Source organism: Pelophylax lessonae, assembly GCF_965119305.1.
Source record: "Pelophylax lessonae genome assembly, chromosome: 5".
Lineage (NCBI taxonomy): Eukaryota > Metazoa > Chordata > Amphibia > Anura > Ranidae > Pelophylax > Pelophylax lessonae.
Window position 1 is genome coordinate 509,794,591 of NC_138772.1, and position 144,179 is coordinate 509,938,769.

Genomic DNA, 144,179 nt, shown 5'->3' on the forward strand with positions numbered 1-144,179 from the left:
GTGACCTGTGAAGTCGCGGTGCGCAGCTCGCACTGCGACCTCGGAGCGGCATGCACGGACTTCATATCACTGAAGTCAATGCAGGTCACTCCAGGTCGCCCCAAAGTAGCTCAGGACCCTTTTTCTAAGTCGGAGCAACTTGTGTCGCTCCTATTAGAACGGGTCCTGTGCTAATCTATGGCAGGCGACCCGCGGCAACTTGTCAGGCAACCAGGTCGCCTGACAAGTCGCCCCAGTGTGAACCGGCTCTTAGGGCCAATTCACACTATATGCAGTGACAGATGTTTTACAGCATGGTAAAACATCTGTCACTGCAGGGACACACAAGAAACAATTGTTTCCTATGAGTCCCATTCAAACTGCAATGCAGCCTAGTGCTGACATGCTGCTTTTTTTCGCAGTGCACTGGGCTGAATCGCACTGCAGTGTGACGTTGGCTAATATTGCAGTGAATGAAGTGTGTGTTTTGTACATTTAAAAAAAAAAAACTGGTACAAAACAAAAAAAAAAAAAAAAGAAGGAAGCCATGTGATGAGCTGAATCGTGCACCACACTGCCCCCTAGGGCAGCCGGCATCGCAGAGCGGACAGAGCGGTGAATCACTTTGGCTGCTCTGCATTGTAATGTGAATTCACCCTTAATTTAACCTCTAACAAAGGTCATATTTTGGTATAAAAGAAAATAAGGGGAAAAAAACACTTGTGCATATAAATTCTTTATAGTCCTTGTGGTGGGGCTGTGACATGGCTGGGTTCTTTTCCTACATTTTTTATTCGTTTTCAATTTTTTCATATCAGTAATTGTCAATTTTTTTCATATCAGAATGTTGTGAGGAACAGTAAAAGGTGTCTGTTAACTGGTTAAAAAAAAGAAAAATCTTAAAATCAATAGAGCTTCCTTTTAATTTTAATAATAACACTCCATTTTTTGTTTTTATTTTTTTCTCCTTTTTTTTTTTTACATCTTTAATTTTTATTTTTTCACTGGCCTACCATGCCGTGCTATGCTGGTAGACGACATATGATTTAGAAGCACTTATAGAAACCACACTAATCATTTACTTCCTGTTTACTCACTAATGTTTATTAAATATATTGCTGATTGTTCCTGAATCAACCAAACATATGGACCGGGGATGCTCTCTGTCATTGCAACATATTGCAAAGTTATGCAACTGCAATCTTACTTTTTTTTCTTTTGGTATTTTTAAGCTTTTATAGAAAAAATGTTTAATGAAGACATTTATAGGCCATCATTGACTTAGCCTTTGTTATGATACTTTGATTAGTTCTTGTTGAGGGTGTGTATTAGGTGTCCAATAGCCACTTTTTAAGAATTTTTGATTCTTTTTTTACAGATCCCCCTCCCCCTCGCCCTCCCCCGTACAAATCTTTGGCAATAAATGTTTTCTTTTTTATTAAACAGCCAGCAGGTTGATGGAAAAAAATGTAGGTAAAATTTAAAGAAATAAAGGGACTTTATTTATGCCTATGAGAACCACTCTAGAGCACTGATGTTTAAAAATACACTTTTTAATATATCATGTAATAAAAGCAGCAACATTTTTGAGGGTATACAAAGAAGAAACCTTCCAACAGTTACAGAGTTTGTTGGTTTTGTAGACTGATTAATCAATTCACAGTTGGTCTACGCGTTTTGTGGTAGCCCCTTCTTCCTCAGGACCATATATATTACATAAATTGTTTTGTATACATAGCTCTGACAACAATCAAAGAAAAAGATCAATATATATACCAAAGAAAGAAAAAAAAAAAGAAAGAAAATAAAATAATCACATATTTAAGATTTACTATATTACCAAAAGTATTGGGACGCCTGCCTTTACAAACACACAAACTTTAATGCCATCCTAGTTTTAGTCTGTGGGGTTCAATATTGAGTTGGCCCACCATTTGCAGCTATAACAGCTTCAACTCTTCTGGGAAGGCTGTCCACACGGTTTAGGAGTTTGTCTATGGGAATGTTTGACCATTCTTCCAGAAGCGCATTTGTGAAGTCAGGCACTGATGTTGGCTTGCAGTCTCTGCTTAAATGCATCCCAAAGGTGTTCTATCGGGTTGAGGTCAGGACTCTGTGCAGGCCAGTCAAGTTCCTCCACCCCAAACTCGCTATTCCATGTCTTTATGGACTTTGCTTATGGAGCCAACTTATACCAAAGTATAACCTTGTATAACATATGAGTCCACGAAAGAGGGTGAGCCTGTGACCAATAGAGAGTGGGATTGATCACTGAAGAGTAGATTATGGATCATTGGTGTACATTGGTTGCGTTGGAGAAATCCACACATTGAAGTAAGACTTCACAAGTGTGTGAAGTACATGAAGCCCCTTGTATAAATCTTGGATTTTAGTACATCATAAAACAGTTTAAGATTTTTTAAATTTATATATGCTATGCATAATGTTATCACTATGTGGTGTATGCATTAAAAAATGAACATAGCAATTCGCTCAGTGAATTTGTATGTACATTTATTCTGTGTGAATTGGGCAAAAAATTCTGGGGGGGGGGGGGGTGGGGGGGTGGTGGATGTCCGACAATGATATTAGGCTATTTCCTGTGCTGTTTTGTTTTTTTTTTTTAACTAAACTTTTTTTTGTTACAGGCACTATAGTGCCATCAATTTACGCAGCGCTTTACACATATGTATTATACATTTACATCAGTCATGGTTGAATGTTATCATTTAAAATCGAAAATACTGCATTTGGTCACTAGATGAGGCTAACCATATCATAGGAATTTTCTCTTGTACTTAGCACCATCTAGTGGCCAAATGCCAATTGTTAAAATCTTGGATTGCGAGCATAATTCGTCCCGGTAACATGCTTGTAATCCAAAGCACTTGTATATTAAAGAAAATTTCCCCATAAGAAATAATGGAAACTCAGATGATTAATTTCACAACTATTTATTCATAAATCCTGCAGTTTATAGTTCATATAAAAAGATTATAGCAATGTGATAGATTGTGTAACCATAAAATGTCCATCCACAAATGGTGCCTCCACAAGGGGATTAGAAGCAAAATCCAGCAGGAGCTACAGAGTATAAAAGAGAAGAGAGGCGCCTCTAAGTGTAGCAATATGCTTACATTTAATGGAGGTTCAACATTTAGCAACTCACATGGATGATGATTAAAAGAGGCACATCTAATTATGCAGGAATCCGGGGTAAAGCTGTTCCCATAGAGTCTTCTAGACCATCCTCTGCACCACCGGCTCTCACCATCGTCAGTCTGCAGCCGTGACCAGGAAAGACTACCCTGCAGTAGAGTGATCTGAAAGCGAGGCTTGAAGCGCTTGTGGAGCGCAGCGTGGAAGGGATCACGTCGATGGCAGTTCGGAGGACCGTCTATGTAAATAGCTTTACCCCGGATGCCTGCATTCTTAGATGTGCCTCTTTTAATCATCAACCATGTGAGTTGCTAAATGTTGAACCTCCATTTAATGTAACCATATTGCTACTCTTAGAGGCGCCTCTCTTCTCTTTTATACTCAGTTGTGACATGATGCTACTTGTATATCAAGACATCGCTTGTTTATCAAGTCAAAATTTATAAAAATCTTGCAAAACGACTTAACCAAGTTACTATTTCCTACTTCAAATCAGAGAAAAACATTTGACCATCACAAGAAATGGTCTAATAACATTGTTTTTCCCCCCATATTCACAGAACTAATAGACATGCACTTTTATTGGGTAAAGTGCTGTGCATTTTTTTCATAAATATACCCCTATATGTGTTATGAGCTTATATAATTAATTGCATAGAGTTGATTTATATTTACATAATTTTGTAGCGTGGGATAGCCCTGCACTATATTTTTTATTCGAGTCAGTTTTTGCAAATATGCATGTATTAATTGCAGGCAGATTAGTGGAAAAGAGGTGATAGTGCAGAAGAATATTAATATTATTTTTCTCTTTATAAGGGTTCTTTCACACGGGCTTTCCACCCGGCGGACTCCATTTTGCTCAGCGGGGATCGATCCGCCGATCCCCACTGAGCAGGCGGATGACAGGTCCGTCTCCGCTTACTTTGCAGAGACAGACCTGTCAGATCCCCGCTCCTCTATGGGAGATCAGATGAAAACGGACCGCCTGTCAGTTTTCATCCGATCCTAACCGATCCGATCCTCCAGACGGATGGAAAATAGGATCAGATCCACCTGAAAAACTGACAGGGGGACCTGATCAGAAAGCCTGTGTGAAAGGACCCTAATTATTTTGATCGTGTTCCCTAAATGTGTCAGAAAAAGTTTCAGAATTTCTTATTTCTATATGTTTCTTCTGGGTCAGTAATTCAGATAGCTGCTGAAAGGGCAAAGTGACAATGAGGTTAATTTATGGGTGCAAAATCTGATGCAGCTGTGCATGGTAGCCAATCAGCTTCTAACTTCAGCTGTTTCAAATAAGCCTTTAACCACTTGCCGACCGCCGCACGACTATCTACGTCGGCGGTCAGCCCCTCACAGGCAAACTAACGTAGGGCTACGTTGCTTGCTTGTGAGGGTCTAGGGAGCGAGCGCGCGCCCCCGGAGGCGCGCTCCCGCTCCCGCTCCCGCGTGGTCACGGACCCCCCCGTGCGTGTGACCAGCGGACCCGATGTCCGCCGGCCACTCGGCGATCGGCGGGGGAGAGGGAGAATGTCAGGCAGCTTGTGTAAACAAGCTGCCTGTCATTCTCCTCGCTGCAAAGACACTGATCACATGGATCTACTATGTAGATCCGTTGATCAGTGTCCTTACAGCTGAAGCCACAGCCAATCACAGTAGAAAGCACGCCCCTAGGGACACACACAGCCCCTCCCTCCCAAATAAAGTTAACCCCTTCACTACCAGTGTATTTTTACAGTAACAGTGCATATATATAGCACTGATTACTGTAAAAATGTCACTGGTAACCCCAAAAGTGTAAAAAATGTCAGTCAAGGGTCCGATCTGTCCGCCGCAATGTCGCAGTACCGCAAAAAAAATCGCAGATCGCCGCCATTACGCGTTAAAAAAAAAACAACAAAAATGACAAAAATCTTTCCCTTTGTTAGTAAACGCGATAACTTTTGCGCAAACCAATCAAAATACGCTTTTTGCGATTTTTTTTACCAAACATAGGTAGCATAAAACAAATTGGCCGAAAATGTTAAAAAATTTTGATTTTTACATTTTTTTGGGGGGGAATTTCATATAAAAAAATGTGAAAAATATTGTTATTTTTGCAAAATTGACGCTCTTTTTTTGTTTATAGCGCGTGATCAAAAAATCGCACAGGTGATCAAATACCACCAAAAGAAAGCTCTGTTTGTGGGAAAAAAAGGACGCCAAATTCGTTTAGGTACAGCGTCGCACGACCGCGCAATTGTCCGTTAAAGTCACGCAGTGCCGAATCGCAAAATACCCCCTGGTCGGAATGGGGGTAAAATCTTCCGGGGCTTAAGTGGTTAAGCCCTGGAAGCTGATTGGTTACTTTCTATGCAGAGCTGCACCTGGTTTTGCACTCTCCAGTTTAAGCCCTGGTTCACACTGTTATGAAGCGGGAAACACACAACAATGCCCCTCCTCCCATCGTACTGCCTAGCAATTGCATGGCGTCCATGTGATCTGCTGGGTGTCAATGTTAGATGTAATGTTTGGGGGTTCTAAGTAATTTTCTAGCAAAAAATACAGATTTTTAACTTGTAAACAACAAGTGTCAGAAATGGGCTTGGCCCTTAAGTGGTTAAAGGTACCCCGAAACAGATAGCAAGACGCAGTGCAAATGCAAAAATCGCATTGCATGGGTGTGAACACCCATGCTTTGCGATTCAGGAGCAGGAAAAAGGGTCCTTCACCATTTTGGTGCAGATGTGATGCGATTCGGGTCATACAAGATGTATGGCTCAAATCCCACCGCACAGACATCGCACGTGCTGGGAAAAGGAATGCAGTGTGACTCCTGTGCCAATCAGATGTGGTGTTCCGCATGCACTAGGGTGAACTCAGGCTTTGTAAATCAACCCCAGTGTCTCCTTAAAATGAGTTCCTTATACACCACCATATAGACAAACCTTGCAGCCTGGGATGTAAAGCAGGTTAATACCCCCTCACTACAGTCTATTATACCTTGTAAGGGAGGCCAGGTAATGGAATGGCCTATACCTTTTTCAGGATCTAAAAAGGCTAGGGGGCCAAGAGTTCTGTAAACATACCGAGCACAGGGAGAGGATAATAGGACAAAACGCATGTCCCAGTGGTGTATTTTGGTTTTGTGCTGCCCTAGGCAAGACTAAAATTGGACGCCCCCTCCCCCTCATATGTAAATTTGTCCCACTCCTTCCTTTTTAATGGACGTGACCCCCTCCACAATTGAAGGACTACAAGTCCCAGCATGAACCCCTGAGATCTCATGAGAGGGGGGGTTGAGAGGGGGAGGGAGAGATAGGGGGTGAGGGAGGGGGGTGAGGGAGGGAGAGAGAGAGAGAGGGGGTGAGAGAGAGAGAGAGGGGGTGAGAGAGAGAGAGGGGGGTGAGAGAGTGAGAGGGGGTGAGAGAGAGAGGGGGTGAGAGAGGGGGGGTGAGAGAGAGAGAGAGGGATGAGAGAGAGAGGGGGGTAGAGAGAGAAGGGGGGGTGAGAGAGAGAGAGTGGGGAATGAGAGAGGAGGGATAGAGAGAGAGAGGGGAGATGAGAGAGAGAGAGGGGTGAGAGAGAGATAAAGAGGGGTGAATGAGTGAGAGAGAGAGAAGGGGGTGAAAGAGAGAGGGGGTGAGAGAGAGGGAAGGTGAGAGAAGAGGTGAGTGAAAGAGAGAGGGGGGATGTGTGTGTGAGAGAGAGAGAGAGGGGTGAGAGAGAGAGAGAGAGAGGGAGGGTGAGAGCGACAGCTCTAGCAACCAGTGGCCAATAGAGTCTCAGGTGGAGGGGGGTGGCTTTTTTGCTGCCCCCCTGCAAAGTGCCGCCCTAGGCCTGGGCCTTGTCGGCCTAGGCCAAAATACAGCACTGCCATGTCCTAAGATTGTTCAAAGCCGTCAGGGCTGCTAATACAAATCGCGGGGCCCCGTACAGACTACCTAACAGGGCCCCCCCAAGAAAATATTAAAGCTATATTTCGATAAAAATACAATAAAATCATTATTAGCAGACACAAATACAACATAACTCACAGAATTCCTGCTAAATCTAGAAGATAAAACTGAGTTGATAAATAAATCTGTGTGTGGGGGAGGTGTTGGTCTCATGCACATGGGTGCTGTGGTCTGTACAGTATGAATCAGGGGTTCATTTATGTGGCTTGAGCCACCTGGAGCTGTATGAACAGAGCTGCAGGTCCTAATCTGGGTGCAGGTGTATACCCCGAACACAGACAGTGTGTATTTGGGGGCCACTCATCTGCACACCTGTCCAATAAGGGCCTGCGGCTGTGTTCATACAGGGGCTGCATCCCCATAGAATGACAGGCGGCTCCAGCCCAAACCCCTCCTTCACACAGCCAGAGTACCTGTATGAATGAGCCCCTAATTATTTTTTATAACCTAAAAAACAGATCTCCCCAGCGGTGTGCTGTCACTACTAAGAGGGATTCCATCTTCATTGGGTCCTCTCTTTGGGTTCTTGGGCTCCAATCGTTTGGCCAAACTGCGATGATGTAACTCACACGCATGCACACGCGGGTGTCATAGCACAGCACAGCTCTCTCAATGGATGGTATGTCATCTATTGAGAGCGCAGTGCGTATGCGCTGGTGCTATCACCGGCTGCTACGTTTGGAGATATTCACTGTACCTACATATAAGCTCTATTATAGGCTTTCCCGTAGATACAAGATAAAAAATGGAGTTTACTACTGCCAGATCAGTTAGTAAATGGTTACATAGAAGGCGTTGATACATGGATGCAGAGGGAACTGTCAGTGAAGGGGAGAAGAAGCATGGATCAGGAAGAAGTCTGGAGGAGAGGAGTGGGAAGCCCGGCAACATAAAGCACACTAAACTGCACTGGGACAAGATAACAGGCAGCTATGGAACCAGTGTAACAGTACATTCTTCACCCCATGGGAATGCAGCTGATCAGCTGTGACTGTGTCAGGAAGACAGAGAAAAGGGGAAGAGAGATAAAAAAAAATATACAGGCTGGGACAAGGAGTATAGGAAGAACTGCAGGGAGAGAAACAAAGTTACAGAGATAACAAACTCAGGAGCAGAGCTGACATTAGAGCCAGGGCTGGGAGGGGGGGGGGGGCACACAGGGAGGGGGATAAGCGAGGGACAACTTTCTCTTTCTCAGCAGATTAAATCTGGCAGCAGGGAGAGTGGGAGAGATCAGCTTTCAGCTGCTGAAGGAAGATTTTTGTAAATGTAGTTCATCACTAATCCCCCTCCCTGTGTGGGCCCCCCCTGTGTGCTCAGGCCCCCTAAAAGAGGACCTGTGGTCCCCCCCCCCCATCCCGTATCAACGGCCTTGAAATCCTTGATATTATACCCATCTATTTATAATTAGGAAAATATTTTTTTAAGGTCCATGTTCCTTTCCTGGTACAGCGTATTTGGATTTCCAGGACAACCCATTAAAATAATCAAAATTGGGTTAATTGAATGGAAATTACTTTCAGATGAATTCTCTTTAGAATTCTAGGGGGCATGTTGATGATAAATGTGGTTTCATGGTTAAAAATATGAATAAACTGTATTTCCAAAAACAATTAAAGGCAGAGCAGCAGACAAAAAGCTAAATACAGGTAAAAATACTTATAGTACATAGGCGTGCACAAGGGGTGCCATGTGTGCCTGGGCACACCCTAATTACTACGTTCAGTGCAGATTCCCCCTACTGTACAGGCTTCCCCCTTGTTGCCCCCCCCTGCCCCGAAGTTCTGCTGGCTACCCTCCCTCTGCCCCTTCCCCAGCTTCTGCGGGAGATGTTTCAGAATGAAGAGTGGGGAAGGGGCTAGTAAATGTCATTTCAGTGCCTTCTTTTTCTAACAGAACACACTTACTGTGTTCATTCATACCTGAAGCATAGTAAACTGTTTTTGAACAGAAAGCCGCCCAGCAAAGAGCACTTCCCATTCATTCGCTGTCCAGTGCAGCAGAGGCTGCAGAGAAAGCCATGTGTGTTTGAGCTTTGGGGGGCACACCCTAATGCAAAAAGATGTGCACACCTTTTGAATACATGCATTAGAATAGGGTCTCTAAACCAGAGTTCCATGGAACCTCAGGGTTCCTCCATAGGTTGCTCGGGGTTCCTTGAGCAATGAGCAATTTCTGCCTCTCAGATAAGTTCCCTCCTGACACCATTCATCTTTGTGTAAGGAACATTGTTTCCACTGACCATCACACTAATGTATCATGAGTTCCCACTCACTCTCCCCATTGTTATTTTCCCCCGTTGCAATTCACCATTATGTGGGGTAATGTCGCCCACTTTGTGGGTGGAGGATGGTTAGTAAGCTGTTATTTGGTTAGTGTAAGATATTACTGCTTGAGTAGTGACCAGAGTTGTATAAAGTACTCAAAACCCATACTTAAGTAAAAGTACAAGTGCTCGATCAAAAAGTGACTTGAGTAGAAGTGGAAGTGCTCGATCAAAAAGTGACTTGAGTAGAAGTACTAAAGTATTCAACATTTTTTGTACTTAAGTATTGCAAGTAGTTTTTTTAAAAATTTTGCTACTCAAGTACTGAAAGTAAAAGTACCAGTAGTTTTTAAAAAAAATTTGCTACTCAAGTACTGAAAGTAAAAGTACAAGTACTGTGTTATGTTGTTATTAAAGAAAGAAGTTAAACGTTTTTTAAAGTTAAAGTTGTTAAAGATATTAAAGAAAGAAGTCAAAAGAAGTCAAAAGTCAAAAGTACACATGACATTTTACACATTTTTTTGAGCTTCATGAAAGCTGCCATCTACTGTTCTGGCAGTGGTAATTTTTATAATAGTAACGAGTAACTATGCAGCACGAAAAAAAAAATATCGGAGTAGAAGTATTGAAATCATCAAAAAAATGTAGTGAAGTAAAAGTGGAAGTAGAAGAAAAAAATTCTACTCTAGGAAAGTACAGATACCGCCTTTCGGTACTTAAGTACAGTAGCGAAGTAGTTCTACTTAGTTACTATACATCTCTGGTAGTGACTAAGCGTATTGGCCTAGCATATGGTTGCCAGTGGTTCTGTTTGGTAATAACCACATGCCCTCTGGAAGTTTTACCCCTCTTCTCATGATCAGGCCATTTTCTGCCACTGTGTTATTTTTAACTGACAATTGCTCAGTCATGCAACACTGCGCACAAACTAAATTTATATAATTTTTGACCGCAAATAGAGCTTTCTTTTGGTGGTATTTGATCCCCTCTGGGTTTTTTTCTTTTTTGCACTATAAATAAAAAGACCGAAAATTGTGAAAAACAAACAATATTTTTTACTATCTGCTATAAAACACATCCAATAAAAACATAAAAAAATCGAATTGCTTCAGGCCCATATGTATTCTACTACACATGTTTGGTTAAAAAAAAAAAATCCCAGTAAGTGTGTATTTCTGCAAACGTTATAGCATCTACAAACTATGTTTTTTTATACTAGTTATGGCAGCGATCAGTGACTTATAGTCGGACTGTGATATTGCAGCAGACAATCTGACACTTAGTGCATCAGTGCTAAAAAATTGCACCGTCACTGTACTAATGGCCCTGGCTGGTAAGGGGTTAACATCTATGGCGATTGAAGGGTTAAATGTGTGCCTAACCAGTGTTTATGCATGTACTATGTGCTGCTTTTAATAAGTGATGTAACGTTTTTTATTCCCTGCTTTGCAGGGAAACAAAAACTGTCACATTCCCGCTGACAGGACAGAGCTCCACATTGTTTTCACTCATTTTTTGTCATTTTTACTATGAGGAATGCCATGGGAATATGTGGCATTCCACATAGTAAAAAAAATTGTAAACAGCTGCAACCTATGTACAAATTTTACATAATAAGGTGAGACTGCTGTCAAGTTAGGAAAGTACCTTGTTAGGCGACCGTGCTCTTACCATATACACTATAATTTTATAAAAGTATCGGGACACCTACATGCATTTTAATGGCATCCCAGTCTTAGTCCGTAGGGTTCAATATTGAGTTGGCCCACCATTTGCAGCTATAACAGCTTCAACTCTTCTGGGAAGGCTGTCCACAAGGTTTAGGAGTCCGCTCACCAGCACCAACTTTAACCGCTTGCCGACTGCGCACAGTATATTTACTGCGGCAGTCGGCCCCGGCCAGGCAGAGTGACGTAGGTCTACGTCGCTCGCCTGTCACTCCTTCCAGAGCCAATAGCGGGCGGGCGCGCGCCCGCCGAGGCGCGCGCCCGCCTCGGCTCGTTCACGGAGGAGTGCGGGAGTGTGACTGGCGGACCCGATGTCCGCCGGTCACACTACGATCGCCGCTACAGCGGGAGAAAGACAGAGCGGCTTGTGTAAACAAGCCACCTGTCAGTTCTCCCTGTGTAAAAGTGAAGATCAAACAGTTCTACTATGTAGAACTGTTGATCTTTGTTTTTACACTAGTAGCCATGTCCCTGCACAGTTAGAATCACGCCCCTAGGACACACTTAACCCCTCCCTGTCCAATACTGTTAACCCCTTCCCTGCCAGTGTCATTTTTGCAGTAACAGTGCATATATATAGCACTGATTACTGCAGTAATGTCACTGGTACCCCCAAAAGTGTCAAAAATGTCAGTCAAGGGTCCGATCTGTCCGCCGCAATGTCGCAGTACCGCAAAAAAAATCGCAGATCGCCGCCATTACTCGTTAAAAAAAAAAACACCAAAAATGACAAAAATCTTTCCCTTTGTTAGTAAACGCGATAACTTTTGCGCAAACCAATCAAAATACGCTTTTTGCGATTTTTTTTACCAAACATAGGTAGCGTAAAACAAATTGGCCGAAAATTTTAAAAAATTTTGATTTTTACATTTTTTTTTGGGGGAATTTCATATAAAAAAAAGTGAAAAATATTGTTGTTTTTGCAAAAATTACGCTCTTTTTTTGTTTATAGCGCGTGATCAAAAAATCGCACAGGTGATCAAATACCACCAAAAGAAAGCTCTGTTTGTGGGAAAAAAAGGACGTGAAATTCGTTTAGGTACAGCGTCGCACGACCGCGCGATTGTCCGTTAAAGTCACGCAGTAAAAAATCGCAAAATAACCCCTGGTCTTTTAGCAGGAAAATCCTCCGGTGGTAAAGTGGTTAAAGTGGTGGTTTTTTACTTTTCTACTAAATTTACATTTTTTTTTTTTCCAATAAGTATTTTTATTGAAAAATTCAGAGAACAGCGTACAAAAAAAAAAAAAAAAGGAAAACAGGCAGTACAGAAGGCGTCAAGTCATCAATAACAATAGTACTGTGACAAAGTATAAGCGCCGGTTCACATATGAGCGACGCTACTTGCAGGGGCGACCTCCGAGATCGCGGTGCGAGCAGCGCGCCGTGACCTCGGAGCGGCCGCCACGGACTTCATAACATTGAAGTCTATGGCGGTCGCCTCCTGGTCGCCCCAAAGAAGCTCCGGACCCTTTTTCTAGGTCGGAGCGACTTGTGTCGCTCCTATTAGAACGGGTCCGCAGCTTTCCTATGGGAGGCGACCTGTGAGGCGACCAGGTCGCCTCACAGGTCGCCCTAGTGTGAACCGGGGCTAATACAGCATTCGACTTGTGTAGAGCAGAAACAAAACAAAACAAACAAACAACACCAAAAAAAAAGGGGGGGGGGGGAGACCAGCAAACTTGGGCATGGTTATACATCCAAGCTATGGGGGCAACATACACGATGTAGCAAGCCAAGACGTCAAGGATCGTAAATGGTGGTAGGGATGCAGAGTAGAGACCCCCACAGCCAACCTAGTGAATAGCGAGTAACAGGATTTATGTGCCACAGCGGCAAAAAGTAAAGGTTAGCTAGGTTGATCGAGTACTTTGGAATAATACGATTGCTATGGAGCGGTGTGCCTAGAGTGTGGGAGAATCAGACTTTGGAGTAGCCTGCAAAGTATAACATGAGCCCAAGGCTGAGTCACAGGAGGAGCATAAGAGAGAGAAGAAAGGAGAGAAAGGGAGTCAAAGAGAATCTGCAGATGTAGAAGTGGACAAAGAAAGGGGAGAAGGAGGAGTGGAAGCAAAAAAAAAAAGGGGGGGGAGAGGAGAGGGGGAGGAGGGTTAAAGCGGGAGGTAGGATTGGCAAAAAAAAAAAAAAAAAGAGCGAGCCCCCCACCTCCCCCCAACCTCACAGCAAGCAGGAGTGCCCAAGTCTACACAAGGCCTAAAGACATATTGAGGGCGACAAAGACTCAGTTCGTAGGGGACATTACAGTTTTGTAAGCATCAGCTTCTTTGAATCGGATCCAATTGAACCACGTGGCAATAAAGTTCGAGAAATCGTCACGAGAGATGCTAATCAATTCCTCCATATTTTCAATATGGTTTATCCTCCGGAACCATTCCAGCAGTGATGGGATCGATTGCGATCTCCAAGAGCGTCTCGGGTTAGGGGAGTAGTGGAGGAGAAAGCTTTCCGGAGAGAAAGCTATCTCACTAGAGGTAACGTCTTTTATGATTAGAGCAACCCGGGACCAGAAGGGTTTTAAGACGGGACAGGTCCACCAAATATGAAGCATGGTTCCGGTATCGGTGTTGCACCTCCAGCACACATCGGGCACTTCCAGGCAGAACTTGTGAATTCTATCCAGAGTCCTGTACCAGCGGGAAAGAATTTTAAAACCATTTTCCTGAGTAGTCACATTGATAGAAGCTTGGTGTACGGCGCGGCAAATGCCTTCCCATGTGTTTTCAGAAAGAGAAAGGTTCAGGTCTCTCGTGAATTTACATTTTAACAGTCAAGAATATATTTCAGCCATAGCTTTGCAGGCCCAAAGACCCATAGACCCAATACCAAAAATAACGATTAAAAAATAAATAAATAAATAAAATAAAACTATCAAGTGTTTTTTTTTTTTTTTTCCTTAACTCCAGCAACGCAGGTATAACAACAGAGGATCCCCTATATAGGACCAATCAGTATTGGTAACATCTCCAACTGGGGTTGCCCCCTGCCTCAGGTAGCAGTTCAGTTTAATTCCAACACAAAACAGCAACTTCATGAACAACATGGAGGGCTCTTTCTGTCAGAAGAACTCTACCGAATGTAGTAACAGAATTGGGTTGCCCTCTGCGTTACATAACAGTTCAGTTTCTTAACAAAAAAGGGACTTTCAAAGGACTGGCAACTTGCAGCAGACCAGTCCACAGGAGGAAAGAGGTTTCAGGAAGGGCATACCAACAGACAGGTGTGCATAGGGGCAGGCTAGTTTGTGGTCTTTTGCATGCACTTAAGAAATGTGCACATACTCACACGCACATCTGTTGCTCGTATTAGCACCAGGTGGGCTATTTAAACTAAACCCTCTTAAACCTGCTAAACCTTTGCTGTCTTGTTTACAGCATTCCCCATGCTTACCTGCAGCCTTTTACTCTGCATCTGGCTACTGTTACCGACTATTCTTGAACTCTGCCTGTTCTGACCCTGGCCTGGCTCTGACTTCACTTCTGCTGCTCCACTGATCTGTTACCGACTTGGCTTGTATCCTAACATCGCTCCTGCCTACGTATCTGCACCTGATCCATCTGCCTATGTATGACCCGGTTCATCTGACTCTGCCTCTGTCCCAATCACTGCTGGACTGCCTGGTGTGAGCCTCTGCCTATATTCCACTGGTGCCTGCTCACCGCCTGTCTGCTATAAGTCTCTGCCTGTCTGCTAATACCGATGGCAGCCTGCTCCTGCCTCCTGCTCACTGATGCTCACTGGTGTCCATCTGGCACTCCTGAGCCGCTGTGGTCCACTAATGGTCTTCTCCTGCTTGATTTAGATAGTCCATCAAGCCCTGCTGCTAGCAAGTCCAATAGGCACTTGTGCAACTCTGTACTCCTGCACCACCTTTCTGTGCTATCAGGGGCTCTGAATCAAAGGTGTAAGAGAGGCCTTCCTCATCGTGTCAGGCTCTTCTACCAGGTACTTGGCAACAGGTGAGCTTGGCAAAGTGGCTGTCCTGTAAAAATTAGGATTGGGGACGTGCTCTATTTACCCATCAGGACCCCAAATATTGGCAGATCGCTCTTAGTCTTTGCGTTCAGCTTTCCTTAGAATCCCTTTTTCTATGGAGATAAAACAGCCTGGGCTCCAGCTGGCCTTAATGTCTAGGAACCGCTTCTAGTAGGATGCACAGCTCAGGTTCCTGAAAGGCTTTGGCATGCAGAAGTACTCCCAGATTTCCTCCTCACACCACATAGTCCTCTTTTCCTCTATTTCCTCCATGACTTCCTGGGGTACATAAGGATATTCTAGCCCATATTCCATGGCTACCCTTTTTTGTACTACCTTCTTTTTGATTTTTTCTTTGATTCTTGTTTTCTATTTTTGTTATTGCTTTTTAAAATGAGGCCTAGCTATGAAAATGTGCTTTATAAGGTGCTTATGTAGTATCATATAGGATAGGCCCGTCCAAAATGGAGACCACTGATCTTTGCACGGGATTGCTCCCCATGCAAAGTGGAGAGTGAAGTTGGTGACACACCAACAAAGCAGTGGGAAATTCTGTGATGTTTGTAAGTAGAACCAAGTGAAATTATTATATACGATGTTCATGATTTTCTTAAATAATTTATTATTGGGATGTTTCAGAGTGGCTTCTCTATATCCCTGAGGAAGAGGTTGTTTAAAGAAATCTTGAAATGCGTTGGATGTATGATGCACTAAAACAAGCAATCTGCGAAATATCAAATCATGCAATTCAGAGGAGTATCCCCTCAATCTGTACATGTTTGCCATATGTTTTTATAAGCCAATTTGGCAGTATGTGGTGTTTTCAACAAAAGAAAATTGTGTCATTTTAATAATTTTGTATTAAAGATGATATTTTAAAGAAATTATGTTTTTTGTTGGTTTGGTTGCCTGTAAAGTCCTATAGTGGTGAAAGCACAAGATGAGACCCTCTTTTGCACTATGCATTGAAGTCTGGCAAGCAGGGATAACCTTTTTTCCCCCCCTTGCCGTGCAGTACACATGCATTAAGGGCTCTCTTGATTAACTCCTTGTGTGCCTCGTTCTGTGCCACCATTTGCCTTAAGGTGTGTGGAGGGAACAGACCTAGCCTGTGCTAACTATAGGTTATATCAAGATGCAGTCTCTCAGTGTTGGCTAGAATTTGGGTGGTATGTTCCATATGGCTCAGCTCCTTAGGATCTAAAGATACCCCCAGGACCAGTCCAAGTGCCATTATTCTCCCTCACAACCCTGGTACTGCTCAGCTTCTTCATCTGAGCTACTGGCTGAGCTTGGGTGGCCCCGGGTCAGTTTTCCGAACACTCACTTTCCCTGCCAGTGTCCCTCTTGATGTAAGTACCTTATGCCATCCAAAGAAGCAAATGTGTGCCATTTCCCCCACTACACGTGTAACCTCTGAACTTTCCAGCACCCGCACACATGTAACAGCTCCACCTCCACCCTGCCACTTCTGGTGTCCATGGCTCCACACCGGGTGGGCTTTTCCGCCACATCTGTTAACTCTTTGTATTTTGCTGGAAAGTGCCCCTCTCATTGGCAGCCGTTCTTCCAAACAAACTTTGCACAAATAGTGATTTTGCACTGTCCGTGCTCTGCAGTTCAATGGGAATTGCTCCTTTCCCCAGCAATCAATCTGCCAAATGAACTCTACACATGCAGCACTGGCAATCCTGGGTCCTGGGAAGTGCTCCTGTCCCTGGAAGCAAATCCTTCCAAGCGATTTTACACATGTAATGATTCAGTACTGCAGCAATCCTAATGTGTCGCAATGCACTAGATAGTCCACAGAGTAACCCAACACTTTATCCTCCTGCCAGGCACCAGTAGCAACAGCAGTATGCATTAAGGGAAATCATGGACCGAGCCCCCACATGCAGCGCTACTCCCACAGGAGCCATTGTAAGATTGGGTCCTCTATTCCTGCCTCGACCCTGCTAAAAGCCCCAGCCCCTCTGACACTCCAGGTTAAAGTGGTTGTAAAGTCAGAAGGTTTTTTTTCTTAATACATTCTATGCATTAGGATAAAAAGCCTTCTGTGTGCAGCAGCCCTCCTCAGCCCCCTAATACTTACCTGAGCCTTCTCTTGATCCAGCAATGTCCACGAATGCCTTTGCTGTCCTGGACTCTCCTTCCTGATTGGCTGAGACACAGCAGTGGCGTCATTGGCTACCGCTGCTGTCAATCAAACTCAGTTAGCCAATGGGGAGAGAAAGAGGGCGGGGTCGAATTGCTGCTCTTGGACTGAATGGATACACAGAGCTGCCTACATAGCAAGTTGCTTACTGTGGGGGAACTCAACAGGAGGGAGGGGCCAAGAGCTCCAAACAGGGACCCAAGAATAGGAGGAACCGGGCTGCCCGGTGCAAAACCATTGCACAGAGCAGGTAAGTATAACATGTTTGTTATTTTAATATAACAAAAAAAGACTTTACAATCAATTTAAACCTTAAAGTTAAATACGAGTCCGTTTAGCAAAACCACTAAGTGTATTTCCACATAGCAAAGATGAATCAAGAATGGCAATTTCCAGCTCATCAGCAGTGTTATATACACAACTAAAGCATGACTGATTCTACAATAGATTTGCAGGTATGAAATATCAGACCAAAACTAGGTCAGCATATACAATGGCCTCCCCACTTATAGTGTGACAGCGGGCAGCAGAAGGGTGGTGATACTAATAAAAGGGGCTAGCCAGGATGCACTGGTGGTAGGAGGGCTAGGCCTAGGCCACCTGAGGAACACTGTTAGCAATAACTATTTGGATAAAACCAACAACTCCAGTAATTGAGTGAGAAGATGAACTAAGTCTCAGTCTTTAGGAAAAATCTTCTGCCGGCTGACACTGGGTCCCTTAATAATGTGGGCGCACTAGAGGGTGTCTGTTACATCTGCATGCAGTAAGATAGATAACTATAAACTGCAGCTCTGTGTGCAGAGCGGCAGACTGGGCCAAGTGAAAAGAACTAGTGAAAAAGACAATAGAACAGCCAAACGGGGTCTGATAAAGACACCGGAAATGTTAAACTGATTTGGGGAATGTGTGGATAAAAGTGGAACCTGCTTATAGTAAGTATCTTCCTGATAACAGAACAAAGGTGGGTCAGAGAGAACCAGCTCCCTGGTTCAGACTAGCGGGTCCTGCGGGTCGAGGTGCCCCTCGGAGGTGTGGAGTGGGCTGATCCTCCTGACAGGCAGTAGAGTGTGACAGTCACGAGGTGTGGAAGGTGAGGATCTCTCAGTGGCAGCAGAAAAACTGTAAAACTGGATGGATGCAATATGCAGGAAGTGTTGATCCCCCAGTGGCACTTAATGAACAGTAGAGTTAGACCAGAGGACTGTGCTGAACGTACTGAACCATTTGTGGCCACCTGTGGCTACTGGATGGATGCAATATGCAGGAAGTGTTGGTCCACCAGTGGTACTTAATGAACAGTGGAACTGGGCCAGAAGAATGTGCTGGATGTGCTGAATATTCAAAGTACCAAGCGCCTAGGACTCTTGGTTGGACTTCCAAGCTTCCCTTCAGCAACTTCACAGGAACAGCTACTTAAACAATTACTCAGCACCAACTCCTCCTATTCTTTTTCCGGGATTTTGCATGTATACCCTCTTTTTAAACTCTGCCTATTACCCAGATCGTGTAGGGCCTTTACCTCATAGGCTCTGCTATTACAAAGTAATGTTGGCCGGGACTACATCTCCCAACATTCCCAGCATTTTGAACTGTAATCCTGGAGATTAATGTGCTTAACGTCTCTCCCTTGTGGCTGAAGAAGGGAACTTTTCCTCTAGTCAATTTACATCAAAAAGTATCAAATAAAGGTAATGTACTTCTAATATACGAGTGTAGCAGAATGCCTAAGTACATGTATATATAGAGTAGGGGTGCTCAACCTCTGATGTGGCCCTCAACCTCAAACTGAATGCAGGAGTTTTGGTGTGCTTTCAGAAAGTACATCACACCTGCAAGATATAAAAGGAGTCTATAGCAAAGTGCAGCTAACCCACAGAACAGCCACAGATGCACTGCACTGCACCCAAAGTGCGGGTAAACCGCAGCACATCAGTGTGAAAGCAGCCTTATAGGGGACTCAGGACAGTAAGGGCTTTTTTACATTCAGGGTTTGGGGGCGGATTTTTACCACACACCCCCAACTACTGGTGTAGTGTCAGGGGTTGCAATAGCGACCCGCCCAATGCGGCCTCCCTGTCACATTCTGTTTTACACTTGGACAGGAGGGGTGGCGGAGGTGGCATATACAGGAAACAATCCTCTCCATTTTCCTCCTGCAACTGTTGAAAGCCGACTTATCTTTTTCTCCTTCTTGCCGGCATTCAGCGTTTGCAGGAGAAAAAGTTCATTATGCTAATCAAAATTAAAAAAATAGAAATTCTGGAGCTTTTTATTTCATTGCGGCCCACGCCTGGTTACCAAATCACTAAAAGGGCCCTTACTCTTCTACTCAAACATACCTATCTGTATATTGTCTATATCTCATACATTACTACCTATATACTGTATACAGTCTACTCATATGAACCTTCTTGTATTCTGTGTATATAGAGCCCCCGAATACATAGCTACCTGTATAGTAGAAAATTCTAGATACCTAGCCGAATCTGACTTCCATATGTTTCAGTCACAAGTATGCAGTGAATGATTGTGAGAAAAGTGTCAGAATTCCTCATCTCTGTACTTGTTCTAGGTCAGCGATTCAAACAAAAATTGGAGTCAAATCATCAGAATGACAGACAGGGAACTAGCATAATTAAAGCTAAAGGCAGCAATGGTGGCCTTCAATAATTTCTCATGAAAGTGTCCCTTTAACCACTTGCCGACCGCTCACATGGAGCGTACTGCGGCCAAGTGGCTCGATATCGTCCAGCGACGTAGACCTACGTCTCTGGACTCCTCCCCTTGTGGGCGGCGCGCGCGCACCGCTGGAGGCACGCTCCCGCTGTATTCAGACACAGCGGGAGTTGGGCCAGGGGAGGAGAGGCGGTGATCACCGCCGCTCTTCCCCGATCGTCGGCGATCGAGTGAGGAGATCCGCCTGCTTGTGTAAACAAAGCGGGCGGATCTCCTAAGTGACAGACAGGGACAGATTGCAGGATTCAGCATAGCTGAACCTGCGATCTGTGCCTGTGTCACACAGTCCCCTCCCCCCACACACGTCAGTAAGCACCAGGCATACATTTAACCCCTTGATCACCAATAAAGTTAACCCCTTCCCTGCCAGTGTCATTATTACAATAGCTGTGCATATTTATAGCACTGATTACTGTAGTAATGTCACTGGTACCCCCAAAAGTGTCAAAAATGTCAGTTAGGGATCCGATCTGTCCACCGCAATGTCGCAGTCCCGCAAAAAAAAAAAAAAAAATCGCAGATCGCCGCCAGATCACCGCCATTACTAGTTAAAAAAAAAACAATAAAAATTATTACAATTCCCGTAGTTAGTAGCTGCGATAACTTTTGCGCAAACCAATCAAAATATGCTTATTGCGATTTTTTTTAACCAAACATATGTAGCAGAAAACAAATTGGCCTAAAATGTTAAAAAATTTTGATTTTTACATTTTTTTGGGGGGGAATTTCATATAAAAAAATGTGAAAAATATTGTTATTTTTTCAAAATTGTCGCTCTTTTTTTGTTTATAGCGCAAAAGTGATCAAATACCACCAAAAGAAAACTCTATTTGTGGGGAAAAAAGGACATCAATTTAATTTGGGTACAGCGTGCAATTGTCCGTTTAAGTAACGCAGTGCCGAATCGCAAAATATGGCCTGGTCAAGAATGGGGTAAAATCTTCCTAAAGCGGTTAAAAATACGCTCATTGAGAATTTTTTTGTCAAAGACATGTAGCTAAATACATTTTGGCCTAAATACTGTATATGACACAAATTGAATATATTGGATATTTTTTAACTGTCAAAATAGAAAAATATTGTTATTTTTTCAAAATTGTTGCTCTTTTTTTATTAATATCGCAAAAAATGAAAAGCGCAGTGGTGATCAAATACCACCAAAAGAAAGATTTGTTTATGGGGAAAAAAGGATGTAAATTTTGTTTGGGTACGGCGTTGTATGACCGCACAATAGTCAGTTAAAGTCGCACAGTGCCAAGTTGCAAAAAGTGGCCTGGACGTAAAGCAGGAAAATCCTCCGGTCCTAAAGTGGTTAAAGCAGGCCTGTTGAAAGTTCTGAGAGGTGTGCTGTGTCATATGGTAATTCTGTGAATGAAGTCACCATTCAGTTTTCTCCTTGTCTTTACTTTAAATGAGGATACAACAATTACAACACCTATGTAGGAAGGGGGTGGCAAAACATATCTAGCAAGTCAACCAACCTGTTTCATTATTCTATTGGATTGTCAATTCCCTATGAATTCCATGAAAATGGAGGAAGCCAGGCTCAGGAGCTGTAATATGTTGGAAGAATTTAATTCCCCAATCTCAGACATTGTAAAGTACTCACCAAATTCCCATGTGAACAAGAAAAGTCGATTAATTTAAAATAAAACATTCTAATTTTTGCAAATTACTGACAGTAAAAAGGGTTCTAACCCTTTCCCACTCCATCCAAAATGAAAAAAAAAAACAAAAAAACATGCATTCCTTTTTTTCTCTTGAGTAAGGTATTTAAAACAAACAATGCATTATGGCTACTAGATGGCACTTCAACAATACAAGATGGGTATATAAAACAGAATGTGGCATGTGTCCTTGGAGTCGTGCGGATGTGTGCCACATTCGTTCAGCAAACTTTTTATACATAGACCCTCATATGTTTTGACTGTCCTAAGTCTTCCGTGTTAAACAACAATGCAGCGTCATTCAGCAAGGAAGAATGAGGTCATCTGGAGTAAAGGAATCAGCTTTGCCAACCTACTAAAATTTAATTTACTGACACAACACCTAAAACTTACCGACACAGCCAAGTGTTTACTGGCATTTCCAAAAATTAGTATTTAGGCTACAAACAAGTACAAAAAATGTGATTTGAGGTAGATAATAAGGCAAAAAAACATATTTCTTATTTTATTTTTGATATAGTAAGAAGGTAAGTAGCTGAGGGACAGGACTCAGGAGGGCAAGAAATTAGAATGGGGGCACACACACATGAAATTGACTTTCACAGTGGCACTGACAGCAGATGATGATGATACCTCCTCTCCTGAGTCACAGTGACAGTCTCTCTCTACATGCCAGGTGGTCCCTTCAGTCCAAAATGTAGTTCAATTCTCCTGCGTTCAAGTGCAGCATATGGGAAGAGAGAGGAAAGTTTCCAACGGGCATGGATGGGTATGACTTAGGGTCTTGCTGCCACCTCAGGACCAAGGGTATCCGATACAAACTGGAAAAAATATAACAAAAAGAGGGGCGCACCGACCTAGTGCATTACCACTAAAACCATTTATTAAAATAGTAAAACGTATCAATTTACTCACAAAACAAGTGTGAATGATACACACATGATCGACATAATCAATATAAATCAATATAAAGTCTCCAAGGTAGTCAGGCACTACGTGATGCTGGATGTCAATCAGTGAACCGAATGGAGCTGCTGTGGCTAGGCTGATGCGTTTCGAGGGCGAACCCCCTTCCTCAGAGACAAAAAATTGCAGCATTTTTTGGCTCTAAGGAAGGGGGTTAGCCTGACTACCTTGGAGACTTTATATTGATTATGTAGATGTGTGTATCATTCGCACTTGTTTTGTGAGTAAATTGATACGTTTTACTATTTTAATAAATGGTTTTAGTGGTAATGCACTAGGTTGGTGCGCCCCTCTTTTTGTTTTTATTTTTTCCAGTTTGTATCGGTCCCTTCATTCCACTCCAGTCCTGCTCCCAGCTTGCCTTGCTCCCGTCCCCCAGACCCACATACAAGATTATGGCCGCTCTGCTTGGCTCCCTTGCACTATGACATCACACGACCCGCTCAGGCACTACCTTTGGCAGACCCGCCCCCCCCCCACGCAAGCACTGCCCAAACACACTGTAGCAGGCACTCGGATGGTCTCGGACAGGTCCGGACCAGAAATGCACATGCGCAGTTCCGAGCTGAGCGTCACAGCCATATTTTTTTACTGCCAACCTTTTCCTGTCACTGGCATTTACTGGCAGGAGAAAAGTGCCCATTTTTTTATAGCTGCCAGTAAAAATACTGACAGTTGGCAACACTGAAAGGAATTACTGCAAGGGGCAGCGCTGATTAGTACTGCAACAAGACCTTCTTTTCTTTGTTTTTTCTTTTAATGACATCTCATGAAATCTTGAGAGAAAAACCCATTCATGCTTTTTTCCTACATGATTCTGGTGCTGATGTAACCTGTGGCCTGTCTGTGAAAACACAGAAGAAGCTGTCCACCGATGATAATTGCTGTTGAATAATATGGCCCAGAGTAGAGGACACTGGCGTAGTATCAGGGGTCACAGGGGTCATGCTTGCAACCCGTCCCTGTTTCAGTGTGCCCAGGCGGCCTCCCTGTCTTATGCCAGGCATTACAGCCGGACGTAGCCCCACCACTTAGGAGCCACTGCTGCCGCCACCACTGTCTTTCTCTCAGAGCTGTCCACCTTACAGGATTGCTCTGGATTGAGGGTGGGAGCTGCCCATGTTAACATGCAGGTGATTAGTTGTTAGGATGCTGGGTGGTCCTAGAAACCAATCATCAGCTTTCCGCTGTTACCGCCTGGCACACTGCTCAAACCTGCTCTGTCCTCTGCACTGTGTAAGGTAAGACAGCAGGAAGGGGCAATGAGGGGAGCGATGTTGGGTGGGGAAGCTGAGGTCTTTATTGGAGGGGGGGCTGATGATATTAATGGAGGCGGGGCTGAGGATATCTATGAGAGGGTGGGGGCTGCTGAGGACATTAATAGAGGGAGTTGGGGTCCTAATGAAGAGAGTGCTGAGGACATTCATGGGGAGGCTGAGGAAATTATTGAAGGGGGGGGGTAAGGTAATTAATATACGGGGGCTGAGGACATCAATGGAGGGGGGCGGAGGACATTCCTTGGGGGGGGGCTTGAGAACATTATTGGAAGAGCAGAAAGTGGTCCTGTTGAGGGACCATAATAAAAGGCGATGGTAGTAAAGAGCCCCAGGATCAATGGGAAGGGGCTTGGGTTAGGGGGACCCTTCATGTTTTCTTACATTGGAGCCCTGAAGGTTCTAGTTATGCCTCTATTAGAGGATGAAGAGCATTGGCTTGTGGCAACATAATACCCATAGAGGCAAGACATTTTTATTAGACCTGCTTTAGATTTCTGCTATACTAAGCATAGTAATGCTATCAGTTTCATATGAGACGATAGGGTTCAGTCTACTCTTAGGCCACATTCACACCTTTGCTTTCCATGAACATGTACAGAAACATGTGTTTCTTTGCCTGTTCCCAGAAACACTTAAAAAACCACATTGCGCTAGTTGTGCCATTATTTCTTAAAGGGGAAGTATGGCCAAAGCTTTTCTGGCCATACTTCTCCTTGGGATCACAGAAGTGCATTTACTTCTGCACTCCTGTCACTCAGATTCAACTGACAGGGGCTAAAGCCTGCTCTCGGCTTATGTCACTGATCTTATCCAGGCTCTGCAGGGATCCCCACAATATTGTCGGTAAACGCCCATACGCCTAATTGGCAGCTGGAGAGGCAGAAGACCGAGAACTGAGCAATCAGCGGTCTTTGATGGCTCAGTTCCTGGTGCAGAGCTGTCAGGGGACAGCTGCAGCATTGGATGGATGCTGCAGCCATCTATTTAGGTATGTGTGTTTATTTTTTTGTGAGCCCATACTTATCTTTTAATGGCACCCCAAACACAGGACTGTGTATTTTGTTGCGTGACAAAACTCGCATTGCCAAAACACACAAGGCTCACTGCCAAAAAAAGATGCAGAAGCTACTTCAGAACTATGCTGTCGCATGACAAATGCACATAAAATGCGTCATGTAGGTGTAGATGGGGTCTAAGAAAGCAGTATGCAGTGACACATGATGCCTAGCACAGTGTTTCTCAACCTTTCTTTTTTCAGTCACAGCCCCCTTAGGATTTAAGTATGTTAAATCTTAAGGCACCCCAGTCTACAATTTGGTTCCCCTTTCCATCAGGGTTCCTTCACATAAGAAGCCCTACCTTTCACATCAGAATTCTCAGTCACCCCCCCCCCCCCCCCCCGTCACCTGAGAGTCCCTAGTCCCCTCCTTTCATATCAGAATCCTCAGTCCATCGCTTTCATATAAGTGTCCTCAGTCCCTCCCTTTTACATATCAGAGTCCTCAGTCCCTTCTTTTCATATCAGATTCCACAAGCCCCTTTCATATAACAGTCTTTAGTCCCCCCCCCCCCCCCTATTTACATCAGAATCCCTAGTCCTCCTCTTTTTATGTAGCACCCTCCTAGGTAGGTGCTAGAGAGTGCAAAGTTTTTGGGTTTCCCTGCCTACCAAGGGAACTGTCAAGCAAATGTAGGTGTTCTCTGCCTAACAGGGAGCAGTGATCCATTAACAGAGTCTGCTCAGTGTGATCAGATGCTGCTCATTTTCTGCTTGTTTCACACTGGTCTACACCCATGCCCCCATTGGGAGGAAATCTGACAAGATGCCTCTGAAAGAGCCTTGGCCATTGGCAGAGAGAAGTGCCTCAAGGCATGTTGGGTGACTTTATTTATACCAAAAGAGCATGTGTGCAGGGGGTCTTCAGCTGGGGAGCGGGAACCCGGAGGGAGGGGGGGCTGCTGTCCCTCCTATGTCCAGGCTTCCATGCGGCCTCAGGTGGTTGACCTGAGGGCCGGAGTTACATAAGATGTAACCCTGATGCCCGGCAGAGCTGACTAAGAGAGGGGATATACCTGGAAAAATCTTTCTCTGGTTGCTGTGAGTACAGATCTACATCTAGGGGCCTGCTCAGTGAGGGCCCTCCCTTAATGCTAGTGAAGTCAGTGGACGGGTGCCTGCTAAAGAGGATACTGATTGGTGTCCTGAAGAGTGAGTGTTCATTAAGTCTGCTTCCAGAGTGAGCAAAGGACTTTTCACCCATACAAAGGCTACATGATTCAGCAGAGGGTCTGCTATTCAGTCAATTAAGCAAGGCCAAGTAAGAGTTGTCCTCCTCTGTGCATAGTTCAAGTTGGAGTATCCCACTAATCCCTTCTCCTATCCAAATTCTACCAATAAATACAAAAAAAAAACAAATCTCCTTGATTGGATAAAGTGTGGATGAGTGTGCACCTGGCTGTGTGAAAATACTCAAGCATCAGGCTGCAAGATACAGAGGGAGACCCAGGGAACTGTATATTCACCGACCCCTCCTGGGGCAGTGCTACAATTACATAACAGTCCTACCTTCAAATCTTCACAACAGCATAGCTGTGGCAGAATGGCAATGGGTAGAAGGTGAAGCAGGTCAAAAAGGAGACAAACTTCTCCTGGATTAGCGTCATGCATTTCCATGGTGCTGAAGGTTGGATCGCCTGTGCTATGGAAACACATAACACTGAGCAGAAATATCAGGCACAGTGAGGCACCTCAGGGTGCCGCGGAACCCTTACTGAAAAACATACACTATAACCCCTTTCCGGACCGCCCACACAGATATACTGCGGCAGGGCGGCCCTCCTGCATGAAATCACGTACCTGTACCTGGGACTGGGGTGCAGGCTGCGACACCCGGTGATCATTCTCTTGAGACAAACAAGACAGACGTTCTGTAAGAGGGGAAGATGGACATCTTGTTCTTCTGCTAAGCAGGAACACGGATCTCTGTTTTCCCCCAATCAAAGCACTGTCGCACATTTAGAAAGCACTCCCTAGGAGCGCACTTAACCCTTTGATCGCCCCTGATGTAAACCCCTTCCTTGCCAGTGTCATTAGTACATTACATTTTTTAACACTGATCACTGTATTGGTTTAACCAGTCCCCAAAAAGTATCAGTGTCAGATCTGTCCGCCACAATGTCGCAGTCCTGCTAAAAATCGCTGATCTCTGCCATTACTAGTAAAAACCCCAAAAATAAATATATCCCATGGTTTGTAGATGCAATACCTTTTGCGCAAACCAATCAATATACACTTATTGGAATTTGTTTTTCCAAAAACATTAAGCAGAATACATATTGACCTAAATTGATGAAGACATTTTACTATTTACATTTTTATATTGGATATGTTTTATAGCATAAAGTATAAAATATTATTTTGTTTTTTTTGTTGATGGTGTAAAAAATAAAAACTGCAAAGGTGACCAAATACCACCAGAAAAAAACTCTATTTGTGGGAAAAAAAGGCATCAATTTTGATTGGGTACAGCATTGCAGGACCGCACAATTGTCAGTTAAAGTAACGCAGTGCCGTATCCCAAAAAATGGCCTGGTCATAAGGGCAGGTAAACCTTCCGGAGCTGAAGAAGTTAATTGCCAAAAAATACCGTAGCAGCCACATATACAAGATGAGAAGGAATATTCTACAGTGAAGTTTGAGGTTATAAACAGTTCACACAGTATTAGATTGTAGCTCAGTTTGACAAAATCCAATATAAGTACAGACAGGCACATTCTGCAGAAGGTGCTAGAGGACCAAAACCTTTTTTTTTTTTTAGGGACACTGAAGCTTTGGTAACCACAATTTAGGCAAATCACTCTCGGCACCCACTCACAGATGCTCCCCAAGTCACCCAACCCGCAGCCAGCTGCACCACCATCCCCAGCTGCCCTTGAGTCTCAGTGAGTGGGTGGCCAGAAATCTAGATGATTTATTCTGAGGTCTAAGAAGAGTTCTATAAGTCTTCCGTAACGTGTTGTGACTGGAGCTGTCACACCGAGTCTTTTCCCATTACTGCTAATGCAGATGGCTATTTTTGTATACGCTCTTTAGTTATTTTTAAAGTTTTCCATGCTGTAAATTGTCCTGTTTATTTGCAAAGCTTTCTACAGATTGAAACAGTTTACTTCTTGAATTGTGGAGCCTGGGGATTATCTGTGTCCCACATTAATAATGGTAATGAACAATCTTTGCTAAACCGCTAGTTGTTTGCACATGAAACTACATTTTAAAGTGTTTTTTCTGTTTTGTTTCTTTCCTTGGCCTTCAAGCCAAAAGTGGTTCTAATGGCAGAAGATTTTATCTTAACCTCCCTGGCGGTATGATTGTTTCTGATTTTAGGTGCTGAAAGCGGTACCATTTTGCATGTAATTCTTAAGGACGAGCAGCCCAATCCAACTATTTACATATGATTTGTTTTTACTGTGCGTTCTTCTTTATAACATCTCGGGTATGATAGAGTTTGAAACACAAAATCATAAATTATAATATAATAAATAACTATAAAAAAGTTAAAGTATATATATATATATATATATATATATATACATATATAAATATACATATATATATATATATATATATATATATATATATATATATATATATATATATATATATATATATATATATGTATACATATATTAGATATATAACGTGTATACATACATATATACTGTATATATAGGATTACAATATATCAGTGTGTTTGTGTGTTTTACTTTTCAAATTTGCCGCCGGTTCCACCCCCCTGCAACGTGACGCTCGCAGGGAACGGAAGTCGGGGCACTATGCATCGGGCGGAAGATCCGGCCACCGTATGCTGCAGGAACACATCGCGGGATCCCGGGGACAAGGTACCACCATGGAGGTTAAGGCATTCTATGCATTAAAGGGTAACTCCACTTTCGTGGGTAAAAAAAAAATCAGCAAATAAAGAAAAAACAATATAGCGTATATGTAGCACTACCCCCTTGAGGGCTGCTGAGAAATACACCTTGCGGGTCCCCTGGGTTTCCATTGGCAATGACTGGCCAGCAAAATAGCATTAAACGTCCTTGGCTCAGACAATGAACAGTCCAGGTGGTTTGGTTTTTTGGTTTTTGTGTTTTATTTTAGAACTGGGATAGGAGAAGGGATGAGTGGGATACTCCAACTATGAATTATGCACAAAGCTTGAGGACAACTAATTGCAGAGTATGCAGCAAGGCTGCTGCTTCACCTTGACACTGTAGTGAGGATGTGATTTGTGTTCCCAATAGAATTTATCTTCAGGGTTCTAACTTGGCACCCCCTTTCTCTACTTGTGGTGTGTGCTAGCCCCTGTCCACTGACTCTCCACTGGAGTGGTCTCCTTCCTGGGCAGATCCCTGGCAAGCTTCCCGGTACTCTGGTACACTGTTTTTTCCTGGGTTGCTCTGCCTTCAGCTTTACTGTCAGTATCCTGGACCTCTTCACTCAGCACCACACTCCCGTTCACTAGGCCGACTGCCTGTGACCACCTTCCTTACTGACAGGAAGAGAGACAGCCATCACCCTCCTCCTGGGACATGGCTACCTGCCCTGTCACATGTGCTCCTGGCTTTTATGACCTATCCCAGAATGCACCACTCTGATGCCAACCCACTGGGACAGCCACAAAAGCCTGTGTGTCATTGGCTGGGTTTCCTCCACTGTCCAACAGGCTTTCCTATTGGATACAGTGGGGACACTCCCTCAGACCAAGTGAATCACAAATAGACACATGTAACAGGCCTAACTAATGATCAGACTCTCCTGATAAGCAGGCAGAGCAAAAACTATGCTTTTCCTAGCACCTACCTAAGAGGGTGCTACATCTACAATTGCGACACAAATCATATTCTAATTAAATGTTATTAAAAATTACCTTTCCTTTGTAAACACTTCTGGACCGGCCTTTTTCTGACACTTGTAGTTTACAAGTTAATATCATTTTTTTTTTGCTAGAAAATTATGCCCAAACATTATATATTTTTTTTTAGCAGAGACCGTAGAGAATAAAATTGAGATTGTTGCAATATTTTTTATCACACCGTATTTGCGCAGCAGTCTTACAAATGCCACTCACTCACTGGCCACTTTATTAGGTAATCAGCCAATCACATGGCAGCAACTTACATTTTCTTTGGAAAAAATGCACTTTATTGAATTAAAAAATAAGAAAACATTAAACTTAGCCCAATTTTTTTCTATAATGTGAAAGATAATGTTATGCCGAGTGAATAGATACCCAACCTGTCATGCTTCAAAATTGAGCATGCTCGTGGAATGGCGACAAACATTGGTACCTAAAAATCCCCATAGATGACATTTTAAAAATGTCTACAGGTTACCAGTTTAGAGTTACAGAGGAGGTCCAGGGCTCAAATTGTTGCTCTCGCTCTAACGATCGTGGTGATACCTCACATGTGTGGTTTAAACACCGTTTACATATGTGGGCGTGACTTGCGAATGTGTTCGCTTCTGCGCATGAGCCAACAGGAACGGAGCACTTTAATTTATTTTTCCTATTTATTTTATTTTGTCTTTTATTTATTTTATTTTTTTACACTTTCCTTTTTAAAAAAAAATTTTGATGACTTTTATTCCTATTACAAGGAATGTAAACATCCCTTGTAATATACATAAGCATGGCATGACCTCTTTAATGTGAGATCTGGGGTCCAAAAGACCTCAGATCTCACATCTACACTAAAAAAGAAAAAAAAAGTCAGGTTTTTTTTCATTATGAAAAAAATGGGCTCTTTAAAGCCGTTGCTAGGAAGTGACGTTTGATGTCGCACCAGTCTTCCAAGGCCATAGAGTCGAGTGAGGGCCATCTTGCCCTCACTCGACTTCCTACCTAAGAGGACAGTGGACCGGATCATTTTCCTCTTTGCCAATGGCTCCGGTAAGCGGGGAAAACTACCGGGAAGCCCGGGAGGAGGGGGGGCACCTCTCCTGCTGCTCATAAAGGTGATCCCGCTGCGAATCCACTGCTGGGACCACTCTTATGTTAAAGTGGACCGCCCACCGTTTAAAAAAATACCGGGGTTATGGCAGCAATCTGCTGCTGTAACCCCCATATTTAACTTCAAAGTACCGACGTAAATACACAGTGGGAGGTCCGCAAGTGGTTAATCTGCAGCTGTTGTAATTTTGTGAAAATGCAATGCAATATGGCCAGCTGGAGCTGTTCTGTACACAGAATGTATACTGACCACACCCCAGAAACATAATTTCCTGCTTGTGTGATTGGCTCACCAATTTTCCCAGAAGTCTGCACTAAGATACAAGTCAGATTTCTGGCATCCCCTGCAACAAAAATGTACTTTTTGGTGAGATACTCCCAATAGGAACACGTCTAAAGGGATGCAGGCCCAGCAGCTTTCCTCATTAGTGCTCTGCAGCTGCCACAGCTGACAGATAATTATGAAACCACGCCCATTTGACCCACTTAGCACAAAGGCACAGAGGAACAAACAGGGATTTCTTCAGAATAACAAAAGGTAGGAATCTGCAACAAACATTGTTTAAATTCCTGCAAGGTACAAATCACCTAGAGGGGAATGTTTTTTTCTCAACAAAAGTGGAGTTACGCTTTAATGCATTCTATGCATTAAGATAAAAACCTTCTGTGTGTGTAGCAGCCCCCTTCAGCCCCCCTTAATGCTTACCTAAACCCCATCTCTATCCAGCCATGTCCACGAGTGCATCAGCCGTGCCAGAACTCTCCCTCCTGATTGGCTGAGACACAGCAGCAAAGGCACCATTGGCTCCCGCTGCTGCTAATTAAAGTCAGTTAGCCAATGAGAAGAGTGAGGGGTGGGGCCAAACCGCAGCTCCGGGTCTGAATTGATACACGGAGTTACGGCTCGGCTCCAGGGCCAGATTAACGTAGGGGCTATTGGAGCTGCAGCTCCAGGCCCCTACCTTTTATATAGGCCCCGGGTTGGCCATATTCACTGTTACCGCTCTTCTGTCACTTGTAAACACAGAAGTCTGGCTTCTATGCTCCCTTCCCCAGGCAGCTCCCTCAGAACCTCCCCACACAGCACGAAGGCCGGACAAGGAGGGACAGTTGCCGATGCATGGATGTGTTTATGGGCTTTAGAGACCGCATCCCATGTTGAATTAGGCATGCATGGCTGCACCCTTCCTCCTCTGGGTGCATGCCAAGGCACGGCCCTTAAGGCCCTTCAAAATCCTCAGCACCAAGCCCATGATGCTCTTAATCCGGCCCTGCTCGGCTCAGGTGCCCCCATAGCAAGCTGCTTGATGTGGGAATTAGCCCGGAATTAATGAAGGTACCTGTATACTTGTCCTGATGAGGGAAAGAGGTTAAGGGGTTTGTCACAGTTCGTATAGATTCCTTCCAAAGCTTGATATATGAAAATAAGCGTGAAAAAATAAAAATATAAATATCATGGTATAGTAAATTAATATTCCATTGTAAGACAAACAGGGGAGGTGTACCCATGATAGTGTAGCACCCTCCTAGATAGGTGCTAGGAAAACCTATAAAGGGGGTCCTGCCTGCTTATCAGGGGGACCTGATTGTTCAGCTAGGCTGTCATGTGTTTCCAGGTGTGCCTGATGAGCTTGGGGAGTCTCCCCACTGTGTCCAATGAGGGCTCTCATTGGACAGTGGAGGAAACCTGGCCAATAGCACACCAGGGCTTGTATCTATCCCAGAGGGCAGAATCTGCCGCAATGCATCCTGGGAAGGGGTATAAGTCTGAGGGGAGCACGTGACGGGGGGTCTTTGGCAGGAAGCAGAGTCCCAGGAGGAGGGTGACGGCTGTCTCTCCTCCTGTCAGCGCTAGTGAAGGTGTCCTTGGCGGTCGGCCTGAAGGCAGAAGGTTGAACTGAGCTGCAAAGAGGGATCCAGTGTGCTGAGGACCAAGTGGAGCTGCTGGGGCAGAAGCTTCCAGGAAAGCAGTGTCGTGAATACTGTAAACTGCCCAGGGGTCTATCTAGGATAGGGGACCACTCCAGAGGGTTGGAGGGATCCAGGAGCCAGCTAACCAGCAGAGGGGGCTTGGAAAGGGGGTGCCAGTGCTTAAGCCCTGAAGATAAATGTGTGTGAAAGAGGTGCCGGTGCGGGCCCTGAAGTTTTAAGCAATGCAGCAGTCTTATAAGTAGTTATCTCAGTGAAGAGGGGTAAAAGAAGCTTTAACTAGGACTTTGTACCATATGAAAGTGCCAGAAGTCAGTTCAGCGTTAACAGACAGCAAGTCACCATTAACCAGCATCATCCGGCGTTGACAGGCATCCAGCCAGCGTCAAGTCAGTGCTGATAGGCGTTTTTCAGTTGTCCCCCTAAAATTGTGCATAGTCGAGCCAGAGGAGTATCCCACTCATCCCTTCTCCCATCCAAGTTCACAATAAACATAAAAAACCCAAAGATACTGGACTGTTCCTTGGAGAACATGCTTAAATGTGCTGTTGTTGTTAGCGGTAAACCCGGCGAACCCATAACCAGCAAAACAGCTGGGAATCTTGTTACAATAGTAAACATAAACCTGTAGTGCTCTGCTCCTTCATCCCACATGCAATGCAAACTCACCAGATATTACTATGTAAAATGCCTAACTTCCACACACTGGCTAATCTCCAATGGTACCTTTACCCAAGGATTCCCAGCTGGTAAGGTGCAAGGCAGATTATCACATTATCTGTATCACATCCACATAGATTAGGCAAGATGATTGGCCTCATTCAAGTAGATGGGATTATTCCACACTTATTCATCTCCACAAAGTCCAAAAGATCAGTGTATAGTAAAAAGATAACATTTATTGTAGTAGCATTCGGTATACAATAAAAAACAAAGTTAAGCCACTCACATCAGAAACTCCGCCTCGAGCAGCGGTCCCGGTGACATGACATCATGTGAGCAGCTCCCCCCCCCAACGCGTTTCCAGCCAATGCTTGTCCTCAGGCCTCTGAGGAGTGTGTCTATGGGAATGTTTGAACATTCTTCCAGAAGCGCATTTGTGAGGTCAGGCACTGATGTTTGAGTAAAAGGCCTGACTCCCAGTCTCCACTCTAATTCATCCCAAAGGTGTTCTGTTGGGTTGAGATTGGGACTCTGTGCAGGCCAGTCAAGTTCCTCCACCCCAAACTCGCTCATCCACACTATATTGCCAAAAGTATTGGGCCAGCCCTCCAAATCATTCGGTGGAGGAGGGATTATGGTGTGGGGTTGTTTTTCAGGGGTTGGGTTTGGCCCCTTAGTTCGAGTGAAGGGAACTCTTAAGGCGTCAGCATACCAAGACATTTTGGACAATTTCATGCACCCAACATTGTGGGAACAGTTTGGCGATGGCCTCTTTGCGCACCAGGACTAAGACTGGGATGCCATTAAAGTTCATGTGAGTGTAAAGGCAGGTGTCCCAATACTTTTGGCAATATAGTGTATTGTGAAAATTATGTAATGCCCTTTGGTAATGTCAGGGGCTGCATATGAGGCCCCCTTTGGCTCATAAATTCCCATCTTGAAGAGTTGACATAGGAACAGGTGCCCCCACTGAAGAATTTTCCCCTTGCCTCTTTATCTGGTTACAGCACAAATATTTTGGATTTTCCCCCAAATTTTTTTTGTTTGTGACACTAGGACAAATAGAAGAGTATATCGCCCCCAATAAGGACACAAACAGCAATAGACAGTTGACAACGGTCAAACTCTTCCCCTTCTCTATCCAAAACTAAAAAAGCCTTTACATACCATTTCACGTTTTGCTGTCTACACAACACATATGTGTGACAGCAAAGAGGGTGGGCTTTAATGCCCTCATGGAGGATGGCTGAGGTTTCTGTGCAGAGCACAGTGACTGAGCTGTCATAGACATCCTGGGAGCGGCAGAATGGGCTTCCAATTATCTGACAGCTGATCACAGGGGTCACGTGATTGGGAAGTTCTACTTAAAGGGACAGGGGGCTGGGTAGGAAGAGGTTAAAGTGTTACTAAACCCACAACAGTAAAATCAGTCTGTATATGCAGTAAAGCATGCTTGTTATACTCACTGTGTAACCTAAGGGGTTAATCCTCTACATTGTGTATAAAGGCTGTGTGATCTTGCCTTCTGTGATCCTCCCCTTCTTTAACTGACTCCAACCCATCTCCTAATATAACAGAGCATCATGAGTCAGACTACACATGCTCAGTTTGGTGTGTATTGCTAGAGAGTTTGTTTTTTCTTCTTGGAAGGGTACATGTGATCGGCACAGGCCCAATCTGCAATGTCCAGACAGAAGATCAGGGGAAAATGAAAACTCCTCCTACAAGCTTTAACTAGACACTGATAAAAGTCACAAGACTGCTATATACTGCTGATGAGAAATCAGTTTATATTTACTAAAACTATTTAATTTCCATGTTCTGTGTACTGTTGGAGGCCAGATGTAGTAAATGCAGGCTCCTGGGTTTAGTAACACTGTAAAGCGGAAATCCACCCGTTTTTCGAAAGTCCAATTACTGCCATGCCCATCCCTAATGCTATAACAAAATTGCAATACTTTTTTTTTATTTGTAAGTATCTTTTTATTACTTTTCTTCTGCTGCACTTCTGGCTGCAGTCGGCTAGGTGATTACGTCACTAGGTGATTTGCAAGGGCTCCTGGGATAGCGGTCATGTTTCCCAGGAGTCCTTGAGAATCACCTAGTGATGAAATCTTGCGTTATTTCCAGACCGGAAATGACGCGCACGAGAGGACCAGGATGTCATTATTGACTGGTTGTTATAGCAATGGGACAGGACCTTCCGCTGACGTCGCCATTGCTATGGCAACCTGTCGGGAAGAGAGAGAGACGCTCAGTGGCTTCACTGCGCAGGCGCAAGATGGGGAGGTGCATGCTGGGTAGCCAGCTGCACCAAATCCTGTAAATTCACAGGAGCAGGCTTCAGATGCCCACATCCTTGATGGCCACTGCCTGCTTCCCAGATCAAGTAAGAGATTACAGATTTACAAGTAACAAGTATGAGGACAGTTATGCTAATATCCAAATATTATAGTACAAGTACTAGGAATCACAGGGGTGCTTTTATCAAAAAATGCTTAAGAGACTGGAGCTCCACTTCAGGGTTTGGATAGATTAGAAGCAATAACACAAAAAAAGATAACACACAAGAATAAACAGTGACACAGTCTGTATTTTTTATTAAAAAACATTCCACAGCATGAGACATGCATTTTAGTTGGAATCTACAGAACAGCTTCTTTTTTAAATTAAATAATATCACAATATTAACATAATAAAACAGACAGTGCTATTGACCACTAGACAAAAAACGCAAAAGCAATATCAAAAAGCTTTTCATGACATTAAAAAAATAATATATAATAATGAAAGTTTTTGGAGCTTATAAGAACTAAGGATATGTGAGGTAATGGTATTATAAAGGGTACAGTTTTCCCTCTGCACACAAGATGGGTCTGGCAGGTAAGCCTTTTAGGGGCTTAAAGGCTAAGTTCCCCATTTAAAGAAAATAGCAAATGCGGTCACACTGTGCAGTTTTATAAAATGTTCATTAAATACATTGTTATAACTGTAGGACAGGGGTCTTCAAACTACGGGCCGGTGGCCAAATCCTGTCTGCTGCAGGATTTTATTCTGCCCTCTGATGTAATAGAGGACTCTGATGGGGACCATGACATAAGGGGGGACCTTGATCTAAGGGGGACTGATGGAGACCCTAATGTAAAGCAGGATGCCGATGGGAACCCTGATATAAGGGGGACTTTGATGTGGACTCTGATATAATGGGACACTGATGGGAACCCTGATGTAAGGGGGACTATGATGTGGACTCTGATATAATGGGGCACTGATGGGAACTCTGATGTAAGGGGGACTATGATGTGGACTCTGATATAAGGGGGCACTGATGGGAACCCTGATGTAAGGGGGGCTTTGATGTGGACTCAGATATAAGGGGGCACTGATGGGAACCCTGATGTAAGGGGGGCTTTGATGTGGACTCAGATATAAGGGGGCACTGATGGGAACCCTGATGTAAGGGGGACTGTGATGTGGGCTCAGATGTAAGGGGGGCACTGATGGGAACCCTGATGTAAGGGGGGCTTTGATGTGGACTCTGATATAAAGGGCACTAATGGGAACCCAGATGTAAGGGGGACCTTGATGTGGACTCTGATATAATGGGGCACTGATGGGAACCCTGATGTATAGGGGACTGTGATGTGGACTCTGATAAAATGGGGCACTGATGAGAACCCTGATGTAAGGGGGAATTTGATGTGGACTCTGATATAAGGGGCACTGATGAGAACCCTGATGTAAGGGGGACTTTGATGTGGACTCTGATATAAGGAGCACTGATGAGAATCCTGATGTAAGGGGGACTGCGATGTAAAGGGGAATTTCATGGTGACTCTGATGCTCTTTGCTTTATTCACTCAAGTATTTTTTATTGCTCTCAATCATAACATGTTGATTATGAAAAAAAAAAAAAACCCCAAGAAAAATATTAATTCATTTAATTTGATTTATTTTTTTTTCAACCCATGACTATTTGTAAAATATATGACTGTGGCCCTTGTACTGAAAAGTTTGGAGACCCCCAGCTGTAGGCCATTTGGGCACTCCCCCAAAAGCCTGGCCGAAAAACTCCCAGCCAGCAATCTCCATGCCCAGTCTTGTTGCTAGGATGTAAAAACTGTTGAAAATTAATTCTGAGTAATAAAGGAGTGACACTGTTTTTGCACCCTAGCAGCAGAGGACATAGAGATTGCTGGCTGGGAGTTTTTCTGCCAGATTTCTTAGGAAGGGGGGCCCAAATGGTCTACAGGTGCTACAACTATCCAATAAACATTTTACAAAGCTGCACAGTTTTCAATACCCACTGGAGCCCCTTTCCTTCATAGGCTGTTTTCTGGAAAGGTAAATTTGGCCTTTAGGAATGAAAAATGTACTAACATTACTTTTAGCCCATAGCAACCAGATAGAAGTCATCTTTCATTTCTGCACAACAGAGATGAGAATTAAACAAAGATTTTAAATGTTAACTATGGGCGACAACAAATAATCTTCAGTTTTAAGCATGTTAGAGGACCCTGTTTGTTGCTTAAAACAAGAAGAAAACGTAGAACTTTTAAAATATAGCTAATAAAGCTAATGAGATAAAGTCCTGTGAATGACAACTAGTGTCACCAGTATTACATATCAGAGTTGATTTGTTAAAGGCAAATAGGCTGTTCACTATGTAAAATATTTTATAGCTTAGTGAATGCGGTGAATACCCAATCACGTGCAAGGAAAATAAAAACAGGAATTTTTGCTTCCACACGACTGGATGATGCCAATTTGGCAGAGCTTCACCACATTCATTGTCTTCTTTATAAATTGGCCCTAGTATGTGTATGTATGAACAGGGCTGCTGTTAGAAATCGTGGGGCCCTGTACAGACTACCTGGCAGGGCCCCCCCAAGAAAATATTAAAGATATATTTAGCTAAAATTACAACAAAATCACTATTATCAGACACAAATACAACATAACTCACATAATTCCTGCTAATCTAAAAGAAAAAACTATGTTAATAAAAAAAAAAATGAAGATGAGATGAAAACATATACAGGCTGAGCAGTTGGAGCTCCGGGATCAGAGAGACAGCAGGAGAGAAACAAAGTTACAAATAAACTCAGGAGCAGAGGTAACATTAGAGCCACTGCTGGGAGGGGGGCCCACACAGGGAGGGGGATTAGTGAGGGACAACTGTCTCTTTCTCAGCAGATAAAAGCTGATAGCAGGGAGAGGAACAGATAAGATTCAGGTGCTGGAGGAAGATTTCTGTATTTGTTGTCCATCACTAATCCCCCTCTCTGTGTGGGCCCCCCTGTGTGCTCGGGCCCCCTACAAGAGGGCAGGTGGTCCCCCCCTATCAGCGGCCCTGTGTATGAATGTGAGTTAGGGACATTCGATTGTAAGCTCCTTGAGGGCAAGGACTGATGTGAACGTACAGTATGCCGTATATGTAAAGCACTGCGTAAAATTGTTGGCACGATCTAAGTACCTGTAATAAATAATAATAGTAATAAATAAAATAATCACTAAGTAAAGGGAGAAATCCTTTGCAAAGTAAACAGCCTATTTGCCTTAAATAAATCAATTGTCTTAGTATACAGCTGAGTTCCGTAAAAAAAATGTCAAAGTGGTAAATGTATAATGATTTGGGTCACTTTAATTTAAATGCTGATATCTACTATATACATATATATATATATATATATATATATATATATATATATATATACACATACTGTGTGTGTGTATGTATATATATATATTTAATTGCTGATATTTACAATATATATATATATATATATATATATATATATATATATTTCATACAGGACAAAGGTATGCCAAAGCACCATGGCTAGCTGTCTGCCTTCACTGTATATTTATTTTAAAGCGGTGCACCGCCATTAAACTTTTACCTACAGGTAAGCCTATAATAAGGATTATTACCTGTAGGTAAAATTAATATCTCCTAAACCTGCACGGTTTAGGAGATATTCGCCCTGCATGCAGCCGCTGACACCAGCTCTTTGCCAGCTCCTTGCCGGAAAGTAAACTCCCGCGCGCATGCGTGGGAGTAACGTCATCACGGCTCCAGCCACTCACAGCGCCAGAGCCGCCAAACCCCAAAGAGACGCAGAGGGAACATGACAGCTCCCTCAGCTGTGATCGGGTGACAGTGTCGGGGCTTTGTTTTAAGGTAAGTATTTCATAATGAGCTAGTATGCAATGCATACTAGCTCATTATGCCTTTGTCCTGCAGGTTTTTTTGTTGTTGTTGTGAGGATACAACCGCTTTAACCAGCTGCTAAGCTAGTCCTTATTTCGTGTTAGTTTTATAACATTAAACACACTATAGCTTTCCTTTAAGCTGTCAGTTAATGAATAATAGACAGAAGTGGGGTTGATTTACTAAAACTGGAGAGTGCAAAATCTGGTACAGCTCTGCATAGAAACCAATCAGCTTCCAGGTTTTGTTGTCAAAGCTTAATTGAACAAACTGAAGTTAGAAGCTGATTGGTTGCTGTGCACAGCTGCACCTGATTTTGCTCATTTACTTTCCAGTTTTAGTAAATCAACCCCTGTCTGTTCACTTTGCAGGTGAATTGTCCATAAACTGGCCAAACAAATGTTTCTACGAACATTCATACAAAAATTCTCAGACATTCGATGATTTGACAAATGTTATTCAAAAGTGCTTCAAAAAAGTTTGTATTCAACATTTGATTTTAGAATGAATAGACTTTCCAGAACAAAAGCCACATTCTCTGTTAGAAGTTGATTTGTTCATGAAAACTTTTCCATTCTGCTCCTTCAAATTTTCCCATCACTGTGATGGAAAACAAAATAGATTTGACCCCACTAACCTTTAGAAAATCGAACAAATGTTCTTAAAATGAAAAATTTCAAATTAAATTCTACTAGTGTATGCCCAGCTTTAGCTTAGCAAATGTGGAAAAAAATACACTTCGCAATAAATGTCTAATCATGTGCAGAAAAAAAAAATAAAATAAAACCAATTTTTGCTTGCACACGAATGGATAATGGAAGTTAGAACTCAGCAGAGCTTAACCTCAGCAGGCTGTCCTAGGATGGTTCAGGCATACCGACAAATCTTTCTATGCCGAAGCCTTCCAGACATTAGTTAAATGCTGGTATAAGTGTAGAAATGTAGCAGGGGAGTATGATGAAAAATAAATGCAATTTCCACTCCCTGAAATTTGTTCCTTTATCATAAACTCAAAAGTCCCGTGTTGACTTGAATGCCCTCTCGTATATAAATATATATATATATATATATACTAACCTTTTTTCAGTAATTTAAATGTAAGGTTCCTCAGTCCACCTGTGTGGATTCTGATTGGATGGATCATGCATCAAGTTTATAACCAAGTACAGAGCACAACCCATTGAATTCCTTGAAGAAGAACTATACCCTGAAGGGGAAATTACGCTTTATGCCCCCCACCCCACTGCTCTTCTAATTTTGACTGTTTTTTTTGTGGGGGGGGGGGGGAGAGCATGTACCTAGTTTTGACAGGTACCCACTTCAACTCCCAATCAGGTCGCTACAGTGATCCCTCTGACATTTCTCCCCAAGCTTTCAACCTTCTAGGACACACCACAGGTCTCAGAAGGCTGCAGGACCATTCACAAAGAGCAACTCGGCTTGCACATGCACAGTGGGCAGCTGGCTTTGAAGCCACAAGGTATCACAACCGGCTGCCCAAAGTAAACATGCTGGCACTGGGGACCCCAAAACCAGTGAAGAAGCGGTTCAGGGAAGCATGCCGCTGGACCCCTGGACATGTGAGTGTCCTTTTCGTTAAAAGTCGTCCGCTACAAATACTGTACAAAGGCTTTAAGATATACAAGAGGCCTGCAGATATTTCAATCAAATACAGATGATTCAGCCTACCCACATTAACCCAACACTGAAATGTCAACTATAGCTATTGCAACTCAAGTAGCAACTAATTTAAATTGGAAAAACTCTAAAAAAAAACCCCTTTTGGAAATGTTGCCCTTGACATTAGCACTAATTGAAATACAAGCTGCAAGTATAAAATGTATTTAAATAAGGAAATGTCATAAGAACTACCTCCCCATCCCTAATGTATTTTCTGGACCAAGTTAAATTAATACAATAAATACAAAATGAGGGAAATTACAGAATGCTAAGAAAAAATAACACAGTTATAAATACATAAAAATACGCATACCAAAAAGAAGAGAAGACAACTGACAGAACAATTCCAAATATGTAAAGCTTATTTATAGAAACTAAGGCGAAAAGAAGTAGAGATGTTACCTGGGACAATCAATAATACCCCAGCCCATTGCCAATGCAACTTAAGGGTCCATGCACACTGGTTTTGGAAAAAACCCTGCAGAAGCAGCTCAATGTTATCCTATGTGTCTATGCACGTAGGACATTTAGAGGCATATTTTAAGCTCAGCGTTGTAGAGACAGAAAAAATAAAACCCTTCTGGTTTGCGTTTTTGAGAGCAGTTTTCTGGCAGAAAAAAAGCTAAATACTCCTAAACGCCTGTACAAAAACACTCTATTTAAGCATCCTTTTTATGCCAAAAAAAACTACCATTTTATAAAGCCCAGTGTGCATGGACCTTACATTTTTTATTTGCTAGGGGCAACATTACTCTTTTCTCCTTTGACCAAGTTTCTGTAATTCACCCCTTGTCTATATATACACAGGACTAGGGTTTTTTTAAAGCAAACCTGTCCTAACCATCCCCCTACATCTTGACACCCTACATAGCTAATAAGAGGGGTCCTTGAATATGTACCTATGTTAAAGAGGCTATTGTGTCAGGCTCCTAAGACAGTCACATGACCAAATATCAGCTTTTGGTCATGTGGTAAGAACCAGAATGGAGAATCAAAGTGGTTGAATAGACCTCTGCCTAAATTTTAGTTCTCCAATGGTTGAGATCATGTGAAGAAATGCCAACATTTGGTTGGCTCTATAAACAGGGGTTTCTTTGGGATAGGTAGAAATTTTAGGGATTGTGTACTTTTCAGGTAATGTGAAGTTTTATACATTTGTGTACATAATTTGGCAGGAGGCCCGGGACAGAGTGGTTAGATAGATCCACTTTAATAAGGCATATATTATACAAAAATACTTTCAAATATATTCATAAATAAAGCTTATACAGAAGGTACCAGAATAGGTCTCCAGTTTCATCACGATGGACCTCATAACAACTGCTTGAAAGAAAAGAGTCTTTATTGCCTACGTCCACCTGTCAGCTTCTTGGAAGAAAATGAAAGGTGGGCTCTGCTATTTTCCTTTAAGACATGAGGTTCAATGATCTGTAGATAGCTTGAAATGGTCCATTGGTGAATGGTGGGTTATCTGCTCACCAGTCATAATATTGAGTCTGATTTGCCAAGATGAGATTGTGTGCCATTTATCTGTAGAATGATTTTTTCGTACAGTCTGTACATATTAACACTGTTTAGATACCGCTCCAGTTTCTTCACAGACTTTCTTAACATTTTAGGTAGCTTGCTGGTTGTTAGCTGTTTGAGGCCTTCAATGGTGTCGCCTCCATTTTTTTCTCTCCACAAGCTAAGGAGCTTCAGTATTTGCTTTGGTCGGTCACATGACTTCAGGATGTTTTCTAAATCCTCCTTTTTTATTGGTTTTCCCCGCAAACTGTGCATCAAGACAGTGAGATGTTTTGGAGTCAATGGTAAATGTCCAATTTGCTTCAGGACTCCTGTTTCACAGTCTTTAATATCTGCAAATGAAGAAAGTGTGAGGAAAGTTCCTGTAATATTAAATAAAATACTAGAAGCCAGTTGAAAAATCACAAAAGCTGAAGACTGGACAGGTCCTGCATATTTTCTTTACTGTAGGCATTTTTTTTTGTACTAAAGGGTATATATATCCCTTTGCTTAATGACACTTTCTTGTAATGTGCAAGAGGGCCATAAGTTACATACTGAATGAGTTTGACCCTGTAGTTGGGAGGGCTGGTTTAAAGAAGGCAGGAATTATTTAAAAAAAATCAAGAACAAGGGGAATCAGTTGAAGGGACAACCCTAACATATCATGTATAATGTGGTATGGGTATAAATAGCTCAGGAACCTCACACAGGTACAATCAAGGCCTTCTTAGCTATGGAATTGGTCTGTATGGCATGCTGAATATTTAATCCAATGACTGGGAGAACCAGCCTAAAGCAATCCAAAAGGTTCAAGGAAAGAGGAATATAGATAGGTGAAGATAGGTTAGGCATAAATTACCCCTACCTGCAGATGTGTGAAATCAGAAAATGCTGAAGATAATCACGAAGGCTGAATTAAATGTATGTTAAAAGCTACTTCTGTGGGAAAAAAACATCTGGGTGGATGGAATAAGTCCATTCCAATGTAGGAGGCAGTTAATAGGGTTGTCAGGTCACATGGAAAGAGTAGGAAAAAATAACTGAAGGGAAACAAATAAAACTACTTCATGGAGATATTTCTGATGTTAAAGTAGATCTGAGGCACTGTTAACCACTTAAGCCCCGGAAGATTTTACCCCCATTCCGACCAGGGGGTTTTTTGCGATTTTTTACTGTGTGATTTTAACGGACAATTGCGCGGTCGTGCGACGCCGTACCTAAACAAATTTGACGTCCTTTTTTTCCCACAAACAGAGCTTTCTTTTGGTGGTATTTGATCACCTGTGCGATTTTTACTTTTTGCGCTATAAACAAAAAAAGAGCGTGAATTTTGCAAAAATAACAATATTTTTTACATTTTTTTTTTATGAAATTCCCCCCCCCCCAAAAAATGTAAAAATCAAAATTTTTTAACATTTTTGGCCAATTTGTTTTCTGCTACATATGTTTGGTAAAAAAAATAGCAAAAAGCGTATTTTGATTGGTTTGCGCAAAAGTTATTGCGTTTACTAACTAAGGGAAAGATTTCTGTCATTTTTGGTGTTTTTTTTTTTAATGCGTAATGGCGGCGATCTGCGATTTTTTTTGCGGTACTGCGACATTGCGGCGGACAGATCGGACCCTTGACTGACATTTTTGACACTTTTGGGGTTACCAGTGACATTACTGCAGTAATCAGTGCTATACATATGCACTGTTACTGCAAAATGACACTGGCAGGGAAGGGGTTAACTTTATTGGGGAGGGAGGGGTTAAGTGTGTCCCTAGGGGCGTGCTTTTTACTGTGATTGGCTGTGGCTACTAGTGTAGGAACAGTGATCAACAGTCCTACATAGTAGAACCGTCAGAACACTGTTTCTACACAGGGGAGAATGACAGGCGGCTTGTTTACATCAGCCGCCTGACTTTCTCCCTCTGTACCGACGATCGGCGAGTGACCGGCGGACATCGGGTCCGCCGGTCACACGCACTAACTTCCCTGTGAACGAGCCGCGGCGGGCGCGCGTTTGCCCGCTATTGGCTCACAAGGAAGTGACAGGCAAGTGACGTATCGTCACTCTGACTGGCCGGGGCTGACCGCCGCAGTGTATAGTCGTGCGGCGGTCGGCAACCGGTTAATTTTGATGTCAAATTTCGATTTAGTTTTAGTCATAGTCTTGACTAAAATTCGATTTTAGTTTTAGTCGTGTTTTAGTATTCAGAATTGTTTTAGTTTTAGACTTATTTTAGTCAACTAAAATCTCCAGTACATTTTAGTCAACTAAAATCTCCAGTACATTTTACAACTAAAATTGAATAGGTTTAGTTAAATTGTAATACATTATTAAGTATTACTCCAGAATTTCCAAACTCATTATATACTCCTGGAGCAAAAATCAAGTATATTATTATTTATGATAATAAGGTTTGAACATGCACTACAGATTTATCTGTTGTGATATACAACGTCTTTTTAAATAAAAAAAAAATATATATATATTGCTTTATGGCAAATGGGAAGTACAACTTTAAAATATTAAAAAAAACTCTATTGGCTGTAATGCCATTGCACATATTATCTTAATATATTACCAACAATAAATATTAAGAAAAAAAAAATGAGAAAAGGCTTTTTCTTATTTTTTTTTCTTTCAGTGGTTTAGTACTTAATAGATGCCCCCTACTTATTCTTATATGGTAGTGCAATAATGCAATACGTGTTTAAACTTGAATGTGCAATTATTATAGGCTGGGGATGGAATTGTGTTGCTAATTTAGAAAAGGCCAACAGAGGGCGCAAAGAGACAGTGTGGATGAGTGTAATATGTGAAACTGCATAGGAAAGGATAAAAGCCAGCATCTCTTGATTGATGGGGCTTTACCAGACAGGCAGAGCTCTGAGGAATGTAGAAGTTCAGGTGAATAAATGCCACTCCCTTACATTTTCATTCCAATTACGTTTGTTGATGAAAATTTGAATTGATTTTTGTCATCGTTTTTCGTCAATTAACTTAATTCAAATTTTATTTTTGCTTTGTTATCCTCACTGAAAACATGCAGATGGCAAAAATTAGGAGGAAAATATAAAAAAATTAACACTGATCTGAGTTAGGTATGATGTATGATTTGAATGTAGCATATGAAGAATGACTAGTCATCAGAAGCCTACAACATATGTTGAGCAAATAGATCACCAGTGAAGGGCATTGAGGCTAAAATAATCTTAATCTTTATTAAACTGTAAGCCTAAGGAATGGGAGGGTGGAAAGGTTAAAATATGGGGGGAGTACATCTGAGAATGTTACCAAATGGTGATGGATGGTAGTGTCGATTTTGTGGGATGCCTAAAGGCCATGTAAGGAGAATATTAATAAATGATTTAAATTACAGAATATGTAAACTAAAGGATAGAGAAGATTGAAAATGGAAGTATGTATAGAAATGTGCAAATGCTGCATAAATATAACATAAGAAAATACATAAATGGGTTAACAAAAGATACAGAATGAGCAATGGGTGGGATGTTAGGGTTGTGATAGGCAAGAGGAATAGCAGACAGTACTTGGCCAGTAAATGGTTTCTTTTTAGAAACCATTTCTGGTTTCTAAACCACTCCGGTTGTGCTTATAAAAATGTTGCAGCATCTGTCACAATGCCTCACTTTGTACTTTTTCTTATGAAAACGTAATAAAAAAAATTGAACAAGAAAACATGACTAATGCTCGATATACACTATATGGCCAAAATGTGGTCATTTGAAAATGGGATGGTTGACACCAGACAGAAGGTTAAATAGGTAAACTGGTGGGACAAGAAAAAAGGAGTACAAGATGTGTGAGACAAACCTGAAACTAAATGAATTAGAATAAGACAGACAGAAGGATAGATAAAAATGGAGATCATAAAATAGTAATTTAAGAAGAGACAAAAGTAGAGGGAAGGAATGCATAAGCAACAAATAAAAAACCCATAAGGATTAGGCTTATTTTTAGGATAGGCAAAGAAAAAATAGACTAAGAAATAGGTTGGACAATAGAAGACAATATTAAGAAAGACAATAGAAAAGCGATCGACATGGACAAATAAAATTAAGGCTAAAGGCCTGTACACATGATAACTAAATCGGAAGTAACATTTAATCCGACAAACGATCTGCCGATTTTCGTATCGTTAGTATAGTGCTTTTGACAGCCAATTACGAATTTTCGTATGACAAAAACTGGATGTGCAGGCTATAAAATTTTTATCGTACATGAACACAGCGTCCGATTTTCGTTTAAGGAGTACAGTTTTCGTTTGAAAAAAGAGCAAGACTAGGCATGCCGGAAACGAAATAGTACATACAAAACAATGCAATACATGACATCACTTCTGAAGTTTAATTCTGTCATACGAGAATTTTCTTATAAATGTAACCTCCTCACTTTCCATATGAGACTAGCATGCAACAAAAAACTAAAGATAAGTTGCCTATAATCTGATCGTGTGTACAAGGTTTTAGACATACTATAGGAAAATGAAGACCAGGCTTCTAAGAAGCAGGCTGGGAAAAAGAAGAAAATACTAAGAAACAAGATAGGATAAGAAAGGCAGGTCTAAGAAACAGGATGAGCAAAGAAAGACAAATACCAAGGAACAAGATATGAAAAAAAAAGAAAACATGTCTAAGGACCTCTATATGCTATTGATATATAAATTTTTTTAGGTGACTTACTCATGAGTCCCATTATGTTGGAATTTTCTATATGTATCTTATCTAAATACTTTGCACTCCAGTAGTGCTTATAAAAATGTTGCAGCATCTGTCACAATGCCTCACTTTGTACTTTTTCTTATGAAAACGTAATAAAAATATTGAACAAGAAAACATGTCTAATGCTGGCCATACACTATATGAAAAATCAGCCAAAATTTGGTCATTTGGACAGTTTGTTCATTTTTCGACCAGTTAATGGGCACAGATCGGTAATGGGTTGTGACGTTTTTGAGCCAAAAAAAAAAACGAAGGATAAGTTTGGAAATTTTCTGCCGAACGAACGATAAATTAAAAGGTTAAAGTGTTACTCGTACATACTATTTGCACTAGGTATATGTAAACAGAGATGTATAGTAACTAAGTAGAACTACTTCACTACTGTTCTTAAGTACCGAAAGGCGGTATCTGTACTTTCCTGGAGTAGAATTTTTTTCTCCTACTTCCACTTTTACTTCACTACATTTTTTCAATGATTTCAATACTTCTACTCGAATATTTTTTTTTGAGCTGCATAGTTACTCGTTACTATTATAAAAATTACCACTGCCAGAACAGTAGATGGCAGGTTTCATGAAGCTCACAACATGTGTATTTCAGCGCATACGAAAATAAAAGCTACTGTATGTATAAATAAAAGCTGCATTTGTAATAATAAAAAACAATATGATGTTCAAACTTTTGACTTCTTTCTTGAATAACTACATAACACAGTACTTGTACTTTTACTTTCAGTACTTGAGTAGCAAAATTTTTAAAAAAACTACTTGCAATACTTAAGTACAAAGAATGTTGAATACTTTAGTACTTCTACTCAAGTCACTTTTTGATCGAGCACTTCCACTTCTACTCAAGTCACTTTTTGATCGAGCACTTGTACTTGTACTCAAGTATGGGTTTCGAGTACTTTATACAACTCTGTATGTAAATAAAATTAACAAAAAAACTGATAATTTATGTCCATTCAACGATTTATCGGTCATTACATGATGACACTATCGTTTGCTTTCACGGCCAACTGTTCGTTTTAAGAAAATTAGTTTAAACTATTTTTCGTATAGTGTATGGCCAGCATAAGGAATTCAGTGGATGAAGGAAGAAAATAATAACAAGAATAGTATGGGCAAAGGAAAACAAGACTAGGAAACAGGATCCACAAAAGAAGGCAAGACTTATAAACAAAGATAATCATAGCAAGACAAGACTAATGAACATGATATGCAAAAAATCTGACAATTTGCAGGATGGGCAAAAGGAAAATAAGTTTTAGAAGCAGCATATTCAGTGGAAGACAAGGAAACCGGATGGGTAAAGGAAAGCAAGAGTAAAAAACATAATGGGTAAAGGAAGACAAGAATAAGAAAAAAGATATGAAAAAGAAGATGACACTGCCGAATGAGATGGAAAACAAGCCTGAAATTGGAATTTTTGTTTAAAGTTGGATTTACCATTAAATTATCTAGTGTATGATTGACGTAAGAATTAGTAAATAACCAAAGGGCAAGTCATCCCTTACCTTGTACTAGGTTTCTAAAAGAAACGTCCCCTTTGTTTTGACTCTTGTACAGCTTAAACAAGTAGAATGGCTGATCCTTGGGGCCATAGCTCTGTTTAATTGACTCTATTTGCTGTAACATCACTGCTGTTGGTGGCAATTTCTGAATGAGTAAATCCGACCAGTTGGCTGCTGCCTTAGGTAACCGAAACAAGGTTTCTTCACAAAGACTAATATCTGCAGAGAGAATAAAAAGTCAACCCACCCTGGTATTCTGCAGATGTTGTATGCTAGACTTTCCAATAGGCGCTTTGCAAACACAATGACAGTATGCACCCTGTACTGGATATTTATGTTACAAAAAGATTTAGGCTGATGTCAGATAGGTAACTCTGCATCTAACAATCCTGTCAGGGGCCTGTTTGTCCGTATGGAATCATTTTCTCTGTAGCTAATGCAGCAAGATGTCATTCCTATCACAATCAAGATTCAACTGCATTCACACTAACCACAGAGTGGTATTTTGCTGCACCTGGCTACAGAGAGATTTATTCAATAGGGACAGACAGGAAGCCTCTTTAGCCATCCTACTACTGGCGGTTTGTCTCTAGTGGCAGGATCACCGATTTGACATCAGCCTAACACAAATATTTAAAAAAATGTAATAAATGAAAAACAAAAATAAAACTCACCAAAACATTAGGATTTTATTTTAATTATAGCATTTTTGTTAAATTATTTGTAACTTATTTTAAACCTTAAAGTATACTATATTGTCAAAAGTATTGGGACATCTGTCTTTTGCAAACACATGAACTTTAATGGCATCCCAGTCTTATGCCTCGTACACATGTGCAGATTGTCGGCCGAACGTTCGGCCGTCTTTTGTTCAAGGTCTGTCGTGTCTGTTGAAAACTGCAAAAGACTGCACACGAATATTGTCGGCCAACAACAGCCGACTGCAGAAGTGATGTCATGTGATGGTTAACTTTCCTTGTCTTTTTTCTTTTCTGAGCATGCCCAGTCTTGCAAATCTGCTGTCTGTCGGCCGAATTCTGTACTGACTGGCGAACAATCGGCCGTTCTGGTGTCGGCATACAAAAATTTTAATGCTTGCACGACAGATTCTGTTCGGCCGAAAGTGCGCTGTCGGCTGTCGGAAGCATCATACTAACAAGCCTACAATCGGCCGATCGGTCGTCGGCCGAATCTTTTCGGCCGACAATCTGCACATGTGTACGGGGCCTCAGTCCGTAGGGTTCAATATTGAGTTGGCCCACCCTTTGCAGCTTTAACAGCTTTAATTCTTCTGGGAAGGCTGTCCACAAGATTTAGGAGTGTGTCTATGGGAATGTTTGACCATTCTTCCAGAAGCCCATTTGTGAGGTCAGGCACTGATATTAGATGAGAAGGCCTGGCTCACAGTCTCCGTTCTGATACATCCAAAGGTGTTCTATCAGGTTGAGGTCATTACTCTGTGCGGGCCAGTCAAGTTCCACCACCTACTCTGGTGCACAGTCATGTTGGAACATGAAGGGGCCATCCCCAAACTGTTCCCACAAAGTTGGGAGCATGAAATTGTCCAAAATGTCTTGGTATGCTGATGCCTTAGGAGTTCCTCATTACGGGGACTAAAGGGCCAAGCCCAATCCCTAAAAAACAACCCCACACCATAACCCCCACCCCTCCACTAAATGATTTGGATCAGTGCACAAAGCAAGGTCCACAAAGACATAGAAGAGCACGTTTGGGGTAAAGGAACTTGACTGGCCTGCAGAGAGTCCGGATCTCAACCAGAGAGAACATCTTTGGGATGAATTAAAGCAGAGACTGTGAGCCAGGCCTTCTTGTCCAACCTCAGTGCCTGACCTCATCAATGCGCTTCTGGAAGAATGGTCAAATATTCCCATAGACAAACTCCTAAACCTTGTTGACAGCCTTTTCAGAAGATTTAAAGCTGTTATATACAGAATAAGACTGGGATGCCGTTAAGGTTCATGTGCGTGTAAAGGCAGGCGTCCCAATACTTTTGACAATATAGTGTATATGTGAAGCTGAAAAAGTTTTTTTAGTTGTGGATAGAATGGGGAATGATTACAACTCAGAAGTTTTTTACAGCTATACAGGGCAACAGTTACATCATGAGGAAAAATCTTCAACAGGGTTACGGACAGAAATAAACACGAAGCTGGGGAAATTTAGGGCTGGATCCATAAGGTTATCCTATTGGTAATACTATCTTAAAGTATAAATGTTGATGTAATCTTGTTCACAGACAGGCATCTTCTACATTCCAGCGGACCTCCTTGACTTGTAGTGTAACAAAAATGTATATTGAAGTGCCACACTAACGCTAAATGGTTCAGATACAACTTTATTGCAATAAAAGTCAGGGGGACAATCCAAAGAGTAACCAACGCATTTCAGGGGTCTAAAAATGGCTGCCAAACCAGTTGCTGACAAGACCTGGGCTTGTAACCCCAATGCAAGAAAAGGTCCAGCTCATTTCTACTTCATTTACATTTTTTTTAATAAACCCTGATGAAGTGTGTGTTTTTGGACCCCTGTAACATTTTCAATGCTCTTTGGATTGCCCCCTGACATTTATTGAAAGAAAGTCATATATGGACCTATAAGTAGTAGTGTGACACTTTAATTTACATTTTTGTTGCAGAAATAAACACACGACTGGTGTTTTAGCCTTACACTACTCTGCTAAATAAATGAAAAAAAATGATATTTGTCTGTGTTGCTTTTGGAGAGTTAAGCCCCGTACACACGCACCGATTGTCAGCCGACCGTTCAGTCGTCTTTTGTTCGGTGCTGTCGTGTAGGTTGAAAAGTGCTAAAGACTGCACACGAATTTTGTTGGCCAACAACAACCGACTGCAGAAGTGATGTCATGTGATGGTTAACTTTCCGTGTGTTTTGTCTTCTCTGAGCATGCCCAGTCTTGCTTATCTGCTTTTTGTCTGCCGAAATCTGTACTGACTGACGAACAATCGGCCGTTCTTTGTTGGCCTACAAAAATTTTATAGCCTGAACACCAGATTTTGTTTGGCCGAAAAGTCGCAGTCGGTTGTCGGAAGCATCATACTAACAAGCCAACAATCGGCCGATCGGACGTTGGCCGAATATTTACGGCCGACAATCTGTACGTGTGTACGGGCCTTAACTCTCACTTCCTGTCTGGTAAAATACTGTCAGCAGGAAAGGAAGTGAGGGCAAATCTCTAACAGAGCACCTGATAGTAGTTGAAATCCTTCCCCCACTCTATCTTAAACTAGAAAAAAACATTTTTTGGCTGGCCATAGCTTTAATTTTTTTGATCCCTGTAGAGCTTCCATAACAGGACAGGAGCAATGAAGGTCCATAGGATACCTAAGCAACCTTAACCCTGTAAATAAGCTTTATCATCCTGCAAAAACCTTTGTAAATCAGGTGTTAAAACTGCAAGGAGCACAATGTCTCTCATGCCACACAGCAGTTAATTCACATTCTGCTTTTAGCCGTAGCCGCTAAACTTACTATAGCTAGCTCCTGGAAGAGCCCCTCGGTTCATATTGCTTTGTTCAGACATAAGGTCTCCTAGAACATGCTTAATGAGCACCTTGCAAGTAAGCTTAATGATTCTGTATTCGGTTTAAAAACCTATAGGAGCCATGGGCTCATTACCTTAATTCTGAACTGTAGGTGCTCTCTGGTCAGGATTCCTAGTTTTGAGATGATAATGCAGGCACTTCGACTGGGTTTCCCCCTCTTTTTTCTGACTCTGTCTTTTCCCTCTTCGGGTTCCAACCAGGTCCCCCCTTTTACTCCCTTTTCTCTTTCCACTTCTTCCCTTCTGTATTATTGAATTGTATGTTATTACGATTGGGGCTAGTCCCCGTTTTAAGCGTTCGGTACCCATCAGGTCCCCAGGCTTGGAAGTCCTCTTCGTCATTCTAAATATTTTAGTACTCAAATGCTTATTAGTTTTTTCATTGCTTCTGTGTTTGCTAGTCTTTTATTATATCCAAGTTGAGGCTGACAATGTATTTATGCTAAACTTTGGTCGGGGCTGCGACTTACGTGACCTCTCTGTGCAAAATGACTTTTGTATTATGACTTTCTAATAAAAAAGATTGGAAGTAAAACTACAAGGGACACATTGTAGGTGTTCATAGCCACACATAATTATGTCACTTTTATCATGAAATATTGTGGATATCAGCTTCATAAATCATTTCAAGGACAAAAACAAACATACTCCGAGCGCTACAGCCAAAATGCCACCATTACATGTGAATGAGATCACATGTACTCACAATGTTGTAGTGATAAGAGCAAATATCCAGTCAAAGAGAAACAGCGATCAGGGCCCCTGGTGCAATTAAGTACATTGCGGTAAACCCCATTGGGTTGGATGGTTCTAATCTTGGCTATAAACAGTCTGCCCAGTAAACATGAATAACCTTTGTTTATTCCAAATGTATAAAAATATAAATAAAATGATGAATAAAAGCCTGCAACACCAATGCCAGATGCCCTGGGCTGTGATGGGATCCCACACAAAAGTTCCAGTGAAGAGGCCATCGGGGGGATGGCGAGGTGACAGCCTACAGATCCCGGTCCGATCATGTGTGCAGGCTAGGCGTTCCGGTGCACCGCGGATGATGTAAAAAAAAAAAAGGTCGCTGGACAGTAACATTATATAGCCACAAGGAGCCAGCATGGAATGCAAGCATGGGGGCTGCTCTGACGACACGTTTTGTGTGCATGCGCTTTGTCAGGTGAAAGCGCATGTGTGCGAAACGTGTCATCAAGGCCTCTTCACTGGAGCTTGAGCGCAAGATCCCATCACAGCCCAGAGCATCTGGCATTGGTATTGGTTGCTTTCGTTCATCCTTTTTTTTCATATATTTGGAATAAACAGTCTGGGAAGAATGTTTTTATCCAGGATTAGAACCATCCAACCCAATGGGGATTACCGCAATGTACTTGATTGCACCAAGGGCCCTGAGCATTGTTTCTCTTTGACTGGCTGATAAATAATTTAAAGGTATATTCTGAGCTAACCAGAGGAAACACTGGCATTGTGTGCGGCCCTTTGGTGATGTCAGGGGCTGCATATCAAAAAAGTTGACTACCACTGCTTTAACTGGTGCATTACTATAAAAGAGTAAAGTAGAAACAAATAAAGAGAGGTGATCTGGAGGCTATGGACAAGCTCCACTCCTTCCTTATAGAGTAGACGTTAAAGCATTGTATAAGGGCTGTGCTATGGAGTGTATATATTCATTAACAAAGTATAATAGACATATACCACTGGTGGATAATCTGGCCACATAATTAAGCTTTTTAGGAAAGTTCATATATGGTTCTTTTGTCAAAGCAATTCAAAGATGGTAAAGGACAAAAATGTCTTCTTTGCCCTTGGTCCTACTCTCATTCTTTAGTATAAAGAGGACCTGTTTACCTGTTTCACAGAATCTCGATTCCTCTTCACACACGGTATCCTCTGTAGAGGTTCCTTTATGAGCCACTATGAGTCCCAGGTTCTTGCAGTTGGTTTGTTTGTGACATGGAGCTGTGGATGACGTTACATTTGAGAACATTCCTTTGGGGCATTCACCACAAACAGTGTCACTCTCTGGAGTCCCTGGAAACAAATATGGCCATGGTGAGTTACAGTGAAACAATTTTACCAAGAAAGAGGTTAGATGAGTGTGATTTTTAGATGCTTCTTAGCTCTTTGTTTGTGCTTTATCCATCTGCCAGTTTAAAGAGACTCTGTCACTTTGGATGTTCAATAAAAATATAGACAAAATTTTATTTTAAAGCAATCTTTTCATGTAATTCTTTTTTTACCCTGAAACCACTACAATAAATGTATTGGCTCAATAAATGATATACTGTATAAAGTGACCAACTGTCTAGTTAATTCACTGGTGCCTTAGTAACCATTTCAAGATTTTCTTTATCTGTCCCTTGAGACAATTGGCTTCTGGTGACAGGATCTCTGACATGTAGGGAGTATGTCTCATGCTTTAAAGAGATCCTATCGCTAACATAAAAATGTGTAAAAGTATAGACAAAACCCTCTGGTGGGATTTTGTAGGGCATAAGGATAATCATGAATAAGAAAAATATAACAAAATTTTATTCAAAAGTATATATGAACATAACAGACCATCAATGATAACTCAGTGGTGATCGAAAGTTTGGTCACTCCAGGTAAAAATTTGTATTAATGTGCAAAAAGAAGCCAAGGAAAGATAGAAAAATCTCCAAAAGGCATCAAATTACAGATTAGACATTCTTAGAAATATGTCAACAAAAGTTAGATTTTATTTCCATCATTTACACTTTCAAAATAACAGAAAACAAAAAAAGGGCGTCTGCAAAAGTTTGGGCACCCTGCAGAGTTAATATCTTGTACTGCCCCCTTTGGCAAGTATCACAGCTTGTAAACGCTTTTTGTAGCCAGCCAAGAGTCTTTCAATTCTTGTTTGAGGTATCTTTGCCCATTCTTCCTTACAAAAGTCTTCCAGTTCTTTGAGATTTCTGGGCTGTCTGTCACGCACTGCTCTTTTAAGGTCTATCCATAGATTTTCAATTATGTTGAGTTCAGGAGATTGTGAAGGCCATGGCAAAACCTTCAGTTTACGCCTCTTGATGTAATCCCCCATGGATTTAGGTGTGTTTAGGATCATTATCCATTTGTAGAAGCCATCCTCTCTTTAACTTCAGCTTTTTCACAGATGGCATCAAGTAACCATCCAAAATTTGCTGAAATTTTATTGAATCCATTTTTCTTTCTACTCGTGAGATGTTCCCTGTGCCACTGGCTGCAATACAACCCCAAAGCATGATTGATCCACCCCCATGCTTAACAGTTGGACAGAGGTTCTTTTCATTAACCGCTTGCCGACCGCCGCAAGTAGATTTACTGCGCCGGTTAGCCCCTGCCAGGCAGAGTGACGTTAATTAACGTCACTAGCCTGGGAGGATCTGGGGAGCGAGCGAGCGCCCGCGGAAGCGCGCTCCCGCGCGGTCACGGACCCCCCCGCGCGTGTGACCAGCGGACCCGATGTCCGCCGGTCACTCGGCGATCGTCGGGGGAGAGGGAGAAAGTCAGGCGGCTTGTGTATACAAGCCACCTGTCATTCTCCTCGCTGTAAATACACTGATCACACGGATCTAGTATGTAGATCCGTTGATCAGTGTACTTACAGCTCAAGCCACAGCCAATCACAGTATGAATCACGCCCCTAGGGACACACACAGCCCCTCCCTCCCAAATAAAGTTAACCCCTTCACTACCAGTGTATTTTTACAGTAACAGTGCATATGTATAGCACTGATTACTGTAGAAATGTCACTGGTAACCCCAAAAGTGTCAAAAATGTCAGTCAAGGGTCCGATCTGTCCGCCGCAATGTCGCAGTACCGCAAAAAAAATCACAGATCGCCGCCATTACGCGGTAAAAAAAAAACAACAAAAATGACAAAAATCTTTCCCTTTGTTAGTAAACGCGATAACTTTTGCGCAAACCAATAAAAATACGCTTTTTGCGATTTTTTTTACCAAACATAGGTAGGATAAAACAAATTGGCTGAAAACTTTAAAAAATTTTGATTTTTACATTTTTTTTGGGGGGAATTTCATATAAAAAATGTGAAAAATATTGCTATTTTTGCAAAATTGTCGCTCTCTTTTTGTTTATAGCGCGTGATCAAAAAATCGCACAGGTGATCAAATACCACCAAAAGAAAGCTCTGTTTGTGGGAAAAAAAGGACGTCAAATTCGTTTAGGTACAGCGTCGCACGACCGCGCAATTGTCCATTAAAGTCACGCAGTGCTGAATCGCAAAATACCCCCTGGTCTTTTAGCAGGAAAATCCTCCGGGGCTTAAGTGGTTAAATTCTGTGCCCCTTCTTCTCCAAACCTACCTTTGCTCATTCCGGCCAAAAAGTTCAATTTTAACCTCATTGGTCCACAGAACTTGTTTCCAAAATGCATCAGGCTTGTTTATATGTTCATTTGCAAAGTTCAAATGCTGATTTTTGTGGTGAGGATGTAGAAGAGGTTTTCTTCTGATGACTCTTCCATGAAGACCATATTTGTACAAGTATCTCTTTATAGTGGAATAGTGTACCACAACTCCAGTGTCTGCCAGATCTTTCTGGAGGGATCGTGCAGTCAAACGTGGGTTTTGAATTGTTTTTCTCACAATCCTGCGAACTGTTCTGTCTGATATTTTTCTTGGTCTTCCAGATCTTGCTTTAACTTCCACTGTTTCTGATGACTGCCATTTCTTAATTACATTCTGAACAGAGGATATTGACATCTGAAATGCTTTGCTATCTTCTTATAGCCTTCTCCAGCTTTGTGAGCATCAACTATTTTCAGTTTCAGTTTTCTAGGCAACTGCTTAGAACAGGGGTGTCAAACCCAATTTTATCGAGGGCCGCATCAGCATTATGGTTGCCCTCAATCTGTAAGACTAGATGTCTAGAGCATCTACATCAACTTACATCAGATGTCAAGAGCCCCCCACTATCAGAAGTGAAAAGTTCCCCACCCTCCCTTACATCACAGTGCACCCTCTTTATCTTGTGCTGCTTCCTGTAAGAGGCTGGGAATAGAGCTGGGAAGCAGAAAGTGCAGGGTCTGGAGGAGAACCAGAGGAGGGCTGGAGTTTGTTGAATGCTGAGACCAGGGGAGGTAGAGATGGGGTGGTGCTGCAGCTGAACAGAGAGGTACAGAATCTGTATGAGGAGTTCTGTTCTCCTCTCTGCTGCCGACTGCTGAGACAAGGTAGGAACAGAGATGAAGGGGTAGCTGCAGGAGAGGTGTGAGGGCCACATGAAATGGTCTGGAGGGCCGCATTTGGCCCGCGGGCCTTGTGTTTGACACTCGTGGCTTAGGAGATCCCATGGTGCTGATTGTTGGGGCAAGGTCAGATAAGTCTGGGCATTTAAAACCTTTGAGATTGACATCACCTGGTCTTCCCAGATGATGATTGAGAACAATCCATGACACTGGCAGGTCTCAGCCTTGCAAAGGGAGCAGTGCATGCTATAAATTCTGCAGGGGGCCCAAACTTTTGCAGACGCCATTTTTTTTGTTTTCTGTAATTTTGAAAGTCTCAATGATGGAAATAAAATCTAACTTTTGTTGATATATTATAAGAATGTCTAATCTGTAATTTGATGTCTTTTGGAGATTTTTGCATCTTTCCTTGGCTTCTTTATGCACATTAATACAAATTTTTACCTGGGGTGCCCAAACTTTCGATCACCACCGTACATCTTAAAAGATATGAGGTGGACAAACGACCGTGCGTGGACTAGTACATTGGTAACCATGCATCGACTGTCCAAAGTCGTGTGACAGAAGATAACCCTAAGCACTTTGAAAACAAACTTTTTTCTTCTTCAGGGCCAGATGGTTAAAGTGCAGATGCTTTCTACAAATGTAGAACATTAACAGTTTATACATCAAAAACATAGAATTTATTATCATTGTACATATAGGACAATATATTGCATATAGACACATGTACTGACCCATGTATAGATGCAGCACATGGACGTATACCGCATCATTTAAAAACATGAAGATTATTCTGCCATTGCATGCTATTCAAGGTCCTTTTGACCTCTGAGTTCACACCCCAGTTGGTTCCAACCTCAAGGAGCAAAGAGAGAGACCCAATGCTGACCACCCTTTCCAAACAGAATAAAGCTGCTAAGAATAAATAGAATGATCATAATGCAAACTTTCATAATTTTCAGTCACGTGAGTAATTATTCATCCTCCCATACCTACCTGGACTGTATTGTTCATCAATCAGACCAACTTAGGAGCCCCAAGTTGAGACAGGGGAGTGGAGGAAAGAAAAGAAGCATCAGGGGCAAGAGGCCTTATAACGATATAAATAATATGAATGGCAGTGTCAGGGAACTTCCCACAAGAGAGCTGGATCTTCCGCCCACACTAATGCAGCGACGCCCAGTGGCCTATTTAAACCAGCCTGCTCCAGCCATTAGTTGCTGGATGATCTTCAGCTTCCTGTTTCCTGTTCCTGTTTACTTGGATTACCTGTTACCGACCCGGCTTGTCTCACCTGTCTTGTCTCTCCTCCTGGCTCCGACCATCGGCTTGTTTACCCACTCTGCTTCAGTCTGCTGTTCCCGTGTATGACCCCCGGCTTGCTCCTACGGACTCCTCTACTGCTTGATGAACTGTGTTTGACCCCTTGGCTTGATCTTGACCTCGCTCTTGTCGCACGCCTGGCTACCTTCTCCAGTCACCTTCAAGGCATCCTGCATTTCAGCACTCACTACGTGTCTACAACCACCGCAGTCACCTCTTCACCGGAGCTTGCCGCAGCTGGCGACCCCTGTTCCTTTGGGCACAGCATTCCCTGTCTCCACCTCCAGGGGTGCCTTGCACTTAGCCACAAGGGAAGCCCTCTCAGCACCTCGGCCTCTGATCAGGTACGTGATAGGCAGAATAATCTTCCTGTTTTTAAATGATGTGGTATATGTCCACGTGGTCCATCTATACATGGGTCAGTACATATGTCTATATGCAATATATTGTCCTATATGTTCAATGATAATAAATTCTATGTTTTTGATGTATAAACTGTTAATGTTCTACATTTGTAGAAAGCATCTGCACTTTACCCATCTGCCCCTGAGGAAGAAAAAAATTTGTTTTTGAAAAGCTTCAGGCTATCTTCTGTCACACGATTTTGGACAGTCGATGCATGGTTACCTACATACTAGTCCATGCACGGTCGTTTGTCTACCGCATATCTTTTAAGATGTATCATTGATTGTCTGTTATATTCTTTCATACTTTTAAATAAAACTTTGTTATATTTTTTTTATTCATGATTATACTTATGCTCTAAAAAATCTCACCAGAGGGTTTTGTCTATACTTTTGAGTATATTAAGGATGTGGGCAGTATTTTGCATCTCCCTTCATCAGCACACCATAAACATAAAAATGTGTAAGCATTTTACATACATACTGTACATGAACTGTTTATCCTTTCCATAAATGTGTTTCCATTCACTTGCAATGTGCCTTGAACTTGCTACACTTGCTAAGTTTTGACTTGAACAATATTGACTGGAAAAGTTGCCTAGCACAGTTCGCTCACTCCTTGCAGGTCATAGCCTGCTTCTGTTCTGGTAGTATCTAATTGCTGTGTGTGCTGGCTTAGCTCCTCTGCTCCTTTCTTAACCACCCTATATAATCTCTTATTTAGCTACTAAGGGGAGGAACAATTGGGAAAAATATGGAGGAGCCATTCAAACCCAGGGTTCCTTGGAACCTCCAAAGATTTCTAGGGGTTCCTTGAGCTATGGCTAACTGACACCCATCTGATGGTGCCTGCATAATCCTGGATCCAATAACACTTGAAAGAGACAGTGCATGACATGATCTTTTTGGCAGCTTTTAAGGATGACATTCTGAACTTGCTTGTAAGGGGGGGTTCCTCCCCCTGACATCAATGTAAGAGGGTCTTCTTCCCACTGATCCTTTATGTACTAATTTTACCAAAGGGTTCCCTTTGACTTAAACATTTATATAAGGGTTCCTCTAGGGTAAAAAGTTTAGGAAAGGCTGCAATAGAGTAACACTTGAGTGAAAACTAGGCATGTGCAGTTCGTTTAATTGCGTATTGAAATTCAGACTAAGTTTTCCTTATTTGGAAATTCGGATGTATCTGAATTCCTGAATACAACAGTAACAAATTTCAACAAATCCAACTCAAACATTAACGAATGAAACAAATTTAGTTAATTTAATTTGGATGTTTGAAGCATCTAAATTAAATTAATGATTCAAATTTAGTCGATAAGATCTGGTTGGTATAAAGTGGAGCGGCCTCCTGGCCCCCATGTCCTTAACAACCATGACTCATCTGCTGTCATTGGGTTTCCAAGCTGACAGCAGAATATACACAAAGCATGGTGAAAATACATACCAGATCCTTTTACATAGTTACATAGTTAAAAAGTTAGTCAGGTTGAAAACAGACACAAGTGTATCTAGCTCAATCAATAAAAAAAAAACAGAAACAAAAAACAACCATGCAATCCCATATACACAATCCTATACCCACAGTTGATCCAGAGGAAGGTGAAAAACCCTAGCAAAGCATGATTCAATTTGCTACTGCAGGGAAAAAAATCCTTCCTTATACACCAAGAGGCAATCAGATATTCCCTGGATTAACTTTACCTATCAATGTTAGTTCCAATTTATATTATGTTCACCTAGGAAAGAATCTAGCCCATTTTTAAAGCATTCTACTGAGCTGGCCAGAACCACCTCTGAAGGGAGTCTATTCCACATTTTCACAGCTCTTACGGCGAAGAAACGTATCCATATTTGGAGACGAAATCTCTTTTCCTCTAGACGTAAAGAGTGCCCCCTTGTCCTCTGTGATGACCTTAAAGTGAACAACTCAACACCAAGTTCACTATATGGACCCCTTATGTATTTATACATGTTGATCATATCCCCCCTTTATCTCCTCCTCTCAAGAGAGAATAAATTCAGTTCCTCTAATCTCTCCTCATAGCTGAGCTCCTCCATGCCTCTTATCAGTTTGGTTGCCCTTCTCTGCAGTTTTCCAGTTCATCCTTTTGTTGAGGGCACGTGGCCTGGTATGGTTCAAGAGAAGAGGGCGCATGTTCATGCCCCCCCCTTCCTAGCCTGCTGGGCTGCATGTACTTCACACCTTTTTTTTTATTATTTTTGCATGGGGTTCACCTCAAAATCCAAACCAGACCCGAACACCATTTCAAACATACAAAACGAATGCCGAAGATACAAAAAAAATCTGAAATTAGTTTCGTATCCTTGCCATTTGTTTTGTTTATTTGTGGATTGGATTTGAAATAGCATTAAAGAATAAAAAAAGAATGCTAAAGATACAAAAAGAATTTCGGAATTTGTTTCGTATCTTCGGCATTAGTTTTGTACATTTGTGGATTGGATTTTGAATATTATTAAAGAATAAGCAAAAAAAGAATGCTGAAGATACAAAACGAATTTCAAAATTTGTTTCATATCTTCGGCATTCATTTTGTATTTTCACAAATTACGATAGCTGGTTGTTAAGGATGGGTAGACCGTGGCGTCCTTAAAAACCATGATTTAAAAAACAACCATGACACAAAACATTAAACAGTTTTAAAAATGGTTTTGGGGGGAACCTCACACCAAAATTTGGCCTGGCATGTGCCTGGTATGCTTTAGGAGGGGGGTGGGGGCTGCCGTTTTCAGAAAAAATGTTAGTGTGGAATGGAGAGGGACCCCCATGCTGTTTTTTTTAAACATTTTTAATGTCAGCATTTGTCAGCATTGTTTGTTTATATTCTGCTGCCAACAGTCAATCCCTCTGAGAGCAGATGAGTCATGGTGACATCACATGCCTGATGAAGGGGCCCTGTCTGGCTCTGAAACGTTGCCTCTGTAAATATGATGTGATCGCTGAATAAAGTTTTGGACCTGTTTGGAGAATCTCCGGTGTGCTGGTGACTTATAAAGTTTTTGGACACATGACCATGACCATCATACTTATATAAGCTAACAGGACATCCCATTAAAAAACCATAGATATTAATATGACGTTGCTACCCACTTAATGGCTATAACAGTTTCCACTCTTCTGGAATGGCTTTACGCAAGATTATGGATTGTGTCTGTAGTAATTTGTGGCCATCCTACCCAAAAAAGCATTTGTGCGGTCAGGAACTGAAGTTAAATGAGAAGACCTAGCTCGCAATAGGTGTTCCAAAGGTTCAAAAGTTCATTAGGGTTGGGGTCAGAGTTCTGTGCAGGCCATGCCAGTTCCTTCACACCAAACCAATCAATCCATGTCTATATGGAGCTGGATTTGTGCACAGAGCCGCTATCGTCTTGGAACCAAAAGGGCTTTCCCAAAACAGTATTGTATACTTTAGTATTAACAGTACCTTTACTACTAATGGCTGAACTCAATAATTTATAGGGATGTCTACATTCTTTTGGCTTTAGGCCTAGTGTATGACTGGGGTTGGGTGAGTATAACATAATGTTGGTCCAGCTGCCCACTGAGATAATTGTTTCCTCTATTAACTTCTTTACCTTAATGAGTATTCAAATTTATAATGGTAAATACCATAATAATAAACAGCCATCTGTGAAGTAGCCTCACCCCTATGTACATGACTTGGTCATTTCTATAGAGGATTGAATGTTAGTGAAGAGTAAACTTTACTGAGAACAGCAGGATTTGTAGTTGTCAACAGGAAAACTTTTGATTACATTCCAATAAAATTTATTGCAGATAAGGAATTGACCTGATGAGAAAGAATAATCAAGAAATCATTGTTTAGGGTGATTTAACTTATATGCATACTGTGATAGTCCAGGTGGTTTTTAGAAATGACTATAAGAAGGAGGTTGAGAGTTTGGCTGGGGAGCAACTTGAAGCAATGGGAGATGAAAAATATGGCACTTTTCCACTGCAAGTACCGGCTCGGCCCTGCTTGGCCCGCTTTTCCACTGCTGGTACCGCATGGTACGGTGTTAGAACGGTTCGGTACGGTTTGGTATGGTTTGCTTTTTCACTAAAGTAGTACTAAAGTTAAGTGGGTGGGATAACAACGATTCTCTGACCAATCAGTGGCTAGTAGTGACTGCATGCAAAGGATTGTGGGATATGGTACCGATATGGTACCTCTTGGAACCACAATCAAGGTGGTACTGTTTTAGAGAGCCGTACAGTTCGGTTCCATGCAGTGGAAAAGCGCTGCCGTACCGTACCGAACCGTTCCTACACCATACCATGCGGTACCAGCAGTGGAAAAGCACAAAAGCGAGCCGAACCGTTCGGTTCCATGCAGTGGAAAAGCGCCAATAGTGCCACTGTTAAAAGGTCCAGTGAAATAGGATACATTTATAGTTTGGTAAATATGTGGATACAGAGATAAGAGCACTCAAATGTTTTAAATCCAGTAATTTCACACACGTTGACGGGTGCAGCTCCAAACGGGCCCATCTCATTCCAACGAAAAGACAATAAATAGAAAATTAGGAGTGCTCACCAAAGCCATCTGATTCTGACTTCACAACAGGCTTTAGCTTTGCTTCCAGACCAAGCCCCTTTAACTGCCTTAGGTCTCGGTGAAGGCAGAACTGAAGTCTTTTTTGAAGTCTTAGAACTGGGGCGGCTTTGATGTTCACTCCTATTTTCTGTTTTTTGGTAAATATATTGTCTTCATACACTTAAAAGAGGTCTATTTATAAATATTTGTATCTAAGATTTACATACCTTTCACTCAAGAGCCATACAATTTTCCTATTGGATATAATTGGAAAAATGTGTGATTCCTGATTTAAAGTTGTATGAATCATTTATAAATAGACCCCTTAGACCAGCCTTGCTCAACCTTTCCAACATGAAGGAACTTTTGAAACAATTTTCATGTCTTAGCGAAGCCCTCGTAATAATTACTATTTATATACAGCTGACGATACATTAGCGTGATGAGAAAAATGCTCCTTACATTCACCATTTCACTAACGCACTTGGCTTCTTCTGGAGGAAAGGAAACAGAGTGGTTGTGGTGGGGTGGTTTTATAGGGTTGAATGGTGAATTTCCGTATATCAATGCATGTTATATGGAAATTCACCATTTCAACTCTATAAAGCCACCCCACCACAACCGCTCAGTTTCCTTTCCTCCAGAAGAAGCCACGTGCGTTAGCGGCGTAATGCCTACAGGTGGAGCCTTTGCGGTGGGACCTTATGGATGGAACACGTGAGAGCAATTTAGGATTTTAACTGCGTGTGGTTTTTATAATAAATGTGAGTGTATTTTATGAAGTTGGGAGTGTGTGTGATTCCTTTTAATCCGGATACTGCACTATTGGGAGCCTTGTTTTTCCTTTTCATGAGTTGTGCTGGAACTATAAGTGCCTAATGTTGGAGTTGCCAGAGGAGGGAAAGATTATCCTACCAAGGAAGCCTGCGCTAGGGGTTGCCCCAGTTATGCTATATTGACCCCTTGTGGGTCGCATACGGAGGTGAGCTTCAACTGCACCTGGTGGTTGGAGCACACGATTGAGGAATGGAAGCACATTATCTGTTTTTTTGTGAAGCACCTCTTATCACAGACTTTATATTGCACAAATCAAGGAAGAGTTCTTATTGATTTTTGTCTTCTTCTTTTTTTCACTTCACTTGTTGGGACTTTAATTTGCAGGATCGTTGTTATTTACACTGTGCCGCCCCTATACTTTATTTAGTGGCAGTGCACAATTCTTGTCACATTTTTGTTTTAATATATTGTTTGTTTTTGCTTTGAGATTGTGCTAAGAGGCTTTTTCCAAATTCATTTTTTGAATTTAAAACTAGAATTTTTCTTTATATTATAGTTTGATAGCAGCAATTTGTCCCTATGCCGTTTGTTGCATTTTGGGGTGCTCCCCAATGGAGGATGGAGATCCATGTTGCAGCCTGTGAGGAGCTTATATTTGCAGAAAATCTCTTATACACTGTATGTTTAATTAATCCCTAGGCGCCGACAGCACGCAATTATGTGGCCTCGTGGCGGGTGAGCCTTGGCACAGAGTGGCTGCATATTTGCATACCAATTTAGCAGACACAGCTGTGCCAAGACCGAGCCCTGCACTCTCCCGGAACAGTAACGGATAGCTCCTGATTGCTTCTTGTGATCGGGAGCTTTCTGATCATGTGATCACCGTGACAGCCAATCACGGGGGGTTACATAATCATAAATCCCGCCCCGACTCCCGGAATCCCAGGGGTTAGGATGGAGTTTTGAAATTGTAAAATATTGTATTGACAAAGATTTATTAATAATGGTCTTACTTTTTCACCATAGTGTGTTACACATCCCCTGATCAAGAAGTTTATATTGGTTATTTGAAACGCGTTGGATTTCCCAGTACCAGGACTAGCTGTGATCCATTAAAACATCTGAGTGAAACAACAGGAACCTGCCTGGGAGTACTACATTTATAATCTCATAAAATAGTTCTCAGCTTGTACATGAACATTTTGTGTTAAATATTTTCATGGAATTCTGATATTTTAATATTTTGTATATTATAAATTTAAATATTTTATATGGAAAAAAATGTTTTTGTTCTTTCTGGTTGCCCTTAAAATCCCATAGGAGGACTTTTATACTTTTAATGCTCCTTAGATTTGTGATCATTAGGAAGAATCCCTCACCTCCAGTCAAAGTGTCAACAAAACAGTGGGCTGGTTGGGGGATAGTTTAGGTGCCTCTCTTGATATTTTTGCAGGAAGCAGGGTGAAGGGGGTGAGGGGGCTAAAGTTTCTAACTGACTTTCGGTAACTTTGCAAACTGCTGGTATGCAGGGGAACAATGAATGGGACACCTTCTTACACTACACCCAGCTTTAGCTTTAGAGCTTGTGTCAACAAGCTTTGGGCTTGTGTTGATTTACAAATGCAGCTTACTTTCAGAAGCATCCAGAATCCAGAACTGACGAGTGTATAAGACCTGTAGGTGGCCCTTCTTCTGACCTGCATTTATGCTCCTTCAAAGCTGCATCAACCTGCTTCTGCGGTCCCATTGACTTGTATGAAGAAAGGAGCAGTCCTGGCTCAAATAAAAGCCTATGGACACGGAAAAGTAGGCTCTAAGGTTGCCCTTAGCAGTTCCACTTTGTTACCTTAGACTCAGTTTGCTAAATGTATTAGAATGTGGCTGTTAAAACGGAATTGCTGCTTACCTTGCTGCAGCACTCCAAATCCAGGAGGACACTCATTGTGGGGGATGCAGAACTCCACATCCAGGAAATGTCCTGCAGCGCACTCACACTGCCGGTTCCTGGTGCTGTTACACTCCTGCTTCACGTACTGCAGCTCCTTACACACGGTGCTGCAGAACTGGCATTCCATGTCAAAGTTCCACTGATCTGCGTAGTGATTGGATGGGCAAGGGGCACACACCGTTCTCTGCTCAGCCGTGCAGGCTTGTTTAACGAAGGTCCCTGGTGGACACTGGTCACATTGTAACAAAGTAGACATATCCGGGTAAAAGTGAAAGTATTTTGGTGAGTTTCCAGCCGTAACACTGATGCAGAAGATCTGTAAAGGAGAAATAGTGATCTTCATTAAAAGCAGAAGAGTCAATGTTTAATTACATTAATCATATCCTATCTGGTCTATTTAAAGGGTAACCATGGACTTGGGTCAAATTTATTTTACTTTTTTTAAGTTGATCATGCAGTGCTATTCTCTGCATCTTTGTATGTATTGTTGTAGGGTGCTGTGGTGACACCCTCTTGAGAAGGTAGGTGGGTACCTAAGGCACTGCACCCATAGGATGTTTTTACTCTTTCAGATTGACTTATGGCAGAAGACTGAGGACATCTAGTGGTGGAAGAGAATTACTGTGGGGGACGAGACTGGAAAAGAGGCAAGTATTGCAGCCAGGCCTGCTTTTTGTTGTAAAACCCCAACAGGGGGACTTTTTAAACTTTTTCTTTACATTTGTGTTTTTTTTAGCTAGTAAAATAATAATTGCAAATATGGTTACTGCAACAAATATTTGAGTGGGACATTCACAGAACCCAACAAGCAGGCACCATATCATACAAAAATGCATCTAACATTGTTGAAGGTGGATGTAATCAACACCTGACCTCCTACTCTATCACAAATCACCTCAACATATCAACAGTCTACTTACCTATGCCACCTGTTGATCTTTTAGGACTCTAGGCGACATAAATTCCAAACAAAAAAGACCAAGTTGACAAACCCCCAGGAGCCCTAAACAATATCTTTATTTTCCAAAAGTGATCTATACACATCCATTAATTATTGGCCTTGTAATCTATTTTTCACCTTTTTTCTTACTGTGTTGTTCTGCCTCCTTGTAACATCCTCCATGAGCTCCAAAACCTCTCCTTTTTCTCTCTCACTTCCGTTTGTAGTGAGGTAGAGGTTATGTCTGCCTGTTCACACTGCCCCAGTCAGGAATCTAAGAGTTAACTGTGTTCCTGGGTTTTCTTCTTGGCAGGCTTTGCTGGGTCTGGCCCATTCATTTTGTGTATTATTATTATACATGTACGTCCTTTTGTGTAACAGAGCTGACCTGCCGCAGTATAACTACAGCGGCTGGTCAGCAAGGGGTTAAGGTAAGAAACCCTAATGGTCTCTTCTGTCATACAATCTTCTCCGTGCCTGGCAGCGGTAATATACACTGACTACATTTATGGAACTGCTCTGTGCCATGATGAAGTTACTCCCATATTCATGCGTGGGAGTGACGTCATCGCGGCCTGTCCATTTAAGTGGCCAAACAAAAGAACAAAATCTATTGAAAAGTGCAGGGAGTGGTAGATGTCTGTGATACCCAATTTCCAAGGCAATGACCAGGATGATATGTGGGATTGCCCTTTTAAATATTGTATATATATATTTATATATATATATAGTGTCTTCCGGGGACCACCTCATCCAATATAAATTCTACAACAGATTTATTATACTCCAGCCAGACTTGCCAAAATCTATGCTTCTGACTCAGCAAACTGTTGGTGTTGCCAACATTCCCTAGCAGACTTTGAGCATATCTTTTGGCAATGCCCACTAATACAGCTTTTCTGGCAAGAAGTGGTTCTCGCCTTTGAGAATATTACAGCTCTTTGTATACCCTTGACTAATGCTGTTTGTTTACTTGGCCTGGTGGAAGAATTAGCACCCTCAGGGCGCAGAGGACCTTACTATCTTTTACTTTGTTTTACGCACGTAAAGCGATTCTTCTATGTTGGAAGAAAGCTGAGGCGCCTTCACTGACTTACTGGAAGACTTGAATTAACAAGGCAATGCCATTTTATAAAGCCACTTACAAAAATAGAGGTTGTCTCAAAAAATGTAAGAAGGTATGGCATGGATGGATTTCTGACTCATCCACACTTACTTAAGGCTGTCATGGTTAAACATGGGCTGGGTTGGTTGCCTATTGAAAGACTGGGATGATATTCGGCTTTTGAAGTAATCATGTTGTGTACTCAAAAATCGGTCCCATGTGGGCAGGTGATATCAATATGTTAACATTGCTGTGAGGGTCCTGTAAAGGTGGTATTGTCATGCTGAAATTTTCCTAGGAAGTATCTCAAACGTAACTGTTTTCACTTCCTTCTGCAGGTATTGCTCTGGGGGAGGGGTTGGGGTTTCTGGGGGGATGTTTTTGTTGCCTTAGGGACCTTTCACATGGGCGGTCCGCCCGGCGGACTCCGTTTTGCTCAGCGGTGATTGATCCGCCGATCCCCGCTGAGTAGGCGGTTGACAGGTTCACCTCCGCTTACTTTGCAGAGACAGAGCTGTCAGATCCCCGCTCTCCTCTATGTCCATTTTCATCTGATCCTATCCGATCCTCCAGATGGATGGAAAATAGGGTTTCCATCCGTCTGGATTTCACGGACAGGATCGGATCGGATAGCAGTGGGTGTCAGCAGAGATGTCTCTGCTGACATCCACTGCTCCATAGGGATGCATGGAGGATCCGATCAGGTGTGCCTGAAAAACCGACAGGTGGACCTGATCAGAAAGCCGTGTGAAAGGGGCCTTAATGTTTTTCTTTTGCATCTGGCCGCACCAGTAAATGTTACAGTATTTTTATGTTGTCTGTTTTTTGGTATTGTTAGATACCCTGTTTTGTATACCTTTAAAAACATCAAAATCAATAAAAATAATTCTCCAAAAAAAAAAGTGGCCGAACAAAGGGAACGCAGACAGAAGATGGAGGCGTCTGAGACCAGCTGGAGCCCTGACACCACAGCGCTGGAGGGCTTTGACAGGTAAGTCTGCCATAATGTGCTAATTTTCTGTGCATACTTGCACATTATACATAATCCTCCTGGGGGCCCATTTAAAAAAATATATAGCAGAGTTTAATTTTGTTTTAAGTTATTATATGAGTAGGATGTGTCTTCCCTTAGGATTTAATACAGAGTGCAGGTCCGCTTTAGTTTCTTAAATAGTAACGGACAAGTAATATTGTCATTTTTTTAAGTAATCAAGGATTTCTATAATTTATAGAGGAAGTTAAGTTTACACAAACGACACATTTCATTTTACCAAAAAGCTGTACAAAATAAACCTGGAAATTTTTTTGTACATAATCTGACTCTTGTTCTACAATAATACACTCTATTTATTCTTCATTAATAGCAGAAAGTAGCAGAGGAAGTTCTTCTGGGTTATGTGCAGCCACAACATGATGGCTTGGTATTCAGCAGCATAAGGGCTTACAGTGACTGTGGGGGAGATTTACTACAACTGGAGCACTCAGAATCTGGTGCAGCTCTGCATGGTAGCCAATTATTTTCTAACCTCAGCTTGTTCAATTAAGCTTTGACAATAAAACGTGGAAGCTGATTGGTTTCTATGCAGATCTGCACCAGATTTTACACGCTCAAATTTTAGTAAATTTACCTCAATGTCTCTTCTAGGTGCCAGTGGAGGGATCTTGGCTTTGCCTTCCTCTGTAGCAGCCATTACATGACTGTTGATAAGCTTAGGCCCATTCTGACCAGTTATTACGAACACAAGACCTTGCCTCCCAGAAAAGACATACAGACTTATTTAAGTTGGAATTAGGGCAAGACCACAGCTTTATTGAACTTGTCAACTGTAACTATATTAAATTACCACATAACGATGCGAGTCATGGTCTATACCATGAGCATCATAACAAACACTGATAGTCTAATAGGCCTATCTCCACCATCAGTGCGAGACAGGCATTAAACTGATCCCAGACTTAAACTTGAGAGCATGGCCCATAAAGGAATATCCATCGCTGGCAAGGTAAAACTGCCAATAAAGCTGTGACAAATTTGCAACGGGCGGGCGGGCAACTCTTGTGACGTCAGAATCTCCTCAGAGTGGTGGGATGTGCCCTTGCGTAGCCCCTTTTCTAAAGTTCAGGCTCCACCCCATCACCCCGGTCTTAGTGGCCAATCCCGTTGAATCCACCTAAACTCCCCGTTTATCACAATGCCCACATAGCTGCCAAGCTTCCAGCAGTCAAGGCTCCCTTTCCCTAGATGATGGGGTCAAGGCGCCTTCATTCTTGTTGATAACATGATTCCTCTATATTAATGGGACTGTGTAGGGCAATTGAAATATACTAATATAACGTTTAGAGGAAAACAGACTTTGTCTCCAAATACGGAAAGGTTTCTTCACCGTAAGAGCTGTGAAAATGTGGAATAGACTCCCTCCAGAGGTGGTTCTGGCTAGCTCACTAGATTGCTTTAAATAAGGCCTGGATTCTTTCCTGGGTGTACAAATATAAGTGGGTATTAAAATTTTGTTTGGTAAGGTGATCCAGGGAATATCTGATTGCCTCTCGGGGGATCAGAAAGGAATTTTTTTCCCCTGCTGTAGCAAATTGGATCATGATTTGCTGGGGGGTTTTTTCGCCTTCCTCTGGATCAATTGCGGGTATTTTCAATACTGTTTTTCTTTTTTTGGTTGAACCAGATGGACTTGTGTCTTTTTTCTTTTTTTTTTCAAATATTGTGTTTTTATTGAGAATTTATCCAATTATACATGATATTTCTGATATCTTAAACAATTCTATCTTAGCACATGTTATACTGTCTCTACTTTTCCTCTTGCTGTTTCTTATATTATATAATTTCCTTTTCTTCCCTCCTCTCCATCTCTCATCCTATATCCTTTGTGGTCGTAAGAGATGGTGAACCCTTCTCCTCCTCCATTTTCCTTTCCTCTTATTTTATTTTATTTTATTTTATTTCATTTTGCCATATGTTGTCTCCCTTCTTCGGAATTTATGAATTGGTTCCACAATTCCCAGGTTTTCCTATGTCTATCTTGCCTATTCTGTGCCGTGGCAACCAATTCTTCCAGCCTCCTATTGTCCTCCACCCTATGTATCCAGTCGGAGACCGAGGGTGGTTGTGCTTTTTTCCAGAATCCTGGATTCTTTCCTGGGTGTACTTAATATAAGTGGGTATTAAAATTTTGTTAGGTAAGGTGATCCAAGGAATATCTGATTGCCTCTCGGGGGATCAGAAAGGAATTTTTTTCCCCTGCTGTAGCAAATTGGATCATGCTTTGCTGTGGGTTTTTTTTTGCCTTCCTCTGGATCAATTGCGGGTATAGGATTGTGTATATGGGATTGTATGGTTGGGTTTTTCAATACTGTTTTTTTTTTTTGGTTGAACCAGATGGACTTGTGTCTTTTTTCAACCTGACTAAATATGTAACTATATAACAGTACAAAAGGTTTCGAAAACATTGAAAATACTTTCTTCATCAGGGATTATTTACCACTCTGTATTAAATAACCAAACATAGGCTACAATTCCTTCATTTCAGTATTTCCATATACTTTTATACAAATACAATATATATTCATGTTTTCATGCACCATTGACATACCAATAGGTTTCCGGCAAGCAGTCTGTCCTTCCACATTAAAGCGATCAGCACAAGAGCCTTGTCAAGTCCCATGTAAACTCCCACACATTCCACTTTCCAATACAGATAAATATCTGTTCAGGGAGGTTATTTATTACAGAGTGGTAAATAATCCCTGATGAAGAAAGTATTTTCAATGTTTTCTAAATGCATTGGATATTCCAGCTTGGAGCAGCAACCTATGCATTTGCTGTGCGAATAGGATGTGAAAGATCTCTAACTAGCTGGAAATTACCACCTGTTTAAAGGAATAATACATTTGCAAGATGGTTTGTCCCTGAAAGGGAATCATACATTACTTGTACGTTTTTTCCCTTTTTTTTTAGAAATACAAGGAATGATTTTACTCATTGTTAAAACAAATATTTACATTTTAAGGAATTTTGGTTAAATTTTGTACTGTTATATTAATATATTTCAATTGCCCTACACAGTCCCATTAATACAGAGGAATCATGTTATCAATATAGTCGGGATGAATGCAAGCAAACTCATCGTTATGTGAGCATTTTATAATTACATTCTTGTTTGGCTTTCAGCCGCATTAGGTAGTCAGTACTCCTATAGAAAATGACCCAAGCATTCATCTGATTTCAAAGTAGAACGTCTATGGAATCACTAAAAACAAGCAATTTAATATGTGTGGGTTTATTAAATAAATGGTGCAAGCGGCAAAAAATGCTAAAACCAAAACACTGTCACCAATAGCGACCAATCTGAGTTAATTTTGTACTGGGTTTACACCAATTGGTTTGCTTTGCTTTATCTCTTACCCCATAATGGCAAGAAGTTATTGAAGCCTAGACCAAATTTAGCAGCATTGGTAATTATGATAAAAAAAAAAACTCTTTGACTAATTAGCTGACTTAATTTTTTTTTTTTTAAGACGGTTGATGTCTATATTCAGTATACTGTTTTAATAAATAAATGTTTAAATAATAAATGTTTTTTATTATTCCTACCAACTGGAAAAAATTCTGAAAAAAATGTGGTTATTTTAAATACATTTTTAAATGCATTTATTTTAAAGCTAATGTCCGGGTATGGCACTTTTTACAAATTTACATTGGTCCAGCCTGGGCCAAGACGATGAAGATGATGTGTTGCCTTTAGCCTTATTACAGATAAACAGATCTTTAATACTAACCTGTCACAAGCCAGAGTAATTGGCGGTCACTTTTGATTTAAAAACCAATTATCTGCCAATCACATTTACACGGCAAAAGGGAGACTCGAGATGGGGGGGGGGGGGGAGTCCAGATCTATGTCCTGGGTGCATCATTTGCTACAGATTGCTAGAAAACTGGCAAAGGGGTCCTTTAAAGACCCCTTTAAAAATTCCCCTTTTGTGTCCCAACAACTAGGATGACCTCGATGTGTGATTGGGCCAGTAGCTGATTGGCAGATACATATATTTGATATGGCACACAGCCAGATAGGTGTGTCATTTTATAGAGTTTTCATAAACTGGAAATGACTAAGTTCACTGTGCTGTAGGCACAAAATTAATTCAAGAACTTGTTCCATAAATGTAGCGATGGCACTGCAGGTTCGGAGATCTGAAGCTAAAACGTATTTAAAGTACACCTATCATTAGAGAATTATGTAGGCTACTATTTCTGGCCTTTCCATTTGGGAGTAATAGTTGTCTAGCTGTCATACTGGAGCAAGTTATTGATCTGGGAAATGATGAATTCTGACACTTTTCTGTTCCCTATTTATACATTTATTGTAAGGCTGTAACAAAAATATTGAAATCAGACACAGCCAGGCAACTAGCATTTCTAGGAGACTAGCCTTGGCAACCCTTATTACTGAAGACTTCTGTCGGTATGAGTTATTGCATTTATACATTGTTGCAGCTCTGGGCTAATATCATCCTTACTTGTCATTGTTATTGCAGATAAGCCACCTTTATATTCTTATCATGTGTGCAGGGAGGCATCATCTTGCTGGGGAATTCCAGTATCAGATACATTCCATCTTACACAGTTCTGTATTGTAGCTATTACTTGTTCCAGATCAATAGACAGTGGAACAGTTATATTCGGTGCAAACATTTTGATGGCAGTGTGCATTTTTTTGTAACATATTTTGGCAGCAAAAATATCACCGCTAGAGTCAGTGTAATGTTGTGTTGGTTAGCAGATGAAATTACAGCACACCGGGGAGGACCGGGCATCCAATATACCCAAAAGTGTGTCCAATGCTGTAGTTAATGCCCCACAAACCTTTAGCAGGATTCCTTTTTTACATTTTCTTTCTTTTGGCAACTTAAAGGATTAATTTATCATTACAGAAAAAATGTAGAGATGAACTAACACCGGACACCATCCCTATCCCCCTGGTCCCTTCTATTCTTACCACCTGGGGTTTCCTGAGCTGTTAGGACTCCCAAGCTGCTCCAGTATTCCGCGGATTTGAAATTCTCCATTCTCTGTGCAGAATTTCAGATTGATTCTAATTGGTCGGCACCATAACAGTGAATCGATCTGGTCCGTTCTGGATTTTTCTGTACTTGCTAAACTATAAACTAAATAAACTGTGAGCAGGCAGACATTTTTTTTTCATAAGGGTCGTGCAGTGTCTCTCCTGCAATAAAACATATCTACCTGCATGCTCACAGTGATTCTTGGACTGTAAACGCACAGCTTAGCTTACAGCCACCGGGCTGATCCTGTGTGCCGAACTGACTAGCTGTCATCTTGTGTCCATCAATGAAGATGGCTAAAAACCCAGAACACAGGAGAAGATGCGAGCACAGGTAAGGTAACATTTGGTAGGGGAGTATTCCTCTCTTTAGATTCACTTTCAGGATTTTTAGTTGTTTTTAGGCCAAAAGTTCTGCAGCAAAAACGAGTGCATTGCTAAAAACTTGCTGGGCTTACAAAATCATTCTGTGAAACGAAGGAGCTTTATCGATGACAAAAACATTTAATGGCTATTCTCAATAAAACGAAGGAGTATTCATGTAGCACCCTCCTAGTAGTGAGTGGAGCAGTGATTGATTGTTTTGGTCTGATCAGTGTTTCCTGAATTGAGAGTTTGATTACTTCCCCTGGAAGAAGCTTCCAGAACATAGAACACAGGAGAAGATGCGAGCACCAGTAAGATAACATTTGGTAGGGGAGTATTCCTCTCTTTAGATCCGCTTTCAGGATTTTTAGTGGTTTTTAGGCCAAAAGTTCTGCAGCAAAAACGAGTGCATTGCTAAAAACTTGCTGGGCTTACAAAATCATTCTGTGAAACGAAGGAGCTTTATCGATGACAAAAACATTTAATGGCTATTCTCAATAAAACAAAGGAGCATTCATGTAGCACCCTCCTAGTAGTGAGTGGAGCAGTGATTGACTGTTTTGGTCTGATCAGCGTTTCCTGAATTGAGAGTTTGATTACTTCCCCTGGAAGAAGCTTCCAGAACATAGGGAGGGAGATTCAAATGGTCAGCTGATGATTGATCATGCCCCAGCCAATCCCTGCTAAGAACCTGAAGCAATATTTTGAGGAGCTGGCTGTGGGACTTCACCTTATGGGATCTGGTCTGGAGAGGGATTGTCTCCCTCACCAGGAAGTGTCTAGAAGAAGCTGGAAGACTGTGCATCTGTCCTGGGGACCTGTGAGTACTGACCCTGAATTGTGATCTCTGGTGACTTGTTTGCTTTTGGGATGTAAGTGCCATAGGCAGTTATGGACTGAGTGAAATTGTATATAATCAGCGTAAATACATCCCCAAATTAGTGCTACAACTAATAAGTAACATATAACATATAATAACCAATGGCCTATGCTATAGGACTACTGTGACTGCTGCCAACACTTATTAGCGTATGTCCACCAGTGACTTTATAATCTTCATAAATAATGATATAAATATTAAGTGCAGCGCAACCTTGAATATGAATACAAATCATTAAAAACAAATGAAATCATAAGTCCAATGTGCATCGGTGACAATAAACAGTCCAAAGTGAAGATATCCGCTCCACCTCTTAAAAAACTCCACATGGAGTTTTTATAGAGATGGAGTAGATATCCACAGTTTTGACTGTTTATTGTCAACAATGCACATTGGACTTCTGATTTGATTTGTTTTTAATGATTTGTATTCATATTCACGGTTGCGCTGCACTTAATATTTATATCATTAGCTATGGACCGAGGTTGCTCACATAGGGTTTTAGAGTACTGGGAATTCACTTGTGTCCTCAACACAATCCATATATGGGTGCCTGGAGAAGAGTGTCCTCCGGTTACTATGCAGCATTTTGGAGTATCGCCTGCCATAGCCCACTACTGTTTAAAGTTCTTCAAGCAATAATTATTAAAAAGACATTCCCTAGACTGCGTTATTGGAGCCAGTGTGCGAGGACTGGTGCTTGGGAAGACGGGCAGCCTCTGTACTATTTGGGAAGAACCAGCTATTACCAGCAGCCCCTATGGTGGTAGCGATACATTCATGTTACCCTCATAAATATAGGAGCTGAATTATAAAGAGCATCTGCTAGGACCAATTCATTTATTATATTGAATAGGTTGCCATTTCAGGCTGCATTAGTGCTCTATCTTGGACCTAGCACCTGTCAGGAACGTTGCCAGTAAGCTCTGAAGTGCGCAGGCGTGAACCTTTCCTTTGAGGCAGGTTCAGGGCACAGGTACATGCTCAGTGCACTGCTCCTTGCTTGAGCAACTTCACTGTTCTCTGAGCTCCCATCTGTATACCCCTAGGCTATTATATCTGATTTCCTGTGTACCGACCCAGCTTCGTTTCTCCGTCTACGTTTGTTTGCTGTTTGTCCTGACCTCGGCAAGTCTTTTGGATATCCTTAAAGTCTGCTGCTTACTCGGCAAATGCCAGCGGTCTCCACATCTTCAGCTGGGCCTACCTGGGGGCCATGACCTGGTTCCAGCCTGCTGCAAGTCCATCCCCACCATCAGGGGCCCTGGTAAAGAAGCTTAGACTCCACGCCCTGGGGAATACTGAGATCTATAAGGGCTCACTACCACAGACCCGCTGACAGATTCCATTTTTACATTTCTTGTTAGATTCTTTGTATTGGTGAAAAGCTGATACTGTCCCCTCTGATTTGTATTTCTTGAAGGCCATTTTTGTTCGCTCTAATAAGCATTTTTACATTACGGTTTAGCCACCCTGGTATGACCCTGGCTCTTCTAAATCTATTTCTCATTGGAATGCACTGTGTGATACTTTTGTTTAATATGTTCCTAAAGCATTCCCATTTTTCCTCCATGTTCAATGCTCCTATGTTTAGGTCCCAGTCTATGTTCTCTATTATTGAGCACATTTTGAAAATGTTTGCCTTTCTGAAGTTTAGAGTCCTTATATTCCCGTTGTGTTTTATTGTTCTATGATTTACTTTAAATGTAATCATCCCGTGATCACTAGAGCTGTCCGGTACTTCTACATCTGAGGTTAGGCCTGAATCGTTCGTACTTAATAGGTCCAGCAATGCATTCTTTCTAGTAGGAGAATCTACCATCTGTGACATGTAGTTGTCCTGTAAGACATTCATGAAATGATGGGGCTTTACTGAGTGAGCTTTCCCGTCTCCCCAGTCAATGTCGGGATAATTGAAGTCCCAATAATATTGGCCAATTATTGGCCAAATAGCAACTGCAGCCAGTCAGATGCATCATTGTCAGGTTGTTCTGACATCCATGGGAGCAACAGCTGGCAGAATACAATAGCTGGCAGGGGAGACCTGCTATCCGCACTGCTTGGTGTGTTTTTAGTGCCTCTGCATCACTGGCAGCACTCTCCAAATCTGCTTTTCCAAAACCTGGTAATCAATATATAATTTTGGGAAACTATATACTTTTAATATATGTCTCATAAACCATACATCAAAGTTGCAGTTTTCTAGACACCGGGCGCTCCTTCTGTCCTACCCAAGACTTCTAGTTGAAATGACCAAAAGACTGTATCAGAAATATGCAGCCCAAGCCCCCAAGAGGGTCCACCACCACCATTCACCATTGGGCACAACCTCCTGGAAGGGACAATTTCCTTTTTGCCCACACAATCACCTACGACCATCGACTAATCCAGTCAGTGTAGCATGCTCTCCAGCACAAACTAACGTGGAAGGAGGAATCTATTAAATTAATTTCTCTCTTTCAGACCGTGGGGTTGAATGAGACAAATGTTAATGTGTGTGGCTAGCCTTCAAAAGGACATAGAAAAAGGACATAGGAGAGTTAAAATGACATAGAAAAGCCTATAACTAAATCAGTGTCTGATATTATGGATACTATAATGATAGATGAATAAACAGACAGACATGAGACAGATGACACCATTTTTGATAAAGTAACACATTCCATAATTTTCATCGAAAGAAAGAAGAAAAAAGAAAGAGAGGGAGAAAAATAAATAATAAAAGAAAGAAGGAAAGAGAAAGAAAGAAAGAAAGAAAGAAAGAAAGAAAGAAAGAAAGAAAGAAAGAAAGAAAGAAAGAGTTACACTGAGGATTCTGGGAGTACACATCTTTGAATTTGGCACAATTTATACTACATTCTGGTAAGCAGCTTGTACCACTAGTGGACGTTTATCTGTACTACAGCGCATCACATGGACTAAATTTTTCTGGATTTAGATTTAAGGACCTATTTACGGACTATCGCACTCAATATATAGTTGTTCTTGTGGTCAATTAGTATCACTCGGAAATAACTATATATTCTTTCTGGATTTGGATAATAGGACTTTCAAGGACATTGCACTTAATATATAGTTATTTTTGTGGTCAATAGCACCCTTTTTTCATTGCTAGCGCAGCTTGTTTTTATTTATTGTTTTCCTGAGTGTATATCACACTTTAAGTTGCTGCTCTTATTTTTTTACCTAGTGCGTTTTTTTTTTCTTTTTATACTGATATAACTAAATCAGTGTCTGATATTATGGATACTATAATGATAGATGAATAAACAGACAGACATGAGACAGATGACACCATTTTTGATACAGTAACACATTCCATAATTTTCATCGAAAGAAAGAAGAAAAAAGAAAGAGAGGGAGAAAAAGAAAGAAAGAAAGAAAGAAAGAAGGAAAGAGAAAGAAAGAAAGAAAGAAAGAAAGAAAGAAAGAAAGAAAGAAAGAAAGAAAGAAAGAAAGAAAGAAAGAAAGAAAGAAAGAAAGAAAGAAAGAAAAAGGGGGGAGAAAAAGAAAGAAAGAGAGAGAGAGAGAAAGAAAGACAGACAGAGAGGGAGAAAAATAAATAAAAAAGAAAGAAGGAAAGAGAAAGAAAGAACGAGAAGGAGAAAGAAAGAAAGAGAGATAGAAAGAAAGAACGAGAGGGAGAAAGAAAGAACGAGAGGGAGAAAGAAAGAACGAGAGGGAGAAAGAAAGAAAGAAAGAAAGAAAGGGGGAGAAAAAGAAAGAAAGAAAGAGAGAGAGAGAGAGAGAGAAAAAGAAAGAAAGAAAGACAGACAGAGAGGGAGAAAAATAAATAAGAAAGAAAGAAAGAAAGAAAGAAAGGGAGAAAGGGGGGGAGAAAGAAAGAGAGAGAGAGAGTGAGAGAGAGAGAGAAAGAAAGAAAGGAGAAGGAGAAAGAATGAAAGAAAGAAAGAAAGAAAGAAAGGGGAAGAAAGAAAGAAAGAAAGAAAGAAAGAGAGAGAGAGAGAGAGAGAGAAAGAAAGAAAGAAAGAAAGAAAGAAAGAAAGAAAGAAAGAAAGAAAGAAAGAAAGAAAGAAAGAAAGAAAGAAAGACAGAGAGGGAGAAAAATAGATAGAAAAGAAAGAAGGAAAGAGAAAGAAAGAAAGAAAGAAAGAAAGAAAGAAAGAAAGAAAGAAAGAAAGAAAGAAAGAAAGAAAGAAAGAAAGAAAGAAAGAAAGGGAGAAGGGGGGGGGAAGAAAGAAAGAGAGAGAGAGAGAGAGAGAAAGAAAGAAAGAAGGAGAAAGAATGAAAGAAAGAAAGAAAGAAAGAAAGAAAGAAAGAAAGAAAGAAAGAAAGAAAGAAAGGGGGGGAGAAAGAAAGAGAGAGAGAGAGAGAGAGAGAGAGAGAGAGAGAGAGAGAGAGAGAGAAAGAAAGAAAGAAAGAAGGAGAAAAAGAAAGAAATATAGATGAGATAAGATAAGATAAGGCTACAATTTTTCGCAGGATAACAGATGCAGAAGCATATGTGTATGAATGATCAGGTAGATATATGCACACATTACATAGGCAGACATAAGACAAATATAAGAATTCTTAGATACATACGTATGATTTAGACAGCACAAAGATCCTTCTACTCTGTGTACCCAATAACAGTATCCTCCTTATTATATTACACACCACTTTAGCTTACAGGGTTGAAGGCAGAGGACAAAATATCATCAAATTTCCACAATAAGGATTATACACCCATGCAAGATTCCTGCCACAATCACATAGCATAGTTACATCTGCTAACAAACCCCACTTTATACAATGAACACCTACCTACTGATGGCAATCTGACATTTAGAGCAGCCTGCAAAAGGGTTAAACTTTATGGGCAACATTAATCTCAAGCTACTGAGCATTATAAAACCTTCTGATGTCAACCGCTTCATTTGCAACACATTGCTTTCATTGCATTGAAGACATGGCATTAAACACCATGAAATTAAAGTCAGCTATGTAGCTTAGACCTAAGAGCCAGGGACACAGTCTTATACTGTAGCTGCAGTCGAGCAAAGCTATCCAGCCACAGAATATAGCAGTTACAGTGTGTACTCACCACCACAAGCGTGCAGCTAATGATCTTGTACATTGTGGTCTGTGTGCAAACCTCAGGAGCTGGGAGCACAAGCCTCCTCTGCCTTCGTCTAGACCCTCCTCCAGGTTTAATAGCACTTATATACAGACCCCAGGCTCTGAGCAGGAACTCACGTCATGGTGACACTTTTTTTTTTTTTGGTGGAAAACAAACATTTTCATTATAAGCTGCAGAGATCACAGAGGTGATAGGTCAATGTTCCGACATAAAAAAAAAAAAAAAAGAATTACATTTTAACTGGAAAGTCCCACTGTCTGGGATAAGGTAATTACAGAGGTGGAAACCTATATCCATCCCTACATTCCTCAATTGTTATAGAAGCATGCTTCACATTTTTTACATTTCATTCACAGATAAAATAGGTGTGGAAATAGATTAGACCATTTAACATTTTGCAATTCAGAATAATTAGAAGACTGCTACTGGCTAGATAGAGAAATCGGAACTCAAATGCCTTTGTTTAGAGTGGATACCCCATCCTTACACCAAATGTTGCAGTATCCTGCAGGTACATGCACGGAAAAACATGGAAGAGGGCAGAAACCAGAGATAGAGGAGAATATGGGCGCTTACGTGGGGCTGAGCCCTAGGTCCAAGCGGTACTTCTTGTCAGCATGTTCTTGGGCAGCACTTAAGAGGAGAAGCAGCTCTGTGGAATGTATGAAGAACACAAGGCGCCTCTAAGTGCAGTATTGACCATTTATTATGACATCAAAGGAAGCAGTATAATGTTGAGCTCCTCCCTCTGATCACTCCGCTACTCTACTCCTGTCAGCATATTCTTTGTCAGCACATATTCATGCAATACATCTGATTGGTTTCTAGTGTTGAAGAACACAAGGCGCATCTAAGTGCAGTATTGACCATTTATTATGACATCAAAGGATTAAAAACACTTACAGGATATTCCATGTTTTAAAAGCCTTGAGAATGCCTGTTTCCAGCTTACAGCATCGCCTGTATGTGAGGAGGGGGGAGCCGATCCGTGGCTATCCAGTATCTGGGAGACTGATGGCATGTGTGTGCGTGCGTCGAACACACAGCGCGGCCGGGATTCCGGAACCACGTTGGAACGCACGCGGCAGGTGTCAGATGCAGGTGGGTGGTAACGCGTTTCAGACCATGCACGGCTCCTTCGTCAGAGGTGCGTTCCAGCATGGTTCCAGAATCCCGGTGTTCTAAAATTTAGTCGGACCCGTGAAAATTCCGGACCCTCGTCACTTCCGGTGATACTACGTCACCACCAGCTCGTTAAGAGCCCCGGTGCGCATGCGCACAAGACATTTTCCAGGTCCGATGAGATTTTAAGACGTTGCTAACAGCTGACTGAGAGGAGGAGGGGCTGAGGTAGGACGACAACACCGCCGCGGGAAAATTTTACAACACCGCCGCATCATCGAGCAAGGAACATGATGCTGCCACCACCATGTTTTACAGTAGGGATGATGTGTTCAGGGTGATGTGCAGTGTTCGTTTTCCACCACACATAGCGTATTGCTTTTAGGCCAAAAAGTTAAATTTTGGTCTCATCTGACCAGAGCTCCTTCTTCCACATGTTTGCTGTGTCCTCCACATGGCTTTTTGCAAACTGCAAACGGGACTTCTTATGGTTTTTCTTTCAACATTTGCTTTCTTCTTGCCACTCTTCCATAAAGGCCAGATTTATGGAATGCACGACTAATAGTTGTCCTATGGACAGATTCTCCTATCTGAGCTGTGGATCTCTGCAGCTCCTCCAGAGTTACCATGGGCCTCTTGGCTGCTTCTATGATTAATGCTCTCCTTGCCCGGCCTGTTAGTTTAGGTGGAGGGCCATATCTTGGTAGGTTTGCAGCTGTGCCATACTCTTTCCATTTTCGGATGATGGATTGAACAGTGCTCCATGATGGGATGTTTTTTTAAAACCTAACCCTTCTCCACAACTTCATCCCTGACCTGTCTGGTGTGTTCCTTGTCCTTCATGATGCTGTTTGTCCACTATGGTTCTCTAACAAACCTCTAAGGGCTTCACAGAACAGCTGCATTTATACTGAGATTAAATTACACACAGATGGACTCTATTTACTAACCAGGTGACTTCTGAAGGCAATCGGTTCCTCTAGATTTAAGTTAGGGGTATCAGAGCAAAGGGGGCTGAATACAAATGCGTGCCACACTTTTCAGATACTTATTTATAAAAAAAAATTGGAAAACCATTTATCATTTTCTTTTCACTTCACAATTATGTGCAAATTTGTGTTGGTCTATCACATAAAATCCCAATAAAATGTACGTTTTTGTTTGTAACATGACAAAATGTGGAAAATGTCAAGTGGTATGAATACTTTTTCAAGGCACTGTAGATCTATTTTAACTTGGGTAGGTAAAAGTCATTTCACCCAATGGCTAAAAATAACCATGTAAAATATTCATATGCAATATTTCAAATGTATTAGAAAGAATTATTAGGTGCCATCAAACTAATGTCAATTCCGGACTACCACAATCATTGTGTTCTCCAGAATGACCTGACTTCTATTTGGCTCTTTAGTATTTGCAATGGCATGCTCTGTATCTGTACCAACCAATTTATTGATGTCATCCTATTCCTCTTTTCTTAGTAATGTTTTATTTTTTAGTGTGTTGGTTATTCCCATAATCAGGCTGATTTACTAAAGGTGTTGAGCATCTTCATTTTTATAATTTTATACAATTTTACTCTACTATCCTATCATTAAAAAATAAAACTTCCGCTCAACCCGTTTACCCTGCCGCGACTTTAAAGTCACATGATTTCCACTTAACTTGAATCCGACAACCCTGTGTGACTTCACCGCCGCTTCCATATGACTTCTTTAACAGAAGTCAATGTAAGTTGTGTCTAAGTTGCACTAAAAGTAGTGCAAGAACCTATATGTTGGAGTGACTTGAGTCAAACCAATTAGAATGGTTCCATTGCCGTTAGTGGAGCGCAACTTGTCATGCGACATAAGAATTTCAAATCGCATGATAAGTCGTGCCCCATCAACGGCAAAAGAACTGTTCTAATCGGTGGGACTCAAGTCACGGCAGTGTGAACGGGAGCTTACTTTGAATACCCAGTTATGTGTAGATTTCACAGTAGTTGATCATTGAAGCGATATATTACACAATTTATTAAGTGGGAATTCTCAACTCCTTAAGAAAATCTGCCTTATGCTCAAAATATGACAGCTTTAGTTTAGTCATCCAGGCTTCTAATGAACTATCGGACTTGATTTGTTTTTCAATGCATTTGTTTGTTTTTCATGCTGTCCATGATAATCTTATAATTTCTCACCAATACCAAAATTCAAACACATCAAGACTTTTACTGCTCTGCTTCTTCATTTTCCAGCTTTAAAATCCATAGGTAGTGACAGAAAACAGTCTGTACAATTTTGATCTTTGTTATGGTAGGTTTCAACCTTGGTACTCTAAGTTCCAATCTGTGTTGTATTTATTGACTGCTGGATCTGGATAATTGTTAATAATTGATCCAAGGAGGTAGACGCTGTCCACTATTTCTATGACTTCACTTCTTTTCTGTTGACATAACCTTGGTTTTATTAATCTTTACCTAAAGTGACATCTTGTGTTCTCTTAAAGTATATCTAAAATCATAACTTTATTTTTGAATAGGGTTCAGAATGTGTAGAATTGCTGTAATATGTTTTTGTATTCTGAGTTCCAATGGGGAGATTTCTGTTATTACCTATCTAGTACACCTTACATAAATCAAGAGAATCTCTCCAAAGTCAGAAAATCTCTTCTTAGGCTTTTGTCATCATGTGTCCCCAATGGAAGATTTTCCCTGTATTCCTATTCATGCGGCAACTTAAAATTTTAGATTTTCCAGTCATTGTTTTCTTCCTCCAACTCCCCTTGCTGCTGGCAGGAATGTGGTCATGTGGGGACGCTACTCCACATACTATGGTCTTGTAAATCTCTGTTGAGCTTCTGGCAGAAGATCTTCCAAGTTATCTCTGAACTCAATGGAGTGTTGGTTAAGCCTAATCCTGCTTTGGCCTTACTAATTTTGGGCATTGAGAGCTTCCCTACCGATTACCGTGATATGGTTACCCATGTTCTACTTTCTTCCAGAACCACCATAGTGAGGTATTGGAGATCACAGTTGACACCTAAACCATCCAAAGTGGTCACTCATTTGAGAAAACCTGGAAAACCTGATGCACTTGGTGCAATCTTTGAGATGTTAATTTACACTGTACACACATCATAGGTTGAACTGGATGGACTGATGTCTTTTTTCAACCTCACAAACTATGAAACTATGTAACTGTATATCCTTGGTGCTCCTCCTACATACTGTATAGCGAAGTTCTTTTGAACTATTACGGTGACTTGTTTCCTTATTATTCATACGGTAATGTAGAATCTCTGTGCATATTGTTCCACAACCTGTTCGATACTTTCTGTATTTTATTTGGAAATTTTCAATAAAAACGTATTTAAATAAAATTTTAGATTTTTCCTGTACCTTCGGTACTGGTAAAAGTGGTCTCAAATAGAGTGAGTAACTTCAGTTGGGACACAGATAGCATTAAAAACCAAAAAAATGTACTTCTAGTCCTACTCCACTCCAAACCTAAATTACAACAAAAAGTTTGGGCTTTAGATACACTTCTTAAGGTCCTCTACATTTTCAGCTATGAGTGCAGTGTCTTCAGCATATCAAATATTGTTGATGTTCCTTTTATCAATGTTAAAACCATTATAATCTTCCTTCAGTTCCACTTCTCTCATCATATATTTAGCATACAGATTAATTACGTATGGTGAGAGTATGAAGCACTTGTCTAACTTTTTTGCCAACCTGGAACCCAGTCTATGTTTCCATCGTTACTGTCAGGACTGTGGATACTTGACCAGTGAACTGTAGAGGTTATTGAAAAGAAAAATGAAATGTTTAGCTACTACAGTATATGTTGTAATACATAAATATTTTGACGTGTGAATAATAATGAATATATGTAATATTGTATGTATTGTGGATAATCGGATAACTTGTACATATCAATGATCTTATCCTGAGGAAGTGGCAATTTGACCTTGAAACATCTAATTATGGGCTTTGAAATGGACACTATTGTTGAATCTGAACTGGTACAAGTATAAAAAAATAAATTATTGATGATACCTTCAATATGTGATTTATTGTATATTCTATGAACTGTACTATACAATCACATTTTAACGATGTTTTAAAATGATAGATTTTAATATATATGGGTGGTTTATTATGATTCTGAAATACTATTTTTCACCTAAGGTACTTTTAAAGTCCCTTGTTTGCACTGGTTTAAAGTCACTCCGTACTTGTACATTTTTTTTAACTACAATTGAATTCAAATTTTAAAATTACTTGACAAAAAAATGGAAAATCTTACCATAATAAATTAATAAAGTATATATCAACCCCTATACATACCCTACTGTATGGGAAAACACAAAACTCATGGGTTTCAGTAACATTTTGACTGTTGAAGCCAGATTGAAAATTATTTATTAGACAAACATGTAGGTAGACAGACATGTTTGGAGAGCAATTTAGTCACATTACATTCTGTTGGTTTGAAAACCATTGCTCTAGCTGGCTAGAATTTGTGTTACAATTTATACATTTGGAAGTGGGTGGCACCTAGCTAACTAAATTCTTTTGAAGTCCCATTTGAGTCTTTGGTGACATTCTTTGATATGCGGATGGTCATTCACATCACTTCCAAGGCTTGTTTGCTGAATAGGTCTTCAAAGGTCGAGATAGCAATCTAACAGCTGGAGGTGTAAATGTCTTTTGAACACAACAGCTGTTATACAATATGACTTCTCACAACATTTACATCCAATATATCTGCTTAATCATTAATACATGTTTGATAATCATAAATAAATGTTTGATAAATAAAATGGCTGTTCTCTTTTCCCCATCACCTTCTATACAATATATTTAAATCCACTTCCCCACTTTCCCTCTATATGGCTCCCTATAGGGTTTCAATCAAAGACAGTATGCCTGAAAGAAAACAATGTGTGCCTTCTCTTGAGGAAACAAATAGTGTTATTTTAATACATTGTCATTTATTAAGACTTAAGGGGAAATTTAGTCCACTGCTAGAAAGCGAAAGCACCTGCCTTGGTAATACTTTAGAGTCGATTTCTTATAAACAGCCTGGGTGCTCAGAATGTCTGCAATTGTTACGTGTTCCTCAACCGGACGAGATTACATTTAAGCAAAGGGTGGGAAATCCAGGCTTTCTCAATATCTGATCAACATTGACCTTTTTTTTTGGCCCTGTTTATCAAGAAGTCATTAGTTGGTTGTTTGCAAGGAAAACCACCTTCAATCGCTAGAATTTCTTAAGAATTCATGATTTCTTATAAGTGCAAAAATCTTATTCAGAGTTTCCAGCACACATACCAACAAATTACACAACGGGCTACTTCTCATTGTTCTGCATACCAAATCTATGGTTCTTTGCACAATAAAAAAACACATTAGCAATTATTTTTCTTCAGTCTGTGGTGACTTTGTTGCTTTAATTTGTCTTTGTTTTTCAAAGGAAAATGCTTGTAGTTAAAGTAATACTGTGCCTCAGTTAACTCAGCAGATCAAAAAGGCAAGCTCTCAGATCATACAGGTTTTTATCTTGCCATCCAATCTTTTTTTCTTTTTTCTTTGTTTTATCTGGGTTCCCACTCTTTCTGGTACTTAAGGTGACTGTAAATGCAAAATGTTACATTTCAATGGGAATGCTGCTGTTCTAGTGACAGGTGTCTAAGAGGGAATTTTGGCGATCGAAGGAAAAGCTCCCTGATGGGACAAAGACAGCAAAAAAAAAAAAAAAAAAAATAGACAGTGGGCTAAACCATTCCTTACTTTATTCAACATTTGCTTAAAGTTTTGATTGCAATGGGCCCATGGTTGGAATCACTGTCATAGGAACATAATTAGGGGGATCTCTTTATAACAGGGACACAATTAGGAATTAATTGGGGACAGAGGTCCTAACCATGAGCAGACTGGGACACTGGGGACCATCAAAAAAGGGAGCAGTAGGGCCCACCAATGTGCAGGCACACCCATTATTACAAACGAGTCCCCGCGCAAGAGAGGGGGCGGGAGCTGCAGGCTAATGCTGTCAGCGGCAAATTGAAAGTCTGTGCCAGTTGCAGATCAAGCATCTGGGAGGATACCAACATTATTTTCTGGATCCTATTGTCTGGAGCGACTCTGTGATGTCTACTGACAGCAGAATTTAGCCCGCTGTCAGCTGATTCTGGGTCACAAAGAAGTAACTGCATTCCTGTGACCCAGATTTGGTCATGCTTATCTTTTAAAAAGGAGCATAAAAAAAAATAAGCCATATTCTGCTACCCTGCCCTTGGATCCTTGCTGGGTCACATGAAAAGAAATATATGTAGAAATGGGCAAAGGCCAGGCAATATGTGAATTTAATAAAGTCACACACTGCTCAAGAAAAATATTCAAACCATCCCCTTCGCCGTTTACATGATATTTCCTACTTTTCTCTTGCCAAGCTCTCTGGATTTATGTTGTTTTTGCTTTAGGTAGAGCCTTTTCTGAGATTCTCTTTTTTGGCATCCCCACAATGGACAATTTCCTCGATTTCCAGGGACTGTTACCTGATTTACAAAGATCTCCCAGTTGTTTAGAAGTTCCCAGCACCCTCCCGATACACATAATACTCAAGGAAAACACAAAAGCCTCTCTAAAAGAGCTAAAAGACTGCCAGACAGTGCACATTTATTTAAATTATTTTTTTTTTTATTGCATGAGTTGCCAATTCTTCCCCCTTGGTGGTAAAAGTTGGCAAATAACGATTAACTTTAATATTGTATACAAAAGATCAATGCAATAAAATTTTGAATTGTATACATATTGTACAGCTCTGCAGTCTCAATGTAAGTTACTGTCTTTTAGCACGATTTCTGCTTGCTACCTGCATCCCAACAGTGTCTTTTTTTAAAACAAAAATTATTTTAAAACACATTCAAGAAAACAAAAATACAGCCTACCATTATTGACACCTCTCACAGTTGAGGATGCTCTGCTTGAACCCCTGTTAATAAGTATTTCTTAGATTGCTGTGCTACCTTGGTGATTCCAAGGTGATAGCTGTATCTCACTCAAAGAAGGTTAAGGACAAAGCAATAGGTTCACTATAACAACTTCAGTACCAGCCTGTATATACCCCCTAATTACGAGGCTGCTTTTTTTAATTTTCCGTGCTCTGATAGTTTTACTGACAATTACTTGGTAATGCAACACTGTATACAAAATAGTTTCACTTTTTTTTTTTAGACAGATAGAGGTGGTATTTATTATGCAAAAATAAAAATACCAACAAAGTTAAAAAAAGAAAAAATCCGTAATAAAACATATCAAATAAAAATGTCAGGGCACTACAGAGGATTGGGGGGGGGGGATGGGGGGGACGTTAAAAGACCTGGGTCTCACACAGTGATGATGCTGCACACCTGACTATATCAATCACCTGATGGATTGCAGTCCTTGTCCTTGCATTTGTGCTCCAAGGTGCATCACTGCTAGCAGTCTTCTGTTCTCTGTGTTCCTCTGTGTCTGCCCAGGCTTGGCTGACGACTCTCCTGGCTCTCGACCCCACATCGGCAGACGACCCGGCATCGGCAGACGACCCGCTTCTGGACTCGACCCCGAGTTGGAAGACCACCTGCTTCTGGACTTGACCCCGGCTGTTCCTGATCTCGCTCCTTTCTCTTGCTGTGCGTTTATTGTGGTTTTCTCCAAAAAACTGCCTTATTTTACCTGCATCTCTGCTTGGTCTGGTTTCCTGGCATCCTGACAACCTCCCTTCCTTAGACTCATTCTTTCAATCCCCCTTCCTCCATTGTGAGAGGAAGGGGAGGGTTGAATGACTGTAAAAACAGGCAGTGTATTTGAGATCACTGTGATTGGCCATCTCAGCGGTCTCATGGTGTCGAACCACTGTGATCGTTGTAATACCCTATATACGTTATACAGTAAGGGTGCTGCATAGCATGGAAATATTTTATAAGAGGCTCTCCAGTTTGAGAAGGCTGAGAATTTGGTTTGGAGGAATCATAAAGAAATATATACTGGGACATAAACAAACTAGGGCATAGATAGGGAAGTCCAAAACCCCCACAGAGCATCTTGCCATTCTGCAGATAGTGCTGACAGCCCACGGGCATCGGAAGTACTGCAGCTCCTGCTGCAGCCTGTCATACTTCAGAGGCAGGCAGTCCTGATAAAGTGAGCTAGGTGTTTCAGAGTGAAAAAATACTCTCCTTATCTCCTCCTAGGCTGAGGTCACATGATGCAGCCAAGGGAGGACTTATCCACTCTGAACTGCCTGGTCTGGTGAGTGGAGTATAGAGGGGGAACAGCTGTACTGGGGAAGAGTTGTCCTGGGTAAGGCCTGTCCTGGGGGGTGATATGCACTGGGGGTGGGAGAGATCTGTAATGGGGGAAGAAATACGTACTTGAGTGAAAGATCTGTACTGGGGAGAGCTCTGTCATGGTGGTAGATCTGTACTAGGGAAGCTCTGTACTGGGGTGGGAAGAGCTCTGTACTGGGAAGGTCTCTATTGGGGAAGCTCTGTACTAGAGAAAGATTTGTATTGGGGAATTTCTATATTGTGGGAGCTCTCTACTGGAGGAGATCTGTACTGGGGGAGAAACCTAAATTGGAAGGAGATATCTTTACTGGGTTGGGAAGCTGTACTGGGTAAAGATCTGTACTAGAGAAGATCTGTTCTGGGGGGAGGATCTGTATTGGAGGAGATCTGTAGTGGGGAGAGATCTTTACTGGGACGGGAGGAGAGCTGTACAGAGGAGATATGTATTGGGGGAGCTCTGTACTGGGAAAAGATTTGAATTGGGGGGAGATCTTTATTGTGGGAGCTCTCTACTGGAGGAGATCTGTACTGGGGGAGAAGCCTGTAGTGGAATAAGATCTTTACTGGGTTGAGGAGCTGTACTAGGTAGAGATCTGTACTGGGGAAGATCTGTTCTGGGGAAGGATCTGTACAGGGGGAGAGACCTTAACTGGGGGAGATATGTATTGGGGAGCTCTGTACTGTGCAGAGATCTGTACTGGAGGAGATCTGTATTGGGGGATCACTGTACTGGGGAAGATCTGTACTGGAGAGAAATCTATACTGGGGGATGAAACTGTACTGGGGAAGAGACCTGTACTAGAGGGAGAGAGCTTTACTGGGGAGAGGAGCTGTACTGGGGAAGATCTGTACTTGGGGGGAGAGATTTGTAGTGGGGAAAATTATTCGCAATGGGGGTCTATCTGTACTGGGGGAGGAGAGAGATTTTTTACTGGGGGGAAAAGAGCTGCACTTGGGGAAGATTTATACTTGGGAGGAGATCTGTACTGAGGGGAGAGATCTGTAGTAGGTAGGCCTTTGTACTGGGGAAAAAGATCTGTACTTGAGTAAGATCCTAACTGGGGTAACATCTGTACTGGGGGAGATCTGTACTCAGAGGGAGATCTGTACTTGGGGGGATCTATACTGGGGATTTAATCTGTGCTAGTTAAGGATCTGTACTGGGGAAGATCTGTTCTGGGGAAGGATCTGTACTGGGGGAGAGACCTGTACTGGCAGAGATCTGTACGGAGAGAGATCTGTATTGGGGAGATCTGTATTGAGGGAGATCTGTATTGGGGAGCTCTGTACTGTGGAGAGATCTGTAATGGGGGAGATCTGTATTGGGTGAGCTCTGAACTGCAGGATATCTGTACTGGAGAGAAATCTTTATTAGGGGAAGAATATGTACTGGAATGATATTTAAAGTGAAACAATAAAAATGAAAAATTCCTTTAAATATTGTACCTAGGAGGTCCCCGCAATGTGCCTGTAAAGTTTTGGATCCGTAGCATGGATATATCTTTCTACAGCAAAAAAATACAATTCTAAAGGAAAAAATGTCATTTAAACTTGCATTTAAACTAACCCTAACCCTAACTTTAACCCTAACCCTAACTCTAACCCTAACTCTAACCCTAAGCCTAACCCTTAACTTTGAGTTGGGGTTAGGGTTAACCATGTAGAACATGTAGAACATCAGTTTGATTAGAGTTAGGGTTAGGGTTAAGGCTAACCCCAACTTTAACCCTAAGGGTTAGGGTTAGAGTTAGGGTTAGTGTTAACCCTAACTCTTACTCAAACCCTAACTCTAACCCTAACTCTAGCCCTTACCAGAACCCTAACCCTAACTCTAACCCTAACCCTAACTCTAACCCTAAACCTAACTCTAACCATAACCTTAACCCTAACTCTAACCCTAACTCTAAGGGTTAGGTTAGAGTTAGGGTTACCCTAACCCTAACCCTTAGAGTTACCCTAACCCTAACCCCAACTCTAACCCTAACCCTTAGAGTTACCTTAACCCTAACTCTAACCTCAACCCGAACCCTAACCCTAATCCTAACTCTAACCCTATTACTAACCCTAACCCCTACAGTTACCCTAACCCTAACCTCATCCCGAACCCTAACCCTAACCCTTAGGGTTAGGGATCTGGTTAGAGTTAGGGTTAACCCTAACTCTAACCCTAACCCTAATCAAACTGATGTTCTACATGTTCTACATGGTTCTAGATGGACTAGTAGCTGATATATAATCACTGTTCAATCTCACTGGACTTAGAACTCAATAAGGCACCTTACTTTTTGCCTATTTTCCTTCTTTTAACAATAAAAAAGTTTGAATTTTCGAATTTGGTTCGAACATCCAGATTTGTTCGAAGTTCTACGAACGAGCGAACAGCCAATGTTCTGCTTGAACTTAGGTTCAACTCAAACTCAAAGCTCATCCCTAGTAGGTAGGTCTCTGTACTGGGGGAAAAGATCTGTATTTGAGTAAGATCCTTACTGGGGGGACATCTGTACTGGAGGACATCAGCATTGGGGGAGGTCTGTACTCAGAGGGAGATCCATACATGGGGTGAGATCTGTACTGGGGACAAAATCTGTGCTGAGATCTGTTCTGGGGGAGGGGGGGTCTGTAGTGGAGTAAGATCCTTACTGTGGGGAGATCTGTACTTGAGGAGTTCAGCATTGGGGGAGATACTAACTAAAGTTTCCCTTTGTGGCATCACCCAACCCAACAAAAGTCGACTGAACAATTCACTTTTGCTGAACGAGACAGGTGGAAAATTGTCAGTCGAACAGAGCCTGCATCCAATCAATATGAATATGAATATTGCTGATTGCAGAGCCATAGGTCTGACTCAGCAGGGAAAATGAAAAACCTACGCAGAGAGACCACTGCTTCCATACAGAGGGCAAGAAGTCTTCTCTGCAACATATTGGTGGAGGCCAGGCTTTTCTACTCAAGCTGTGGTGGCTTGCTAAAAAAAGAACTGTAAGACTTTGAAGACCATTTGTTTTCATGCTCTTGCAATGTGCTGTATTTAGGTCATTGTATTGAAAGTTCATTTGGGATTCTTTAGTTATTAAATGTGCACATGAGGTGGGGGTTTACCCTTATAATGAACCCACCCAGTCTTGAGCTATACGGTTTGTTTTTTCCCAGAAGCCTTTTTTGTTGTTGGTGAATCTCTCTTCGTCCTGGGTTCCAACAGCTTGTCACCCAAGGTAAATATGAATAGACTGGACATCTTTGAGTCACTTCCCGGCCGCGCCTGAATCCGTCCCACGCTAAACAGCACAGTCATTCTACTGAGATGGGAACCTGTAATTGAAGAATAGGACATGGGTGCACAAAGTCAAATTATTTAGCCAAAAAAAAGCTACATCAAACGAAAAGTAAAATATCTGCCCACGCATGCTTGCAGAAAGCTGTATTAGAACATATTCACACATCGGTGTCACGGACCATTACCTGGCAGATCTTCTGCTCGTTAGTGGCTCTGTTTGATGTGGGCACAGCAATAGACTTTTACCAAACTGGGCAAGAAGAACAACTAAGAATAGAGTTCAATGAAAAAAAGTTGTAATTATAAAGTGAACATAATACAGACCACAGACAAATTGGGGCTTAAAAGGCAAAGGTACACTGTTAAAAAATATACAAAAGAACTCTTTACAAAGACACAGTCCATTTTTTTAAAGAATAAAAGCACTTGCAAATTAAAGAAAAACTTTCCTTTAATATATGCTGGCATCTCAAGCAGGTTGGCAAATATATCATTTAACCATTTTCCTTTCCCATGCTGATCTTTGAGAGTCTAATTAGGCCCTTCAGGGGCTCTGCCAGTTTAGATTTCCAAATAACATTACTGTAGACTCAAGGCTGTCAAGATATAGCATTATAGCAAAGAAACCTTTTAATCCTTATGTACCACATTCCTCAGAAGTAGGACATTTGTGATGTTTATAATACCAATATCTTTTTTGTAAACCACTTAACTACAAAAAACCAGGCTAATGCTTTGTATAGGTGCAGAGTTATGTATATTGTATCTCTCTGAAGTCTATACCTTATTTAATACGCTATATTGACAAATTTTGTGGTAACACTTTTCACAAGCTGTAGAAGTGTTTCTGGGAATTTGTGCAGATTCAGCCAAAAAAGCCTTTTGAGGTCAGATATTGATGTTGGATGAGAAGACATTGCTCTTAATTTGTATTGCAGTTCATCCCAAAGGTGTTCAGTAGGGTTGAGGTCAGGGTTCTGCAACCATGTAAAGCAAACACCACATCAGCGCTCAAGTGTGAAAGACCATAGCGAAGCAACTTGACTGAAAGCAGAGAGGCTAGTGGACTATGAAGCTTATTGTCTGGTCAATCTGTACGGTGCCAAGGATACGTTTGTGGCTTTGCAGCCCACTTCAGGTTAAGGAAATCTTGATTTTAAATGAAAGAATAGCAAGAAGGGTGCACCAGCCTTGTGTATTACCAAAACACTATTTATTGATATGAAAGTAAAAGTACATACTCACAAAAAAATGGACTGGATCTCTTGGCGTCTCCAATGTCTGGGTGGCCCATATAGAAAAACTTAACAATCCTTTACTACCCAAAATTAGACAAGGTCTTCTATATTGGCCACCCAGACCTCGGAGGTGCCAAGAGACCCAGTCCAGTGATTCATTTATGATTGTGATCAGACAGTTTTGTGGGTATATACTTTTACTTTCATAACAATAAATTATGTTTGGTGTAATGCACAAGATTGATGTACCCTTCTTGCTGGTTTTCTGTTCTGTGCAGAGCATTCGATTTCTCCTACATCAAATTTGCCAAACTATGGTTTTATGGAGCTGCCATTTTGCTCAGAGGCAAGCTCATGTTGGAAAGGGAAACTTTTCCCCAAATGTTACCACAGCGTTAAAGGAGCACAAATGTCTAAAATGTCTTTGTATGGACTTTACCATTGAGATCAAGGACATTACCATTGCTCTACACATGCCAAGGTGCTGAGTGTAATTCTAGACTCTGACCTCTCCTACAGCCCCCTAATCCAATCACTGGCTACCTCTTGCCACCTTAACCTCCGCAACATTTCAGGAATTCACCCTTTCCTGATTAACGACACCACAAAACAACCTATTCACGCCTTGGTTATTTCCCACCTTGACTACTGCAACTTCCTCCTCACTGGCCTTTGTTTACACAGGCTATCCCCCCTTCAGTCTATTATGAATGCTGCTAGACTTATATGCATCTTACTAACCAATCCGTGACTGTTGCTCCTCTCTGCCAATCCCTTCACTGACTTCCCCTACCCCACTGTATAAAATTCAAAATACTAACCACAACATACAAGGCTATCCACAGCATCGCCCATAGCTACATCACAAACCTCATTTGCAAATATCGCCCAAATCGTTCTCGTTGCTCATCCCAACACCCCCTGCTCTCTAGCTCTCTTGTCACCTCCTCCCATGCTCACCTCCAGGATTTCTCCAGATCCTCTACCATCCTCTGGAACTCCCTGCCCCAGTATGTCTGGTCAGCCCTTACCATGTCCACCTTTAGGCAATCCCTGAAAACTCACTTATTCAGGGAAGCCTACCCCACCTCCACCTAAGAACTTTACCCGATTCACCTCCATCAGATCATCCCCTGCAGCTATTACCTTTTGTACCACCTCCCTCTTCCTTTACATTGTAAGCTTCACGAGCAGGGACATCCTATTCCTTCTGTATTGTACTGTATTGTAATTGTACTGTCCCCCCTCTAGATTGTAAAGCACTGTGTAAACTGTTGCTGCCATAAAAAAACTGTATTCTAATAATAATAGTAAAAAAAAAAAATAATAATAATATGGTGAAGCATTAGCAGTTGGGGAGTCCAAAGAATGTAGGTGTGATGAGCAGGTTTCCACAAACGTCTTGCCATATAATGTATGTTGCTCACTTCTGAAGCTGCAGATTGACATAGCATGATCTGAAGGTTTTTATATTTACTAACTCTGCTCTTTAAAGGATTGTGCCCTTTAAAAAGAGTGGGCAACTATCATTGGCCGTAACACATGACACCATGGTGATTGGAGTTGCCCATGTGTTCCCAACATTTGTGTAAACCTAGGACACTGGGATGACGTGTGAAACACTTTCAATATTAAAGAACAAGTCAAGGTGATTGTGACTAACTAGTATTACTATTATTAGCTTTTTGAATTTGCCATTAATGAGAAATGAACCTCCACTGGCAATACTGTAATAAAAGAAACCTGTGCTCAATAAATTTGATCAATGTCACTGCTTACATTTCTTTAAAAAAATATTAGTACCTTGGTTATTATTAGGATCTAGTGGATGTAGAACAACTACATTGCTTAGGAATTCTGACTTTGCTCTGACATTCTAATCTACAAGCTTTTTCTGGGTCATTGACTCAAAGTATTAAAGCCAGACACAACCAGGGAAGAAGTATTGGCAAAGCCCGTAATTTTCTCAGTACAGGTGTCCATGAAAGAGTTGGCCTACCCAGAGATAATATATATATTTTTTTTTTTTGGTAGATGCTAGAGATCCTAACCACTTGGCCTCTGGAAGATTTCTATCCCTTCATGCCCTGGGCATTTATTTTTTTTTGCTATTCAGCACTGTGCTACTTTAACTGACAATTGCTCAGTCATGCAACACTGTACCCGAATTAAAGTTATATCATTTTTTCCACACAAATACAGCTTTCTTTTGGTGGCATTTACACACCACTGAGTTTTTATGCAAACAATTAATCTTTCTTCATACATTTAAGGCAAATTTAGTGCACTACATTAACCACTTTACCACTAAGCCTATTTTTGACACTTTTTGTTTACAAGTTGAAATCAGTATTTTTTGCTAGAAAACTACTTAAAACCCCCAAACATTATATATATTTTTTTAGCAAAGACTCTGGAGAATAAAATGTCGGTCATTGCAAAATTTTTTGTCACACGGTATTTGCGCAGCGGTCTTTAAAACGCCATTTTTTGGAAAAAATTTGAAAAATCACATTTCACTGCATTTAAAAAATACTAAACAGTAAAGTTAGCCCATTTTTTTGTATATTGTGAAAAATTATGTCACGCCGAGTAAATAGATACCCAACATGTTACGGTTTAAAATTCCTGGATTGAATCTTCTGCCCTCCTCTCTGTTGCCCACTGCTAAGACAATATGTTTAAATGAAGAAGATTAAATCTAGAGCAAACGAGGGACCAATTTCAAAGAAGGTTTACCAGATCTGGATAAAGATGATTCAAGCTGGTCCTCAGGAGCCATGGACAGGAAGTCACGAGGGTGGTCATTGAGCTATGAGCAAGTATACAGACAGTATCAGCAGTGGATCGTAAATATAGGAACCAGATTCCTTTAGACCGCTGGTGAGGAGTAAGTTCCAGGCGCAAGACAAAGTGGCCAGGCTGAACCTGTGAGGGCGGATGAGGTCTGGTGGTGGCTGTGGAACCCTGGATGTACTTGAGTTTGGAAACCTTCAATTAACAAGTGCTATTTGACCACTCGATTCATAGAGGGTATACATATTTTGGTAAGAGGTTCTGCGTGCTCACCAGAGGTGGTTGGTGTGGGAGGAAAACACTGAAGTCTTTTTCTCTGGGCATATCAGAGGTGTTCACGATTTCTGGACCCTTTATTGGGACATTTTGATTATTTAATATATTTATTTATAGAAGCACTATTTATATATATTTACAGCACTGCACTTTATTGGTTTTATGTTATGTGAGTTTTTGTCAACAAATTGAGTAAGCTGCTACTAGTATTTGGAGATCCAAGTGTTTTTTGAATGTTCTGTTTAGTATACTGTAAGTGAATTCCCCATCCCTAAAGCCTCTCTAACTGGCTCTTTAGCAGTGTCTATTTCAGAGATTTCTAGCTTCCAGGAGCCAGGAATGGTAAAGACATACAACCCAATTCCAAAAAAGTTGGGACACTACAAATTGTGAGTAAGAAAGGAGTGGACTAATTTACAAATCTCATAAACTTATATTTTATTGACAATATAATATAGATAACATATCAAATGTTGAAAGTGAGACATTTTGAATGTCATGCCAAATATTGGCTCATTTTGGATTACATAGGAGCTACACATTCCAAAAAAGTTGGGACAGGTAGCAATAAGAGGCCTGGAAAAGTTAAATATACATATAAGGAACAGCTGGAGGAACACTTTGCAACTTATTAGGTCAATTGGCAACATGATTGGGTATAAAATGAGCCTCTCAGAGTGGCAGTGTCTCTCAGAAGTGAAGATGGACAGAGGATCACCAATTCCCCCAATGCTGCGGCACAAAATAGTGGAGCAATATCAGAAAGGAGTTTCTCAGAGAAAAATTGCAAAGAGTTTGAAGTTATCATCATCTACAGTGCATAATATCATCCAACGATTCAGAGAATCTGAAACAATCTCTGTGCTTAAGGGTCAAGGCTGGAAAACCATACTGGATGGCCGTGAGCTTCGGGCCCTTAGACGGCACTGCATCACATACAGGAATGCTACTGTAATGGAAATCACAACATGGGCTCAGGAATACTTCCAAAAAGATTGTCGGTGAACACAATCCACCATGCCATTTTCCGTTGCCGGCTAAAACTCTATAGGCCAAAAAAGAAGCCATATCTAAACATGATCCAGAAGCGCAGGCGTTTTCTCTGGGCCAAGGCTCATTTAAAATGGACTGTGGCAAAGTGGAAAACTGTTCTGTGGTCAGACGAGTGAAAATTTAAAATTCTTTTTGGAAAACTGAGACGCCATGTCATCTGGACTAAAGAGGACAAGGACAACCCAAGTTGTTCAGAAGCCTGCATCTCTGATGGTATGGGGTTGCATCACTGCTGAAAGGTATATCCAAAGGCACCATCAATGCTGAAAGGTATATCCAAGTTCTAGAACAACATATGCTCCCATCCAGACGTCGTCTCTTTCCCGGAAGACCTTGCATTTTCTAACATGACAATACCAGACCACATACTGCATCATTTACAACATCATGGTTGCGTAGAAGAAGGATCCGGGTACTGAAATGGCCAGCCTGCAGTCCAGATCTTTCACCCATAGAAAACATTTGGCGCATCATAAAGAGGAAGATGCAACAAAGAAGACCTAAGACAGTTGAACAACTAGAAGCCTGTATTAGACAAGAATGGGACAACATTCCCATTCCTAAACTTGAGCAACTTGTCTCCTCAGTCCCCACACGTTTGCAGACTGTTATAAAAAGAAGAGGGGATGCCACACAGTGGTAAACATGGCCTTGTCCCAACTTTTTTGATATCTGTTGATGCCATGAAATTTTAAAATGAACTTCTTTTTCCCTTAAAATGATACATTTTCTCAGTTTAAACATTTGATATGTCATCATATTGTATCCTGAATACAATATTGAAATTTGCAAATTCCACATCATTGCATTCTGTTTTTATTCACAATTTGTACAGTGTCCCAACTTTTTTGGAATCGAGCTTGTAGTTACATCGGTACAAGCTGGAGCAATTTAAGTATGTATAAAATATCCATACCAGGAATTCCTTTCACACTGGCACAGTTCACCCATTTGGTCTGGTTCATTTGTATATTGAGAGTCCACAGAACCGTGCCTGGGAACAGTTAAGCATACCATGCCCAGGAGCACTTTGATAAGCTTGTCCTTGGCATGGTTCACCTATGGTCCGGTACCATTCGTTTCAGTGTGAGTTCAAACTGTGCCTGAGCACTGAACTCTACATAGATGACAAACAAAAAAAGGGATTATTATGGTCTGGTTGACAGAGGGTGAGGATTTAAGTACTTATAGAATAATGTGAGTTCTGACTAGTGGTGGAGTAGGCAGAGAGGACAATTGAACATGGGAATGGTTCAGTTCAACTGTGCCTCAGCTGACCCAGGAAATAGCAAAATTAACTTATCAGCTGTTTGTGTATCACAAGAATGGTTCACCAAGCAATAAATATTTATATATTTTGACCATAAATGTATTTGTTTGCTTGTAGAATGCAGTATAGGAAATTGTCCTGGTAGTCATAAGAATTGTAGGGAGTATTTTACAGGGAAATTCATGAGTAGTTTTTAAACTTCGAACAAAAAATTGAACCGAAGTTCAGAGGCTCTGCCTATTTAGGGCTAGATGCCTCCATCCCTGATCATAAGAATATGGGGGGAATAACGTAAAAAATCAATAAAAAGAATACATCAGGCAGTGGGCTTGTACGAAGATAATAAGGTAAAAGCATAGTAGTGTAGCAGTAATTATTATGCATCAGTACAATAGAGCCCATTACCTACAAAAGGGTACTATACTGGGGGAACGGTTAAAAAGGGGGGAACATGGGACTTTATATGAAGTGTGTGGACATGCGGTTGGTAATAAAAGGGTTAGATCACTGGTAAAAGAACAACGCAGGTTTATGGTAAAAGAACAACGCAGGTTTATTAATACATATAAACTTGTATAACATTGCATCAGTTGCATAGTACATACAAATAACATTCCAGATCATGGTACAGTACAGGGCGTAATATTGAGAACACATGATGTGATAAAATTGTACATAAAGTCCGAGGTAGCTATGGGTACATAAATGTAAAGTTTAAATAATAGTAAGGTAGATGCATCGTTAATGAGCTCGACGCGTTTCGTGGGCATATCCACTTTATCAAGAGCAAGTGCATCATAGAGTATATATACATAGCAAATAGGGTCAGTATGCAGAAATGGAAGAAAATCATGTGGCATGGGTCCAGAAGGCAACACATCCACACCGGGAGCTGTGGGAGCCCACCCAGCAACCAACATGGGGCACATCAAGAGGACATTCATGGAAAGGAAGTGTAGCCAAGATATTGACTGGGGGGCGGTATCATATTAGCAGTCACCAAGGTTATCTGTAAGGGTGAGTACAAAAATATATATAAGTATTCAAGAATGGTGACATTGAAATAAAGTGGCTTGGAACAATTGAAAAGTAATAGGCAAGAAAAAATAAGGAAAGTGGTTCACCTATGGTCCGGTACCATTCGTTTCAGTGTGAGCTCAAACTGTGCCTGAGCACTGAACTCTACATAGATGACAAACAAAAAAAGGGATTATTATGGTCTGGTTGACAGAGGGTGAGGATTTAAGTACTTATAGAATAATGTGAGTTCTGACTAGCGGTGGAGTAGGCAGAGAGGACAATTGAACATGGGAATGGTTCAGTTCAACTGTGCCTCAGCTGACCCAGGAAATAGCAAAATTAACTTATCAGCTGTTTGTGTATCACAAGAATGGTTCACCAAGCAATAAATATTTCTATATTTTGACCATAAATGTATTTGTTTGCTTGTAGAATGCAGTAGAGGAAATTGTCCTGGTAGTCATAAGAATTGTAGGGAGTATTTTACAGGGAAATTCATGAGTAGTTTTTAAACTTCCTTTTTGAGAATAATATACCTGAAATAATTTGCAGGATTTTTATGTGCTTTTGACCTGACTCAGGTCTTCTCTTGACGGATACTGTACAAGGTATAATAAAGCTTTTTATGGAGACTGTGGAATGACAGGTAGTTACCATTGCTACAGTGATGTGATAGATGTTACTTCACTTTACCTTACGCAACCTCCTGATCACCTGCTCTATATGTTGATAGAGACTTTCCCGAACTACCTACAATGGTTCTCTGTAAGAATGGAACTGCACTGGGTAGCATGCTGTTAATGAGTCACTGATTCCAGTTATGCAGACTACTTTACGCATCAACAATAGGCTCTTGAAGCTGAACTCCAAACACAAAAACTTTCACAAAATATATTTCTCTTTAGCCCCAAAGGATATAATATATTTTTCTGTGTCAGACTGCATTCCATCCAGGGTCCAGACAGGGTGTGGTGGGCCTTGTTGGATTTGTGAGTCTCTTGTGACACAGAGAGTGACACAGAGAGTGGGAGATAAATTATTTAATCATTTCTAATTAAGCTTACTCTATTTCCAAACCCAAAGTAACAAATGCCACATCTAATTGAATGGAATGGAACGAATATGAATGCATTAGAAGTGACAAATTATCCAAAGTAAGGAATGCCGCATCTAAACAAATGTAACAGAACGAATACGAATGCATCTGAAGTTACAAATTATTCGAAGTAACGAATGCCGCATCTAAACAAATGTAACTGAACGAATACAAATGCATCCGAATGATCCGAAGCAATGGATGATGATCATAACGAATGATTCGATAAACAAAAAGAAAAAAGCAAATGAAATGAAAACAAAACAAAATGAATGTTTCGGTAGTGCACATGTCTAGACACAAAGCACTACTAAGAGACATACTGAGGATCCCCATATATGAGACAGCACAGCACTTGTTTGGTTTTCGTAGTTTCTCATTCAATTATTTTTCACTTCCTGTGAATGATCTGTGATTTGTTCTCTAATTTCATTTGTCATCCGCAATTTGATATCTTGACAATTTTTTATGGAATACATTCCTTCTGGGTATGCTTTATCGCAGAGACCTTGTCTTTTTTGTTACTTTGACTGAAAACATACAACATAGGTGCATGTTTTTCTCAACACTGATGTTGTTTTATGCCCATTTCAATACTAATAAAAACTCTTTTGGATTAAAAAGAAATAAAACTCTATCTTTCCTCAAAAAAGATGTATAATATATTAGGATAAACTACAAACGCTAAAGGTATGATGTGTGGAATCAAGACATTGCCAACACAGCACAACAGGGGATTTAGGCTAGATTCACACCTGCATTTTGGCCTGACAGTGTGCACTGTGTACCTGTGAGAACTTCAGCGTGGGGTCCCAGCGATTAGCTGCAGGAGGCATCTGCTTGCATGCAATGGTCATACAGCAATTACCTGCAAGTGATCAGCCCTGGAAACAGACTGCATAGTGTTTACGTGAGAGCAGCCTCAATTAGTTGTAGAAGGCGGCAGCCTCCCATTTCTTTCAATGGGGCTGCCTCCCGCAGCTAACTGGGGTTCTCACAGGTACAGGCTGTCTATTGACACCAGGTGCTTGGGACCGGATGAGGTGGCGTGACGTCACATGTAAGCTCCACCCAACAACACGCCACTGCATTTGGTTCCCAAGCAGCGTAAGTGAAATAATGGCTTACTTTGTTGCCTTTTTAGAGCATTTTTTTGGGGGGGTTTTACTATTGTCTATGTGAAGGCTGGAGCCATCATAAAGGAAACCTTACATACAACATTATAAAAATATATATTAATCCTGCGAGCTACTTACTCCAATAAACAGAGGAGCGGAGCTGCTGGCACTGATCACAATCCCATTTATGTGCTAAATTACATATACATATGTATACATGTATGTAACATACATATGTAACATATATTATAATGCCCCGATAATAGTGCTCAATATGATAAATAGTATCAAAAACTCTTAATTCAAAAATATACATATATTGGTGCTAATTATACATTATGGCAAGTGTCAGATGTCATAATAAGCCAAACCATATATCACAAATACATCCAATATAATCAAACTAAACCAAGAGTGAGTGCAATCTAACAAAAATATAGTACAATTTAAAATATGTATATTGTTTGTGGGATCCCCACAAATAGATCATAAATGTCCATGCAAACATAAAAATATATGCAAATATCTCCAAGTGATGATCCACAAACGGTGCTTGTCCACAATTCAGCTACTTTCCCGTGCACAGAAAATCGTATGTCACCTCGGAGTGATCCCCCCACCAGGAATAATCTCACCTGGGGTTGTGTTATGGGGTTCAGACTCACCATTGCTAGATAAAGGGTTCCAATATTATGTATATTTCTGTATTGTGTATTTGACATTTATTATACATACAATTGTGATATCAGGTTCGAACTTACCAATGTTGGATATAGGGGTTTCAATAAAATAATTTATAAAAAAAAATATTTGGAGCAATATAAGATAAGGGATCCCAATGCCACACGAGTTAATTATAAGGAGGAGTATATATATGTTTTAATCTTTGATTGGGGATTTAATTGTTTCTATGTAATGTTAACCTTTTCTTGAAGATTCCTGTCTAAAAGCATAAGCCTTACGCATATCGCCGCCTGTAGGGATTAAACAAATGGGTTAAACTTTCTTCTGATTAGCAACCCAAATATTCATTGTATTCATACAAGCAGAGGACCACAACAAAATGGCGGTGCCCGTGAACTTCAAGGAAATGGCGCCTGCTTGAAAATGTATATATATATATATATATATATCGATTGACAGCCTAATCGTTCCAATAGAATTTCCCCCTGAGGAAGACACGTGACCATGTGTCAACATGCGTAGGGGAGGGGCCAGGATGGTGACGACACCAGGGACCAGCGTGGAGCTGGATACCAGAGAATGTCTGTAAGGCTTATGTTTTTATGGGAGCAACGGAATCTTCCCAGAAACAGAGTATATACAGTATGCATGTATTAGTCTGGTGTGCTGGAAGCACCAGATAAAGTGAGTACCCTGAGTATGTTTCTTCAATAAATCGGTTTTAGAAGGATATAACCACTAAGGGTTTTTTTATTCATGATCTCTGGATGCTGTGATCCCTTTATGAGGAGATAACAGAGGAGAAGGTTGGAAGAGCTGGATGTCGCCCTTGTTAGGCTAAAAGGCTATTTCTGACCCTACTTGATTGTGGTGGTCACACAACCCCAGGTGAGATTATTCCTAGTGGGGGAGCACTCCGAGGTGACATATCATTTTTTGTGCATGGGAAAGAAGTTGAGTGGTGGACAAGCACCATTTGTGGCTCATCACTTGGAGAAATTTGTATATATTTTTATGTTTGCATGGACATTTATGATATAAAAATTTGTCGGGATCGCACAAACAATATATCTATTTTGAATTGCACTATATTTTTGTTAGATTGCACTCACTCTTGGTTTCATTTGATTATATGGGATATATTTGTGATATACGGTTTGGCTTATTAAGACATCTGACACTTGCAATCATGTATAATTAGCACCAACTATATGTATATTTTTGAATATACATATATATTTCTCAGCAAAACAATGTACAGGGATATGGAAATTGGTAGCAACATAAACACATATGCATATAAATGTTGAACTGTGTTTTCGTTCAACCTTACCAACTACGTAATTATATTTAGAGGCGCTTCTGTTCTTTGTTTTTGCAGTAGTTCCAAGCTAAAGTTGGTTAATTGAGAATACATTTATGCCACTTTATTGATAATTCCTGACAGCAATAGGGAATGGGTAAAACATCTGTCAGGACTTTTTTGACAATTAAATTGAAAATTGAGTTGTGGAACTTTCTATAGGGATCACAGACCTCTAGGAATAGAGATCACTTCAGATATCAGCCAGAGTAACCATTGCTCAGTTGTGTAACTTTCTATAGGGATCACGGACCTCTAGGAATAGAGATCACTTCAGATATCAGCCACAGTAACCATTTCTCAGTTGTGGAACTTTCTATAGGGATCACTTCAGATATCAGCCAGAGTAACCATTGCTCAGTTGTGGAACATTCAATAATCATCACAGATCATCCATCTATAGGATTATAGATTACATCAGATATCAGTGAGAGTATTGATAATCGGTCACTTACGTACCCTATAGGGCTATCAATTACATCATATCAGGTCATTGAGTATCTATTGGTCAGTTGCTTATACGCTATATTGATTTGTATCAACATCATGTCCGAAAGGCCGACAAGGAGAGGCCGACGCTTACAGGCCACGAAAAGAGGGCAAGCAGCCTCTGTGTCCGTTGGGAAAAGTGGTGGTCACAATCGACATAGTGCATCCTGTGCAGACGAGGCACACCCGTCCTTTATTTCCGGTGCTGCCCATGCTATTCATCCACAACATGTGGAAGAGTTGGTGGAGTGGATCAATAAGCCGTCCTCATCTTCCTCTGACACCCATGCTCCCAGTAGTTTGCCTTCCACCGCAGCTGCCAAAGCGGCCCGTTCCACAGGCTCCTTCTCCACAGCTACTCCTTCAGTTGCCCCACCATCATGCAGGGAGGAGTCACCTGAACTATTTGATCATAGTGTCAGTGAGATGCTCCTGGAGAATGCGCAGCAATTTGAAAGCTGTGATGTTGGAGGATGAGGAGGACGCACAACTCCAACGAGGCAGGATGTGCTCCAGGGGCTGCCATAGCAGTAGCCAACCTATTGCGTCACAGCACAGAGCTCCACAGGTGCAGGGTGCTGCAAAATCCCCACGGACTCCAAAAAGTTCATTAGTGAGGGCTTTTTTCAGCATCTGTGCTGTAAACAACAGCATTGCTGTTTGCAACATCTGTCTAAAGCAGATCAAGCGTGGCCAGAACACCACCTGCTTGGGCACCACATGCTTGACAAGGCATATGACGACCTGCCATGCAGTCTGTTGGCAACAGCACCTGAAAGAGGCACCAGATCAAAACAAGCATACATCACCTTGCGATCTCTAACCCTACTATACCTCATGCCTTCTCAAATACCAGAATTGAGAGGGATGATGGTATAGCAATGAGTGGCACGAGACTTGCACCCAATCTGCTAGCAGTACACCACCACTTGATTTGAGCAGCAGGCAAATTTCACTACCCCAGTATTTCAACCATAGAAAGAAATACTGTCCCAGCCATCTCCACATGCTCAGCGTATTAATGCTAGCTTGGCCAAATTGCTAGCATTACAGTTGCTGCCTTTTCAGCTGTAGACTCGGCTCCCTTTTGCAAATTTGTGGAATGTGCTGCACCACAGTGGCAGGTCCCAAAAAGGCATTACTTTTTGCGTAAGGCCATTCCGGCTCTCTACCGTCATGTGGAAGGTAGTGTTTTGGCCTCGTTGGACAAAGCAGTCAGCAGGAAGGTGCACATTACTGATGACTCTTGGTCCAGCAGGCATGGACAGGGACATTAAATTTCTTTCACGGCGCACTGGGTAACTCTGCTGGCAGCTGGGAAGGATGCAGGACAGGGTTCGGTGTTGCAGCTTGTTTTGCCACCACAAATCCAAAAAGCTGGTGCTGGTTCTGCCACGTCTGGCTACTCCACCACCCCCTCCTCCTTGTCCATGTCCTCTTCTGCTCAATTCTCCTCTGCAGCAGCAGTGCTCCCTAAGTGTTCAAGGGGCTAAACAAGCAGTCAGGCTAAAAGATGCCATGCTGTGCTTCAGTTGGTCTGTCTAGGGGATAGAAGTCACACCGGTGAAGAGATTCTGTCAGCTCTGCAGGGGCAGGCTCAGAGATGGTTGACGCCACAACAGATTGAGCCAGGAATGGTTGTATGCGACAATGGCACCAACCTTCTCTCTGCCCTCCGACAGGGACACTTGACACATGTTCCATGCTTGGCACATGTTCTGAATCTGGTGGTGTAATGTTTCTTGACTAGATACCCAGGCTTCTAAGATCTCCTGATGCAGGCAAGAAAAGTCTGTGGCCATTTCTGCCGTTCGTTCAATGCCAGTGCTTGCTTATCTGTCATTCAAGGGGAATTCATCCTGCCCACCAACCGCCTCATTTGTAACATGCCCACCAGGTGGAACTCAACATTGGCAATGCTGCAGCAGCTGGACATGCAGCAGAGGGCCATCAATGAGTACCTGTGTGAGTATGGCACAACGACAGGGTCAGGGGAGCTTGGCTTTTTTTCACCACGCCAGTGGCTTTTGATTAAGGATGCATGCATTGTCCTGTCACCATTTGAGGAGGCCACAAGGATAGTGAGCCGGGACGATGCACGCATCAGTAACCCTATCCCGCTAGTCTACCTGCTGGAGTATATGCTGCGTGGAATCATGGACAGGGCACTTGAGGCAGAACAGCAGCAGGAAGAGGATGACTTCCTTTCCTCACAAGGCCTCCTTTATGCAGATATCATTCCTGCAGGGCCACAAAACACACAGGAGGAAGAGGAGGATGAGGATTTCGGCAGCATGGATGTAAAGGATAGCATACAGCAGTCTTCAAGGGAGGGTTTTGATTCCCCAGAAACCCCAGGAGTTGTACGTGGTTGGGGAGAGGTTGCTCCTGCTGACAATGTCATCCTTAATGACCCAGAGGACTCAGAAGCTCATGTCTCCTCCAACTTATGTTGCATGGGCTCCCTGATTCTTCAAAGCCTGCGAAAGGACTCTAGGATTCGTGCTATCAAGGAGAGGGATAATTACTGGTTGGCAACCCTTCTTGATCCACGTTACAAGGGTAAAGTTGCAGAGCTCATCCTGCCTTCGCAGAGGGAGCAGAGGATGAAACATCTTGAGGAGGCCTTGAAAAAAAAATTGTGTACCGCCTTTCCAGAAACTGGGAGGTCAACATTCTCCGGACGTGTTTCTGAGGCTTCGTTCAGCCAAAGGAGGAGCGTTGGGGAAGGCCGCTGGCTGACCGAAGCCTTTAAACAGTTCTTTTGTCCTCAGCAGCACCCAGGGCTGTTAGATTTAAGCAACCATCGCCAGTGTCTCCATCATATGGTGCATGATTATCTAGGCACAAGAGCAGACTTGGAGACCTTTCTTGCTGTGCATCCACTGGCTTACTGGGTCTTGAGGATGGACCACTGGCCAGAACTTGCTCAATATGGAATGAAGCTACTGGCCTGTCCTGCTTCCAGCGTGCTTTCCGAACGGACGTTGAGTGCTGCTGGAGGTTTTGTGACAGAAAAAAGAGTGCGTCTGTCCACAGACTCTGTTGACCAGCTGACTTTCATCAAAATGAACCAGGCCTGGAAGAAGAGCTATCAGGCCCCTGATGCTGATGTAACAGATTGAATTTGCTAGGGGTCTGCCATCCCTTGAAGACTGCATATGCTGCCTATCCTATTCTTCTACCTTGATTTTGCTAGCTTCCAACAATGTTTTTGGTTTAGGTCACTACCAACCCCCAAGGCCTAATTTTTCTGCACTTGTATGACAGGTGCATAGAATTTATGTCATTTTTAACAGCAGGCCCTTTCCCTGTGCCCTGCTAACTGTGAGGGTTTACGGTGTTCAGGCACCACCAACACCAAAGGCCCAATTTTTGGCACCCGTGTAGCACATGCAATTTCAAATTTGTATGGAATTCTTACCAGCAGGTCCCATTCTAGCTCCCAGCAAGAGTAACTGCGAGGCCTTGGTTACGGTGTTCCGGCACCACATATGGCAAAGGCCCAATTTTTGGCACTTGTATAGCACATGCAATTTCTAATTTGTATGGAATTCTTACCAGCAGGTCCCATTCCTGCTCCCAGCAAGAGCAACTGCGAGGCCTTGGTTACGGTGTTCAGGCACCACCTACGGCAAAGGCCCAATTTTTGGCACTTGTATAGCACATGCAATTTCAAATCTGTATGGAATTCTTACCAGCAGGTCCCATTTCAGCTCCCAGCAAGAGTAACTGCGAGGCCTTGGTTACGGTGTTCAGGCACCACATACGGAAAAGGCCCAATTTTTAGCACTTGTATAGCACATGCAATTTCTAATTTGTATGGAATTCTTACCAGCAGGTCCCATTCCTGCTCCCAGCAAGAGCAACTGCGAGGCCTTGGTTACGGTAAGGTTTAATTATAAGAAACTTTAAAATTGGTGCAAATAAAAATATTTACAGAAAAATGGGTTACAAAGAAATAGAGACACAATACAGCAATTTAGAAGAATCAATAAATAATTAGAAATGAAAACACTTGCATTCAAAAGTCCTGGGTGTTTCAGAGTTTCAGAGGCTGAACATGTGTGATCGGTTCTTCCCTTCAGTGATGTTACTGCTTGATGTTAAAATTAAGAACTGAGAGCTCCATCAGCTCCTGTCTTTTTCTCTGACCCACAGGGGGTGTCACCAGAAGTACTTGACCAATAAACACTGGGGCCATGGGCGGCCCCGGAGGCTCATAAACTGCTAAGGGACCTCCCGGTTAGACAGATTTCTAACAGAATTCATATTTTGAAATATGTAATGGTTACATTCTTGAAACTGATATTTTATTGTACGGCATAGAATTTCACATCCATTGACACCAAACACAGGTTATCTCGTAATAACCTCTGACCGGTAAGGCATCTGACCGCTAGCTTGTCTTCCCTAGGAATGAATGTGATCATGTTTGATCTTAATTCGATCGGTATTTTATGTGGCATTAAAATATATATTTTTTGTTAATATGTTATCTTCCTATCTGCATTTATAAATTGGGTATAAATTGTTGGATGTAGGTGTTACATTTTAATTAACAACTGGGCTTGTGGAATTTACAACCCAGCTTGCTAAGACAAGGTTTGCTTCCTTTATTACCCGGCATCTGCCAGGGTCTGTTAAGATAAGGCTTTTGTTTGAAGCTTGCATACTGATTAGGATAAAGTGGGGGCTACTTTAGCTCGAGGGAGACAGAGGGGGGAAGGAAAATCTCTCTGTACACATCTGCTGGCTACAGCTTTAAACGAAATGGTCGCCTGTGTCACTGGACAACATGGATGCCCGTGATGACAAAATGGTGTCCCAGCGCACGATACCATTACAGCTACATATAGAGAGGGCAAATCTCTTTGGCAAAAACACAGACAACAATAGTGTGGCAAGCATTTGTATTCAGCCCCCTTTACTCTGCTATCCCTATCTAAAATCTAGTGGAACCAATTGCCTTCAGAAGTCACCTAATTAGTAAATAGAGTCCACAAATCTGGTCTTTATGGAAGAGTGGCAAGAAGAAAGCCATTGTTGAAAGAAAGCAAGGCCGGACTGGCCTACAGGGATATCGGGAAATTTCCAGGTAGGCCGGCAAGCCCCCCTGCCCTGGGGCTGCCTAAACATCCGTGGCACCTGTAAGAAGAAAATGACTGCGGCTGGCCCGACATGTACTCAGGAAGGCTCTTACACTCTTGGCCATTCTCGGGAAGATGGCGCATGCACAGTGCGGGATGGCGCCGGGCTTCGCCTTTTTTAAATGTAAGCCGACTCACCAATGGGTAATTAAGACCCCTCCACAGACATGCATCTCCTTAGGAGATGTAGTGTTGCGGGCACGGTATAGGAGGCTCTCTTGTACCATGCCCGCAGCACTGCATCTCCTGCACCATGCCCGCAGCCCTGCATCTCCTGTACCATGCCCGCATCACTGCATCTCCTGTACCATGCCCGCATCACTGCATCTCCTGTACCATACCCGCAGCACTGCATCTCCTGCAACATGCCCACAGCCCTGCATCTCCTGTACCATTCCCACAGCACTGCATCTCCTGTACCATGCCTGCAGCATTGCATCTCCTGTACCATGCCTGCAGCATTGCAAATCCTGTACCATGCCCGCAGCCCTGCATCTCCTGCACCATGCCTGCAGCCCCTGCAACATGCCTCTGCATCTCCTACACCATGCCAGCAGCCTCTGCATCTCCTGTACCATGCCCAAAGCCTCAGCATCTCCTGCACCATGCCCACAGCCTCTTCATCTCCTGCCCCATGCCCGCAGCCTTAACATCTCCTGTACCATCTCCGCAGCCTCTGTCTCTCCTGTACCATGTCCGCATCCTCTGTCTCTCCTGTACCATGTCTGCAGCCTCTGCCTCTACTGTTCCATGTCCACAGCCTCTGTATCTCCTGCCCCATGCCTGCAGCCTCTGCATCTCCTGCCCCATGCCTGCAGCCTCTACATCTCCTGCCCTATGCCCGCAGCCTCATCATCCTCTGCCCCGTGCTCGCAGCCTCTGCATCTCCTGCACCATGCCTGCAGCACTGCATCTCCAGCACCATGCCAACAACCCTGCATCTCCTATATCATGCCCGCAGCACTGCACCTCTGGCACCATGCTTTCAGCCCTGCACCTCCTGTACCATGCCCGCAGCACTGCATCTCCTGTACCATGCCCACAGCACTGCATCTCCTGCACCATGCCCACAGCCCTGCATCTCCTGTTCCAATGCCCACAGCCCCGCATCTCCTGCAACATACCTGCAGCCCCTGCATCATGCCAGCAGCCTCTGAATCTCCTACACCATGCCTGCAGCCCCTGCATCTTCTTCACTGTGCCTGCAGCTCCTGCATCTCCTGTACCATGTCCGCAGCCTTTGCATCTCCTGTACCATGCCCGCAGCCCCTGCATCTCCTGTACCATGCCCGCAGCCCCTGCATGTCCTGCCTCATGCCCACAGAATCTGCATCTCCTGTACCATGTCCACAGCCCCAGCATCTCCTGTACCATGCCCGCAGCTTCTGCATCTCCTGTACCAGGTCCTCAGCCCCTGCATCTCCTGTACCATGTCCACTGCCTCTCCTGTTCCATGTTCACAGCCTCTGTATCTCCTGTCCCATGCCCGCAGCCTCTGCATCTCCTGTACCATGTCCGCAGTCCCTGCATCTCCTGTACCATGTTCGCAGCCCCTGCATTTCCTGTACCATGTCCGCAGCCTCTGCATCTCATGTACCATGCCTGCAGCCTCTGCATCTCCTGTACCATGCCTGCAGCCTCTTCATCTCCTGTACCATGCCTGCAGCCTCTGCCTCTCCTGTACCATGTCCGCAGCCCCTGCATCTCCTGTACCATGTCCACAGCCTCTGACATGTCCTCCTGTACCATGCCCGCAGCCTCTGCATCTCCTGTACCATGTCAAGAGCCTTTTTTATCTCCTGTACCATGCCCACAACCTCTGCATCTCCTGTACCATGCCCTTACAGCCTCTGCATCTCTGGTACCATGCCTACAGCTCCTGCATCTCCTGTATCATGCCCACATCCTCTGACATGTCCTCCTGTACCATGCACGCAGCCTCTGACATCTCCTGTACAATGCCCACATAACCTATGACCACCTTGTTGGCACTTTTAACAGGAATTTGCTTATATGCCCTATATGCTTTTATATCTGTCTTATCAATAATACACTCTTCAAATGTGCTTTAAAATGCATGCTTTTGCCTTTTATGAACAAGAAAATAATGACGTTATGCTGTTGGGCAGGTATAATAATGCTATGGGGCTGGTATAAACATATTTCCAGCCCTAAAAGAAAGCCATAAGAAATCCCGTTTGCAGTTTGCAAGAAGCCATGTGGGGGACACAGTAAACATGTGGAAGAATGGGCTCTCAGGTGGTAATGTGATGTACTAATCCTCTGTGCCCTATATCTCTATTGTTTACCTTGCTGTCTCCTGGCATTCTTGCCGCTCTCCTCTCTTCGGTTCCTCCTTCCCCTGCTCCTCCGCATCTTCTCTACTCTCTCTGCCTCGTCCCCTCTCGGTCACCCACTGGGGATTCACTTCTTTTGGTCACTGAGCCTTTTACTACATTTGGGGCAAGGGTTTATACAGTCTTTAGTGTATATCCTGGTACCTGTCAATCTCCTGTTTTTGATTGTTTATACTTGACTACTGTGCAATATTGATCTTTGATTTGTACCTTTTTTGCTTCATTGCATAATCTTCTGTATACTGTGTTGTGAATGTTGTTTGAAACATCAATAAAAATGTTTCTGTAAAAAAAAAAAAAAAACATGTGGAAGAAAGTGCTCTAATCAAATCAGACCAAAATTGAATGGCCTAAAAGGAAAACGCTATGTGTGACAGAAAACTGACACTGCACATCACCATAAATAAATCATCCCCACTGTGAAACATGGTGGTGGCAGTGGCATTATGTTGTGGGGATGCTTTTCTTCAGCAGGGACAGGGAAGCTGGTCAGAGTTGATGGGGAAGATGGATGGAGCCAAATACAGGAGTCTGCAAAAGACTTGAGACTAGGGCGGAGGTTCACCTTCCAGCAGGACAACGACCCTAAACATACAGCCAGAGCTACAATGAAATGGTTTAGATCAAAGCATATTCATGTGTCAGAATGGCCCAGTCAAAGTCCACACCTAAATTGCAGGGAAAGGCAGTTCTACAAAGTATTTACTCGAGGGGGGGGGGGGGCATACAAATGCACGCCACACTTTTCACATATTTATTTGTAAAAATGTTGAACAATATTTATCATTTTTCTTCCACTTCACAAATATGTGCCACTTTGTGTTGGTCAGTCACATAAAATCCCAAAAATTACATTTAAAGTGTGTTTGCTTTGGAAGAATAAATCACCTCTAATTTTGGGAATCCTATGCATGTGGATGTTGCTGCGTTATGTAAAACTATTTGTTTAGATTTTTAAATTTTAGAAAGGGGTACCACAAGATTGTGTGAATTTTTAAAGGGTGCCTTGACGGAAAAAAAGGTTTAGACAACACTACTGCGTGCATTTCAGTATAATGGAGGAACTAGGGGAAACAGAGATTTATAAAACAGTTTTCCCCATGAAGATATATACAGCCCTATTACAAACCCTATTATTATCAAATGTAGATGGTAGAACAGTAAGAATAGCAGGTATACTTAAGGGAGAGTTCCTCTTTCATCCTTTCATTAAAAATATAGCTTATAAAATTGCCACACAAACAATTTTGTAATTTAATATTTTTGTAGATTGTGTTTTCATTTATTTTCCATTTTAATCTGAAGTTGTAATTTTCTAAAAATGTCAAAAAATACAATGCAATATTAAAACCTTGAGGTGTTCTGTGCAGACATGTCATTTACTGCTTGTGTGATTGGCTCAATGATTTTCGCAGATGTCTTCACTAAAATACGAGTACATTTTTAGGCATCCTCTGCAATAGGAATGTCATTTTTTGCTCCAATACTGATACTCCCTAAAGACCGGTTCTTACCAGAACGCAGTACAGGAAAGGCACCTTCCATGCGCGTCTCCCGCACCATGTTAGAAATGTACTGCCTTTTCTCTCTGCTAAGGGATGCCAATATATTGTTAACAGCACTCCAAAAGCAGATGGCAAAAACAGTGTGTTTTCAGACACTAGAATACATGGTACTGCTGTTTCATGCAAATTGGTGAGACACTTTTTTAAAAAGTAGTGCATGCACTACTTTTTGTGTGTTTTGGAGTGATTTGCAGCCCATTTAAATGAATGTGCTGTAAAATCGCACTGGCATTCTGCTGTGAACCAGCCCTAGAAGGGCTAATTTATTCTAAAAGGATTCAGAAACTGCAACTTTCCTCATTAGAACACTGAAAATGCATCAGGTGCCTATAAAGAGTGCAAACCCTCCTATTAACTACATAAAAGGAAAATCCCTCAATCTTGATGGATGTGAGCTCACCCTCCCCCTTATTTTCCAGACTGTATTTCATTGTGCAAAAATATTAATACATCTTAGGCACTACATGCATTGACCCTCATAAGTGGGAAACTAGATAAAAAATGTGTGCATATTCTCCATTGATATGCAAATAATCACCATCTTTAATAAACAATAAAATTAAAAATCACATTCCAACTGTCAGACTCCCCTTTTCGCACTATTGGCACTTTTTGGAGGACTCGGATCCATCTATTTGCACTGATTCAACAAGAACTGTTTATTGCACATTATGAATTTTGCATTTATTTATCAGTATTAGCTTAGTCAGCACCGTTGGCACTTTATAAAAGGTTACTATAAATTGGCACTTCTTGGAGGACTCGGATCCATCTATTTGCACTGATTCAACAGGAACTGTTTTCTGCACATTATGAACTTTGCATTTACGTATTTATCAGTATTAGTTTAGTCAGCTCCATTGGCATTTTACAAGAGGTCACTATATATTGGCACTTTTCTAGATTTATTTTGGCACCAATTGGATAATACTTCATTTTTATATATGTGATTTCTACACATTGGGCACAATTTATATAGATATATTTATTTATCGTTTATTAGTTTTTACCTATATCTGAGTACAAACTGATGGGATTTTGATCACATGACGGTTACATGATATTTCTGCGCAGCAATTTTATTGATTTATATTATTTGCGCTGTATGAGATAGTGGATTGTTTGCAGCAATTATACTGTTAATTGGTTGCTCGTAGGATTTATCGTTTTAATAGTAGTCGCATCTCAGGTTACTGTAAACAGTGGAATGAACCTTTCACACTTGTGATCTGGAGGAGGTTTTCATGAATATTGGAACGTCCTGTTGATTAAGTGCAGGGTAAAAAGCCCCACCTCCCTCGCACAAGGTGTGTATTAAACAAACACAGTCCCAGTGTGCATCAAGACATCCAACATTTGCAGAGTCTATCTTGCATAGGGCAACTGTCAATGATGCATATACATAATGTGTTGTGCATATAGGTGTGAAAGGTTCATACCATTATATACAGTAACCTGAGATGCGACTACGGTGTGATATATCAGCATATAAATTATAAGGAGTACCAACCAGTGTTGGGCATGTTACTTAAAAAAATTAATTAGTTATAGTTACTAGTTACTTCTCACAAAAAGTAACTGAGTTACATCAGTAAAAAAAGTAACTAATTACCAGGGAAAGTAACTATTGCGTTACAAAAAATAATCAAATATGTCAAATAACTTGGATGCCCCCAAGATTAAATTAAATATGTTAAATGAATGAAATGGACACTAAATAGAAGCAATTCTTATTATAAAACATTGTACAGTAATCCAAACTATTTTAATGTTGCTGTGGGACAATGAGGCACCTATCAAATCATTAATATAGAGGAACAATAAAACACAATAGATGGTTTAGAAATTGTAATATTTATTTGCACAGACCTGAGACCACAACTGGCCAACAAACAAGTCTCAAAATAAATTATACTTCTTAGAATTGTACCAAAAAAAAGTAAATAAAAGAAAAAATGAATACATTCTTTGTTGTGCAAAATAAAAATATAAAACCATCACACAACTTCACAACTAGTACACATACTGTGTAGCCTACTTCAAGTATTTTATAATACTGAACAATGTACCAAAAATTAAACAATAATAATAAAAATATACACTCTTTGTAGTGCAAATAAAAAATATGAAACTGATATATGTAAACAAACAGGTAATGACACATTTTATTACCTGTTACATATATCAGTTACTGATTTTTAATTTGCACTGTATACTTGTATTATTATTGTTTAATGAAAAAATGCAAAAAAAACCAAAAAAAAAACACACACTGTTGTCCTCTCTGCCTCTATTCAAATCACTGCCATTATTTGCCAGATAAATCCAACTTTAGCTCCTAAACATTCATTCATTCATTCATCATCAATCATTCCATACACTCCTTCCTTCCTAACACTCATCCATCCATGCAAGCATTCATTCATCCACCAATAGCATCTTTCCATTCTCCCCATCCATCCAAGCTATCCATCCTAACTTGTATTAACCCCTTAACGACCGCCCACCGCAGATATACTGCGGCAGGCAGCCGCTGCTGGGAAAAGTGACGTATCGGTACGTCACTCACCCACGAGCCTCTAGGGGGCGAGCGCGCACCGCCGGAGGCGTGCTCCCGCCCCCGCTCGTTCCCTGACATCCCTGCCCCCGCTCGTTCCCTGACATCCCCGCCGGCCACTCGCAATCTCTCGCTGGAGAGGGAGAAAGGCAGAAGGCTGATGTAAACACAGCCATCTGTCATTCTCCCTGATGTAAAAAAAAAATTGTAAAAAAGTAATAAAAATAAACTACTGACACCAATCTCTGCCCTACTGACACCATCCGCTGCTCTGCTGACAACAACCGCAGCCCTATATATATTTACACACACACATGTATGTTTGAGCTTTGGGGTGCACACCCTAATGCAATAGTCTACGCACACTAAGTGGGTTCACATTAGTGCGGGTTTCCCCGCATCCTATTTGCATGTCAGGAGACTGTGACCGGTTCTCAATGGAGCCTGTTCACACAGCTCCGGGATGGCTGTGGAGCGGTTTGCAGAAGAGTCCTGTGTGTCTTCTGGTCCATTTCAGGTCCGAATCCAGCCAAAAATTTGGGCCTGATTCATCCCTAAAAGGCAGAACAGGGATGCACCAGACCCCTGCTGTAAGCTGCTCCGTGCAGCAGTGTGAACCCAGCCTAAAAGTTGAGAAGTAACACCAAAAGCTACAAGTTGCAAGATCTGGGAAATGGGTTGGAAATATGGACTTTATAGGCACATGAGTAAAAAGTATCAAATTGCATTAATATATAAAAATAATATACAATTTAAAAGGTAAGAGACAAAACATCAAAAAATATGGCATAGACAGTATAACAAAAACGTGAACCCCAATAACAATACTGGTCAGATAGCCAGATCCCCCAGGGGCATAATGATAGATTATTACCAAAAGCTCCTCGGGGGATGTCAGCATGGCCGCAGTGCTATATGGTTGTGAAAGGAGTGTCAGCTCAACATGTTTCCCAGAGCCACTTCTTCAGGAGCATAACTCACCACTAAGAATATAAGAAAAATATAAAAGACAAAAACAAGTTGCAATATCTAAATATTGGTGTTAGTGTAGCGGTGTGACAAGAAGTTGTAAATCAGAAAAGTAGCTGAATATTACAAAGTTTTGGCAAGTAAAGCAGGTCCCGTGTGTATTTCAGCTATGCATTGGCTGACCACAGTTGTTCTTTAGAGAAGATAAATTCGAATTCTGTGTTTTAAACCTGGGATCTTGCCAACATCCCTGATAAATATGGAACAAACATAACCCCTGAGGATTGGGACTTTCAACGGCAAGAATCAGGACTTGAGTATGAAAAAATATAAATTTTATTCTACATATAATAAAGATAAATTGTACATAATCACATATCAAGTATATAATAAAAACAAGGTCATAGATACGTCTTGGAACCAGAAGGGTCTGAGGTGTCTGGATCGGACTAGACGCGTTTCGGTCCAAATGCCTTTCTCAATGGTCCACAAAACACCAGAGCTCAGACTAGGAGCATAAAAGGTAACAATGAGTATAATACAAAAAATGGGTATAAGGTTAGATTCAACATGTATTAAACAATGTTAAGAGCGATAATACACAAAATTCATTATACATAGTGTTTGTCGTATTTAGATGTAACAAAGAGGAGGGGCAAGAAATGCCTCTATAATTACGTACCAGATATGTAGGACCTCTGTGAAATCCAGGACGTGAGACCAAAAAGATGGGCCTTAGTGGATGAGAAAAAGGCCTTCAATTGACTGTGGCCGCAAATAGTATATGCTAATCAAATTAGGTCTATACAGGATAGACTAAAGCAATATGTTAATATTTGTATGGGTTTCCAGGGGAGATTTCAATATTTGTAAGCCAAATACACAGTGGTATGGCAAATGACAGTGAGAAAAGAGCTCCACGGACAGAAAATCCCACGAGGATCTCCAAAATGAGGTCCGAAACGCACAGGTCATCTAGGGAGTTATGAAAAGAAATAAAAGAAAAATTCAATGAAGTCTGTCTTATATGAAAAATAAAAGGGAAAATGGGACAGAATATTGTGGGTACAGAATACCTGTAAAATAGTAGTAGGATAGGTATGTCCCCCAATGGATTTATGATGCTGGGACGTGTCCAGCCATACATCCCTGTTGACATGGAATATGTCAAGCCTGAAATCATGAGGGATATCAAAGGGTAAATAGGTAAGGAGTAAGTACAATGGAATGGAATAGATAAGGAGTAAATGCGATAGGATGAAATGAAAGTTACTGGATGGGAGAAAAAGTTGTGCTAATAGGAGTATCACAGGGTGTACAGGTATCAGAATGAAAGTTAGCCAGAGTTCAATGGCGGAGAGCAGATATCCTAGGAAGGATAGAGATGGCTGAATAGAAGGAGAAGAGTCCCAGTGAAAGTTTCAAAAGGTGCCCAAATGCCAAGAATAAGTATTGGTAAAGGTATAGTAGTAAAAGCGGGTCCTATGAGCAATTTTCGAAGATCCAGAGAGAAAATAACTTACCTGTATAGGTCTGTGCATAGGAGTAATGGCGGCGCGCTCTGAATCGAGCGCGGTCCGCCATTAAGTACGCCGGCGCATGCGCCGGAGCCTCCGTCCAAACTCCTCCCAGGACGAGTGCGGACCAATAGAGGTCCCCCGTGTCTGGAGCGCACCGACGCCGCCCACACAGGGTTGGCCGCGGCGTGCGTTCCGGGCACGCCGACGCGCAATATCCGGGTCTGAATTCCCGCCTATGGCGGGATCAGGTGACCGGTGACGGGGCAGAAGAACGCCCCCATGTGCGCCGGGGGGAGAATCTGTGCGGGGAGCATGTAATGTCACTGACACTAAGCTGCAAATAAGGGGACAAAGCCAAGACTGTAGACATATAAACAAGGCAAACTCTATGTTTACATAGAAATACAAAAATGAAAAGACGGATATCAATTACTAATGGGTATTTGTGATAACATTCAATAGGGACAGGAGCAAAAAATCACTCAGGAAAGATGTATTGAATGGCCATATGTTTACATGAAAAAAGGGGCAAATGTACAAGAGGGATTTGGATTAATATTGAATACTTTGAAATAGCCCTCAAATGAAAAATCAGAGCAAAAAAGCTACTGCAAAGAGGGTATATTGAGTAACCACCAGGTGGTGCTTGTATATTGAGTGATGTGGAAAATTTGATTTGTTCTATATATATGAATGGGAAGGAAAAAAGAGAACCTGTCAACATATGTTATGAGTATTGACTTTTGGTAATTTTAGGATGAAACAGATATTGCACAGAGGAGCATTATCGCGTAGTGTTGTCATTTAACCACAGATAACTTATGGATCCCATCCCCCTGATGAGAACCCTTCAAGGAAGGGCTTGAAACTAATGTTTTCGTTGAGTCCTGGGGGGATAGTAGCTCTAAGGTTGTGGATCCATCTGGATTCCCTCTGTAAAAGGGTTTTGTCCCAATCTCCTCCGACCCGCCTGGACGACCCATCGTCTCGGGAAGGGGTAGTATATCAGAAAACTTAAGTAGATATGTGGACAGCAAGTTGTATCCATTCGTGCAAACTCTTCCTTCCTTTGTTAAGGATACCATACACCTCCTTCAATTGTTGGAGGGCATGTCGATCCCTGCGGATGCCCTGCTGGTGGCCATAGATGTTGAAGCACTATACAGCTCCATCCCCCACCAGCGGGGTATCCGCACGGTCGCACATGCCCTCACACAATCCAACTCAGATTCCCCAGCCACACAAAAATTTATTCTACAATCACTTGAATACATTCTTACTCGTAATGTATTCTCTTTTGATGGTTCCCATTTCCTCCAGGTACAGGGCGTTGCGATGGGGACATGTTGTGCCCCATCGTACGCCAACCTGTACCTGGGGGAATGGGAACGCTCTTTCCTCTCCGAGGAACAACATTCGAAATACACTCAGCACATATTGGCTTGGCATAGGTACATTGACGATGTACTCATTGTCTGGACAGGCAATGAGGAATCACTTCTAGACTGTGTTCATTCTATGAACAGAAACAACTTTAACCTCTCATTCACCCTCAGTTACAATAGCAATTCCATTGACTTTCTGGACATCACAATCAATAAAAATCAATTAGGAAACATTACTACCACACTATTTAGAAAACCTACCGCCGCCAATACAGTACTCTACGCAACTAGTGCTCATCCAGCTCCTCTAATAAAGTCTATCCCCTACGGGCAATATTTGCGACTTAGACGCAATTGCTCTGAAGACCACATTTTCAAGTTGGAAGCAGATAAACTTAGAAAAAGATTGACCTCTAGAGGCTACACACAAACTTGCCTCAAAAAGGCCTATCGCAGGGCCAAATCACAACAACGACAAGACCTTATATTCAAAAAATCGATCAAAACTTCACGTGATAACAATCAGATTCAACATCAGGCACGTATTATAACCTCGTACACGAAACAATATGACAGAGTCTATAATGTCCTTAACAAATACTGGCACTTACTCACATGTGATCCACACCTTAATCCCTTTGTTACTGACCAACCGGCGATAACTTATCGCAAGACCCGTTCACTCAAGGACAAGCTAGTAAAAAGTGAATACACAGGTGAATTTCGCCAAGATCCATGTAAACGCCTAGGAACTTTTAAGTGCGGAGGGTGCAATATATGCCAATACATCTGTACAGACCCCAATATAATCTTACCTAATGGTTCCCCATATAGACCTCTACATTTTTCCAATTGTCAAACGATAGGAATGGTCTATCTCCTCCTCTGCTGCTGTGGGTGCTTTTATGTCGGGAAGACAAAAAATGAATTTCACAAACGAGCTCAACGACACATTACATGTATGCGCCAACGCAATCCTGATCTCCCTCTTGGGAGACATGTTCTGACCACACACAGCGGTATTTTCCCACGCTGCTCTTTTGTCATCCTTGACCGTATACACCCCAGCAGCAGAGGAGGAGATTGGGACAAAACCCTTTTACAGAGGGAATCCAGATGGATCCACAACCTTAGAGCTACTATCCCCCCAGGACTCAACGAAAACATTAGTTTCAAGCCCTTCCTTGAAGGGTTCTCATCAGGGGGATGGGATCCATAAGTTATCTGTGGTTAAATGACAACACTACGCGATAATGCTCCTCTGTGCAATATCTGTTTCATCCTAAAATTACCAAAAGTCAATACTCATAACATATGTTGACAGGTTCTCTTTTTTCCTTCCCATTCATATATATAGAACAAATCAAATTTTCCACATCACTCAATATACAAGCACCACCTGGTGGTTACTCAATATACCCTCTTTGCAGTAGCTTTTTTGCTCTGATTTTTCATTTGAGGGCTATTTCAAAGTATTCAATATTAATCCAAATCCCTCTTGTACATTTGCCCCTTTTTTCATGTAAACATATGGCCATTCAATACATCTTTCCTGAGTGATTTTTTGCTCCTGTCCCTATTGAATGTTATCACAAATACCCATTAGTAATTGATATCCGTCTTTTCATTTTTGTATTTCTATGTAAACATAGAGTTTGCCTTGTTTATATGTCTACAGTCTTGGCTTTGTCCCCTTATTTGCAGCTTAGTGTCAGTGACATTACATGCTCCCCGCACAGATTCTCCCCCCGGCGCACATGGGGGCGTTCTTCTGCCCCGTCACCGGTCACCTGATCCCGCCATAGGCGGGAATTCAGACCCGGATATTGCGCGTCGGCGTGCCCGGAACGCACGCCGCGGCCAACCCTGTGTGGGCGGCGTCGGTGCGCTCCAGACACGGGGGACCTCTATTGGTCCGCACTCGTCCTGGGAGGAGTTTGGACGGAGGCTCCGGCGCATGCGCCGGCGTACTTAATGGCGGACCGCGCTCGATTCAGAGCGTGCCGCCATTACTCCTATGCACAGACCTATACAGGTAAGTTATTTTCTCTCTGGATCTTCGAAAATTGCTCATAGGACCCGCTTTTACTACTATACCTTTACCAATACTTATTCTTGGCATTTGGGCACCTTTTGAAACTTTCACTGGGACTCTTCTCCTTCTATTCAGCCATCTCTATCCTTCCTAGGATATCTGCTCTCCGCCATTGAACTCTGGCTAACTTTCATTCTGATACCTGTACACCCTGTGATACTCCTATTAGCACAACTTTTTCTCCCATCCAGTAACTTTCATTTCATCCTATCGCATTTACTCCTTATCTATTCCATTCCATTGTACTTACTCCTTACCTATTTACCCTTTGATATCCCTCATGATTTCAGGCTTGACATATTCCATGTCAACAGGGATGTATGGCTGGACACGTCCCAGCATCATAAATCCATTGGGGGACATACCTATCCTACTACTATTTTACAGGTATTCTGTACCCACAATATTCTGTCCCATTTTCCCTTTTATTTTTCATATAAGACAGACTTCATTGAATTTTTCTTTTATTTCTTTTCATAACTCCCTAGATGACCTGTGCGTTTCGGACCTCATTTTGGAGATCCTCGTGGGATTTTCTGTCCGTGGAGCTCTTTTCTCACTGTCATTTGCCATACCACTGTGTATTTGGCTTACAAATATTGAAATCTCCCCTGGAAACCCATACAAATATTAACATATTGCTTTAGTCTATCCTGTATAGACCTAATTTGATTAGCATATACTATTTGCGGCCACAGTCAATTGAAGGCCTTTTTCTCATCCACTAAGGCCCATCTTTTTGGTCTCACGTCCTGGATTTCACAGAGGTCCTACATATCTGGTACGTAATTATAGAGGCATTTCTTGCCCCTCCTCTTTGTTACATCTAAATACGACAAACACTATGTATAATGAATTTTGTGTATTATCGCTCTTAACATTGTTTAATACATGTTGAATCTAACCTTATACCCATTTTTTGTATTATACTCATTGTTACCTTTTATGCTCCTAGTCTGAGCTCTGGTGTTTTGTGGACCATTGAGAAAGGCATTTGGACCGAAACGCGTCTAGTCCGATCCAGACACCTCAGACCCTTCTGGTTCCAAGACGTATCTATGACCTTGTTTTTATTATATACTTGATATGTGATTATGTACAATTTATCTTTATTATATGTAGAATAAAATTTATATTTTTTCATACTCAAGTCCTGATTCTTGCCGTTGAAAGTCCCAATCCTCAGGGGTTATGTTTGTTCCATATTTATCAGGGATGTTGGCAAGATCCCAGGTTTAAAACACAGAATTCGAATTTATCTTCTCTAATTATTTAGGGTGGCAAACACCCACTTCCCCGTCCCATTCGCATTCTGTGTTTTCTATACTTGACTATCATTTTCATATGCACAAAAAGATAATCTTTTAGTGCTACTTTTTGAGTTACTATTTTAATGAAATACTAGGTACTATTTAAATAAGGTTACCTTATTGTGTGCTCGTTTACCCGAAGTACCCAGGGCCCTGGTTGGCCCCCTTAGCTCTGTTTCAGAGCCAGGGGACCCCCAGGACCTAGGGTCTATTAGGGTGACGTGAAGAAAAACAGCTTTCACTTCCCTTCCCATTACTGTTCTACTATTCTTGAGATCTGTTTGAGATCAATACACAACCCTTCCTTTTACCTTCTACATATATTGTACTGCCTTTAAGGACGACAATAGACAGACAGTTTAAACAAAGCAACCCTTTTCATTCACTTCATGCCACTTAGTCCACTATAACCAACAGTTGCTCTATTTCTCAATAGTCCAAGCTTATAGGTGACAGAATTTTAACACTTGGTTTAGAGCATTTCTATCCATTCCATTTTTACAATCTATACAAATAAATCCCTTGATAGGCATCATGTTTAGGGGTACAGGTTTTGATAATCTTCTCTCATCCTATAGAGAACACAGCAAAAAAGAAGCTCAGGACACTAAAATTGAATCCTTAATTTTTGAATTAAAAAAAGCGGTAGAAAAGAAAACCAATCTATACCTCCATATTGACAATTTCGAAACATATAATAGAGAAAACCTTAATCCCCTAGGCCTACGAGTCCAAATCTTTCCAACTATTGAGGATCTCGATGAAATCTTCAAATCCAAATGGGAGGCAAATCTACAATTATGTTCAAAGAACATGATGTGCCTCCTCATTGAAGAATACCATAAGAGAATAAAGAGATTAGACCTGACCATCGAGAAACTCTATGAACAATTAGAGACACATTTGGACACCCCAAAATTTACTAATTTGGAAAACAACATAAAAAACCAATTAGATAAAAACATCAAACTTAACATTAACAAAAAGGAGCAAAAACTCTGTAGGGACAGAATAGCCTTCCGTGACAAAAAGGCCTACAAATGGCATCAACGACAAACACAACCTCGCCCTAAAAGACGTGATTTAACTAGAGCCGATCATAATTTAGGCTCGAGTTCATCCATAAACTCTTCACTGTCTTCATCTTCACTACCCACCCTCAATAGGGGCAAACAAGTGAAAACAAAAAGATCCTTTGCCCAAGATGACAACACAAATGCAAGTAAACGCCCCCCAACCCCCTCAGGGCCCCCACTCCCATCAGATACACGACGTTTAGTTCACATGAACTTACCGGTCAAAAACACATTAGAAACCAAACACATAGCAATTACAGATACCACACATGCCATGGCTGCAGATAACACGGACTTTGAAGATCACTCATGAAACTTAACCTCCTCGAGTGATGACAGTGACATCATTAATCTTTCAGATTACACTCTGTCACCAGCCCAAATATCTTTACTGCGGAAAGGCCTTACTTTTTGTCCCACCACTGATATAGACAAATTCACTTTCAAAAAAGACTTAAATCTTTTTGCTCGAAAAATTCTTTTACAAAGTCAACACGCTCAGAAACATAACCCCAAACTACTGCAACCCAAAACCAAAAAATTAGAAACGGAAGCCTTAGATACACTAATTGCCTTACTAGAGGAACAAGACGGTTTAGATCTAATAGACAGGATCGATTTGGACTCGTTATTAAACGAACATCCTCAATCTGGCGCAACAAACCGCTTTCAAAAAAAAATCGGACAAATTTCCTGCTCTAAATAGTAATACCAATCTGGCAGCTTTTGTCATGTTGGTATCCCAAGATATTGAGAAAATCAAACTTTCTCCTCAGACTCCAGCATCTAATCTCAGTCTAGAAGAAAACCAGGCACTTACTGCTCTCACCAAACAATCACAATTGACTATCAAGCCCTCCGACAAGGGGGGCAACATAGTCGTTATGCATAACCAACAATACGCCAATATGTGCTGGAAAATTCTCAATAACTCAACCTGGTATCACAAAATATCCAGAACAACCATTGATAAGTACTTTGCAGAATTCTATGCCTTGGTGGACAATGGTTACTTAACGGGTTGCATAGATAAAACCACTTGGGATTATTTGAGAATCAAATTCCCTACTATTCCTACCTTTTATAGTTTGCCTAAAGTCCACAAAAATAAAAACGACCCGCCTGGACGACCCATCGTCTCGGGTAGGGGTAGTATATCAGAAAACTTAAGTAGATATGTGGACAGCAAGTTGTATCCATTCGTGCAAACTCTTCCTTCCTTTGTTAAGGATACCATACACCTCCTTCAATTGTTGGAGGGCATGTCGATCCCTGCGGATGCCCTGCTGGTGGCCATAGATGTTGAAGCACTATACAGCTCCATCCCCCACCAGCGGGGTATCCGCACGGTCGCACATGCCCTCACACAATCCAACTCAGATTCCCCAGCCACACAAAAATTTATTCTACAATCACTTGAATACATTCTTACTCGTAATGTATTCTCTTTTGATGGTTCCCATTTCCTCCAGGTACAGGGCGTTGCGATGGGGACATGTTGTGCCCCATCGTACGCCAACCTGTACCTGGGGGAATGGGAACGCTCTTTCCTCTCCGAGGAACAACATTCGAAATACACTCAGCACATATTGGCTTGGCATAGGTACATTGACGATGTACTCATTGTCTGGACAGGCAATGAGGAATCACTTCTAGACTGTGTTCATTCTATGAACAGAAACAACTTTAACCTCTCATTCACCCTCAGTTACAATAGCAATTCCATTGACTTTCTGGACATCACAATCAATAAAAATCAATTAGGAAACATTACTACCACACTATTTAGAAAACCTACCGCCGCCAATACAGTACTCTACGCAACTAGTGCTCATCCAGCTCCTCTAATAAAGTCTATCCCCTACGGGCAATATTTGCGACTTAGACGCAATTGCTCTGAAGACCACATTTTCAAGTTGGAAGCAGATAAACTTAGAAAAAGATTGACCTCTAGAGGCTACACACAAACTTGCCTCAAAAAGGCCTATCGCAGGGCCAAATCACAACAACGACAAGACCTTATATTCAAAAAATCGATCAAAACTTCACGTGATAACAATCAGATTCAACATCAGGCACGTATTATAACCTCGTACACGAAACAATATGACAGAGTCTATAATGTCCTTAACAAATACTGGCACTTACTCACATGTGATCCACACCTTAATCCCTTTGTTACTGACCAACCGGCGATAACTTATCGCAAGACCCGTTCACTCAAGGACAAGCTAGTAAAAAGTGAATACACAGGTGAATTTCGCCAAGATCCATGTAAACGCCTAGGAACTTTTAAGTGCGGAGGGTGCAATATATGCCAATACATCTGTACAGACCCCAATATAATCTTACCTAATGGTTCCCCATATAGACCTCTACATTTTTCCAATTGTCAAACGATAGGAGTGGTCTATCTCCTCCTCTGCTGCTGTGGGTGCTTTTATGTCGGGAAGACAAAAAATGAATTTCACAAACGAGCTCAACGACACATTACATGTATGCGCCAACGCAATCCTGATCTCCCTCTTGGGAGACATGTTCTGACCACACACAGCGGTATTTTCCCACGCTGCTCTTTTGTCATCCTTGACCGTATACACCCCAGCAGCAGAGGAGGAGATTGGGACAAAACCCTTTTACAGAGGGAATCCAGATGGATCCACAACCTTAGAGCTACTATCCCCCCAGGACTCAACGAAAACATTAGTTTCAAGCCCTTCCTTGAAGGGTTCTCATCAGGGGGATGGGATCCATAAGTTATCTGTGGTTAAATGACAACACTACGCGATAATGCTCCTCTGTGCAATATCTGTTTCATCCTAAAATTACCAAAAGTCAATACTCATAACATATGTTGACAGGTTCTCTTTTTTCCTTCCCATTCATATATATAGAACAAATCAAATTTTCCACATCACTCAATATACAAGCACCACCTGGTGGTTACTCAATATACCCTCTTTGCAGTAGCTTTTTTGCTCTGATTTTTCATTTGAGGGCTATTTCAAAGTATTCAATATTAATCCAAATCCCTCTTGTACATTTGCCCCTTTTTTCATGTAAACATATGGCCATTCAATACATCTTTCCTGAGTGATTTTTTGCTCCTGTCCCTATTGAATGTTATCACAAATACCCATTAGTAATTGATATCCGTCTTTTCATTTTTGTATTTCTATGTAAACATAGAGTTTGCCTTGTTTATATGTCTACAGTCTTGGCCTTGTCCCCTTATTTGCAGCTTAGTGTCAGTGACATTACATGCTCCCCGCACAGATTCTCCCCCCGGCGCACATGGGGGCGTTCTTCTGCCCCGTCACCGGTCACCTGATCCCGCCATAGGCGGGAATTCAGACCCGGATATTGCGCGTCGGCGTGCCCGGAACGCACGCCGCGGCCAACCCTGTGTGGGCGGCGTCGGTGCGCTCCAGACACGGGGGACCTCTATTGGTCCGCACTCGTCCTGGGAGGAGTTTGGACGGAGGCTCCGGCGCATGCGCCGGCGTACTTAATGGCGGACCGCGCTCGATTCAGAGCGCGCCGCCATTACTCCTATGCACAGACCTATACAGGTAAGTTATTTTCTCTCTGGATCTTCGAAAATTGCTCATAGGACCCGCTTTTACTACTATACCTTTACCAATACTTATTCTTGGCATTTGGGCACCTTTTGAAACTTTCACTGGGACTCTTCTCCTTCTATTCAGCCATCTCTATCCTTCCTAGGATATCTGCTCTCCGCCATTGAACTCTGGCTAACTTTCATTCTGATACCTGTACACCCTGTGATACTCCTATTAGCACAACTTTTTCTCCCATCCAGTAACTTTCATTTCATCCTATCGCATTTACTCCTTATCTATTCCATTCCATTGTACTTACTCCTTACCTATTTACCCTTTGATATCCCTCATGATTTCAGGCTTGACATATTCCATGTCAACAGGGATGTATGGCTGGACACGTCCCAGCATCATAAATCCATTGGGGGACATACCTATCCTACTACTATTTTACAGGTATTCTGTACCCACAATATTCTGTCCCATTTTCCCTTTTATTTTTCATATAAGACAGACTTCATTGAATTTTTCTTTTATTTCTTTTCATAACTCCCTAGATGACCTGTGCGTTTCGGACCTCATTTTGGAGATCCTCGTGGGATTTTCTGTCCGTGGAGCTCTTTTCTCACTGTCATTTGCCATACCACTGTGTATTTGGCTTACAAATATTGAAATCTCCCCTGGAAACCCATACAAATATTAACATATTGCTTTAGTCTATCCTGTATAGACCTAATTTGATTAGCATATACTATTTGCGGCCACAGTCAATTGAAGGCCTTTTTCTCATCCACTAAGGCCCATCTTTTTGGTCTCACGTCCTGGATTTCACAGAGGTCCTACATATCTGGTACGTAATTATAGAGGCATTTCTTGCCCCTCCTCTTTGTTACATCTAAATACGACAAACACTATGTATAATGAATTTTGTGTATTATCGCTCTTAACATTGTTTAATACATGTTGAATCTAACCTTATACCCATTTTTTGTATTATACTCATTGTTACCTTTTATGCTCCTAGTCTGAGCTCTGGTGTTTTGTGGACCATTGAGAAAGGCATTTGGACCGAAACGCGTCTAGTCCGATCCAGACACCTCAGACCCTTCTGGTTCCAAGACGTATCTATGACCTTGTTTTTATTATATACTTGATATGTGATTATGTACAATTTATCTTTATTATATGTAGAATAAAATTTATATTTTTTCATACTCAAGTCCTGATTCTTGCCGTTGAAAGTCCCAATCCTCAGGGGTTATGTTTGTTCCACAGTTGTTCTTTAGGTTGAACAGTAGCTTCGCCCAAGTGCATTCTTCTTATCTCCATAATTGCCATACCATAATGCTGCATTCCAGTTATTTTAGGTGGTTTTGTAGCATACAAACAGTACACAGAGTCTAGTATGGCCCATAGAGAAATCACTCAGGGATTTTCCAAAGATGAATCATCGTACCCACCTGAAAACTGACCACTTTACAGACAGACTACAGAGCGGCTCAAATAGAATATCTTCCACTTATAGTTATGAATTCAAACTCTGTACTTTTTTTTCTTTTTTTGTTGTTGTTCCAAGAACCTTGTGGTTTTCACTGTTGTTTGATGGGTGTAAAGTACGGGAAAGCGCCCCCTGCTTGTTAGAAGTACTAGTGAAATGACTGTGTTTCCAGTTATGTAGGACGGAATTTGTTCCGCTCCTCAGAAAGGCTGAAGATAACGCCGTCATTGAGGTATATTTAAATCGAACTTGCTGTATGTTGTACAGTCATTCTGAAACTACATGGAACACTTTGAGTACAGTAAATGTGACTATGACAGTGACATTTCGATGGCATTTGCAACGTAATGTATCATTGTTTATAAACAAGAAATACTGTATACAGTATATGTATTTCTATTTATTTATTTCTTTTTTTTTTTTTTTTTTTTTTATCCAATAAACTTTTTGAAATGATACAGTAATTAATTTAGTTTCTCCTTGTAAATGAATATATATTCATGAATTTTAGATTTTTAATATAATAAATTTTAGTGTTTTTATGATTTCCGATATGATATGTTTGGAGAGAATTACAAATATTTTATGATGATTAATTCAAGTAGTTCTTTTATATATTTATTTACCTCAAAGAGATTCCAATCTTAATATTTATATTATATATAAGATTCCGTTTTATATGTGTGCCACACAATGGAATATAAATTTATATGGTCTATTCCTCTCCAAATCGATCATGTCTGCATATATATTGTTTTGAGCATCATAACAAATGAAGAAATGTAATTGAGGAAGTGAGGTGGTAGACCGATAAACATTTTTCTGAATTGCCTATGGAGACACCCAGCATCCATTCCCCTGAATTGCCTACAGGGACACTCAGTATTTATACATATGCCAGTCAATCACTGGCCGATTAGCAGTATCCACCCCCCGGTTCCTATTGGCTCCAAATACACAGGTGTTTAGTATAAATGGATTGTATCGCTACAGGAAATGATGTCCTTTGATGACGCCCATTATAGGCGGGCGAAACGCGTTGACGCAATTTTCTGCTAGCTGATCGTCATACCACGTCACTTCCGCAAACCACCCTGGAACGCACGCCGGCAGCGTACCCGGAAGTGCATTGAAAAATCGTGGGAACTGACTTTCTACATGCCCTAACTAAACGTTTGTTTGGTGTATATGCAGAGCTATCTCTCGGAGGAATCCTTTGGAGGCTTATCCCTATTGTCCATTTGGGGACACAGAAGCACTTAGCATCATTTTATCAGAGGTTGGAGGCTATTTCTGGAGGTGTCTATTTAAAATTTCTAAGGGCTTGTGAATTACCAGAATCTGGTGAGTGGATCCCCAAGAGGGCCTGTTTCAAGCACTTGGCACTTTTTTTGTGTGGAGCACGATTATCAGCACTTTAAGTGGACTATTTTGGACTGCACATAATTTCAATTTTTGCACAATTTTGGCACTTTATACATATTTGTGGTTTTTAAATATATGTATATTTATTTATTTATTAGCACAGCATTGTATATTTGCATATGTGAGCACTTTGATATTTTGCACAGATACACCTTAGGTTGTTCACTTTTATATACCTGGTAGCGCTGTTTTAATGTTGTTATTTCTTTATTCTTAGTTTTTTCTAAGTGCACAGCTGCTGCAGGTATTATTATTCACATTTTATAATTTCACCATATCTTTTAGCGCGGGTTTTAGTTTCAGATTTCTCACAGTATATGTATTTGATTTAATAGTGAAGTATGTTTTTTCATTTCTTTTAATTTTGAAGAATCATACTTACCTGCATACTTACATAGGTGGATGCTGCATCTGTCCCCAGCTGACTTCAACACTGAGAACCGAACGATCAAACACCACCGATCGCTTGGTTCTCACAGCTCCCTGAGCAGAGAGCTGGTGAATGTCATTCAGCGGCTCTCTGCTCTGCCACTCCTCACTCACTGTAGCACTGGGCTGTGGAAGGGGCGGCTCGCTTAGAGGCTGAGCCAAGTGGCGGTCTAAGCATGTGGGTGAATCCTGACTTCATTGTCATGATCTGACCCAAGCCTGGACCGGCTCTGTGATGTTGTCTGCTGAAAATGGGTCACAGGAGTGCAGAATGAATTGCAAACCTCAGAGAAGTACAGCCAATAAGCTTTGGCTGTAGTGGAAAGAAAGAAGAAATCCTTAATTCCACACATCTATGGAGTCCTGTAGTGATGGTTGTAAGAGTGGCAACCTCAGCCTGGGCTCCTGCCAGGCCATGCCCCCAATGTGTTTTGCTCGGCCCCTCTGGAGCTTAGTCATAGGGATGGAGATCCCATGCACGTGGGGAGTATATAAGCACCATCGGTAGTCACTAGGAGTGTCTATAGGGCTGGGGCTGGTAGGTCTTTATAATTAATCGTTCTAGTTGTTGGAGGAGGAATAATGAGGTGAAGTGAGAAAAGATAAAAACCTTAAGGGATAAGGTGGAATCTGGAGAGAAATTAGGAAAGTGAAGAGAGATACAGTAAATAAAAAAAAAAAATAGAAATAAAAAATAAATTATATTGGAACTATGTGTGTGAAAGTGAGTGAACAGTGTGGCGAATGAATGGGGGAAGATGAAAAAAAGGAATAAAGACTAAAAATGTAAAACAATATGTAAGAAATGAAAAATTATGAGTGGTGAAGCGTGAAGGAGGTAAAAAATGAATAAAAGCTTTGGCTGTACTTCTCCTTTACCACTAAAGACACCTTATATTTCAGTATAAATATATGATAAAATATTATATTAATATATGGCCTTTCTAAAATGTTTAAGGGGATGCTGTCTGATTGTCTTGTGGTGACCAGGTGACCATGCATACTATATTTTTTTTATCTGATTGATGTATGCTTCAATCAAAATTAGTGATTCAACAAAATACTGAATAACCATAACTTCTCTTCTGATCAATTTAGACCAGGGTTCCTCAACCAGGGTTCTTCCAGAGGTTGCAAGGGGTTCCTTAAGCAAGAAGCAATTTCTGCATCTTAGATAAGTAACCACTAAGACCAATGAAGTTTTTAGCTATCTGTAAGGGGGTGATTATTTTATTCCCAATGACTGCAAATGTACAGTATCTCACAAAAGTGAGTACACCCCTCACATTTTATTATATATTTTCATGTGACAACACTGAAGAAATTACACTTTGCTACAATGTAAAGTAGCAAAAGTATACATATAAGAGTGTACAGCTTGTATAACAGTGTTAATTTGCTGTCCCCTCAAAATAACTCAACACACAGCCATTAATGTCATAACTGCTGGCAACAAAAGTGAGTACACCCCTAAATTAAAATGGCCAAATTGGGCCCAATTAGCCTTTTTCCCTCCCCAGTGTCATGTGACTCGTTAGTGTTACAAGACCTCGGGTGTGAATGGGGAGCAGGTGTGTTAAATTTGGTGTTATCGCTCTCACTCTCTCATACTGGTCACTGGAAGTTAAACATGGCACCTCATGGCAAAGAACTCTCTGAGGATCTGAAAAAAAGAATTGTTGCTCTACATAAATCAAGAAAATTACAGATTCTGCAGTTTCCTGTGTATGTACACGGGGTCCCCAAGTTTTATAAAATTTCCCTGAGTTACCTTATTTGTGGATTGTCATGACAGCCATATTTAATATTTGTCCACCACACAGTACAAGGTGGAAGCTTTCTCATTTAACCCTCAAGATATTTATGGCCTAGGCTTATCTTTGCTTTGATGTTTGTAGTGTCATGATGCTGACCAGGGCTTTTTTTTCAGTAGGAACACAGGGGAACCACAGAAAAATGGTGCTTGGATGTGCTGGAGGGTCTACCGTTGCTGGCTGCTGGGAGATCTGATTTCACTGGGAGGGCTATTATTTCTGGTGGGGGGATCTACTGTTGCTGAGGAAGGTTTCATGTTTTTGAGGGGGTCGGGTGCTGCTGGGAGGCATCTATGGTTTGTTTAGGGAAGGTTGTATTGTTCCTGGCTGCTGGAGGGTCTGTTATGCTGGCATGGCTGTATTGCTGCTAGAGGGATCTATTGTTGCTTGAGGGGTATTTTGTTGCGGGAAAGGGGAGTTGTTGCAGGGGGAGGGGTCTCTGACTGCAGGGGATCTATTTAACTGCTATTTTTGTCATTCCATACAAATTATTTAGCACCGCAAAATGATACTTGGTTCTGTATTCTATAAAAGGTGTGGACCTGGGAGGTGGGTAGGTAGTGGAACCAAGGGATGGTGCTTGGAGGGGGGTAGGGGGTGGAGACAAGGGTGACCCGGAAGAGGGGAATACCTGCACCTGTTCTCTAAGAAAAAAAGCCCTGGTTCTCGACGTCCGATTGTGGACGCATGTAAGTCAAAGAATTTTAAAAGTACACTGAATTATTTTAAATCAATGATTCCATTGTAAGGAAAATAGTCTACAAGTGGAGTAGATTTAGGAAACTGCTAATTTGTTCAAGACTGGCCGGCCCAACGAATCCAGCTCAAGAGCTGACTGTTTGATGCTAAAATAAGTCTCCAAGAACCCCAAAATTTCACTGCGGAATTTGCAGGTAAAGCAGTGTATACACATTGAGTTTTTTCCATTCAACCAGTGGGTTGAACATAAAAAACTCACAGATCCCCGCATTCACACAAGCGATGTGGATACAGGGATCTTTCCTGCTGTGCTCCACCCCCCCAAAATACACAAATCAGAGCCATTAGCTGCATGCGCTGATCGAATGCTGGATGTCCAGCAGGACTATTCAACAGAAGCCGGTTGTTAGACCAGCTTTTGTTGAACTGACAGGAGTACAGGCAGAGCAAAAAAAAAACTAGCACATTATGCAATACTTACCTTAGAACGAAGCCCTCCCAGCGGTGCCCAGTCACTGCTGAAAGGGCCGACATGTTCCCCCGGCCTTTCTTCTGGGTTCGCAGGCTCCGGCGCTGGGAGTGGCCAGAGCCACAATGGCATTACTCCTGGGCATGCGTGCGGGATCCCTTGGTTCCGGCAAGAAGCTCGGAAGATTCAGCACAGTATGCCACACCCTAAGAACGCGCGTGCGGCTGAATACCTCCTAAACGGTGCATGTTTAGGAGATATTAATTTTGCCTATGGGTAAGCCTTATTATAGGCTTACCTGTAGGTAAAAATAACAAAACGAGGTTTACAACCGCTTTAACCTGCATGGAAGGTGTGCTAGGAAAAAGCCTTTGTTGTCAAAAAGGAGCATTAGAGCAAGATTACCATTTGCCATTAAACATATAAGCAAATGTAAGGCCTTCTGGAACAATATGATGAATCAAAGATAGAATTGTTTGGCCCTATGCTTTGCGCAAACTGAAGGCAGCATTTCAAGGGAAGCACCTTATACCAACTGTGAAGAATGGTGGTGGTAATTTTATGGTTTATGGTGGTTTTGCTGCTTTGGGGGCCTAAGCAGCTTGCAGTCATCAAGTCAAGATATCTGTATCATATATCATGTTTGTCATGAGAATCTGATGTCATCTGTCCACAAGTTAAATTTGAACTAGAAATGGATCTTTCAACGTAATAAAGATCTAAAGCACATTAGCAAATCCACCAAGGGATGGCTTAAAAATGGAGGGTCATGGGCTTGTTTTATCAAAGCCCTAATTTAAATCTGATTGATATGTTAAAAAAACTCTTACATTAAAGCAGAACTACACTATATCTGAGGACCACAAGCCAAATAGCTATTTAATTCAAGGCAAGCTTACCCATCCATCCATCCATGTCCTAATGTGTTATTTTACTAAGAAATTACTTTGAAAAATACTTTTCTAGCATTTATGGCCGTGGCTATCTTGAGTAAGGGGAGATGATTTATGTAGCATTTATTTCCTGGGATCCATCTGCCCTTAGGTGAGGCATGAAGGCAAGATGGTGTGCTTAGCAGAAATAACCCATCCCCCTCTCCTGAAGACACCTGGGAAGTACGACATCATTTGCCTAGGCCATAAACCAGGAAACAACTGAAGAGATGTAAAAAAAAGTTTAAAACAAGTATAATATACTTATCTAACTATTTACTGAGAATAGCAGAATAAGGATTAAAAATAGCCAATGTTGATTGAGAGAGTAAAGTCTTGCTTGCTTTAAGTAATTTTTGCTAAAGAGGGCAGTGCCAGCTTCTGAGGCCAAGGGTGTGTTTATTTTTCCACAGTACACAATTATAATCTACTGATATTTTTGCTGAATAAATGTTTGCAAAGACAAATTTGCCTTGTGTTTTTATTAAAGTATATCACCTTGATCTGTAGGAAATGTTTGAATGCAGAGCTAATGACTTTTTTTCAAATATGTTACAAACGCTAACAATTTCCATGGGGTGTACTTATGGTTATTATGCATTGTGGTATGTGTAAACATGCATGCAGCATAATGAATTATACAGTATATCACTATAAATGGTACCCCAACCACATATGTATAGTATAAAGAAATGCACCTGTCCTGTAGTGCACCACAATGGAGAGATATATATGTGTGTTGTATTACTTCTTAATGCAGCATGCAACATGACTAGTGTTGAGCGAACACGGACTGTATTATTCGTGTTCGTACCGAATAATTGGATTTTTTGTACCCGAACACGGACACGGACACTTTACTGTATGTTCGGGTAAAAATCCGTGTTCGGTCGTTTTATTTCCGGGTTTTGCATGCTTTGGCGCTCTTTTCATGGCGGGCTTTCAACAGCCAATCAACAATCGTTTAACTGGTGTGCCTTAAGCCATCCCAGCCATGCCTGCAAATGTCTCAGTAGCTGTGATTGGCCGTCTGAAGCATGTGACCAAGTCTTTATAAGTTCGAGGCAGCCGCAGCGGCGTCATTATGCTGCTTAGATTCAGGGACAGAGCACACATCAACGTGCTGGCTGCTGATTAGGGAAAGATAGGCAGGAAAAAACCATTTGTGTCCGGATAGAATTGAGGGACAGGTCGGAGTGTTTAGGCAGGGCGAGTTGTAGGCATTTTAGGGATAGAGTCTGCTGAATTATATAGGGTCAGTGTCTTCTACAAACTACAATCGATATTGCTGTGTGGGGGGTGGGGTCTGCACTCAATCCTGATCTACGATCTCTTCTCAATCCTGTTAGGGACAGAGTCTGCTGAATTTTAGGGAAACTGTGTTCTACAAACTACAATCGATATTGCTGTGTGGTGTGGGATTGGAGATAGGCAGGTGTCAGTGATCCACATCCATTTTTCTGTGTGTGAGCTGCAGTGAACACAATCTTTTTGGGCTGCAGTGAACACAATCTTTTTGGGCTGCAGTGAACACAATCTTTTTGGGGTGCAGTGAACAAAATCTTTTTGGGGTGCAGTGAACACAATCCTTTTTGGTGTGCAGTGAACACAATCTTTGTGGGGTGCAGTGAACAAAATCCTTTGTGGGGTGCAGTGAACACAATCTTTTTGGGGTGCAGTGAACAAAATCCTTTTTGGGGTGCAGTGAACAACATCCTTTTTGGGGTGCAGTGAACACAATCTTTTTGGGGTGCAGTGAACAAAATCCTTTGTGGGGTGCAGTGAACACAATCTTTTTGGGGTGCAGTGAACACAATCTTTTTGGGGTGGAGTGAACAACATCCTTTTTGGGGTGCAGTGAACAAAATCCTTTTTGGGGTGCAGTGAACAAAATCATTTTTGGGGTGCAGTGAACACAATCTTTTTGGGGTGCAGTGAACACAATCTTTGTGGGGTGCAGTGAACACAATCTTTTTGGGGTGGAGTGAACAACATCCTTTTTGGGGTGCAGTGAACAACATCCTTTTTGGGGTGCAGTGAACACAATCTTTTTGGGGTGCAGTGAACACAATCTTTGTGGGGTACAGTGAACAGAATCTTTGTGGGGTGCAGTGAACACAATCTTTGGGGGGTACAGTGAACACAATCTTTGTGAGGTGCAGTGAACACAATCTTTGTGGGGTGCAGTGAACACAATCATTGTGGGGTGCAGTGAACTCAATCTTTGTGGGGTACAGTGAACACAATCTCATACTGAAGGTTTGAGGGTGCTGCCTGTTCCATACTCCCCCTACTCCTCATCTAGCCTTTTAGGGGTACAAACAATAGTAATTGGGGCCTAGTGTGGTTGTGTACGTGTGATATACATACACTTTTTTGGGATCATATTTTCTATTCCGCTATTTAATCAAAAACCTTTGGGGATCAGTTAAATTGGGGGATAGTCTGTGTTGGTACGTGTGAGAGAGATCCACCTTTCCAAGTTGTTGGGGTTCATCTCATACTTCTGAAGGTTTGAGGGTGCTGCCTGTTCCATACTCCCCCTACTCCTAGCCTTTTAGGGGTACAAACAATAGTAATTGGGGCCTAGTGTGGTTGTGTACGTGTGATATACATACACTTTTTTGGGATCATATTTTCTATTCCGCTATTTAATCAAAAACCTTTGGGGATCAGTTAAATTGGGGGATAGTCTGTGTTGGTACGTGTGAGAGAGATCCACCTTTCCAAGTTGTTGGGGTTCATCTCATACTTCTGAAGGTTTGAGGGTGCTGCCTGTTCCATACTCCCCCTACTCCTAGCCTTTTAGGGGTACAAACAATAGTAATTGGGGCCTAGTGTGGTTGTGTACGTGTGATATACATACACTTTTTTGGGATCATATTTTCTATTCCGCTATTTAATCAAAAACCTTTGGGGATCAGTTAAATTGGGGGATAGTCTGTGTTGGTACGTGTGAGAGAGATCCACCTTTCCAAGTTGTTGGGGTTCATCTCATACTTCTGAAGGTTTGAGGGTGCTGCCTGTTCCATACTCCCCCTACTCCTAGCCTTTTAGGGGTACAAACAATAGTAATTGGGGCCTAGTGTGGTTGTGTACGTGTGATATACATACACTTTTTTGGGATCATATTTTCTATTCCGCTATTTAATCAAAAACCTTTGGGGATCAGTTAAATTGGGGGATAGTCTGTGTTGGTACGTGTGAGAGAGATCCACCTTTCCAAGTTGTTGGGGTTCATCTCATACTTCTGAAGGTTTGAGGGTGCTGCCTGTTCCATACTCCCCCTACTCCTAGCCTTTTAGGGGTACAAACAATAGTAATTGGGGCCTAGTGTGGTTGTGTACGTGTGATATACATACACTTTTTTGGGATCATATTTTCTATTCCGCTATTTAATCAAAAACCTTTGGGGATCAGTTAAATTGGGGGATAGTCTGTGTTGGTACGTGTGAGAGAGATCCACCTTTCCAAGTTGTTGAGGTTCATCTCATACTTCTGAAGGTTTGAGGGTGCTGCCTGTTCCATACTCCCCCTACTCCTAGCCTTTTAGGGGTACAAACAATAGTAATTGGGGCCTAGTGTGGTTGTGTACGTGTGATATACATACACTTTTTTGGGATCATATTTTCTATTCCGCTATTTAATCAAAAACCTTTGGGGATCAGTTAAATTGGGGGATAGTCTGTGTTGGTACGTGTGAGAGAGATCCACCTTTCCAAGTTGTTGGGGTTCATCTCATACTTCTGAAGGTTTGAGGGTGCTGCCTGTTCCATACTCCCCCTACTCCTAGCCTTTTAGGGGTACAAACAATAGTAATTGGGGCCTAGTGTGGTTGTGTACGTGTGATATACATACACTTTTTTGGGATCATATTTTCTATTCCGCTATTTAATCAAAAACCTTTGGGGATCAGTTAAATTGGGGGATAGTCTGTGTTGGTACGTGTGAGAGAGATCCACCTTTCCAAGTTGTTGAGGTTCATCTCATACTTCTGAAGGTTTGAGGGTGCTGCCTGTTCCATACTCCCCCTACTCCTAGCCTTTTAGGGGTACAAACAATAGTAATTGGGGCCTAGTGTGGTTGTGTACGTGTGATATACATACACTTTTTTGGGATCATATTTTCTATTCCGCTATTTAATCAAAAACCTTTGGGGATCAGTTAAATTGGGGGATAGTCTGTGTTGGTACGTGTGAGAGAGATCCACCTTTCCAAGTTGTTGGGGTTCATCTCATACTTCTGAAGGTTTGAGGGTGCTGCCTGTTCCATACTCCCCCTACTCCTAGCCTTTTAGGGGTACAAACAATAGTAATTGGGGCCTAGTGTGGTTGTGTACGTGTGATATACATACACTTTTTTGGGATCATATTTTCTATTCCGCTATTTAATCAAAAACCTTTGGGGATCAGTTAAATTGGGGGATAGTCTGTGTTGGTACGTGTGAGAGAGATCCACCTTTCCAAGTTGTTGGGGTTCATCTCATACTTCTGAAGGTTTGAGGGTGCTGCCTGTTCCATACTCCCCCTACTCCTAGCCTTTTAGGGGTACAAACAATAGTAATTGGGGCCTAGTGTGGTTGTGTACGTGTGATATACATACACTTTTTTGGGATCATATTTTCTATTCCGCTATTTAATCAAAAACCTTTGGGGATCAGTTAAATTGGGGGATAGTCTGTGTTGGTACGTGTGAGAGAGATCCACCTTTCCAAGTTGTTGGGGTTCATCTCATACTTCTGAAGGTTTGAGGGTGCTGCCTGTTCCATACTCCCCCTACTCCTAGCCTTTTAGGGGTACAAACAATAGTAATTGGGGCCTAGTGTGGTTGTGTACGTGTGATATACATACACTTTTTTGGGATCATATTTTCTATTCCGCTATTTAATCAAAAACCTTTGGGGATCAGTTAAATTGGGGGATAGTCTGTGTTGGTACGTGTGAGAGAGATCCACCTTTCCAAGTTGTTGGGGTTCATCTCATACTTCTGAAGGTTTGAGGGTGCTGCCTGTTCCATACTCCCCCTACTCCTAGCCTTTTAGGGGTACAAACAATAGTAATTGGGGCCTAGTGTGGTTGTGTACGTGTGATATACATACACTTTTTTGGGATCATATTTTCTATTCCGCTATTTAATCAAAAACCTTTGGGGATCAGTTAAATTGGGGGATAGTCTGTGTTGGTACGTGTGAGAGAGATCCACCTTTCCAAGTTGTTGGGGTTCATCTCATACTTCTGAAGGTTTGAGGGTGCTGCCTGTTCCATACTCCCCCTACTCCTAGCCTTTTAGGGGTACAAACAATAGTAATTGGGGCCTAGTGTGGTTGTGTACGTGTGATATACATACACTTTTTTGGGATCATATTTTCTATTCCGCTATTTAATCAAAAACCTTTGGGGATCAGTTAAATTGGGGGATAGTCTGTGTTGGTACGTGTGAGAGAGATCCACCTTTCCAAGTTGTTGGGGTTCATCTCATACTTCTGAAGGTTTGAGGGTGCTGCCTGTTCCATACTCCCCCTACTCCTAGCCTTTTAGGGGTACAAACAATAGTAATTGGGGCCTAGTGTGGTTGTGTACGTGCGAGATACATACACTTTTTTTGATCATATTTCCTATTCCGCTATTCAATAAAAACCTTTGAGGATCAATTGAATTGCGGGATAGTCTGTGTCGGTACGTGTGAGAGAGATCCACCTTTCCAAGTTGTTGGGGTTCATCTCATACTTCTGAAGGTTTGAGGGTGCTGCCTGTTCCATACCCCCCCTACTCCTCATCTAGCCTTTTAGGGGTACAAACAATAGTAATTGGGGCCTAGTGTGGTTGTGTACGTGCGAGATACATACACTTTTTTTGATCATATTTCCTATTCCGCTATTCAATAAAAACCTTTGAGGATCAATTGAATTGCGGGATAGTCTGTGTCGGTACGTGTGAGAGAGATCCACCTTTCCAAGTTGTTGGGGTTCATCTCATACTTCTGAAGGTTTGAGGGTGCTGCCTGTTCCATACCCCCCCTACTCCTCATCTAGCCTTTTAGGGGTACAAACAATAGTAATTGGGGCCTAGTGTGGTTGTGTACGTGCGAGATACATACACTTTTTTGGGATCATATTTTCTATTCCGCTATTCAATAAAAACCTTTGAGGATCAATTGAATTGCGGGATAGTCTGTGTCGGTACGTGTGAGAGAGATCCACCTTTCCAAGTTGTTGGGGTTCATCTCATACTTCTGAAGGTTTGAGGGTGCTGCCTGTTCCATACCCCCCCTACTCCTCATCTAGCCTTTTAGGGGTACAAACAATAGTAATTGGGGCCTAGTGTGGTTGTGTACGTGCGAGATACATACACTTTTTTTGATCATATTTCCTATTCCGCTATTCAATAAAAACCTTTGAGGATCAATTGAATTGCGGGATAGTCTGTGTCGGTACGTGTGAGAGAGATCCACCTTTCCAAGTTGTTGGGGTTCATCTCATACTTCTGAAGGTTTGAGGGTGCTGCCTGTTCCATACTCCCCCTACTCCTCATCTAGCCTTTTAGGGGTACAAACAATAGTAATTGGGGCCTAGTGTGGTTGTGTACGTGTGATATACATACACTTTTTTTGGATCATATTTTCTATTCCGCTATTCAATAAAAACCTTTCTAGGGCAAGATCTTAAATTACAGAAATATGAGGAGACCGTCAAATAAGGGCCGTGGCCTGGGTCGTGGTGCTGCTGGTAGAGCTCCTGTTGCAAGGAGAGGACATGGTCGATCTGTGCCAGCTACACGCACAAGTGAAACACCTTCCTCAAGTGTGAGTAGGCGACAGAACCTGCATCAGTATTTGGTAGGGCATCAAACGCCCCTAGAAGTGATGAGGCC

The 144,179-nt window shown here is 41.6% G+C and overlaps 1 protein-coding gene across 1 annotated transcript; it reads right to left on the bottom strand.

The window, feature by feature from the left end:
• Positions 1-42,697: 42,697 nt before the first annotated feature.
• Positions 42,698-81,458, bottom strand: TNFRSF11B (TNF receptor superfamily member 11b). The gene is made up of 5 exons (XM_082259417.1): positions 81,344-81,458; positions 66,890-67,247; positions 54,558-54,740; positions 49,121-49,336; positions 42,698-43,222 (listed from the first exon to the last, which is right to left on the bottom strand). Exons 1-5 carry the CDS (start codon positions 81,374-81,376, stop codon positions 42,846-42,848), a joined length of 1,167 nt encoding a protein of 388 aa, XP_082115543.1. The 5' UTR covers positions 81,377-81,458; the 3' UTR covers positions 42,698-42,845.
• Positions 81,459-144,179: the final 62,721 nt, after the last annotated feature.

Bases quoted from the DNA above. Each gene is read 5' to 3' on its own strand.
- TNFRSF11B (XM_082259417.1), bottom strand. From the start codon at position 81,376: ATGTACAAGATCATTAGCTGCACGCTTGTGGTG. The intron at 54,741-66,889 runs GTAAGCAGCAAT...ATTTGTTTCCAG, and splicing joins ATTTGGAGTGCTGCAGCAAG to GGACTCCAGAGAGTGACACT. The intron at 49,337-54,557 runs GTAAACAGGTCC...TTCTCTCTGCAG, and splicing joins ATCGAGATTCTGTGAAACAG to ATATTAGTCTTTGTGAAGAA.